Source organism: Tenrec ecaudatus, chromosome 3 (genome assembly GCF_050624435.1).
Source record: "Tenrec ecaudatus isolate mTenEca1 chromosome 3, mTenEca1.hap1, whole genome shotgun sequence".
Classification (NCBI taxonomy): Eukaryota; Metazoa; Chordata; class Mammalia; order Afrosoricida; family Tenrecidae; genus Tenrec; species Tenrec ecaudatus.
In genome coordinates this window covers 78,153,379-78,297,557 of record NC_134532.1, presented here as the reverse complement: position 1 = coordinate 78,297,557, position 144,179 = coordinate 78,153,379, and the positions used below count along the sequence as shown (strand labels likewise).

Here is a 144,179-nt window from a genome sequence, read left to right as displayed (position 1 = left end):
TCCCACACTCTCATGTCCCTCCAGGACTGTTGGTCCTCATTTTCTTCTCACATTGTTTGTCCAGCCTATCTTATCTAGGTGGACCTGCAGAGATATTAATATGTGCATAAAATTGGGGATGGCTTTGACAGCACCAAAGTGGCACATAGGAGCATGGTGATGACGGCAGCAACACCGACAAGCTAACAAACAAAAAAAGCCATGGACATACAAAATTTAAAAGAAGAGGGGAAAAAATAGACAGAAAAAAAAGGCTGTTAATAGTTCAAGGTCTGTTTGTTGATCTTTAGGAATGTTTTCCGGACAAGTCTATTGGCGTGCCATGTCCTGGCCCCAAAGTCCATCCTTTTTACTCCCTTGGGACCTCGTTGCTCTGCTTCCCCTGCCACTCCATTGCACACCTACAGTGTTTTGCCTCAGTGTGGTGGGGTCAGCTCAGTCGCACATCCCACATTGTGTCTCCGGTGCTGTCCCATGTAGGGCCATAGATCAGTGCAGGATGTCGCATCTCGCTGTGGGACCGGCTATGGTTCGCTCTGTGCATTGGTCCCAATGAGCCAGGCTATCATCCTCTGAGCTTGGTGGGCCCAGGTGTGCTCTGCTCCGTTCTTCCTCCTTCCTTAGCTTCAGCTTCCTTCTGGGTGTGGTGTGATAGGTCAGTTCCTTTCCCACAGCAGACAATCTATTTTCATGTTCTGTGCTACTCCCTTCCATGGTGGGGGTTGGGCTAATTCTGGTTAGGGTCAGTGTATGGTCCAGTCTCTTTGTGGATTACTCCACACATTAGGTTGCCGTCCCGGTTTGGCATGTCATGGTGGGGTCCATATGCATGTTCCAGTTCTGTGGGGACGCAACCAATACTCTCCCCCTGGGTGGGTTAGTGCCCTGTACACCCCCATGCCATCAACTCAGTTTCTCCCCACCCCGCTTCTCCCTCCACCTGACTCCCCTTTTCCTTCTTTATGTTGGACTCTCATGTACCTCCCTAGTTGTGGCCTGCCTGCCTTCCAACTATCTATGCTTCTCCTTGTTTATTGTGAGACAAGTATTTATTTTTCTATTCCTGGTGTGCTGATTGTACTTACTTCAGAGGACTCATGTTATACCTCTCCTTTTGATTTTGGCTTACCTCACTTAACATGATTCCTTACAGCTCTTCCCACAAAACGATGTGTTTCATGTGATTGTCCGTGCTTTTCAGTGCTGCATAGTACGCCATTGTGTGTATGTGCCAGAGTTTACTAATACACTCATCTATTGATGGAAACTTCGGCTATTTCCAAGTCTTTGGGATTGTGAATTGTGCCGCAATAAACATTGTAGCGCAGATGACTGGTTGTGTTTTGTTTGTTGCTTCCACCGGGTATATGCCCAGTAGATCAATTTCCACAGTGGCTGTACAAATCTACACGACCACCAGCAGTGGAGGAGGGTTCCTACTTCACCACAGCCCCTCCAACACGTGTTGCTCTCTGATGTGCTGATCTGGGCTAGCATCAGGAGTGTTAGTTAGGTGGTATCTCATGGTTGTTTTGATTTGCATTTCTCTTATGGCTAATGACCTGAAATACTTTCTCATATGCTTATTGGCCATATGAGTCTCCTCCCTAGAGAAAGTTCTTTTCAATTCTTTGCCCACTTCTTTAGTGGGTTAACAGTTTTCCTCTTTTTTGCAGGTCATGATGGTGTTGTAGATTTTAGTAATGAGCCCTATGTCCGATATGTCATTACTAAAAATCCTTTCCCAGTCTGTGGGTTGTCTTGTCACCCTCTTGGTGAAGTCTTTCGAGGTGCACAGGTGCTTTATTCTTATTAAATCCCATTTGTCAATTTCCAGTTCACCTGTGTGTGTACCCTTCCCTATTGCAATGAGCCTATGAGCTCCCTGGGCCAGTGCTCTGAGGTTAGTCCCAATTCCCTCCTTGATGGTCCTGATGGTTTGGGATTTAACCTCTAGGTCTGTGATCCACCTTGGGTTTATTCTTGTACATGGGATGAGGTAAATATCTTGTTTTATCTTTCTTCATGTGGATATCCATTGTTTCCAGCACCACTTGTTAAAAAGGGCATCCGCTTCCCATTTGATGGTTTTGGGATCTTTGTTGAAGATCATTTGTCTATGTGCTGATGGTTTAATTCTTGGGCTTTCTATTCTTTTCCACTGGTCTGAGTGTCTGCTGTTGTGCCAGTACCACGCTGTTTTGACCACTGTAGCTGTGTAATAGGCATTAAAATCAGGTAAGGTGAGTCCTCCAACTGTGTCCTTCTTCTTGAGTTCTCTGCGAATTCTGGGTTTCTTCCCTCTTTATATGAAATTGGTGGTCAGTTTTTCCAATTCTTTTAAGAAGGTTGATGGTATTTGTTTTGGTATAGGATTAAACTTCTAAAGTGCTTTAAGTAGGATTGTAATCTTTACTGTTAAGCCTTCCAATCTACAAGCAGGGAAAGTTCTTCCATATAGGGAGGTTGCTTTTGGTTTCCTGTAGCAGGGGCTTATAGTTTTCCATGTATAGGTCTTTAGAATTTTTTGTTGAATATATTCCCAGGTATTTCATTTTGTTCTTAGCTACTGTGAAGGGTACTTCCTTCTTAATATCCTTTTCCATGGTCCTGTCCAATGTGTATAGAAAACCTACAAACTTCTGTTTATTGGTCTCATATCCTGCCACTCTCCACATGCTTCTGTCGCTGTAAGTACTCCAGCTGCAGAGCTTTTGGGGATTTTCAATGTATAGGATCATGTCGTCTGTAAATAGTGATAGTTTCCCCTCCTCCTCCTCTCCCGTTTGAATCCCTTTGATGACCTTCTGCTGTCTTATGTTGTTAGCCAGAATCTCCAAAACAATATTGAACAGAAGTGGGAACAGGGGACATCCTTGTCGTGTACCTTTTTCAGTGGGATTGTTTTTGTCTTTTCTCCATTGACTATGATGTTGGCCATTGGCCTTTCATAGATAACTTGTATCAACTTGAGGAACTTACCTTCCAATCCTATCTTCATGAGTGTCTTGGTTAGGAATGGGTGTTGGATGTTGTCAAATGCTTTTTTCCGCATCTATGGATATTATCATATGGTTTTTATCCTTTTTCTCCTTGACATGGTGTATAATATTCATGGATTTTCAGATGTTAAAACATCCCTGCATCACTGGGATGAATCCTACCTGGTCATGGTGGATGATATGTTTTATATGCTTTTGTATTCTACTGGCCAATATTTTAAAGATAATTGCATCTACGTTCATTAGAGATATTGGTCTGTAATTCTCTATACTGTGGCGTCTTTGCCCTGTTTGGGAATCAAAGTAATGCTGGCTTCATAAAATAAGTTTGGGAGTTTGCCATCCTTTTCTGGTTATGGAATTCTTTGTGGAAGATCGGTGTCAACTCTTCCCTGAATGTTTGGTAGAATTCTGCTGTGAAGCCATCTGGCCCTGGGACTTTTTTTGTTGGTAGGTTCTTGATGACCCTTTCTATTCTTTCTTTTGTTAAGGGTTTGTTGAGGTTCTTGATCTCTGTCTGAGGTAATCTAGGGAGAGACTGTTTTTCCAGATATTTATCCATGTCTTCCATGTTTCTGAATACATTAGAATACAGACCTTCATAGTACTTTGTGATTATCCTTTTAATCTCATTGGGGTCTGTTGTTATTGCCCCTGATTCATCCCTCATCCTGGCTGTTGATGTTTGCTCCTTTCTATACTTAGTAAGGTTTGCCAGAGGACTGTCAATTTTATTCTTTCGTAGAACCAGCTTTTAGCTGCATTTATCTTTTGCATTGTTTTCTTATCTTCCCACTGGTTTAATCTGCCCTGATTTTTATTATTTCTTTTCTCTTCCTATTGGAGGGGCTGTTCTGCTGACTCTGTTCTAGTTGTTGGAGGTTTTGTGTTAACATATCTGTCATATGCCTCTCTTCTTCTTTCATATATGCATTTAATGATATCAAGCTACCTCTGATAACTGCCTTCTGAGTGTCCCATAAATTTTGATGCATTATGTTCTCGTTCTCACTAGTTTCTAAAAACTTCCCAATATCTTTTCTAATCTGGGCCTGTACCCATTCATGTCACAGGAGATTGTTGTTCATCCTCCAATTGGTCGCCCTTGCTTTTTTGGACATCCTCTTATTAATCTCCAGCTTCATGGCATGGTGGTCTGAGAAAGAAGTCTGGATAATATCTATGTGTTTGAATTTACCCAGGCTGCACTTGTTTCCTAGCATGTGGTTTGTTCTTAAAAAAAGATCCATGTGAACTTGAAAAGAATGTGAAATCATTTGCATTTGGATGGAAAGCTCTATAAATTTCTGTCAGACCCTGTTGCCTAATTACACTGTTTAGCTCTATGGCCTCTTTGCTGAGCTTCTTTCCCAATGATCTGTCTTTCTCTGATAGCAGAGTGTTAAAGTCACCTACTATGATTGTTGAGTCCATGATTTCTTTTTTCACCTTTTTAATAGTTTGTTTGATGAAATTCGCCGCAGCACTATTAGGAGTGTAAATATTCCCTATGCAAAGTGGTTCTTGGTTTGCTGAACCTTTGAGCATGATCTAGTGGCACTCTTTGTCTCTTTTTATGGTTTGGATCTTGAAGTCCATTTTGTCGGAGTTTAAGATAGCCACCCCTGCCTTTTTTGAGTTACAATTTGATTGGTAATCTTTCTGCCAACCCTTTATTCTTAGCATATTCTTGTCTGTGTGCTTAAGCTATGTCTTTTGCAGGCAACAGATTGATGGATTGTTTTTTCTGAGCCAGTCCTCAAGCCTTTTTCTTTTAATGTATGAATCGAGTCCATTGGAGTTTAGAGTTATTATCACTATCTGTGGATTCATAATTGTGATACCCTGTTTTGTGTTTTGGGTCTTTACCTATCTCACTTCATATTAGTGTGCTGTGTTTGAGTGGAGAGTTTCTATCTTGTCCTCTTTTTCATCTGAGTCCCTGCAGTCCTGGTAATTGTTGCTGGCATGTTAGCTGCTAGATGGAGATGGGCTATATGGTGGTCTCCTGTTTGTTCTTGGTGGGGGTTGATTCTCCGTTGGCAGGTATTTCTAATGTCAACCTGGCTATCCTAGAATATGTATTCCTTGAATTGTCTTTCTTTCAAGGTCACAAGTTCAAACTTAGCAAAGGAACACCTTGCATGAGATGTGAGAGAGCAGAAGTAAGTCAAAAGTATTCACTACACTTGGAAGTTTAACATGGTCAGCTAAAGTCAAGAGAGAAATATGAATGTTGGCTAGCCTCTTCTTTGCCTTCTTTCACGGTGGGCTCACAGGAGCAGCCACTGTAAAGAAGCAACAGCCACTCTAAAGGGACAATTTCCACAGACTGTTTCCCAATCCTCCCCTTTCATGGTTTTAGCCTGCCAGGCATTCTTGGTTTTTTCAATCCCCTGCAAAATCTAATATATGTGCCTATTATCAATATTTCAGTGATGTCCTAGGGTCTATTTCTCCAGTCCTCTAAGAATTCCCTGTCTCAGCAAACCTCCAATCCACATATTTCCAATGTCTAAATTCTTTCAAAAATTACAGTCTCATTTATTCCTGTGAAATATATAGTCCTCTTTTTCTGACTTAAACTTGACTAAAATAATGTAGTGCATATATAACTATGATAACTCTACCTGTGTTGAGTGATGCTTAGTCTACACCTGAAAATTGCCTGGATGATCTCATTTTATTTGAACTTCTATGATGCTTTGAGGAAATGTAGGGTCATCATCTAGCTAGATGTCTGACAGAAGACAAGGTCTTCAAGACTGCTTCTTGCTGAAAGGAGTTCCCATGTACTTTACAACTACAAGGGTGAAACAGGAATGTTTCTGGTCAATTCTCTCTTTAGGACCATTTTTAATTGTCCCTGAGGGGAGGAGGCTGAAATATGGTTGTAAAGTGTACCTCTATTTATTGTCCCTGAAATCTCCACCCATTTTTAACTTTATTCTTTGTATACTTTGTAACATTATTTAGGATCATTTTTAATTGTCCCTGAGGAGAAGGAGGCTGAAATATGGTTGTAAAGTGTAACTCTATTTATTGTCCCTGCAATCTCCACCCATTTCTAACTTTATGCTTTGTATACTTAGTAAGAAAGAAAAAAATAGAGAGACACTCATAAAAATAGGAAGTCATATATTAACATAAGAAAAAAATTCTTGAAAGTCAGAATAGTTATAGAAAACATTTTAAAATAAATATAATCATATTTAAGTTGAGAAATAGGTTTCAAACTGAGAAAGACACCCGAAGTATAATCATTAGTAGAGGCAGGTCTGATATACTTGCCAACTGCCTTGAAAGGCACCCTTTGACCCCTTTGTCCTCTTGCTTTACCAGTCCAATTCTAAATGGCAAGGCCTTATCAAATGCTCAGAAGCAAAGTTTGAGTTCAAATAATTGTCAACACTCATCTGGACTATTTTTTATTCCGTCTAACATTTCTAAATCACATTTATTTCATAACGTTAAACTCAAGCCAGATGAAATCCCTTGACAAAAGAATCGAACAAGTCCAAATTGATCTCTTAAGTGGATCAATAGAAACTTAACTGAAATGGATTGGGGATTTTATCAAACTTGATGTAGTAGAACACTAATAAGATCGCTTCCAATTCACACACATAGAACTAAATTTTCAGCACAAATTGATCTGATTACTAAGGATGAATGGTCACCTTTAATAATGGATTAAGGTGGTAAAGAATTCTTTCTTTTTTTCTTACCAGAATACCATTATTTTCTTTCAAACTCAGGGTGATTACCTCTACTTTTCTTCCTTTCTCTTTTTATACTGAAATTTCACTTTGACCTGGTTCAGATTACCTGCAGACTTTAATTTTCATATTTTATCCTGTTTTTTAAAACTCAGAAATATGAAATGTTTTCTAAAAGACAGCTGTAGTAGTCATATCGGCTATGGAAAGTGAATTTATTGCTATGTATATGTGCACCCCCCCCCCCCACACACGCACATGCATACATCTGCCATTGAATGCTGTAGGGAACTGCATGTCCCCCAGCCCTGAATCAAAAGCCATATACAACTTTCATGTATTTACTCTCGGTTTTCTGTCATATAAATTGTGCCTAGTGGTCTTCCTGCCCTTGTTTCCCCTGTGGTCATTAGCTAGTTAACCTTTGCTAGGACTGGTGCTCAATTGCTAGCGGCCGCTACTCTGCTACTCTCATTGGTCAACACACACACCTGGCGGCACTTCCCGCCAGGCGCCCGGTATGCCTCATTAGCATGCGGGCCGGTTTGAACACAATCGCCCATCATCTGGCAGGTGCGTGACTATTGGCTACCTCAGCTACACTTTATTTCCATGTGATGTAATGGTGCCCGCCCCTCAGTGGCTATTTAAGCCTCTGCTCTCAACTCAATAAATGAGACTTGATCAGACTCCTGTCTTGTCTTCATTTTCCGTGTTTCTTGCCCATCTTCATTCCCAGTCCCTCTTTCTGGTATCCACATTGTAGATTACCCGCAGGATGGCTCAGAATGCATTCTGACTCATCGCTACCCTGTAGGACAGAGTAGAACAGACTCAAAGTGGTTTCAAGTTGAATTCTTTACTGAAGGTGGCAGTTACATCATTCTTCCACAAGCAGCTGATGTGTTCAAAGTCAACTGTTTGGTTAGTTGTTGCATGTTTGCACTTGCCCCCCGTGAATTACACAGTCCCTAAAAGGTTACAATTTTGTAAAAACAACGCAAATAATAGTAGAGATGCCGGTATGATAAAGGACTGTGTGTCGTGTGAGCTTTGTGCGGTTTGGTACTTTGAATACTCGGAACCTAGAAGGTCTTGCACAGGTCTTGCACAGACATGCCATGTCTCCTATTTCTCTACAGGAGCAAAGTCCTGAGAGACTCTGCTGCAGCACACACTGACAGGTACGACAATAGAGCACAGAGCCAGTAAGAAGGGGAAGGTCTTAGGATGAGAGAGAAAATGACTTTAGCTATTAATACGTCAATAAGATATAGGCATCATTTATGATGGCTGCATATGATTACCTGTTCTGATGACTAAAGGGGGAAGAGGAAAATATTGCTGTCAAAAGGAAATTTCAAAAGATGAGTTTTTGTTTAAGGATAAACATATTTGTGATTTTTCTGTACATGATAGTAAAAGGTCAATTTGGGGAAGAGATATCAACTAGATTTTTTTCACTTTGTCTATGATTTCAATTCATTCATTATTCATTTATACTCAATATAATGCTTTGGGCATTCTTATGTTTAAACATTTTGGAAAGTATTTTTAATGATTATTGTATATGCCATTTAATGACGCATTATCTCTTTGACATTTAGGTGGTTCCAATTGTTTACCATTGTCAATGATACTGTAAAAGATATCTTAATTGTGATACTCATATTCTGGGTATGTATTTTTCCACCATTATTTTAGTGTGAATTATACTTTTTATTCATCTATTTTGTAAGACACCTTGAATTTGATTAGCTCTCTTATACACATATCATATCTATTATTTTCTCTTAAATGCCATGTTTTCTAGCTATTATGCAGAGCTGATATATAACATAACTAGCCAAATACTAATAAAAAATCCTTGTTTCTAACTCTTTGGAGATAACTTTCAGAATGACAAAATATGTTCCCCAAAGTGGTAGCTAAATAGATTACCTTACTCCATGAAAATATTATATCGTATTTAAAAGCAAGCTCCAGCTTGTAAATTGAGTTTTAATCTTCTTTTCATATAATGGCCAAGATCTCACCAGCATACTATAGCACAAATTTAAGGAAATGGTAAAAATCAATGTTTTAATGTTTGGTTTCTTGTTTTACTTCTTATTTCAGAACTAATGTATATTATAGACATAAGTAACTCTAAGAGTCAGTCTCTTCTAGAAAGTCAAAATCATGATTGGGAAATGGAGGAGTATTGAGAATCAAAGAAAAACTATTATCTGTATAATTGATCACCTAAGGATGTCACCTGATGTAACTCTCCATGGCAGGGCAGCACTGCCCCCGTGGGTGCTGAAACTCTGTGGATGAGCGTCAACCGCCTGGAGGGCAGCGAGTTGGGTTTTGGATGCATGTAGACAATCTTCCATTCTAACGTGAAATAAGGAAAGAAAACTCAAATGATCTTTTATTCTAAATTCACCAAGTAATATGTGGGCACGAGGCAGTGTGGGGCTCAGAGGGGAAAAATAATACCACATTTTTATTTATTTATTATTGATTAAAAACATTTTATTAGGGGCTCATACAACTCTTATCACACTCCATACATATACATACATCAATTGTATAAAGCACATCTGTACATTCTTTGCACTCATCATTTTCAAAGCATTTGCTCTCCACTTAAGCCCTCTGCATCAGGTCCTCTTTTTTCCCCTCCCTCACTCCTCCCCCCTCCCTCATGAGCCCTTGATAATTTATAAATTGTTATTTTGTCATATCTTGCCCTATCCGGTGTCTCCCTTCACCCCCTTTTCTGTTGTCCGTTCCCTAGGGAGGAGGTCACATGTGAATCCCTGCAATCAGTTCCCCTTTCCAACCCACTCACCCTCCACTCTCCCATTATCGCCCCTCACACCCCTGGTCCTGAAGGTATCATCCACCCTGGATTCCCTGTGCCTCCAGCTCCCATATGCACCAGTGTACAACCTCTGCTCTATCCAGACTTGCAAGGTAGAATTCGGATCATAAATACCCAATTTTTTGACTTAAATAATGAAATGAATGCCAATGTCATTCTCTGTGAGGGAGAAAACCCAGTGTAGGACCTAAATTGGAGAAAAGTCTCCTGTAGCTATGGCCATGTGAAAAATGTGAAAGCAGAGTACTTGGTGTCTCTGTGTGTGTCTGTCCATGTGCAAGGCCATGGGAGTTGCAGCTTCGTTTACCCAGTAGCCAATTCTGTTTATTAGCTACTTATGTCCTGTGATTTAAACTTACAGGAAAAGAGAAAAGCAATAAAGAACTAGGAAAAATGTTTTACCAAGGCAGTAAGCACTGAAAATAAATGCTTACATAATACTATGCTTTAACTCATTTGGAGTAAGTGCTGGTCATTAAATATAGTCAACACAGATACCATGCTGTGAATTACAGAGCACTGAACATCCTTTAAACTGATATTTGACTTTTTAGAGTGTATTGGTGGGTGGAGCGAAGACTACCACATAAATAATAGAAGATAAATTCTAGGTCTGTCAGTAATGATTTCTTATGTGTTATTTTCTCTTAAACACTGAAGGAAATAACAAAAGCATAAATAGAATGGCCGTCAAATTAATAAAGTCTTTTTTTTACAGTTCAGCAACATCGAATCTAAACAAGTTTCTAGACAAGACAATTTCAAAACAGAAGACAGACCTCAGACTGGTTGGCTGGGATCAAAACTGAGATGAACGTTTAAATTACTTTATAAGCAAAATTTAGTTTTAACAATGCTGTTATATCATCTACTTTACACATCCACCGCCACCCTACCCCATCCATGCACACACACAAGTTTATAGTGTCTATGTTAAACCTTTGAAGAGTTACAATGTTTACTCTGTGGTGGAAGATATCCTGCAGATTGGTCCTCGGTCATTTCTTTAGAGTTGTGAGTGTAGCAATAAATCAAAAGTAAAGAAGCATTACAGATTTCCAAAGGTTAAGGATCTTTCCTCCAATCCAAGACAGTCTACATTTTAGTTTGTAAGGCTGCTCCCATCTGACCTACTATTGACCCAAATTTATTTCCACATCGCAAAATAAAATCATGTCAAAATCATGCTGTATTTACCTTTAATACACTAATAATTGTTTATAAACAAAAAACGTTTCAACCAGCAAGTAGGTACTGGTATTATGTATTCTTCAGTCATTTTATTGAGGGTTTGTCTTATGTCAAACACTGTCTCTTGTACAAATATAATCCAATTACTGAGTACATTATCCTTATCCACTCTAGTGCAAACTTAAAAAGCTCATGGGTCGCTATGGGTCAGAACAGACTCAATGTCACCTAGTCACCTCCTAGAACTAAAGCGATTCCAGAGCCAAGTTTGTCTGCGTGCCACATCCACTTCCAAACTTACCTAAGTCTGGACATTAATCCCTTTTACAGCACACACACACACAAACTTACCTAGGTCTGGACATTAATTCCTATAGCAGTACACACACACACACACACGCACGCACGCATGCACGCACGCACGCACGCACACACATTCGTGTATATTCTCAAGGTAAGGAATGCTCCTAAAAATTTAGTTCTTTTGCACACAGATCACAGCGCAGTAAGTGTAGGCTGGAGATGGATCTCATGCTTGGTAATGTGGAGGGGCAGCATAAACAGGAAGACCCTCCATGGGATGGATTGACACAGTGGCTGCAATAATGGGTTCAATTATTATTTTTTTAAATGTGATGTTTTGTTTTGTTGGGCATAGGACAGACTCAACTTGACAACACCTAACAACAGAAATCTCTGACAATGTAGATAGCCATGTTGTTCACACTAAATTTTGATTAAGAAATGTCTTCATTTTAGACTTAAATACCTTTCTTGTCATTTTCCCAAAGTCACTCCCACACATCCACAGATTTTATTTATCATTTTATCCACAGATTGTCATAGAAAACCTGTGTTGTCATGATTTTTAATGTTGCTGCCTGAATGCAGAAATGCTCATCAGCATTGGGTCAAATAAGAAATATTAAAATTAATTTTATCTATTTATTTTTATTATTTTTTACTTTATTATCTATTTACTTTTATTATTGCTACCAGAAAAACTCAAACATAAACCTAACATATATTTTGCGGTTGCTGTATCTCCGCTGGGAAAGGCTTGTCTAGAAAATTTTATTTCCGATGCCTTTTTCTACTAAATGTCCCCAGTTTCTTCATGAAATATTTGAGTTTCAGATAATATATTCCTACGTTACTTTCTGAAAATACCCCTAGATGGACATCTCAGTTTCTCTGTTTTCATATTAGCTGTGCCAAAAGTTCATCGCATTTTCCATTTAGTATTTTTAATGATTTATAAGTATAGTACTTTATAATTATGCATGGTTTATGGGTGATCGTTAAGATTGCCTCATTGCCATTCATATCTTCTCTTTTGATACTTTTCTTACTCTATTCTCTATTTATTCCTATTATTTCTTTGTTTATGTGTTTCCTTGCTCCTCAGAAATAAATGTTTTGTTTCTCTTTTTTATAAGGAAAATAATTTATTTCATGTTTCCAACGTAGTACATAAGTATTTTATTTTGTTTGAGAATGCTTTTGAAGTTTTTCTCCCTCAAACTGAGGGGACATAAACATTTCTACTAAAAAATATCGTTTTCTCCTTAAAGTGAGGTCTGGTGAATAAAAATGTCTCTTCTTTTTATACTTGTAATGCAAGAATGACCACCACTGGACAGTTTTATTAGTGTGTTCACAGTCTAGAGGGGAAGACAGGTTGGAACATATATGAAAATAGACTATAAAAAGTCCCATGACAGAGCTATGAGCAGGTGCAGCAGGAACACAGGGAACCAATAACATTTATCATTAATTATATGGATTGATAGCTATAATCTGTAGCAGCATTTTTCCTTCATTCACACTGTGCTGTAGCCAAGCAACTATGGGACACTCATCAATCACTTCACCTCATATTCTCTACTTTAGTGCTTTGCAGTATTTAAAAAAGTTATTGCAAAACTCCTAATTAAGTAGAATTGTATGGAGACTACCAATTGATAGCTCAAATACAGTTATTCTGTTTTGGGGGAATGAGGTTACTTTGATAATCCCAAATGTAGTTACCCTGAATATTGCTCAGAACAATGCTCAGTTCCCTTGGTTTCCCTGATTCTCTTCCACCAATTCCCCTCTTCCAGAAAGTTCTTCTTAGTCAACTTGAGGGCTATTTATCTTCCAAACACCCCCTGATATTAGTTTCCTCCTGAGTTTTTAACTTAACAATCTCTTATGACTTCATGCATATGATGTGAGGTGACAAAGAAAAATAAACAAAATATGACTTTCTAACTTGGTGAGTTATGAATAGAGTGCCAACAGCTGATATATAGTATCAAGTGGAAGAAGCACTTTTGTGTGAGGATTGTCCATTGGGTTAGTGTGTAATCATTAGTTATGGTTTCAACTCTGCTCCCTATAAGCTAAGAACATACAAAAGCTTAGTCACTGCTGTAAGCCTAGATTTACAATGTCTGTAGTTAGCCTAATGCACGCAAGCTGTACTTTGTTCATCGTTCCAGCCTCTGTAGACTCTTCATTCCTTCCTTTGTTTCTCAAAGATGCATATGTGGCGTGTGATCAGCTGGATGGTTTGCTCTGGAGAACTGCTTGGACAACTCTACTTGGAGGGCCATTAAGATAGCATAGGAAATTGCTTGTGTATCAGAAATGTAAGTCTTATTTTTTTATCTGATTGTTATAAAGGGAGTTTACGTCTTGTGATGCCGGGAATGAAAAAGTACGTAACACTTGCAAAATGTGCATTCGGGTGTAAACGCATATACTCTCGATATATGCTGAGCGCAAGCAGGTTACCATCAAGATAGACTGCATTTCTGTCTTTCTCCCCACTAGCAACACTGTGGTAGTTAGATTTTGGGGCCAACATGTCTCCTGTAGAAACATATGGGCTGGGTTTAGCCTGTCAATCAAGTCACAGCTTGATTGGAGGGCGAACAAGATTAATGACTCTTCCAGGCCTGCCTCTTCTTCTTTAACCCTTCAGATGGGCCACACTTCTCTCTCTCTGCTTAACCTTCCTGTTGAGGAGCCATGTGGTTGAGACCTGTCGGAACCTGGTAATGCTTCCATCTCCATTGGATCAATAAAACTATACACCCATGGACCTGTGACCTTCCTGAATCTTTCATCATTGCTAGTGGCTTCACAAGTCTCAAGAGGGATTCATGGACTAGTATTGGACTTATGGACTTGATCTGGAATGAGCAGGGGTGATTTTTTGATATATAACTTATATAAAGCTCTCATACACATATGAGTGTCTCTGAATTTGTTTCTCTAGTCAACCTGGCCTAACACAATCACTTTTTTTTAACAATTTATTGGGGCTCATACAATTCTTATCACAGTTCATACATATACATACATCAATTGTATAAAGCACATCTGTACAGTCTTTGCCCTAATCATTTTTTCTCTTTTCCTTTTTTACATTTTATTAGGGACTCATACTACTCTTACCACAATCCATACATATACATACATCAATTGTATAAAGCACATCCATACATTCCCTGCCCCAATCATTCTCAAGGCATTTGCTCTCCACTTAAGCCCCTTGCATCAGGTCCTCTTTTTTTTTTTCCCCTCCCTCCCCATTCCCCCTCCCTCATGTGCCCTTGGTAATTTATACATCGTTATTTTGTCATATCTTGCCCTATCCAGAGTCTCCCTTCCCCCTTCTCTGCTGTCACTTTCTAATAAATTTCCCTTTTTAAAACTGTGTGTTAGTAAACTGACTTTGCTGCTCCAGGCATGCACCCTTATTGAAGGTGTTAAAATTGTGCCCAACATTAGGCTCCATCTCCCTGTATGACGGGCACAGAGTAAGAGAAGATAAACCTTTCCCTGTTTTATGCATGCCCCTCTCTACCTGTGGTGTTCAAGAAATCTGCAGGTAGGAGAGGACTTCCTGGTGGTGTCTTAGAAGGAAAAAGAATGAAAGCGGAAACCCAGAAGATACCCCAAGGACCTGTAGCTCCTGAGAAGAACTAAAGCAATGTTGGATCCTGTGGATTCCTGACTCGGAGAGAGGTCGGTTACATGGAGATGCAGAAACAATGGCTAGCCTACGCCAAAAAAGAAAATAGGAAACTGGAAAGGTTTGCTGAAAGATGTTCCATAGGATCATGGAAAACTGGGTCTCTTTTGGTGAGGACCCTTTGTGTAGTCTCAGGCAACACTATCTATGTTCACATTTAGGTTCTAATATGTGTTGCCATAGAGATACCGAACTCAGACACAATATTCATGATTAAACCATTTATTAAGGAAATTGACAGGTAGTAATGCAAGAGAGAAAAACTCAGGCTACAATTGTTTTTCAGAATGTGTTACAAAGTAGTTTTCTCAGACCTGGTAATAAATAACCAAAGGAAATGTGAGGTAGTTAGTTTATTGAGCCAACCTGGCTGAGAAACACATGTGGGGTTAATTGAAGGGCAAAGGTATAAATGACTTGGTGGGTGAGCCTCACTTTTCTAGTTCTCGGGTATCTTGCTTTGTGATGGTCAGACCAGGATGCAGCTGGCTTAGCCAGTTCCCTGCCTCAGCTGGAAAGTCTCACTTCCTGCAAGACATCCCAGAGGAGAAGCCTCATGGACCTGTCTCTATGCAGCCCTGGGTGCTGGAGTAGCCGTGTGGAGACCCCTGCCAGTGCTGAGATGCTTACACATTCACTGATTCGGTTTTCCTCCTGTAGTTAGCATCATTGCGTCTGTTTTGTGAGATAGAGGACTTTGTGGATTGGTGTCACACATTTGGGTTAATGTTGGACTTGTGGCTTGGAGAGCACTGGGTTGGGATGTTTTCTTGATGTGCACTTACCCTTTATATAAAACTCTCTCTTATCCATGAGTTTCTGTGGATTTGTTTCTCTAAAGGACCCAGACTAACACAGCATGCCATTTTAATGTAACCCTCAAGTTGAAGGCATTCTGCTGAAGCTCCTTTGGTCAGCTCCCTGAATGAAGGACCCAGGCTACCACATCCCACAAGCCAGGCTCCTGCCTGAAAGCACTCACCTTTACTTTTGCTGTGGGCTGGGAAGTCCACCACTCTGTTTCATGCTCTGGCGGCTGGTTTCTAGTCCTAGGAAGTTCACTGTGCAGAGATCTTGGGGCTCAGGGGATTATGGTTCCTTCCTGGGTCTTACGGGTAGGGACATTTCCCCTCCCTACTTCTCAGAAGGCTCGTTTTATACTCAGCATGATAATATTCACAGTAAATCCAGTTAGCAATTACTTCACAGTTGAATCCTATCCGTGTCGTCTGCCACCTTATTCTGCATGATGCGATTTTGCTGGAAGAACCACATTAAATAAGTCACTGTCCTTGAACCCTCTGATTAAGAATGTATCAAAAGTTCTTCGTAATAAAGTGTGAGTACACTATTCTTTACTAGATAGTGTATACTAGCTGGAAAATAAGTCTTGTAATTTTAATATTATTTTTCAACTAGATTTGATTTATAAAACTAAAAATGGGAAGGAAAATTTTATGCGCAATGTTTCACGACTCTATGGTAAGATAGTCAAAAATGGCAGAGATTTTGCTTCCCTTGTTAGTTTGAAATCCCCTTCAGGTGCTATGAATTCTTCCTGAGTTTCTCACCAAAGGTTTCCAATGATGAATGAGATAGAATAGCCCCGGGGCTCGGGGATGGGGGTGGAAGTCTGATCTTGCTCTGGTATCCCTTCTCAGAGAAGTCTTGATGCCATGGGTCTAAGGGGTTCCCATGCTGCACCCACCAGCCCAAGAATTCACCTAGTGAAATCCTGACCCACCTAATGTGAACCCAAAAAACTCTTCATCCCTTTGACTTACACCACTAAAATCAGAAACTGTCCGTCTCCAGACCTGACCATTTTGCTGTGATTGAATAGTTTTCTCATGTATTTGCTACCCATCACCCCACCTAGGATGATTGTCATATCTTATTAAATACTCTTTTTGTGAGTGATCTAGTCAAAAAAGCTAAAGAAAAAATGAATGAGGATGAAGTCGTTAATGGAACCTTCACAACCAAAGTCATACCAGCTGCAAAGACTAGTCAGGACCCCAATATCAAGGTTGAAGGGCAGCAACTAATTGTTTACTACGAATTTATTCTTTATAAACTTAAACACACAGAACTTCAAAAGGTGAAGCTTACCAAAGTAAATCTTGCAAGAGCCCAAAGAAAACCCATCCAAGTTTTGTAACCAATCGATTTCATGGTCTTGAAGATTTCTCAGTATTGATCTGGAAACATAATAGACTGCTCCCTTGTTAGTATGGTTGGCTCGATTGCTCCAACTATTCAAGAAAAGTTATGGAATGCGGAAGGAGAGCTAGAGGTACCGGCAGTCCCACAATTGTGTGAGAGCTCTTTAAAGGTTTACATTAATAAAGATCCTGTTAGAGACCTAGCCAGAAAAAAAAGGAGACAGTTCAAAATATGAAGCAAGTTGCCCTCTTGGTCATCACTTTCAGTGGCCCAGCAAGACAAACGAGAGACAGAGAAGGAAGGAAGAGGGGAAACTTTTATAAAAAGGAAGGACAGTGAAGGAATGAGAAGAAAAGAAGAACATGAAGAGGCCACTGAAGACACAATTACCATGGCAGATTGTGGAGAAGAAACCAGATGGTGCCCAGCTATCAGAAAGAATAGTGTCTGGGTTCTTCAAACAAGCAGCCATCTAGCTAAGTCATCAAGTAAGTCCACATGGAAGAAGCACACCACCTGTAGGATCCAAGGATTGTAAATAATGAAATACAGCTCCAAAGGAGGGAACAGGATCAGAGTTTAAATTCTGAACACCCAGTTTTCAGAATGCTATGGAGGACAGTAGAAGCCCAAAATTCATTCCCAGGATCTGCACAGGGCTTAAGTCTCCAGCAAATCCCTCTGACCATAGTCAAGAGCTGTGGGTAGCTTTGCTTTGCACAGAGAGCACTGTAAAGCTGATTATGGCAGATGCAATTAGATTAAGATGTAATACCTTATTATTTGATCTCCCTTTAATTTTTAATTTAGTTTTTAATGATTTCTGCTTTCCAGTAGTCATCATTATTGTTGCTTTTGGTTTGCTTCCTGTTTGTGTTTTGTGTGATTTTCTGTGTAAGAAATCCAGGTTAGGCAAATGTATAGTGACAGCAATTGATTTCATAGTTACGTAGGGCCATGGAATGGGAAATAGGGGCTAATGGCAAATGAACATGAGAAGAAAATGTTCTCAAATTGATACTGGGGATGATTGCACAACTCTTTTTAATAAAATTGAATGATTAAATCGTATGGCTTTTGAGGGCAGGGGGGCGTAGAAGAAATGGTGAGAGCACGAAGTTGGATAGTTTAAACCAGAGAAAATGAGTTTGAAGCAAAAGAAATTGGTGTGTGTGGAGGGTGGAGGTTGAGGGGGACAATGAAACAATAGTTCCCGCGTTCTAACCCATGGGTAAAGTAGTTGCAGGAGGAAAAATTGATGACTGTCTTATAGACACTGAAACCGCGTAAGCAGTTTTAACTCATGGTCTACTCACGTTAGTACAGATGCACAACCAGACGCAGAAGATCGATCAAGATCGCCAGAGCAGACGTGTCTGCTCACTTCTGCAGTCCTCGAATTGTGACTTAGTGGAACCAACATTCCCACGTCGTTTCTGTTACTGCCCGATTATCCAGTGTGTCTTTTGGGGAAAGAGTTTTTTTAGCAAGATACATACAGAAAATATAGTTTCATAACAAAATACCTTCCATAGTGCCAGGGAAAGACACTTTGAAATCATGAGTTCCCCTTCTAGTCTCACTCATTCCAGCCCAGATGAAACATCTTCTGTGAAAAGCAGCCCAAAGCATAAGCAACACAGCACATCCCTGGAGATTGGCTGGTGGCTTGAGAGTCAGCTCAGTCACTCCCATCATCCAAGAATTATTGTCCCAGGCCATCTCTCCTGGAGTAAAGCAGGATCCAAGATGACCCCCAAATCTCAGAGGATTACAAGGACTACGCAACAAAGATCAAGAGGGTGACACAGGACTAGAGTGTGAGTCTCCTTTCACCTCCTCTGATCTGACCCTGTAGCAGGTGACCACTGGCAAGTACCAATTCATTCAGGACCTGAAGACAGTGAAGGGAATCAGGAATACTACATATCCTGAGATCTGGCTGAAGTCAAATCTGGAGTGTCACCCAGGAAGTCAATCAGACCCAAGTTCACCATCTAAGCTGATTGATCACTCAGGGAAGACACAGACTTCTGCCCCTCAACAGCTTGCTCCCACTGAGAAATTGAAAACAGCCTTGGGATCGTGGGGTTTTGTCAAATATGAATCCTTCATTTGAGGTATTGACTTAGTCCTTCCACTTCGGTGCCCCCGAAGAAGACGGAGGCTCATTGGAATGGACTCCTCAGTGTCAGCAAGTGCATTCAGCCAAAACAAAAGCTGCTGGAGGCCCCTGTCCTGGCGCTTTTCAGATTACAGAAAGCTCTTTGATCTTGACACTGAGGAAATTTCAGGAATCCTCTCTCAGAAACCTGGAGACACCACATCACCTAATTTTCTAACGGTTTTGATTCTCTTTCCAAACTGCCCAGGTGTCACTGTGAGCACAGTTTCAAGAAAGCAGGTAGATTTACTCTGGGGCATAAAGCCATTCAGTGAGCTCCACACGCGGAGGCGCTCCCATGCTTTGATGCTGGAACAGAAGGGTATTGCTGGTTTGCCTTTGGCTGACTAGCCTTACACTGAATCCAACTCCTAGGGAGCGTACACAGAACACTGCGGAGCCTAGCCCGCGTATCCTGCACTGATGCAGAACCTAGCCTGAGCATCCTGCACACAGCCTCAGAGCAGGACAGGTGTGCGAGCGCTGGTCCTTGACTGCAGCAGCAGCAGCATCCATTCACAGCCGCCCAGGGCAAGGTAGCAGAAGGGCTTGTTCTCTTCACAGATGGAGATCTTAGAGCTGGGTGGTTCTTCTAGCAGAAGTCCCTGCCAGCACATGAGATTGAACCTCTGGCCAGTTCGGCAGTTCCCATCCACCTAGATCAAGATGGCTTTCCAGAACCAGTGCCACCAGTGTGGGAAGTAGTTGCAGAAGTGCCTGAAGCTGGCAGTACACCGCCTCATGAGAGGTTTCATATTAGCAGTCACAAAATTATAACGTACTGTGTCCCTAGTGCCCATCAACACACTTGATGAAGAAGTCATGTTTCATTAGGCACATGAAATATTTACACGTGTTGATTGACTCTTTTTCAGAATGGACTAAGACCTTTCTTTGCATAACTGAAAGAGCCTAAGAAGTTACCCAGGGGCTCTTGAAAAAAAAAATCTTTTCCAAGATTGTGGTTGCTAGGAGCTGCTGAGTGCTTACCTGTATACAACAGAATGAAACATTCCCCAGGCCTTAGGTTTGAGCCCACGATTTCAATTCATCTTGTTGACATTTTCCTCTTTTTTGCTGTCCCTTTACTTGACCAAGAATGCCATCCTTCTCCAGGACTGGTCTCTCCTGACATGTCCAAGGAGTGTGAGACAAAGCTTCACCATCTTTGCTTCTAAGGAGCAATCTGGCTGTACTTCTTCCAAGACAGATTATTTTGGCATCTTTTAGCGTTCAATATCCTTCAGCAGCACTGTAATTCCAATGCACTGATTCTTCTTCAGTTTTCCTTATTCAATGTCCAACTTCCACATGCACATGAAATTATAAAATTATTTTTGCCTGTTTATTTGCTTTCTTTTTGTGTTCTGTATGATGTTCTGTATGCAAAATATAAGGTAGAGAAATCTATAATGACAGTAAGTAAACTAGTAATTACCTAGGGACAAGCCAGACCGGGAGGCAGGGGGAATGAGGAGTAAATAGGGAGTATAAGAAAATAATCTTCTGAAATTGGTTACATATTTCTTCTTAATTGAATAATTAAATTGGATGATATATGCAATATATGTCAATAAAATATTTTTTCAAGTAGAAAGCAAATATTTTAATTAATAATTTTTTATTGGGGCTCATACAACTCTTATCACAATCTGTACATACATCAATTGAGCAAAGCACCCTTATACATTTGTTGCACTCGTCATTCTCATAATTCACCTTCCACTTGGGTTCCTGGAATCAGCTCGGTTTCCCTTTTTTAATAAAATAATTTTTAAAATAAAAAACACAATGCATTAGGTTAGGTGCTCCTAAATCCTCTATTTCCAAGTTTAGACTTTGTCAAATTCTGATTAATAATAATGATTTCCTCCCCGCTCTCAACAGTGGTTCAAGATGTGTCTTCCATCATAGGAATAAAAGACACATTGTTCTTGGAGACTGCAATTAAATGGAAAGTTAGAGACCAAACCAAACTTTGAAGAAAGTAGTCAGCATCAAGCAGGTTACCATGCATTGACATTTTTACCAATTGTTTTATTGAGGGTTTGTACAGCCCCCAGGGACAATATGTTAAGCCCTTTTTTTGCTGATAAACAGATGACCGTGCCTACTCAATTTCCTAACCGTGTGCCCTCTATCCAAATTAGAAATGAACTAGTAACTGTTTCCTCTTTACCTCAGTTCTATGCAAACATCACAAGGCAGTGAGAAGGAGACAGACATTTCTGTGACAACTCATAGCATGCTGGCAAAGGGAGTGAAGGACTGGACTCATCACATCAAAATCAAGCCATGCCAGGTTGCTGCTGAAATTCCTTCCAAGAGCAAAGGGGAACTTCGAACAAGCGACTCTCCTCTTCAACACTCTCAAGACCTAAGTATCTGTGAATACCAGACTGATTCTTTCCATACTGTTTGTTGGTCTCCTGCCAACAACCACTAAGCAAGACAATGTTTTCCCTTTCTCTCAAATGCCATGGCATTGATTAAATTTGGGTGTTGATAATCAAATGATAATTTGATGATAGTGCAGCTTGTACTATATTGATATTAATTTTCCCATAGGTTCGCTTTTACTTTGTGACACTATGGCATTTCATTTATTTGTTTGCTGGTTTAGCAGCTAATTATAAAGTTTCCTCAGAAGCCCTTAATTTTGTCTACAATTGTCAGAGAACTAGGTTAAACTGCTGATCGCAACGATGGTCTGTATCTCTGTAGCAAAACTGAATATGTGCCCCTTGTTTTCTTTCTAGTCCATGTCCCAGGACTGGGTGTGCGCACCCCCCCCCCCTTACACACACACACAAAGTTTGTCAGCCTACCTCACAGATAAGACTATGAACACCACTTTAAAGGCTTTAGATCTTCATACATAACTAAGACATAGCCAAGCCCAGAAGGTAGTTGTTGTTTTTTTAATCAGTTACCCTAGATTACTTATTGCTAAGACTAGAAACATGAGGGTCATACATTTAAGAAATTCCATTACTTTAACTTCTCAGCTAATTCCCAATGTATAGAACAGAAGGTTCAGCACATCCATGCAAAAGACAAGTAGAGCCCAATAGGTAAGTGGTTCTTTTTCATGGCTTTCCTGGTGGATCCCTGATTCCTAGAGTTGCAGTCTTTCTTGTCGAAATAATCATTTTGTTATACTTAACTGATTTGTCTGCTGTCATAGCCCATGTGCCCGACCCTGATTTCAGCTTCAGACCCTGTTATTGAATATAGCCAAAGCTCAATGATGAAAGAATGCTGCCATTTTTTATATGAGGTATCAATTCCCATCCGAAGTTTGAAGTTTGTGAAAAATTCATTAATTAGGACTCAAGCTTAGCACGGGGGTGGTGGAGGGAGGTTCTGTGTAGGCTGGATTTACCCCTGTTTCTAGTTGTGTAGTTAGCCTAACTCACTCTGTTTGCCTTTGTTTCCCACCCCTGCCTCTGTAGACTCTTTATAATCATCTATATTGTGCAAACTCACATATGTGGTTGGTGTGCTGTTTTCTGAGCAAGTCTATGAGAAAGGTCATGAAGACATTGTAGGAATTGCTCCTGCGTTATAAATGCTGCTTTTATTATTATACTGTATCTGATGTTTCCAATGGGCATTGGCATCTTGTGAGTAACTTGGGACTTGAGTAATGGACAAGTATATGACTCCTCCAAAAGTGCATTCAGTGTAAAAGTATATAATGTCTATGCATTCTTAGCCCAAGCAGGACACCATCAAGACAGCCTACACTGGAGCCAGCTTCTCCATGGATCTCACCTTCTAATGAATTTCGCTTTTTCTATCTAACTTAGAGCTAACGGATTTATCCAGCTGCTCCAGGCCAGGGACTCTTATTAGAAGTCACACTCTTCTCACCAAGGATTCAGGTGCAAATAGCTCCGTACCTGTTAGATATCTTCAGTGGGTCAAAATGTGCCTATTAGGTGGACAGTCCCTATGATTTTAGGTTTCATGTGTATATAAAACTCAAAATCATAATCTTTAAACCCAAATAATTCTTCCAGGGATAGAATATTTCAACTTTTGATACCGTATTTTAAACACACCCAAGATAGAAACTCATGTTTTAGTTCCTTTTCTTCTCCCTCACCTTACATCATATGTATATATTGTTGTTGTTGTTGTTGTTGTTGGGTGCCATTGAGTTGGCTGTGACCCACAGTGACTCTATACCCAACAGAATGAAACACTGTTCAGTCCTGTGCCATCAGCACCGTGGTTTCTATTCCTGATCCCACTGATGCAACCACCGTGCCCGTACAGTCTGTCGACAGCCTTCCTCTTTTTCGCTCCCCTCCGCTTTACCAAACACAATGTCCTTCTCCAAGGACTTATCTCTCTGGACAAGATGGCCAAAGGATTGAAGTTGATGTATGCCTATTCTTGGCTCTACTAAGCATCCTGGCCTGACTGCTTCAAATAGAGGTCCATTTGTCATTTTAACAGTCCATGGTACTTTCAACAGTCTTCTCCAGGACCGCAATGTAAAGACATCGGCTCTTCTGCTGTATTCCTTACTCATTGTCTAGTTTTTCCAGGTACATGATGCAGTGGAGAATGCCATGACTTGGGTCAGGCCCACCTCAGTCCTCAAAGTACCACCCTTGAATGTCATGAGTACTCTAAAGAGGTCTTGTGCAGCAGGTTACCTAATATTTTACATCTTTCCATCTCTTGATGGCTAAGTAGCATTGAGTGCAGAACCAAGTGAAACAAAATTTTTGACAACTTCTACCTTTTGGAGGAGTTGTGAGCATTTGGGTATTCCTTACAATGAGTTGTATTCCATATAGTATGGCTGTGAAACCTACTGAGACAGATCTACCCCATCCTACAATATCTCTTTAAGTCAGAAGGAACTGGTGAGTTTTTTTTTCCCCAAGGGAGTCTTATTTTTTATCACAGTTAAATACTTGAGCAAAACAATGCTCTACGTGTAGAACACTTAAATGAAAAAGACAACCTGACATGTACCTTATCTTGCTTATTGCTTCCCTAGCAGTTCCAATTCCTAACAACCCTGTGAGACCTGGAAAATAGCAGTAAGTTAATATTTGATGGCTGCCTTAACTTATTGAATCAAAGTACATCATGCAGTAAGATTGTATGTCTATAAAAATATCTATTTCTAGCAAATGGAATGAACTTATTTAACAGCAAATGAAATAATATTGAGGAATTGTGAAAGAAACATATGCCACCAGTGAATGAATAATAATTTTATAAAACTTCACAGTTTTTTATAACTTAGAAAATCCATCTAAGATGGGAAATGTATAAATAAATGAGAGAGATGCAATGCAATGGTAAATTTTAGTTTGAGATGAAAATTATCAGTGCATGTAAATGATGTAGGGAAGGCTCATTTTGGTAAAGGAACACAAATGAGTTTTTTGGATAAATTAGTTATTTAAAATCTAAACTTATCCTCTCAGAACCAATAATGAGAATGAGATCCCAAGAGGGTAAGGGGAAGGTGGGGGAAGAGAGGGGGAACTGATCACAATGATCTACATATAACCCCTTCCTAGGGAGATGGACAAGAGAAAAGCAGGTGAAGGGAGACAGATCAGTGTAAAACATGGGGAAAATTTGACAAATTTTCAAGGGTTCATGAGGGCGAGAGTGGGGAGAGGGGAAATGAGGGGCTGATATCAAGGGCTCAAGTAGAAAGGAAATATTTTGAAAATGATCATGGCAATGAATGTACACATATGCTTGACACAATGGGTGGGTGTATGGATTATGATAAGAGTTGTAAGAGCCCTCAGTAAAATGATTTTTTAAATCTAAATGTATATTGGAACCCCAAATGAAAACTTCCAGAATGACCTGCCACTGCCACATTTTTCTTATTACATGGCTAACAGTTACTCTAATCTCAAAGTTTTTTTTTGTTGTTGCATCATTTACTCCTAGGTAAATTGGAGAGACTATTTTAGGACTCATGTGCCTTTGGTATTTGAAAATGGTATCACTAGGACACTGAAGAGTATTCGGCCATATGTTTGGCCAGGACCCTGAGAAGGGAGAACTCCTCCTTCACTCTGCTTGTTCTCCAGTCTAGAAAACAGTGGGGAATCCCTTGAGTAGTGAAACAGATGATTGCAGGAATCTGTGCTGGAGACGGATTTTTTCTACTAACATGACAAACTAAGCACCCTAACTATTCTTTCTTCCATATTTCCCCCTAATTCTTCTATTTACTTTAATTGCATAAAAATATAAAAAGCAGATATTTATAGCACAGATTTTAAAGTATTTTATTGAATACAAGCATTAATACCATATTTAAATATCATCCTGATTATCACATAATACTCTTCCCTTTGTGAAAAACTGATTTTAATAAAATTCAGTCATTTTGCATTATTACTGCCTAATTAGTTCAAAATTATTTATCATTCCCTCTAAATAACTGAGCAATCCCTTGGATGATGTTCCTTTTCCCTCCCGGTTGTGTAACTACTATTGTAATATATAAAAACAATTGTAATAGCTTACTATTGCTGTTATTAGTATTTTCCCTTTGCATCTGTATTTTCATTCATCTTTCCCCTTATTAATATTTCTCATTTATTTCTCTGAGGCTACTCTGTGACCTAAAAAATGGCATCTTGCAGATTATTTCAATGTCATTTAATCCTAAGTATTTTGTAAGTTTGCTCATGGTTTCCTCTTTTACCCAATAGTTTCTTAGCACTCTCTTTGAATTTTCACATATGTAAAACATTATCTGTTGGAACAAATGCTGTGTCATTAAAAGATTGATTTCTAATTTTAGTGAATACTTGTCATAGTTTTCATAACATCCATTCATAGGAAAATATTTTGTATTGGGCAACTGTAATAGAAAGTCATTTTTAATGACCCATATATGCTAAAAATATTATGTTTTTATTTAAATGTATTAAAAACAGCTAGAAAGTTGTGCTCCTAGATCATCCAATGACAAAACATTTGATTATTCACCACAAGTTTGAAGGCTTGAACCCACCCAGAGGCACCTTGGAAGTCCACTTCCAAAGGTCACATCCCAGTCCCTCACAGAAGGGCGACAGAAATTTAGGGAATGGTGTAGCACTGATGAAACACATACCTATCCTACAGTTCTTTAATATTCCCTCTCCTTACTATTACAGTCTTTGTTTCACCTCATTAACCTTGTTAGACCTGCATATGTTCATTTGTATAATCAGGAGTACTCACTCGATGCATGAAAGCCAAAATAGATAACCCTTCAGAAACAGTAACAGGAGTAATGATTCCCTGAGCGTACAGGAAGGGGGAGCATGCTGATAGCACTGACAACTGGATAACCCCACTTGAGGGTAACGAATAACAGAATTGCTGGTGAACAGACATATTGGATGGTGTTAGCTACAGCAAATAATAATAAAAATATAATAATAAGGACTCCTGGGGGGTAGGATGGGGGAGGGAAGGGATAAAGGGGAGCTTATATAAAAGAAAAGAAAATGTATTGAAACTGATTGTGTTAATCCGGGTTGACTAGAGAAACAAATTCATAGGCACTCATATATGTAAGAAAGAGCTTTATATAAAAGAGTCACATCCATTGAAAGTTCTAGAAAGAAGTTCTACTTTGCATGGATGGGGCTCCATGACTTATAATCAACTGGAGGTCAGCCAACAATGAATATGTGTGTTTGTGGGTATATTTATATGTACAAATATATTCATACATGAATATTAATATATGCATTTACATGCATGTAAATATATGTATATACATGCAGTGTGTATATGTATGTATTTTATATATGTTTATATAATATCTATAAGGTTACTTTTATTTGTTTACACATACAATCAAGCTTTTAATTATAATTTACAAGCATTCATTATTTTATCTTTTGTGTGTTTTTATTTTAGTAATAAACAATTTCTAAGGAAATTTTAAAATTTCAAACTCAAAAGGTAAACCATTCTTACCTCTAGTCTGTCCACTGCCTGCCTCCACTAAACCCTAACAAAAACAATAAAGTTCTGAAAGTAAGTGGAATATAAAATGGTTAATGAGGAGTAAGTCATTTTTACTGGACATGGCTCCTGGCAGGATTGTAGACACGAGGCCTGTAGTTTGGCTGAATTGTCTCTCTTTCTGTACAATTTTCCATGGGTGAGAAATAGTTCCAGGTCACCCTTCTTCTCACACACCCCACAGCTACGGGAGGACTTGAAGTGAATATCAGCACAGCCTGTGAGACACAAGACCTTAAAGAGTCAGGTAATAATTCTCACAAACCCGCTTATTGGTGGAGATGCCTTCTACTTTTGCCTCGTGGGAAGGAAATGTCAATATTTATGGACAGACTGAAAATAAAGCATTTGGGTTAGGAAAATAAAGGTAATAAAAATCATTCATTTAAGCACAGCCCAAATGTGCAAGGCCCTTATTTGTGCCTTTGAAAGAGCTACTTGAGTACACTGCTCAATTTCGTGGTAATAGTGTAGACCTCATGAAGCTGTCATGAGAATGAAATGACTTCATATATATCTAGTGCATGGAACTGTCCTAATGGAATATGCACTTGATAAACATTAGCTATTATCCTTGATCGCAGTTCCTCTTTCCTCTTATTGTTCCCTTTTGATTTATTCACACTTTATGTGCACATACATGTGTGTGCATGTCTTTAGAAGACATCTTTTGTAATTACCTTCCCTTGAAATCCAACCTCCTCAAACACCACAAGCCTTTGCATAGTGTAGGACCTAGACTGTATTACTGGGTTTTGCTTAAATTAAATGTATTGCTTATTATTTTGGCCAAAAGATTTGGATCACTCTCCAATAAAATTATTGATAGGGGGAGATATGTATCATCTCAGGCTATATCGAGAAAGAACACAAGTGTACTGGAATCACACAGGGATACAAAGATAAGAACCGGGTAAAGAATATTGCCTGGGTCTTTCCTGGCATTGGCCACAATGCATCTCTGGTAAGAGGTTCCTTGAAACATAACCAGATCCTTCTGATAACTCCCCAGTTTGCTTTAATAACTTAATTTTTGTGCCAGTCATTCAAAAGAGTCCTAAATAAGTCAATATAATATATTGAAGCATTTTATTAAGGAGATTATATAATAAGCGTTGGCTGGCATCTATTCAATTATCATGGAATCAGTTTACCTCTAAGGATGAGTGCCATCCATCCAAAATGTAATATAACATGGAAAACAAAGGAAGGCATTAAAGGAAGTATTATGAAATGATAATAAAAAGTAAACCACAATCCTCATCTACAACAGACATCTCTCTTAGACACAAATATGGTTCATTGACACCCACCCAGTGTTATATTAATTTTTTTCTGTTCCTGTGGCTACTGTGCAACATACCACGCAGTGGGTGGCTTGTGAAAGCTGAAATCTAATTTGCTATGATTTTGGAAACTCAGAGTCTGAGATCAGAGTAGTGGGTGAATTGATTCCTTATGATATTTTGGGGGAAGAATTGTTCTGTAGCTCTTTCTTAGCTTCTGGTATCTGTAGGCAGTCCTTAGTTTGCTGCTGAGGTGTCTCATGATTTCCTCCTTCTGGATGTTTCTTTGTTTGTTTTTTTCAGTGTTTTAAGGGTATCACTCATATTGCATTAGGACCCATCCTATTCCAGCATGACCCAACACTAACCGATAATTCTATTTCTAAACAAGCTTAAATTCACAGGTGTCTAAAAATCACACTTCAACATACATATTTTGGAGGATTGGAGGTGGAACCATTCATTACACTCCCCTTCTCCTTTCATTTCCTTCCCAGGTGACGCAAACTTACTCCACAGGGCTATATGTGCTTCTATGAGAACTCATCAGTTAACATGTCACCTGCTAATATGTGTCTACGCAATTAATCGTAGTGTATGATATATATTAAATGATATTTTTCAAGTCCTGGTAGTGTAGTGATTATACATTGGGCCGCTAATTGCAAGCTTAGCAGTTCCAAACCAGCAGTCATTCTGAGGGAGGTCAGATGAGGCTTTGTACTTTCAAGAGTTAAAATCCCAGAAACCCACAGAGGCAGGCCTACCCTGTCACCAGGAGTCAGAGTCAACTCAGCAGCCATGAGTGAGTGAATATTTTTCTGCCACCTTGCATGAGATGCTATCTATGGGTTAAACGTGGGCTACTGAGCTAAAGGTCAGCAGTTCACATTGTCCAGGCAGTCTGTGGGGTAACACTGAGACTGTCAACTTCCATAAAGATTTATAGTCTCAGAAACCATACGTGAGTGTGTGATGAGTGCACATTACTTGTGTACACATGAGTTAGATTGTGGATACAAAATTCAGAGGCACGGTTTCTGATTCCAAAGCATCATCTTTATGGACTGCATGTCTAAATGTGATGGAACAGGGGAAAAAGAACTGCTTCTCTCCCACACGTTACAAGGATCAACTTTAGGAACACCGGTCTTAACCTTTTGTTGGAAGAATGGTGGTGTCAACCTTCCTGATGAGTTCAGAAAGGGAAGTGTTTTATATATATTTTCTCTTGAAACCAGGCTCGGGACAGAAGGCATGGATAATTGAGTTTCCTGGGTACGGAATCCATGGGAAATGGCCTGAAATGATATAAACTTGCTAGTAATTAAGTGGCAGCTTTTTCTAACAGTAGAGCTGAGCACTAGAAAGCCTTCTTGCCCACAACCATGAGTGATTTTCTCCCACATTATCTGTATCTACAATGGAAGTTATATTCTCCTCTTCCTTACAATTATAATTTGTTTCAATTGGTTGATAAATTAAATATGGAAGAGAGATGCTATGTGTAAGTAATCCAGTAGCACTAACATTGTGCACTTCGAATCCCGCCTCTCTCCTGAGCCCTTGTTTCCCATAACCTGATCCTCAGGGACTATACCCGGATGCAGTTTTCACTACTCCTCCATCCCAAGCACAAACTCTCAGGATTCCAAATCAGTGAAGTCCAATCACTTAGAAAAAGGGAAATAATTGAACTATTGAATTTTGTGATGTGTAAATTATATGCCAATAGAGCTGTTTAAAAAAATAAATCAAATGTTCACCAGCAGACGTGCCTGTTGTGATGGCGTCCACCCTTATTCATTCACTCCTCCAGTATTGAGGTGTCGCATAGATTCCCAAACATATTTGGCTTACCACCACCCTTTTCAGAAAAAGGAAGACTCAGTACCCTCTAGGTAATTAAAACATTTCCCCTACAGGGTAAGATGTAGGCACCTGCTCTTGCAGGTACCCCTTAGATCACGCCAGCACCCCACCAGTGGATGATATTGCCTGCCCACTTGGGGAACCTGTGACGTCTCCTGTGAGCCATTCTCCTTTTAACCCATCATAGTATTTTGGCACAAAATCCATTGATTCCGTTTTCTTCAGCTTTTCTCACACCGTTTATCTCCAGTCCCACTGTAGACTTCTTCAGACCTTTTTATAGCAAAAGCCCACTACCTAGGTTGTCTCATCCCTAGTTGCCTCTTGGAGCCAATGGGTGGTGCAAGCAACTAGTTACCATGTTTCACTGGTACCCGCAACACTGGATGTTTCAGGTCACACAGAGATGTCGCAAAAGAAAAGCCCGGCAATCTACTTCCAACACAAAAGCAATCCCTGAAAACTATATGGAGCGCCATTGTATTCTGATACAGATGGAACTGACATATGTCCAGATCAACGCAATAGCACTCCTTTGTGTTTGTTTGCTGTTTCCAATAAACCTTTCGACAAAGCTGATCATACAACCTTGCTTCCTTGTCACATTCTCTTCAGAAATGCCACCAGGGAGTTCCGGCTTCAAACTGAACGCCTCTTGATCTTCTTAGTGCTGCTCTAACAGGGCATGAAGCAATGGGTTTACCTGCATTTCTGAACTGATGTCTATTCAAACGTAACTTCTTAAAAGTGTGGTAATTTATAGAATAAACACATCGATTCCATTTATAGAGTATACACATCTAGAATTAACTTCTACTCACCTGACTACCTCCTGCAAGTATTGAAAGACTGATACAAAGCCAGACACCTATGATCCTTCTAATATATTAATAGTGTGTCAAACAGTTTTACAGTTAGTCCCAAAGTGTATTAAACCGTGTATTCATTGTGGTGTATTAGAGATTCACACTTACCCAAGCTAAATCATTGTGAGTTCCTAGACCTGAGGAATCATGGCATATTTCCCTTATCAGAAAATTCTTTGTTAAAGATAGAGTAGATACAAGTAAATATTTAATGATGGACTAACTTATAAATAAAACAAAGCCATTGTCTTAGCGTAAGTGATTTGATCATCAGAATCCAGAATTCATGCCTTCACCCCGTTGACTTTCCCTGTTGCTCTAGGTAAGCCAATTTAGTTATTTTGGATTCATATTCTTATTCCAAAAATGGAAGGAAGGCTTGTCATCTGTCTTATTCATGGAGAGTGGTAAAGAGTATTCTAGTCAATGCAAAGCACATGGTTAATACAAAGTTTAATAAAAATGATAAATAACATCTATTACAAAATTGAGCCATTGTTCAATTCCTTCTGCCCTTTCAGTCCTTTGATTCAATATTCTCTCACTGAAATCTGATAACTTTAATTTGAGAAAGTGTTTTCCTAATAATCATAGACTTTCTACATTAACCTTTTCTTATCATTAGGCACACCTGGATGATACCAAATTATTCTTTTAAAGAAATCAATATATCACTATAAGTGCATGGAGAAACACTAGTAATAGAACTTCAGGTAAGGGAAGTCTCAGCATGAAAAAAATTACATCAGAGGATTCAATTTTCCTTAGAAATATTTTTAAATAATCTGAAATAACATTTTCTTCCTTTTTTTTCTTAAATCCTATTTACTTAAATCATGTTAGAAGAGCTACTTTACTTCTATTTTTTGTTGAATTAAAAAAACCTAAAACTTTATTTTAGGAATTCCAATAGGTTCAGGAAACCTCCTGGTTATTATTGTCACTTAGAAGCTAGACTTCTACTGCAACCTCTTTATTGATAACCCTTCTTTCACGCTGAGCCTTTAAAATCCATTTTTAACTAAATATGCAAGGTTTTCTGAAAGCTTCAGTTAGCTTCCCACCCAGAGGAATCATATACAGATAACTTCAAGGCCTATAGTATTATTATTGTATTTCAACTTTTCATAGTAAACCACTAGAGTCAGGTAAATAATGAATGGTTTTGCTGTGGGAGCACAATTCTGTGAATAGTATGCCACACGAGGCAGTTTTTGTTTCGTGTTTGTATGAAGAGTAATGAAAAATTTCAGAACTGAAATTGAATGAACATCATGAACATATTTAATGCCACAGAGTTAAACATATATATACACAAAGGTTATTGGAAGGACAAATACTTTATCAATGTCACAATTTAAAAGTATATTTCAAAAATTTAAGTATACGATTTTAAAAGTCAAAAGAGCAGGATAAGTTTTCTAAAGCACAAACCATCCCTGTTATGATCACTGATTCAGTAATCTGACAGAAGTACTAAGAGAAAAATCATCTAAGGAGAGACAATAGCAAACCATCTAGAAATATAATTTCCCACTAGTGTTGGTGTCATAATTTCTTCAGTTATTTTCCATTACAACCTATATGATTTAAACCTTCTTCACAGTTTCCAAACATACTTGCCCATGTGAACCACGTAGCTAAAATATAAGCATGAGAAAAGACACCAACACTTGGTACACTGTTCTTTGTAATGGGCATAATCCTATTTAAAGGTGTTAGCAGAGGGAAATATTTGAAATGCTGATCATGTTTAATATTTATGTTACGTGTCAAGTCCATTTGCCTGTGCATCTTCTTCATGGTGATGTAAGCCCATGGTCCTGAGCATGGCCTAATAAAGCCTTCACAACCACACCTCTCTAAAGATGAATTACATACTTCGCCCCAGTTTTCCAATTGTGCTGGTTACATTTCATTTGTTTGAGCTCTACTGGGGGGCTCATTCTCCTTTATTTTATAAAATAGCATTTTATTGAATTTTTGGTTAAAGTTTACACAGAAACGTGTTTCCCTTTCCCAGTGTCTATACAAATTGTTTAGTAATATTAGTTATGTTTTCCAAAGTTTACCAATATGCTCTTAAATTATAGTTTCATTTCTACTATTCTAGTCTCCTTACTCCCTTATGTTCTCATCTTTGCTTGTAAGTAATTATTCACCTTTGTTTTTATACAAAGGATTTTTTGTAGACCACTGATCTTATAAGAAATAGTGTTTATTTTGTGTACATTGTTGTTTGGCTAATCTCAGGGCATAGCTTCTGTTGTAGGTCAAAGAACATCCCATGGGTAATGGTCTCAAGGACTCCTCTATGTTCTATTGCTCTAAGTTATTCATTTACTTATTTTAAGAATTGATATTTTGATTAACGTTTTTATGTCATTTTATTTAGAAACATCAATTATGATTTTTAGTCAGAAAATTCAGTGAGAGTAGCTGGAACTCTCTCGTTCTTCTGGTTTTGTGTCATGGCTTGTGTGGACTTGTTTTTTCAAGTCTGAGCTTTTGATAATTGTCTTACTGTTTTTTGCATCATGAGTAAAGACTGAAGGTTGTATCATAGATAGCCATTCACAATTTTGAGATGCCAGCCATTACTCACTGTACGAGAATGCAGAGCATGACTTTGATCAACTTCACTTTGACAATTGACTTATTTCTTCCAAGAGACTGTGATCCTAAATTTCTGATAAAACAAAATAAGTCTTGGACAGTGTTTAGTAGGTCGGAAGAGTATTCATATTTGTGCACACATCAAAAATATGTATCTGTGCCCCTACATTTGTGTTTACACATACCTAAAAACACTCTATCTTTTCTAAATACTCTCTTTTCTCTACACTTTGGCCTCATCATAGACCCATATGGATATGTACATATAAAATTTGCTGAGACACTCATTTTTACTTAGCTTGTACTATGCTCAATGTATCCAAAATCAATGTCATGTTTCTCATAGCCCCAATTCTGCACCATCTAAAGCAGCAGTTTTCAACCTGTGGGTTGCAACACCTTTGGGGGTCAACAACCATTTCACAGGGATCACCTGATTCAAAATTACAGTTATGAAGTAGTAATGAAAATAATTTTATGGGGAGAGGTGGAGAAAAATGGCAACTAGTTAAGACTCACCTGCCTGGAGCTCCTGCTGCAGACCAACAAATTGGGAGGTAGGTGAAGGAAACTGGGAGATGGAGCCCTGAAATTAGAATTAGGGTACTAGGGTCTCTCCTGAACCTCTTTTTCTGGTGTGATTTCCTCTCACAAGGTGAACCAAGAGCACTCCACATCGCTCTAGGTTCAGCCAGCTGGGCTCACGGGCTCCAGCTGAAAAGCTACTCCTGCCCTTTCACTGCTATTGGGGATTTCTCCAGGCTGACGCCCTAGAGGGGTCATAATCCTAGGCAGTAGTGGAACCCCATGCCAGAGCTCTCCATGCAGTTAGCTCCCTTAAGCTCATACCTGGGGAGTGGGGTGTGGGTACCCATAATTTGGAGTAGAAGAAAAAGCAGAATTTTACCTGAGGCAGATTGTGGTGTGAGAGAAAATAGGTAGATAGTCAGAGTCCAGGGGGCAAATTTAGTTCCAATTGGCCTAGAAAGAAACAATCCCCTTGACAAGCTGTATCTCCCCCTCTGGGGGTCAGTGTGACAGCCTCCAAATCAGAGTACCTCACAAGCATAAGAATAAAAAGAGTGCAATCTATATTTTTGGTAAAACCTGAAACCCTAGTCTTGTTGCTTAGCTCCAAGGAGCACATAGACAGGGCCCGTAACATAAATCAGCTTAAGAAGATTCCCAAGGCTAAGGAATGCCAGAAGCTAGCCATAGGGTCTCGGGCCTTTTTGCTTAACAAAGACCCACTGAAGTCTAAGCTTCTAACAGTAGTGAGCGAGAGCTTAGTGTCAGGGAGAAAATTTAATTTGATTCTCTTCTAGCTGACCAGAGGGAGCGGAGGGGAATAAAACAGTTTGATCTCGTAAGGAACCAGCAGTCTAGATAGGCCAATAAGCCCAGCACCACTAGGTCCCTGCATTAAAAGGGCACACCAACTGGCCATCGTGGGGTGGGTCTAAACCCCTCTGAACTCACAGTCAGACAATCAGGGAGCAGCTAACTCTTTATTCTTTGTTTCCTCCTCCTCTCTCTCTTCCCTCTGTATCATCAAAGCCAATCTCAGCGAGCATGGTTGATTTCTTTCCCATTCTTTTTCTATCTTCTTTTTCGTTCTTCTCTTTCTTTGTTCTCTTATCTTCTCTCTCTGCTTTTATGATTTTCTCCTCTCCTTCTCTTTCCTTCCACATGCCACCACTGGTTTCCAGACCCCTACCCTCTGACTAGGACAAATCTGCCCACCCAGTGGGAAGAACTACAGCCTGCCCACTAAGACAGTGCTGCACACAGCATAAGACAGTGCTACACACAGCACAGCACAGGTTTCAGCTATCTCTTTATCTGTTTAAAAATTTGTTTCTCCTTCACTTTCATTTTGTCTTATTTTTCTTTCTTTCTTTCTTTTTGTTCTTCTTTACTTTGTCTTCTTGCTCTCTTTCCATCGATTGTCTCTTTCCTGCCACAGTCTCATCAGACTCAGTTCTCCTTTAGTGTTGTTCTCTCTCTCTCTCTCTCTCTCTCTCTCTCTCTCTCTCTCTCTATATATATATATATATATATATATATATATATATATATATATATATATATATATATATATATTTACTGTTAACATTTTTTGTTTAGCCTGTGCATTTTATTTCTGTGTGTGAGTGGGTGTTAGTTTGCTTGGCATTGTTGCTCGAGTTTTTTTGTTTTCTTCTTTCTCTTTTTCTTCTCTTTTCACTCTTTTTCCTTTCACAAGCCACTAGTGGCTTTCAGGCCACTCCCCTCTGCCTACGGCAACTCTGAAGGCATAATTTGGGGAACTACCCCCCAAATTTGTTGGATTTACACGCAGCTGGGGAAATCAGGCTGGTCCTCTTCCATAAACCAAGCAACAGGTTGTTCTCCCCTTCAAACAGTGGGGAGAAAACTAGCCTAAACCCTGAGTTCCTACAAGTGCCTGCAGGAAACTCCTGCCCATCAATGGTGGGGATCCACGCTACTGTGGGAACATCCACTCAACCTCCACGGTGATCTCTCTGACAACGGTAATTCCCCCTGCCAACTACAGAGTTCTACACCAAGGAGGGTACACCCACACACCCTCCTTGGCAGTCCAGTTGCTGAGGAAACAATCACAGGCCAGCCTAGGTACTCAAAGCACCATAAGGCTTATGCACAGATCAGCTAGTGAAGCGGTGCCCTCGTAGGCCCAAAATAACCTGACCAGCATCACATGAGAGGACTATCCAATGCACATTCCAAATAGAATACTGGATGGCTAGGGTAGGAGTGAAACCACAGGAAGATATAGTGATAGCCTGACCCCTCCGTATAGCTACCGGCAGGTAGTTCTTAGAAGTACTCATACAAGTTCCACAAGAAAGAGCCCAGTGCTCTTCCATTTTGGAAGATGGCCCCAGGATCCTCTAAAACAACACGTAAACAGCAACCAATCCGAATAGCCTCCATGAAAAAAAGCAGAAAAAACAGAACAATGTCAGAAGTCATGAACCTAATGATGGGCAGAGAACAAGCAGACATTGAACTGCCACAGAAAGACATTTTCAGAATGCTTCTTGGAGTCATAAAGGATATGAGGGACGCAATACAGAAAAAAGACAGAATGACAGAGGAGATAAAGGCAATGCAACAAAGGAAAATTCAAAACCTAGGGGATGAAATAACAAACTCCAGTGGAAAATTGACAGACTTTGCCACAGACTTGAGGAGGGAGATAATAGCACCAGTGACCTAGAGGACAACCAAGCAGACCTCAACAAACAGGAGAAGCAGTTAAATTAGACAATCAGAGAAGCTGAAGAAAACTTGAGAGCCATGTCTAATGCTATGACTAGGAACAATATTAGAATAATTGGACTACTGGAACAAGACACATTAATGCAATCAATGGCAAAAATAGTGAGGAAATTCCTAGAGGAAAACTTCCCCTGCTTAATAAATGAAGACCAGGCAACCATTCAGGCAGCTGAAAAAACACCAACTAGACCGAATGCCAAGAAGAAGTCACAAAGACACATAATTGTCAAATTATCCTACTATGAGGAAAAGGAGATCATAAAAGCAGCTAAGATAAAGCAACCAGTCACATATAAAGTTACCCTATTAAGAGTATGCTTAGACCTATCAGTGCAAACGATGAAGAAACAGGGAATGAAGTAATATATTCCAAAAAATTAAGGAAAACAATGCAAACCCAAGAATACTTTACCTGGCCACATTATCTATTAAGATAGATGGAGAATTAAGAATCTTCCCAGACAAGGGCAGCCTCAAAGAATACATAAAAAGAAACCCAGTCTTACAAAATATCCTTGCTGATCCAGTATGGGCAGAAGATCAACACTCACCAAAAGCAAATAAGAGACCATCACCTAGAACAACTCTACCCATAGGGTGACAAAGAGAAAACATATGTCTCAATAGTGGAAAGAAGACCAACACAAATCACACATACAACACTAGAGAATAAAATAGGTAGGTAGGAAAACACCCAACACAAAAGGTACAAGATGGCTTCACAGAGCCCACAGATGGATGTAAGAACACTAAATATCAATGGCTTCAACATAGGCATTAAAAGACAAAGGCTAACAGACTGGCTCAGAAAACCTAACTCAATGATCTGCTGCCTACAGGAGACATATTTCAAGCTTGCAGACAAAAACAGGTTGATAATTAAAGGCTATAGAAAAGTATACCAAGCAAATGGCAATGCAAAATAAGCAGGGGTAGCAATCTTAATCTCTGACAAAATTCACCTCAAGATACAGGCATAACAAGAGAAAAGGAGGGGCATTATATAATGCTCAAGGGAACAATAGACCGAGAACCAGTGAGCATAATAAACATGTATGCTAAAAGTTTTTTGAAAGAATTAACAGAATTGATAGACTGCTGGCAAACCTAACCAAAGAAAGGAAGGAACAAACAACAACTGCAAGGATGAGGAATGAGACAGAACATCACAATGGACCCTAATTAAATCAAAAGGATAATTACACAGTACTATGAAGGCCTATACGCTAACAAATTCAACAATTTGGAAGACATGGACAGATATTTGAAACACAATCCCTCCCTAGACTTTCCCAGGTGGATATCAAGAACCTCAACAGACCCATAGCAATGGAAGAAATAGACAAGATTATCTTTGATTACCAATAACAACAAAAAAAATACCCTGGGCCAGATGGCTTCACAGGAGAATTCTACCAAGCATTCAGGGAAGAACTTACACCAATCCTACACAAACTCTTCCAGAACATAGAAAAAGATGGAAAACTCTCTCTATGAAACTATATATAACTCTGATAGCTAAAGCGGCATAGAACTCACAAGAATTGAGAACTATAGACCAATATGCCTAATGAACATTGATACAAAAATCCTTAACAAAATACTAACCAATAGAATACAAAAGCATATGAAAAAAAGAATTCACCGGGACCAAATGTGATTCATACCTGGGATGCAGGGATGGTTCAACATAGTAAGACCATCAGTATTATTCACCACATTGGCAGAAAAAAAAGTATAAGAACCACATGGTAATATCGATAGATGCAGAAAAAGCAATCAACAACATTCAACATGCATCCCTGTTGCTTGTTGCAAGATACTCAAGAAGATAGGAATAGAAGGAAAATTCCTCAATATTATACAAGCCACATATGAAAAACCAAAAACCTACGTGGTAGTTAATGAAGAAAAGATGAAAACAATTTCACTGAAAAAGGGGACCAGACAAGGATGCCCCTTATCCCCACTCCTATTTACCATCATACTGGAGGTCCTAGCTAACAACATAAAACAAAGAAAAGACATCAAAGTATTCATCTGGGGAAAGAAGAGGTGAAATTATCATTATGCACAGACAACATGATTCTATATATCGAAGATCCCCACAAGCGGAGTGTTGGAAGCAATCGAGGAATATGGCAGAGTGGCAAGATACAAGAGTGGCAAGATACAAGATGAAGATCAACAAACAGAAATCTATCGGACTGCTCTACACATCAGACAAGACCACAGAAGAGGCGATTAAAAGATAGTACCCTCTACAATAGCCAAGCACAAGCTGAAATATCTAGGCATATAACTGACTAAAAAATGAAAGATTTGTAGGAGGAAAATTATAAAAGAGTACTACAAGAAACCAAGAGTGACCTCAACAAATGCAAGAAAATCCCATGCTCAGGGATTGCCAGACTCAATATAGTAAAGATGTCAGTTCTTCCCAAAGCACTATATAAGTTCAATGCTATTCTTATCTGAATACCATCATCCTTCTTCAAAGAATTGGAAAAACTGATTACTAACTTTATATGGGGGAGAAGAAGCCAAGAATTAGGAGAGAACTCCTCAAGAAGAAGGACAAAGTGGAAGGGCTTGCTCTACCTGACTTTAGCACATACTATATGGCCACAGTAGTCAAAAGAGTGTGGTACTGGTATCATGGCAGACACTCAGATCTGGAAAGAGCTGAAGACCCAGAAATAAAAACATCAGCACATAGGCAACTGATCTTTGATAAGGCCCCAAAAAATATCAAATGTGAAGCAGATGCCCTCTTCAATAAATGGTGATGGAAAAAAAAAAGGATAAAACTTTCCTCTATTAGTTCTTAAATGCTTCCTCCCACCCACTATCATGATTCCAATTGTACTTTTCAAATCTAGCTAGACCTGAGGATGTACATTGGTACTGATAGGAACTGGAAACACAAGGAATCCAGGACAGATGACCCCTTCTGGACCAGTGGTGAGAGTGGCGACACCGGGAGGGTAGAGGGATGGTGGGTCATAAAGGGATGAACAACAGAAAATTGGGTGAAGGGAGACATTGGACAGTGTAAGATATGAAAAATAATAATAATTTATAAATTATAAATATAATTTATAAATTATCAAAGGTTCATGAGGAAAGGGGGAGCTGGGAGGGAAGGAAAAAATTAGGAGCTGATATTAAGGGCTCAAGTAGAAAGCAAATGTTTTGAGAATGATGATGGCAACAAATGTACAAATATGCCTAACACAATGGATGTCTGTATGGATTGTGATGAGAATTGTATGAGCCCCAAATAAAATGATTAAACATTTTAAAAAATTTTAAGCTAGAAATAAAATAATGTTATGGTTGGGGTCACCACAACATGAAGGTTGTAGCATTAGGAAGGTTGAGAAGCACCGATCTAAAGGATTCTTTCTCCTCCCTGCTACCATCTGCTCTCTGTCTACCAGTGAGCCTTGGTCTCTCCCTAGGCCAGTCCTTCAGTCTGTGGGCCTAGCGAAGTCAGTACCAGGATGTTTTGATAATAGTACCTGTATAATGATGAAAAGACCAGTAACGATTAGACTAGAACAAGGAAGAAGAGGAACTCTCATGAACAAATGAAAAAGAGTAAAATGGCTTTACTTACTTGAAAAAGAAATGGGCAATACCTAATTTTTGGTTCTATTTTATTTTATTTTAAAGTATACCTTTGTAAATACTACATAAATTGACTCCTCTGAAACTAATATTTCATGCATAAAATACTTCAATTCATATAAATATCCATAAACAACTGTTTCACACGATCTACCACACACACACACACACACACACACGCACACATACAAAAGCAGGTTGTCCTTTGCTTATCAGTAACTGGGATTCCATTTATCTAGCTGCTCCCCACCACCCTATCAAGGAAAACCCTGTTAGGATAGTAAAATCTTCTATGAAATCCCCCCAAACAGAGGTCACTTGGACCAATGTTCCTTTACAAAACTACACAAGTCCCCCTTACCTCACTACCATCCATTGTGTCGATGATACTTTTAGAGATCATTTAGGATGGAGCAGAACTGCTCCCGGGGGTTTCGGAACACAGGTAATGTTGGGTTTCTATTTTGCCCCAGATTTCAAAATTAATAGAGATATACACTGTAGAAAGACTACTTCTTGTAAGGTAAGGCTGGCAAGCCCATAATATTTGTAAACACCATGTGCCCTTTTATCTTAGTTTAACACAGTGACTCAAAGGAACAGATAGATATTTAATGCTACTGTCTTTTATCATGACACCTCTATCAGTTTGGTTTCCTGGGGTGATTTTCATGTTGTTGCGATTATGGAAGCTATGCCAACAGGTGTGCCCATGGTGAAGTTACCAGAGGAGTGTCCTGTCTCAGACAGACCTGGGAGAAAAACACGGTGATCCACTCTGGAAAAAAAATGAAAATACAAAATAGTGTAGATGGCAGCAGTGTCCTGTCTGACAAGGTGGCGAGGATGAGCCCATCGTGCTAAAAGGGACTCAACGCCTGATTAGAAATGGATGCCTACCCAAAGAAGAGTCAACTTCAGTGACATGGGTAGAGTAAACTGTGCGGGACCTTTCTCGACTCATGTGGCATGACTCAAATAAAAGAAACAGCTGTAAGCACCCACTAATAATTGGAATGTGGATGTAGGAAGCATAAATCCAGTAAGCTTGGAAGTTTTCAAAATGAAATGAAACGAAAGGCTTAAAAATCAATAGGCTAGGTATTTGTAAGCTAATTTGGAACTTCACATCATTGTCAAAAAAAAAAACCTTTTTAAAGATCTATCCCTAAGTACAATGTTATTAGTAAGAGTATCCACAAACCTACAAGAACCAGTTAATATGACTATTATTGAAATTTATAGCAACAATCCTACTGCCAGAAAGGAAGAAATTTAAGATTTCCATGGAATGGAAACATTTGGGAGTCATGAAGAAAGGTTGGTAATTGGAAAAATAAAACCTTCATGAAAGAAATGACAGCAGAGGGGCCCTGATAGAATTTTGGAAGACAAACAACATAGACCTTTTGCAGCAATAGAGGATGTAACAAAACACCTGAACTTTGCTGCACGGGGTACAAGGAAGCAAGTGGACTACATCTGTGGGCTCATATGAAAGAGTGCTGCTTCCTTCATGCAGTTTTGAACCAATGACTTTGTGGATTGCAGGCCAACACCAACCCTCTATGCTACCAAAACACCTTTATCCTTTACAGTGGTATAACTGCCCTTTGGGGTGTGCATTGCTCCAGTTTGTTTATCCATGCATTGTTTATTGCACTGATGTTGTTTGCATCTTTTTACTACTGTGAATATACCTAGTAGTGGGATTGTTGGATCATATGGTATTTGTTTTCGTTGTTTTGGATTTTGCGGGAGCAAAATTTTGAAGCTATATTTAAACTCTGCTTTTGTTTTGTTGTTGCTCTTTGTTTTATTAAAAGATCACTTTGTTAGGGGCTCTTATAACTCTTAATACAATCCAAACATCAATTGTATCAGGCATATTTGTACATGTGTTGTCATAGTTCTTTTCTAGACATGTACTTTAAAAATATTTTTATCATTTTATTAGGGCCTCATACAACTCTTATCACAATCCATACATACATCAATTGTGTAAAGCACATCTGTGCATTCATTGCCCTCATCATTCTCAAACATTTGCTCTCCACTTAAGCCCCTGGCATCAGCTCATTTTTCCCCTCCCTCCTTGCTATCCCCTCCCTCATGAGCCTTTGATAATTTATAAATTATTATTTTATCATATATTACCATGTCTGACATCTCCCTTCACCCACTTTTTCTGTTGTCCATCCTCCAGGGAGGAGGTCACATGTAGATCCTTGTAATCGATTCCCTCTTTCCAACCCACTCTCCCTCTACCCTCCTGGTATTGCCACTCTCATCACTGGTCCTGAATCCGCCCTGGACTCCCTGTGTTTCCAGTTCCTATCTGTACCAGTGTACACCCTCTGGTCTAGCCAGACTTGCAAGGTAGAATTCGGTATTTTCTAGTGAGCCCTTGGTGTCAGCTGCTCCCCAACCCCACCCTCGAAGCTCCTTGATAGATTATAAATTATTATTGTTTTCATCTCTCACACCAACCGCTGTTCTCTCTTCCCCCATGCTTTCTGTTGTTCTTCCCCCTGGAGGGATGCGTGTGATTATGTGCCGTTCATGGAGATAGGCTCCTCTTTCCTCCCCTCTGCTCCCTCTCTCCCCCCTACCCTTTTAGTATCACTATTCCCATTCCTGTGCCTGAATTCCGTGTGTCGTGAACTTTATCAATACCTGTGTATGTGCTCCAGTCCAGTCCAGTAAACCGCTTTTGTGCTAGATGTATTAAATTTTCCTCTTTAATTCCTTTCATCTATGGTAGGTAGCGTGTTTCTATGCATTTTTCTATTTCATCAAGGTTTTCAAGTTTGTCAAAGTGCAATTTTTCACAGTAGCCTGCTAAGACCTTCTTGATCACTTTTGAATCTGTTAAAATGTCATTGATTTCATTTCTTAATTTGGTTATTTGCATCATGTGTGCGTGTGTGCGTGCCTCTGTGTGTGTGTGTGTGTGTGTGTGTGTGTTTGCGTCCTTTTTTGTACATTTCACCCAGTGGTTTGTTTACTTTCCTGAACCTTTCAATGTATCAACTTCTGACTTTGTTCCTTCTAAGACCCTTGTGGCACAGTGGACTACTCACTACAAAGTTCAAAGCTCAAACCCACTCTAAGGGGGAATGAGGAGGTTTGTTGCTGTCCTGAAGATTTATGGCCTCAGAAACAGAGAGGCACTGGCTTTCTGTCTATGGGGTTATGCTGAGTCAGACTGGTCTGGAAGGCTGTGAGTTTGTTTTGGGATTATGTGTTTCTTTTTTCTATTTATTTCTGTTTTGGTGAGGGTGGTGTTGATGATTTTTCTTACACCTTTTGGTTTCTTTTGCTCTCCCTTGGCACTTTTTTCTGAGCCATCAGTTTAATTTAAGGATTTTGGACGTCTCTCTGCTTACTGTAAGCCCTTACTGTGACACACTTCTCTAAGCATTCCTTTTTTGGACCCCAAGGGCTTGAGTGTTGCATTTTTATTTGTATTTGCATCTATAATAGTTTTATTCAACTTTTAATCAATTATATGGTCTAATAGTTTCTAATAGTATCATATTTAGTTTCCTACTATTTATTTATTATTCCACATATTTTCTGCTATTGATTCCTAGGTTCCCATCATTGTCGTGGAAGATGCTGTGTACGATATAAATTTTTTAAATGGTCACTGTGTCCTAAGATATGGTTGCTTCTGAAAAATAATTCATATGTTCTTCACAAGAACTTGTATTATCCCAAAGCTAGGTGGAGTGTTCCATATTCATTAAATCCAGTCAGCTTATGTTCTTATTTAAATTTTCAATGTCCTTGGAGATCTCTTTAGATACTTTATCTTTAATTGAAGGTACCTTGGTGATGGTACCAAGCAAGCATTGGAATTCTCCCTACAAGATCAATGGTTCAAACTCACCAACAGTACTGTGGGATAAAGATTTGGATGTCTGCTTCTGTGAATATGTATATCCTCAGAGGACCGATATAAGGTCAGAAGCAGACATAATTGACTCAGTGGTAACGGGAATGTTTGAGTTCTTTAACTGAAAGTTGTATATTGAGTCTTCCTATGAGATTTTGAGAACTTAGTCTGTTTACTTTTATTCTTTTTTCAATGGGTTAGTTGATAAGGGAGTAATTGAGAGTTTTCACTCATGTTGCGGTCTTGCTCCACATTCCTGACATTGGTCTTTAGTTATTTTAACAGTGTTGTTTTTGCTGGCCCATGACTGTTGTATGCTAGTCATTTTGCCTGTAAACACCACTTTCCCTCCCTTCTATGTATCTAGTCAGGGTGCACACATCCTTCAATATCAGTTCTGATTACTTCCTCGGGAAGGGTCTACCTTCTTCCCAAACCAGATCATGTCTCCTTAATTATACTGTCTCATAGTACTGGAGTCAGATCCTAATTTGTAACTATGCATTTAAGTGATTGAAAAGAAACTCTATCTCACTGACTTATGAAGCAGAGACAATGCCTGAACTCTTTAGCTCTAGCGCCCATCTTATTACCTGGCACCAGAAGGCATGTCAAGAATTATTTTCTAATCAATAAATGCATAATTCTGAGTTTTGGTTACTGGGTAGCAATGTATGAAAGGAATAGGACAATTTGGAGTGAAAATGAAAATTCAAGTCAATTTAAGAATCCAGAACATGATAAAATATTGAGAAAATATATATATATATATAAGCATAACAAAGAGTTATACAATTGTGCTAATTTCCATGCCAAAGGTTAGGTTCATTGATCTTGATTTATATAAAAATATAACACAAGGACAAAATATGTGTGCATACATATGTTAGGGTTATATTCATTTATACTTACTAATTGTATTATTGCTACAAGAAAAACAAATTTAAACCTATTGCTATACTAAAAAGCCTCCCCCACCAAAAAAAATTATTGCTGTTGAATGGATTCTGATTGGTAGTGACCCTATAAGGCAGAATAGAAGTGCCCCATAAAGTTGCCAAGGCTCTCAATCTTTCTGGATGCAAACTTAATACTTCACTATTAGGAATTCTTTTTGCATTGACAAACATCACCAAACAGCTCTTTCATGCCTTTCAGAGACTGATAAATCTTTGGAAGGAAAATTTCAAAGGATATGAAATTCTGATTTCAGTGACAGAGCTACTTTATCTAGATAAATAGGTCACAAAGACAAGAGCATTACGTGAAAACTGACATATTCTAAAGTGGAGGATGACCACATCAAATCACAAAATATCCTTACATAGTTACCACATTATATCATGGTTGCATTCTATAACCACTGTCACCTAGTCACTTTTACAGAGAGCTTTCATCATCACAGCTGTACGCTCACCTTGAACCACAGTATTCCTGACTGTCACATGTAGATTGTCAATGTGCAACAAAATTGCACAGTATAGACTTTACCATTGTCATATTGTGAAATGGCTGATCAGAGGATCGATAAATCGGAAGAGGCATATGTTTTTAGTTTTGAATTCTTTAGAGTGCCAAATAATTATAAATCACAATTTTAGCCAATATCCTTTTTTAATCAAAATGTTGACGCTAAAAACAAAACAAAAAAACCCCATCAATAAAATGTTTATGAAAACGAACCTTCAAAGTCTGCTCTCTGCAGAGTGTGCAACTATAAATTTTAGGGTTTGTCGCCACAAAGTAGCCCTGTCTGTGCACTCCAGGTCTGATCTCAATATAGACAGACATCACAAATTTTCGTAATCAGACATAGATTAATATATTCAAGTTTAAAATTACTAAATGAATTCCAGGTGCAAATAACTTTATGAACCCAAACCAGCATGTTTAAAAATCTAATGGTAATTTCAAAACCAGTTAGTAGACATTATGTTTCATCGAATATTTTCTACATATTATCATTAAGAACATGTTCAACCATATTCATTAACCTTAAAATTATATCATATATCTCAGAGTTTGGATTACTTTAGAAAATTCTGTAAACTTAACCTGTACTAAGTTACTAATTCCTTTTTTTCATTCTTCTCCTAACACGTACTTGGAAACATGTTATTCCATCGTGTGTATAATTTAAATAAAGCTTGGCCATCACAAATGTACATCTCCTACTTAAATTTTACATTAAATTTTACATCATCTTCATTAGGACTCACTTACTGACTTGTAGTTGAAATTGAACTGACTTGTAGTTGAAGGACGAGATATAGGGAAAGAGATAAAGACTGACTACTTACTTTCTACTCTGTAAGGTTTTCATAGAAATTCAATGTCCATGAAATCTGATAGGTTGATTACAGTAAACTGGCAAATCAGTTGCCACCCAATCTCTCCCAGGCTCTGGTTCCCCTTATGCCTGTCAGAATCCATCTACGCTCTGTGGAGTTCTCAATGGATGCTGTTCAGGAAATAGATCACCAGGCCTTTCTTTCCAGGATGTTTTGTATGAACTCCAGCCTGCAACCTTTTGGTGAGCTGCTGTGTGCTTTTGGATGAGGCTGTCTTCTCTAATAAAGTTTGTTGGCCCACAATATAAACATTGTACAAATCAGTAGTTCAATCATAGATAGATTCTATCCCTGTCAATGAATATTACTGAAAGTTTTGTTTTATCACCGGAACCCACTGTTTGTACAAATATTGTCTGATCACATAAGAGTTTAATCTGTACAAGAATGTATGTATTGCTGTTCATACCCAGGCTATACTTATATACCTTTATTTTCTCAGCTATGTTTTAAATGCTTTTTTACCACTGGATAAATTAATGACAGTATCAACAGAATTACCTTAAGCCCCGTGGAAATGATTGATTCTGGTCTCTAATATAAAATAATAATGATATTTGTAAGTGAGTCAGACACATATGAGGGGGTACCCAAAAGAAAACCTGGAATTGTGCTGGGCAGAGCGGAGCTTTCATAGGATTTATTTTTTCCCACTAGGCAAGCATTGAACAACTCACTCTGAGTTAGTGCACCCAGTGGCGTTGCCTGAGAAGGCTCTCTCTGGTCACGATGAATGTTTTTGTACAAGCATTTTCACTCTAACCTTGGGTTTTGTGATGGGCGATTTAAGAGAACAATGAGCAGCTGTGACATTTTCTATCTTGCTCAGAAAAAAAAGGTGCAGAGCCCGCTGTGATGTTGAACACAGTTTACAAGGACAGCACTATGGGAAAATCTCAAGGATCCGAGAGGTTTTCTCATTTTCAAAAAGGGGAAATGTTGATTGAACCTTGTTCTGAACATCCCTCAACTTCCTGAGTGGATGAAAATGTCTACTCGTAGTACATTTGGAGTTTGTTCCACCAAGTCAGATTCGTAAGCAAGCTTTCTATTCAGAGGTGTAAGAGTGTGCAACAAACAAGGCCTGATTTGTGGCAGATGGGGGACTGGTTGTGCCGCCACGACAATGCACCTGTTCACACAGCATCTCAGTGTGCTAGTTTTTGACCCAAAACAATGTGCCTCCCTTGTCCTACACACCTCACTCACCTGACCTCACTCCGGGGGACTTCTTTTTCTTCCCACGAATTAAGAACATGAAAGGACAGCAATTTGATGCTGTAGAAGAGGTAAAGAAAAAAATGAGGGAGGTGCTGTCAGTCATCCAAACAGATGAGTTCAAAAAATGTTTCCAAGAATGGAATTGCAGATTTGACAAATGGAGTAAGTGTAATGTAGAGTACTTGGAAGGTGATAATGCTTCTTGTAAAAAAATGTAAATATATAACTTTAAAAAATTCTGGTTTTTGGGGGGTACTGCCTTATATATAAACCATAGCTATATGAATGGATTTGCGGCTCACACTTAATTCTAACCCTAATCTAAGAACAATGAGTTCTTATGACAGGGCCCTGCTAGACATTTGCCTCATTAGGACACCCTGAAGATGCCAGTGTTATATCAAAGTGTGACGAAGAGCTAGATGGTGCCCAATTATCAGAACAAATAAGATCTGGTGCTTTAAAGGCTTGTCTTCACAAAAGCAGCTTTCTAAGTGAGGTGTCAACCATGTCCTTAAGGAAGAAGAACACCAGCCTGTGTTATCCAAAGATTGTAAATAATAAAATCTAATATAATTTGAAAGAGGGAATTGTACAAGAGCCTAAATTGTAAACTCCTGGTTTGCAGGAGGCTATGGACATCAGAGGAAGCCCATACAGCCTTATCATTTGTCAAACCCTGTAGAACTCAACTCTGTCCTCTAGATAGGGCTACTATGTGAGGTAGTTAATTTATTGTGCCAACTTGGCTGATAAACACATGTGGGGTTAATTGAAGGGCAGAAGGACAAATGGCTCCATGAGCCTCACCTTTCTAGTTCTCGGGTCTCTTGCTTTGTGATGGCCAGACCAGGGTGAAGCTGCCTAAGTCAGTTCCCTGCTTCAGCTGGCAAGACTCACTTCCTGTATGAAATCCCTGAGGAGAAGCCACATGGACCTACCCCGATGCAGCCCTGGGTGCTGGAGCAGCCATGTGGAGACCCCTACCAGTGCTGAGATGCTTACATATTCACTGATTCATCTTTCCTCCTGCAGTCGGCATCATTGTGTGTGTTTTGTGAGATGGAGGAGGACTTTGTTGATTGCTGTCGGACATAAGGATTAATGTTGGACTTGTGGGCTTGGGAAGCACTGGGTTGGGATGTTTTCTTGATGTATGCTTACCCTTTATATAAAACTCTCTCTTACCCATGAGTTTCTGTGGATTTGTTTCTCTAAAGTACCCAGACTAACACACTATGGGTCAGAATTGACTGGATGTCAATAAGTAATATGTTCCAGTAAGTGAAAAAAATTCTCAAAATTCAGTGGACTTGGAATGAAAGTAGATCAACTATACTGGTGTATGTTAGGTGGTTAACTGCAGAGTCAGTGATTCAAACGCACCAATTGCTCCAGGGCAGAAAAGGTGGAGTTGTCTGTTTTTGAGACTTACAGACTCAGAAACCCGACGAGGGTCACAAAGAGAGGGGACCAACTCCATGGCAGTGGTTGGGTTCGAGAGCTGTCCATTTGTGCAACCAAAGAGGGGGCTCTGCCTGAGGAAGACTGTTAGCTGCACATCCTCCACATCAAGCTGAACTGGAAACAACTGCAGGCTGAATTTCTAGAGGAGGCAAATTATGGAACTCAATCGAGGTTGAACAGAAATTTTCTACATGGGAGATAAAGGATGGGCATATTGAACTAAGACAACTGTTCTCTAAGAGGCTGCCATGGGTACAAAGTAGCAATAGCATAGGAGGGCTTTGAATTACTGAAATAAAGTTTAATATGACTGGAGAGAGGTGGAAGTGATAACTTTCTCATTATAGAAAGAGGGAGACAACCTTGCATGTTTTTTAGATTTTATCCTGTGGGAAGTGTGAAACCACTGATAATCTAACTCTATTTGTGTTTCCGAACGGACCTCCCTGGGAAGCCTGTGGCGGCTGAGTGAGGGAAACGAAGGATGAGACCCTTGCTTCCAAAGGCATGAGATGCGAAGACTGTGCTCTGACACAGGGAAAAAGAGAAAAAGAAGGAGCAAGATATTTTGGACAAAAGGACAAATGGATGCAGAGGAAGAAAACAATGTACAGAAGACTGAGTCTGCAACGACTTTCTCTTTTTTTGAATATACAGAATTGATTTTAAATAGGACTATTCCAACAAATTTGGAATCAAAGATAGATCTAATCATTAGAACCAAAGTCTTAATTTCACGAAACCCATACTACTAAAAGATACAAGATACCATGGCTTTTATTATGTAAGCTAACAAAATTTATTATGTGAAATATTAAATTCGCATTTAAAATACTTCCAAGTAAAAGTATATGCAAAAACAGATAGATCCGGTTGACGCAACTAGAAGCATGACAAGTACACATATATATAAATTCAGTGAACATTAAATTCAGTCCAAAAGTTGAGTGGCATCATATTGCACCATAATGTTATTCTATAAAAAAAACCACATGCATAGAGTTTTCATCAGATGAAGGCACACTTATTTCATAGTATCTTACCATTTACACAAATAGCCCATAAACACCATCTGGCTGTGTGATTACTGCACCAGAACTCTCCCCAGGGGGAAATCATTTAACTACAGAAGAATCCGTTTTATTCCACATATTCCATGCTGGTACAAGTATCAGTACCAGAGAACCTTAAAACACACACAACGCTGTCCATAAATGAAAATCCCTTTGCACTGTTTATATTTTCATAGTTGAATAGCTCAGTACTCTGGTGAAAATGTGGTGCAAAGAAGCAATTTTGTTCTTTATGCTTAAATCAATCGATCAAAGACATCTTACAAAATATGGGTAAAAATATGCTCAATTGTCTTCACGAAGTTTCATTATCCAATACCAGCATGCAGTAATCCCTGGGGAGACGGGAACCATTGATTCGCATCACTGTTTTTCTCACTGGCCCGCTCAGTGCTCAGTTCCTTTTCAGAGCACCAGGCTACAGCCAACATACCCTTCAACTGTGGAAATGGGACAAAGGCAAAGTCATGACAAATGCCTTCCAGTTCTCAGTTAAAGGAGATGCCTGGTCTCTAAATTATAATTTAAGCACAGATCCAGGAGAGGGCTGCCGGCATGAACCTAACAGTAAACGTACTACCATTGTATCACAGGGTAGAAGGTTCTTAACACTTGCCATACAATATGGAAACTATTTAAATAATTTATACATAATATGTTAATATGAATATGCCACAGTTTCTAGCCCTTTTGAAATACAAAAAATGTTATAGTGATGAGGTCACATTTTAATACAAAGATTTCTAGAGCCATTTTTACAAAGTAAAATACAGATTTACACATAATAAAGACATGAAAGATTTACTGTGAGATGAGATCTGTTAATAACTAAAAACCATCTCTACCAGTGCAGCACTACCATCTAATTCAGGTTATGTTAACGAAGAACCAAGCCCTCTGAGATTTAGGATAAAAATCCTTGTCAGAAAAAAAATAAGTTAAATTAAGTTTACCAAGCATTCAGTCGAAGAGGCAATATGTCTTGCCTTTTTCTGACTGATGCTTACAATGAAACCACAGGGAGTCTACCGTGAACATGAGAAAAACACAAGTGCATGTTTGTTCACCTCTGTGGCACAGGGGGGCGACAATGTGTTTTGTGTTACTAATCAATGTGTACTTAACACATCGTATGCTTACATTTGCTAAATTAGCGAAATATTGAGAGGTTCCAGTGAAACATGTTCATGATTAAGGTGCGACAATCAATCAGGTAGAAAGACATAAGATGTTTGAGCCAGTCCCCGTGGGAACAATTGTTTTAAAGGCAAAGTGTATCCTCAAAATACTAAGGATTCTGGGAAACATCTTAAGAAATATAAGTGGGTTTACCACTCTCTGAACACGGATACAGGTTTGTCTCAAGTTACAAACATCGACTTAGGCACATGGAACCAACTCTCAGAAAGCTCATTATGAAAAAAAAAAGTTGAAATACACACAAAGGTTTATAAGAACAAAAAGCACTACTTTGCAACATAAATCACAAATTATGCTTATCACTGTAGTACTTTGTTGAAATCATTTCTTGCTTCTTTAATTTTATTGTGTGTGTGTGTGTGTGTGTGTGCGCGCGCGCGTGCGTGAGACACTAGGGTCCTTTAAAAAGTTCACGGAAAATTTCCATTATCATTTCATTCTATTTTGCCAGGAACTTTTTGAAGCAGCCCTGTATACTATGACAACAATATTATTAACATTAGATACAACGTACCTAACAATCCTGATTTATGTATTAATTCGCCTTACAGACAGAACAAAAACTCATTTGAAATCCAAGTGCTGGACATCAGGTCAAAATCTCTCTTTTTAGATAGACATATCACAAGTTTAGGTCCATGTTTATAACAGCAGTTATAACACACACACACATGAACTCTATTATGTAACATATTTTCCCAAGTAAATGAAATGGATAATCTGAGAGTAATTAAAATATACTTGTGATTTGGTCAATTATATATTGAAGAAATAAAAGGTGCTATGTGGTAGTGTTTGAAATAATATGTACAGTATTTCACTACAGATCATGATTTCTGTTACAGGCATATTTTCATTTGTATTTTTCTCATTCCTCCAAGGTATTTTTCTATCTCAATATGACATTACTTATATTGTCTTCATCTGTAGATTGAAATTTAGAATAAAGAAGGAAACTAGGGTAAATTCATTTAGAAATCCCTTGAAAACTGTGCAGGCCCAAGAAGACCAGAGCCTCACACTTCATTGCCTCTGAGTGCTATATGACGATGTTCCTAACAATGCTAATTCATAGGAATATGTATGATCTAATCTACACTTATGTCAGAACCTTTCATAACCTAACCAGTTATAGAGTCGTGATATGACTATGTTCCAGTCTATCTCTCCACAAGAGGCCGAACAAAATAAACCATTGCCCAGGGGTGCTCAAACTACAATCAGTACTGCAAGAAATAACTGCGCATTACCCTTTTTAATTTATTTTTCTAGACTTCAACATAGACTCTAACAGCTTCAACAAGAGGTAATAGGGCTGTGCAATACAACAATTCACTTGAAAGTCACCCTTTCTGTTCTCCTTAATCAGTAGTGTATATATTGGGAGGGGCAGAACCTCCCCCCAAAAAACAAAAAGCATGTGCACTTTCAAGCCAATGCGCCATTAATGTGCCAAGTGTCCCACAGTCTCTAGGAAGAAGTGCTGTCTACCACACTGTTGAGGCAGTCATCGATGCCATCCATGTGCACACTCGTGTAACAGAGGGCTACTGGAAAACTCTACGTCAGCTCCAACCTTTTTCAGCCCAAGGGTAACCAAGAGCAGGAGTTTTGGTAGAGACCCCAACACAATAAACCTAAGTGATAAATTCACACCAAGGGAATCTGCACAATTATATAAGCTGCATGGACCCAAATTTCAAGTTCAAAGGCTCAATTCCTATCTCAGGGACATCCTGTCAAAAACCAAAAACCAAAACAAAGGAAGTCAAGGACACATTCAAAGAAATCATCACAACGCATCAAAAGGTAAAATTAACACCATTATTGGAGTATATGAAGTACAGTGTCCCACAAATATAAAAAATGGAGGACATTTCATGTTACCATAGGAAACAGTCGATCCATACAACATCTAAAATTTGACCAAGCATGGACTTTTAGATATCAACTAAGTTGACAATGTAACAATTTTAAGGGAACATTACTTCCAAAATCAAACCTTTAGAAATATCTTATGTGTACACTACTAATAAACTCTAGTCTCCTTAGAAGACACCCTTTTACGTATTCTACATGTGACGGTAAACCAGTTGCATGCTAGTTGTTACCGCCTTATGCTCATCCCATGTGCGTAGTGGAATTGACAGAATGGGTTTGCAGGGCTGTGAACTTTAGGAAGCATATGACCAGGTCTTTCTTCCAAAGCATTTCTGGGTGGATTCAAAGTGCCAATCTTTGGGTTAGCAGCCAGGCACTTAACCATGTGTGCCACTTATGGACTACATTGGTATAATGATCGTATTTATGGAAAAATGACATTCAAGTACATGCATATGTAATCATGATTATACAGACATAGGGGTACAGAAAGTTTGTGGAAAATGAATGAAAAGATCATGGAATTTTTCAACACATTGTGAGGCATATGCATATACATGAAACAGAAGCCGTCACGCTCTCCTTTTTAAATTGATCTATATCCGCCATGAGTTTCCTGTCAGTTACACAATACCATACTTGAATTTCAGACTTTTACCACAAGTTCAAATGAAGCGAGACTATATTTAAGAAAAGTTCAAGTTTTCAAGACTCATATGCATTTAGATCCCCAACTTCTTAATGTTTCTTCCCACACTAAGTAAAAGAGCTATGTCGTTCATTGTTTTTCTGTGATAAAGAAAAGTGTGTGCATGTGTACGGAGATATATTCCTGCTAACATGCATTTTGAGAAGTGCATTTTTAGATATTTTAATTAACTTCCAATTTTGTTATTTGAAACGTGTTTTCCATACACCAGCTCTATTTCTAAATAGAACAAGTATCGATGTGTATATTTTTGCCACAATTGAAAAAGAAAATTGCACGAACAGCAAGGTCCACAAGGAAGAAGAAAATGTGCTACACTGGGCTGTGGTGGTGATTGTACAACTCTACTTGATGGGACAGAACTATTGCACTCTATGAGGAGTGATGAAGTGTCAATAAAACTGTTTTAGAAACAGACAAAGCTTTTAGAATGATTTTATCTTACAGATTTTTAAGGCCAAATTATGCTGGTCTTTCATAAAAATAATACCAAACACCTAGTGTAAAATCTGGTGCAGGGCCCTGAAAGAGACATACCTAAGTCAGGGTCATCAATGTACAACATAAAATTAATTTTTAATATTTAATATGCCCCTATATTGCATAATAAAGGGCTACAAATCACATAGGAGTTTTTATTTCCTGCTACTCTAACCTTTAGTTTTCTAACTTTTGATAACCTACATCTCCATTATAAAATGCATCAACTTTAACAGAGGTCAAATATGCACCCTTTCTTAGCATTACATTTGTCTGCAAAGACAAACAAAATAATGAGTTTCCTGATAACTGATTACAGTTCATGAAAAAGTCGGCTGAGTTATTTAATTATACAGTGGTAACCATCTGTTGATGCATTAAATAGCAATTGGGGAAACAATTTTACTGTACACATAATCAAATTTGAAATTTTGCCCCAATGTGCAGATTTTAATGTTAGATAAACTGCTCTACCTTGCTGATATAATTAAACCGAAAGAAAACGTATGGCTATTGAATTAATGCTGATTCACAGCTACCCTACAGGGCAGGCAGAACTGCCTGGAGAGATGGAGACTGGAACTCACTGTCCTCTGTCAGAGCTACTGTGGTTTCAAACTGCTGACCATGTGGCCAACTCCAAACCACGATACCAGCAGAGCTTCCAATATACGGTAGCCCAAGAAGCTGTCTTCACCTTGGCTTACCAGAAGTGGGGAATTACAGTCCAGGCGCATATACATATGTGCGCTTACACACACCTGCCAACGAGGGGTGTAAATAGAGGGAGCCATCTTTTTCTGGGAAATATCTTTAATTACTGAAGGAAGATAGGATCCACTTCCAGCTAACCAAACTACCATTGGTAATAACCCAGTTTTCTTCCTTTGACTAAAATACTTTAATACCTAAAATGAAAAAAAATAAGGAAGGCAGATGGACTCATCATTCTCCATGGAGCAGCTAGTGAGTTCGACTTGCCCACCTTTCAGTTAGCAACGGAATATTTAACTGATTCTGCCCCTGGGCCCCTTGTAAAGGTTGAAAGCCCTCTAGGAAGAGAAAGGCATCTTTCTGAATTCACTTAGAGATCTAAATGCTAGGTTTCTCTGAAAATAATTTTAAAATTAATTCTGAGTATATTTAGTAAATTCCCTAAGTAGTAAAAAATGAAATTAGTGAATTGAGTAGTCACATGTAAAAATTATTTGTAATCATTGTTTCTACATTGTCTATGCATTTGTGTATAGATTATCTCAGCTCACTACTATCAAGTCAATGCTGACTTATAGTAGCCATATAGGACAGGGTAGAATTGCTCCTGTGAGTTTCTGAGCCTGTAACTCTTTATGGGAGTAGAAAGCCCAGTTTTGTCTCCTTTGGAAGGGCTGGTGGCTTCAAACTGCAAATCGTGTGGAATGCAGCCCAGTGCATAACCACTAGGCCCCCAGGACTCCTTATGAACTCTTTAATCATTTTAGTCTGTGAGATTCTTTCAAAGATTCTCATTTTCAAATGAACCCACATTTAAGGATTGTGGCCATAAGTAAACACTACATCTTGTGTGCATATTAAATAAGAGTCAATGCATAGCATGTTATTACTTTGATTTAAAAATCCAACAACATGTCTAATCCTCATATAAAAGCTCTGTCTAAAGACACATTCTAAAACTACTTCTCCTTCTACTAAGTTATTAGTAGATATTGTTTTGGCAAGTTGAAGATCATTAAGGTGTGGAAATTATGGACAAGGCTAGATATCGAAGTGAAAAATTTTAGAAATCTCAGTTACAAATCTTATTTAACTCTGACATTTCTTTCTCAATTTCTATGTAAATATATGCCTTTTCCTAATTGATCTGGACAATTTTATCTGAAGAGATATTTTAACAGAATATAAAATGCATGAAGGAACTATACAAACTATCAAGATTCATCTCCAGGTAAAAATAGTTGCAAAATTTTTTGAAATGTGTCAGAATGATGAATATTGAGTATAGATGATTATAGTGATGGGCATAATATCTTAGAAATGTGAGGAATTTTTCTTGTACAAATAATGAAATTTGATGACTAAAAAGATTACATATGAAGATCTATATATCAAGCACGAAATCATTTGTGAAGCAAGTAGTTTTTCTATAGAGGATTTAATGCCAGGCTACTGCCATTGTAAAAGACATAATGTTATATCCCTTCCTAATCAAATTTACCAACATGAAAAAAAGGCACATAACCATAGAATTCCCGATAATTAAAACATATAACATTAGATTATATCAAAATGTATGTTTAATATATACTAATTAGATAATATTAAATTTAAAGGATTTTATGTAAGCATATTTCCTGAATTTCCCTCAAAAACAATAGTCCCTGGAGCTCCTTTGTAATGTGCTCAAGAGCAGTAGGCATCCCCCCTTCCTTTGTTCAAGATGCTCTGAGTGTAATCCATAAATTATCAAGGGTTCATGAGGAAGGGGGGAGGGGGCAGGGAAGGGGGGAAATGAGGAGCTGATATCAAGGGCTCAAGTAGAAAGCAAATGTTTTAAGAATGATGATGGCAACAAATGTACAAGTGTGCTTCACACAATGGATGGATGTATAGTTTGTGTTAAGAGGTGTACGAAAGGTGAGAGATAAGGAATTTGGTATGTCTGTATGGCAGAAATCCTGCAATGTCAGGGGAAAGTAAATGTCTTCCTTTCCTACCTAATAATGACCTAATGCTCCTCCTTCCCCAAAGAACAAAAAACACTTTTCACAGTATAGTAATCGAGAGTGTAAAGCCGTTTTTCCAAACCTATATATACAAAATACAATTCGGTCTTCAATTTGATGTTTCTTATCCATGATGAGATGAACTTTAAAGAAATGATCTTCCCTCGCTCACGAAGTAGGCAGAGACTCTGAAGAATGACATGAGCATTTGATGCAAGGTTGTGTCAGCTCCCACAGGTACACTTGGTTATATCTAATTTTCTTTAAAACTAGCTTGACTATAGTATAAGATTCATGTAAGAAAAACTGACTTGTTTACTCCATCCATTACCAAAACATGAACGTTTCTGGATTTCCAGACTATGTAGTATAAGTCCATTTTGTGCTTCAGCCCTTTTGTAGAATCAAGGTCAGGTGGTCGAGATGTGGGATGCTTAAGTTCACAGTTTATGGCAATCTTCTTCTGGTACAACTTTCAGTATTATTTGTAATGCTCTGGTTATTCTAGCTACAAATAAAGAAAAACATCACAAATTAGAAAGGCATAGAAATGAGCAATGCAGCAAAATGACAGCACAATAAGAATCATCTGGGGTTGAATACTAAAAATATGCAGCTACCTATGTCACAGTGCTTCCAACAATTATTTACTTTGTTAGAATCCTTTCACGCTCAATTAATTTATCACTTCTGTAACTCCCCATTATGTCTTTATTCATGACCCTGGAGACTGCAAATATTTTGAGACAATAGAGCCACGATATAAATTTTCAAAAGTACACTTCATCTTCCCCGTAATGTTGCTTCATTGTTTTTGCACCTGTGATGACACAGCCTCCTCAATAGAATCCGCAGCAGCTCCGCCGACCATTTCCAACCTCTACTGGGTAGCATGTGATGGAGCAAATCCTTTCATCTCCCAGAGCCTCCTTTGCCTCCCCCATCAAGTGGAGGGCTGGAAGGGGATCCATCCTACTTCCAGTGGGCCTCCACGTTTCTCTCCAGAAGCACAACATTGGCACTATCTGACATGTTAGCAAGGAAACTTTCCAGACCTCATCTGAGATATGCTGATAAGTAGACAGGGCCAACAAGAGTGCTTCTGATACACACCCGAGCCTAGGAGCCACTGGACTGCTCTACTCTCTGTGTGCCTTTACAGCGGTCATTGGTCCTCGGAGTCTGGGAACCTGTGCTGGCAGGGAGGTTCTAGTTTACCTCTGACTGCTGTAGTCTGTAGTCAATCTGCACAGAACTTTGCAGATGTCCACTGGCTGGGGAACATCCCAGAGTTTACCCTCAGCTTATCCCAGACAGAAAGCCTTGCTCCTCACTCACCAATTTCACCTATCACGACCCCTTCTAGGCACTAAAAAATGACCTGTAAACATGTATTTTTAATTCTTTACAACAGTATTTTCCAAGGCAACTTTTCTGGAAATACTATTTTTTTATCGTGGACATGAATTATTACAGAGGGCTCAAAACAGTGCTGGCCAATGGTAGACTGTGTGGAAATGTTCCCTGAAAGAATCGCATGTGTGTCACAGCCCGCTCTTCACATGGAAAGGTAGGTGGCGCACAAGGGAGCACTCAAGAACAATTAAAGTCCATGTTCCCAGGAAAGGGAATTGTGAAAAGCAGCCCATATGAATAGACTTTGGAGGGATAAGTAAATATCAATTGCTAGAAAGGGACATGTGGCCTTTGTACGCAAAGGCGCTAGAGCTACCTACAGTGATTGCAAAAACAAGTGGTGTTAAGCATCTTTTATGGTTGAATGCAATGTCTTGGGGCTAAAGCAACCTTCCCAGTACTTCCTCCCTGGACAGGGAAAGCCTCCTAAACAAATTTCCCCAATAATGCCTTCTTTCTGCTCCTTCAAGCCCAACGCTGAAGCCATTTCCAAAAGGGGCTTTCCCTTTGCTTTCTTAGCCATCTTGCTTCTCCATGGCACAATGCTGCACCAATGCAGAGCAACTTGGATCTCATGCAATTCCTAGTCATTTTTGGCCCCACACGCTCCCGCTGGCCCCTCCCTTTAGCTGCTTACAGGCCAGCGACTCTCTCCTCACATCGCCCTCCGCCCCCCGCACCTCGCCTTTCTCTATCTCCAGGTTTCATCCCGTCAACAGTCTCTCCAGTGACTTTCTTAAGCTCTCTCTTCAGAGATCTCAAGAGGTGAAAAAACACCTCATCACCATCGAGGCTGAGTGATTAGGACAGCGAGGAATTACTGGAACCACATCAACGTTTTATGCTAGGAGAGGCACAAGAGAGGAGTCAGGCCCGCAGAACCAACGAAGGCTCTCGGGCAACTTGCTACCTGCCTGCCTGCAACAAACAAACAAACAAACTGCAGCAGATATATGTCCATGTTCATTTCACAGTTCACAATGTAGGGATCATCAGCCTCAGGTGGATAAATTTGAGCTGATGACTATGCATTTGTTTTGAATTAGAAGACTGAATAGCAAGGTTGATTTTTTTTCAGCTTGGCTTTTCCTGTTCAGTAGTTGTTCTTGAAATAAGTTCAAACAACAACTGACCTTGAAAAATCAGGCTTACACAACCACACCGGATAAAAGGGTAGGAACTGAAGCTGAAACTTGGTGATGTTTGAGAAAGGTTAGGCTACTGAGAAAGACGGACTCAGAATAGTACTTTCATTGCTAGTTTGCTCCCCAAACCATTGTATTGGGAGCTCGTACAGATAGCATACCATTCCGCAGTTCAATCACGTCAAGCAGTACTGTACAATCAGTTTCAAAACACTTTCTTCCTTCCGGAATTCCTTGATATCAGCCCCCTTTCCCCTTGAGCTCCCCCACTGGACACTCCCCCCAGCTCCCCCACCCAGGAACCTTTATTCTATTTGTTGCCTCTATCGATCCTGGGTTTCATTTCCCGAACAACAGAAACACCTACAACAATTACAAATGATACATACACAATGACAAAATACATCTGAGGTAAACACCATTATGAAGAGATATCTTTTTTTTTTAATTTAAGCATTCAAAACCTTTTTTCCCATGCATGATCGTGTGCTATCCTTTAATGAGGCAGTTTGGATCTCTAAAAAAAAACTGTAGGTACACTCACTTAATTAACAATATAATCTTCAGAAATGCCTATTGTGCTTATTAGCAGGTTTTCAGTGACCTATCACAAAGCAAGGCTGAAAATTACTATCCCCCTGCCCCCAAATTGATGAGTCATTTTGCTGTTATCCAGTATTCATTTTTTTAATCTACAAATACTTCACTTAAATAAAGCCCTCCTTCCTATCAATCCCTGATCAAGACGGACCGGCTCCCAACCATCCCTTTTGCTCTCTGGCTTGGTAGTGTTTGGCTAGGAAGCAGAGGCAGCCACGTAGAGCATGGGTGGGGGGGGGGGTGCGCTAGAGTTCTTGGCTTTTCTACCTCCTGGTATTTGAATCTGCCACTGGGACATTCTCCCCTGTCTCCGTGCCTGAGAAGCTTGTGTTGCTAAAAATAAATAAATAAATACACAACCAGAAGAATTAACCACTTTGTCACAGATGGCAAAGAGAAGAGAGAGAGAAAGAAATTCCGTGCATCTAAGTATTCCCTTAAGAGCATATTTTCTTTTCAGCCTAGGAACGCTATCAAACCAAATGCAGTTCAATACTGGCATCGTGTGGCCACAGAAATTCATCAAAGCTCTGAAGCATCTCAGAGCCTTGGTTCAAAGCATTCCCTGGCTCTCAGGACTAAGCACCGATTCTGCCTCCTGCCTGGCAACCCTCCTTCTTTCTCCCTGGAAGCAGGGAAGGTGAGATGCGGTTTGGAAGATTATCACTTTCAAAGGGCAAATCGACTCATCTATCTCAGAGTAAAAATAAATGACAAAATCAAGGCTAAGGAATTTCACCAAGGAGAACCATATGCTGTGGAATGATGAGCAAACTCCCCAAGCAAAGGCTCTCTCGGTCTCCAAATTCCCACGGAGTTTCTAACAACAGCGGTTGTTGCGGGCACGGTCAGGGTTTCCTTCCGAACTCTATGGGGACGAGCACTTTCTGGGCTTATGTGTGTTTTCTTTTGGTCAAAGGCTAGGAAAATGCTTCTATTGCAGCAATAAATATTACGAATTTTCTTTATTTTACTCCAAGAATGCTGCCTAAGAGAAAAATCAAACAAAATTATGGAGGATTGTAGCTTTTTGCTGTTCACTTGCAAGGCAGCTATAAAGATAAAGAGTTACAATGATTGCACTTTACAGGCACAATTGCCGTGCTCCCTGGTAAGACTTAATGGAGGTTCTGAGAACCAAATAACCATTATGGGACTACTACATCGCTGCTTGTTTCACAAACGGCTACCACTAAATTTGGAAGCCTTGTGTATGCTCAGAACATCATTAAGAGACAGGGAAATAGAAAGAAAGAAAAAAATAAACCAACTTTAAAATGAATGAGCCTGAAAAGACATCGAATGAGGAGGAGCATGAGACACCCTGGAAAGTACACGGTGCCAAGTGCTCATGCGAGCACGAAGGAGGAGGACATTTCTCCCTGGCTGACCGCCAGCAGGACGAACACCATGCCTCCAGACAGTGATTGAACAGTGAGCGTGCCCTTCATTCTGCTTCTCCTAGTGGCAGTTCAACGCCAAGGCTAACCAGTTGCACTTCTTAACGCATCTTGGTTTTCCGTGGCACTCAAGGCCTCTCACTAGGATCAGAGATAGACAAAGGTCTCTAAATAGTAAGGACTAACGTCATCTGATGGTGGATGTTGCATATAAAGCCCTTTTTCGCACCTCTGGCAAAGGTTCTATTTTTAGTGCCTGCAACAGAAAAAAAAGGGGGGGCAACTAAAAATATTCTACAGAAAACCAGTTTAGAAAAAGAGATTAAATAATCTCTTCGGCAATCAGTATATCCACATTAGCCTCAAATAAGCCAGCTTGTAAACGAACTCTTCTTTGGGGAAAAGCATTCCAGCTACAAAGTGAACTCCAGGTATAAATAGCAGTAGAAGGTCTAAAGATACCAAATACCAATTACAAGCTAATAAAGAGCGGTAGCAAAACTCCACTTTAAGTGACTGCCTTCTAATCGAGCTTTTGCAACATATTTCAGATTCAATATGTAAAACAAGCACTTCCTCTCCATTGTTTACTAAAATTAAGTTATGTATTTAAAAGTTTACCGGAAACCTTCTTGATGAGAGTGGCCTATGTGTTGTGTGGCAAACCCAAGGGCACCAGATGATCCGGGGGAGGATGGGGAGACTTTCCACTCACGGAAAGAGCTACCAACTCTGAGACCCACTGGGGCATTTCTACCTTGTCCCAAGGTCTCTACGAGTCCAGATTGGCTTCATAGTGAGTTTCAGTTTGGGTTTTGTTTGTTTGCAGTTGGGTGTGGGTGGGGAGAGGCTATTTAAGATTAATTATGGTAAAATAAGTAAACTGAAACAGGAGGAAAGTAAACATCATAGTCTACACCAATAGGAAGACAAAGTCTGGTCCTGTAGCTTCACTTTGAGGGATCTTTGGTGGCATAGTGGTTATGAATTAGGCTGTGATCCACAAGGTCAGCAGTTGGAAACTGCCAGATCCTTGGTGGGGAAAGATAGGACTTTCTTCTCCCATCAAGAATCACAGCCTCAGAAACTCACAGGGGGCAATTCTCCCCTGTCTTATACGGTTGCTATGAGTCAGCATGGATTAGGTAGCAGTGAGTGAGCTTCACTTTTTAGATCTCTTATATGCCAGGTACCCACTCTAAAACAATCAGGATGTTGATGTCTAACAGACATGGGTTCAAATTATAGCTCTCCGGCTTAAAACTTTCTATATATATATTAGTCTTCATGAGTCCTACTTTCATAAGTTACATGTAGGAATCCCATAGTTCACACACACACACACATCTTAATGAGGATTGAATGCATAGGGAAAGGACTCAGCACAATTCCTGAGAGGGGGCTGGACGTTTGAGAGGTTATTCATAAACACACCGCCCTACTCCTGGGCTACTATCAGTTGTGCTTTTCCCGTTTAATGGGTCATAGAGTCCTGTTCGTTTTTCCTCTTCATTACCTTTGTTTTCTCTGGAAACCCACTGCCATCAAGACCATTCTGACTCCCAGTGACTCTCTGTCATCTTTCGAAGACTGAAAAACTCAATAAGAACCAACCTTTTCCCTGCCAAGCAGCTGGTGGGTTTGAATCACTGTGATATTTAGGTTTGCATTAATTTGTATGGGCCAGAATTCTCACTATTTTGACAGCTTAGGCTTCCCCCATGAGGGGATAAAATATAACGAATTCCATGACACAACCTCCTATTTGCTAACAATCATGGGAAGATAAGGGTCAAGTTCACCTCCTCACTGTGGGCACCTTCATGATGTTTCCTGGAGCATATAGCCTACTTCGTCTATAAGTAGATGGTGTGGAATGCTTCTTTGCGTCTCGCTGGTCAGGATCCTGCATCTGACTTGTCTACCTCCATTTCACTGGACTTGAGTAAAAGGCCAGCCACATTGTTGGCCATTCCTGAGATCCATCTGACCTGCCAACCTTGGATTCATCTGTCTTCGCACCTCCCTCCCTCCTGGTGATATAGCCCCCATCGCAACATGAGCCAGGAGAAGCTTCCAATTCACCATCTGACCCAGACTTGAGCTGGACTGGACTCAACAGCTTCTACAACTTTGTGAGCTATTTCCTTGATGTGAAATTCTTAATGTGTATGTATTTAAGTGTGTGCGTATCACTAGTTTGCGGTAATTATCTAGAGAACCCAGGCTAACCAAATCACTGGCCCTGTGGTTCGCACTCAAGCACTTATTGAACAGTGCTACCAGGCTTCCACTGTCTCTTGAACCCTGCAACTACTGTTTGTATTCAAATGTGCCTCAGTCCACCTCAGGATTACTGTGGGAACCACCAAACTGATGTGTCATCTTTTGCCTCCCCCTTCTTAATAACCCATTATCACTGGCACCAAGGTGGTAGTTCTAGAACACATAACTGCCTGTCTTTGAAGTATAGCTCGTTTGCTTATTATCTATATGACTTGCTATAAGATAAGCAAATTCTCCCATACTGAAATGCAAAATTTATGAAAGAGGGATGTTTGAGATTATAGATTGTTTTACTTTCTCTACCCTAGAAATATTAAATAAGAGCATACATTTGCCAACACATAGAAATCTCACATTAGGTTTGAGTCATTTTTCTTTTCTTCATTGCTCTTGCTATCATGACCCTCGTGTGTCTCATCCTCCCTACTAGGGCAGTGCTGTGACCATGGCACTTCCACCTGTACAGGTATGTGCATCTTCACGTCTCATGCCACTTTCAAGTTATATCCTATGACACAGAATCATCTAAAGGCATTGAGCCCCAAATAAAATATCATTCAAAAGTACAAAATTAGGTCATTTACATAATGACTGATAAAATTTAAAAAGTTGTTTTCCTACTAAATTATTTCTGAAGCGCAAACTAAAGATTCTGAAAGGGATTCCGTGGCTACACCCGAAATACCCTTGCTTTCATTCCTTCTCAAAGATCCCATGGAAATGCAGTGACTGCCCCAACAGGGTCTCTCAAACAGTCATGAAACCACCAAGACTCTCACCTGATAGTCTTCGAAACCACTTTGGTTTCTTATCCCAGATAATAAAGAGATAATATGCAGGGATCCCCGTCAGTGTGATGACAAAGCCAACCCCTGTGCTAAACGGGTCCGAGTACAGGGACAGGGCCACCATGGAGAAGCATGCGAAGGAAAAGAGGGCTGGGATGAACAGGGGCACCTGGAAGACAGCAAAGGAAGACTCATGTCAGACACACAGACACAGGAGATGGGCTCAGAGTGCTTCAATCATGTGAGCGAGTTACACGTTAGTCACACGGCAAGCTGCCGCCGCCCTGCAATGTCACCGCAGTAGCACATCCTCTTTACTGGGGCACAGAGGATGCCTTAGACATGCTCATGCAGACCGTTCTTAAACCTTTGAATGCTTCAAAATCGAAGGACAGGAAAGGGTGTTCATCAGAAGTTGTGTTTGAATTCACTTACTCGTAGAGTACCATTATGATTTATGCTTCTGATTTTAAGAGACTGCCTCCTTAATAGTTATGATTAAAACCCACTTTAAGGTAGAGTCAAGAGCACAGGGGGCATGTTATGTGTTAAAATTTTTCAGCCCGCATTGATTTTCTGCAGGAGGCTTACAATAAGACCTGACAGAAGAGAAGAGGCCAATTCCTATTCAACCACTAATAAAGATGTTGCCAGCATCGGACAATAAATATAATTAGAAACAAATTCTGACAACATCATTGGTGTTATTCTTTTTAAGTGAATAAATGGAGAGACCAAATCGCCCCCACAAACACTCAAGGGTGAAGGAGCTGAGAAGTGTGTTTGTCGCCAGCCTTCCCAGAAGGAAATGCCTAGATATGGGAGATGGACATCCTTGAAGGTAATAAACCTATCTGTCTTCCCGTCCTCTCTCTGTTTTTATTCCTTTTATAAAGTCTAATGCAGAACACAGGACCTTGTGCAATTTAATAAGCCTTAAGATTTAAGAAGACATAAGTGTAGTATCCTTTGTAGAATTTTAATTAGTGACAGTGTCATATCGGTCTTATACTATTCAGTATAATGATAGAGAAAGGTGTCTAATTCATCCAACATTTCCAGGCCCTGAACACCTTCATGGAAAATCAGGATAACAAATACCACTTGTTTTCAAAATGGTCACATACCAAGTTCAGGACATCACATAGAACACAAGATGGATTATGTTTTTGCAAGCTAAATAAATCCAATAGAAAGGTACCACCTGCAAGAGTTAAATGTTTTATCCCTGAGGATGCTACCCCCCGTCCCTCCTTCCCATCATCAAGTTATGACAAAGGCAGGCATAGGAACGAGGGGGAAGATTTATGTAGACCCATCAATACTGCTGAGGTTACCTTGAAAGGACGGTGCATATCTGGGCGTTTGTATCGGAGATAAATCAGTCCGGCAACTGCCAGCCCGATAAAAAGCCACCTGGCAAAACTGAGGAAATTCAGAAGACTGTAGAGATCTCCAGAGAAGAGCATTATCATCGTCAAAGGGTGCTGCAGGAAGGGGAAAAATTCAACCTCAGTGATATAAGAGAACAGCAAAATACAGGTGGTTCACAAACACTAATGGTGTAGATTATTATCTGTTTTCAAAGGCTCTTTTACCAAAGAACTAAAAACCTAGATTCCACTAACTTCTCGTCTATGCTTGCTCTCAAAATCCCTCAGAGCACTGACTGTATGTGAATTATCATCACGAAGCACCTGCAATTCATGTTCTATCCCTTTATGCTGGAGAGAAGATAATGTGGACCCCAAACGGAAAGGACGAAGGACTGAATGGCTGCAAGATTTAAAGACCCAGAAACTGAAGTAATTAGTAAATAGCAAATAATAAAGCCGTGATTGTGAGGATGGTGTAGAGCCAGGTGGGATTTTATTCAGCCGTCACTATGAATTGGAGCTGACTTGATAACACCTAACAAAAACAAGAAGGACTAGAGGTACATCCCACTGGGACATCTTAGAGAGCACCACAAATTATCTAGGTTACCTGTACCCATACAACACGGGCATGTCTAGGTGACTCTGTTTGCTCCCAAATGCTAACGGTTGACCTCTTCTGCCTGCACACTGACTTTGCTGTGAGTCACTTTCAAACCCACAGAAAGGACGAAGTAACGAGATCCGCAGACTCTGCAGCTGAACACGCCAATGACGGCAAGACTGAGAGCAGAGGCTTACAGTGAAAGCCCTCTTCACCAAAAAAACACACACATCTATTCTTACACGTGACATTACTGTCTAGATTCCACATGGAGAGTGCACGTCCCTTGAAAAGAAGAAGAAAATCAAGTAGCAGCAGCAGCTTAAAAGCATGTGGATTGTGTGGGTGGGGCTGGTCAATGCATTCTAGGGTGCTGCTCAGAGCAGATTCCAGTCGAAAGAAAAAGAACATTATAAAATTGTACCTAGAACTGAATACCATTGCCACTGGGTACTTGGGGAGTTTTACACTTGGACACTGTCTTTTGAGTGCGCTAGTTCATGACTCTGTTTCCCAGCCCACAGAGCTCTACAGCTCACATTTCAGTTTTGTGCTTTCATTGCTTCCCTTTAGGACTGTCCTCAAATGTCTCTCTTTTAATCATGGAGTCACCCCCATCCCCACCCCCTGTCTAGGATTTCAGAAATTCTCTGGCTAATTTTTCCCCCATGCATTTCATCATAAGGAACCTATGAGGAGATGTTTGGGTGTTTGGGGAACAGAAACTTTGAGTTTACGCTCCTAAAGTAAAACTGGAACAAATGATTATTCTACATCTTTTCCTCTAAGGCTTTAGGTTAATGCCAAGTTAATGGTTTTCCTCAGACCACACAAATCTTTACCAGAGTATGATGGAGAGAATGTAGTTATGGCCCTAAACATCAACTAGGAGTCACAAGCACTGAGTCAAGGTGAAAGGAGAGAGGCATTATCTTGTCTCCACCATCCTCTGCACAGAAACACCATCGAACCATAAATGAGAACGTAAAGGACAATCTGAAGCCTGGCTTGATTTCCTCATTGCTGCCCTGTTGTTTGAGCGTCTATCTAGATGCACTTGTTAACGAGCATTTACCAAAACGATGACAGCTGGCAGCGGGGTGTGCTTGCTGACGTGGATCATGGAGAGAATCTCGGGAAGGTGACCCTCTCGAGACGCCACATAGAATAACCTGATGGGAGAGAAATGGGGGTGCAGTTGACTGGACAACCAACCATTTCAGAGAAAATCAGAGAACTCCAAGAGAACACTCATATTCTAGTCAAACCCAATAGGCTGGTATTTCTTAGGTGAGTGTGTGCGGTGAACTCTTTTGAGAAAGTAGAGAACATCTTGGGAAGTCTGACTTTGAGGTTTACAAAATCTGCCACACAGTCTGAAATCCCTTGAACAAAAAAATAGCAATGTCTCCCTCAGCACAGCGAGCCCTCCCTACAAAGACTTGCTCGTGACTTAGTGCTAGGTCCCAGTATGATATCTATGTGTGCATGAATCAACTATATACGTATATGTACACACACATATGTACCTATCCGTATACATGCACATACACAAGGATATATAACATTCACATGAAATGTGACAAGATTCTAATCATTTCACAATAAGACAAACAGGGCTCCTGCATCGATCAAGACAGAGAGGATGCAGATGATGTAGTGTGATTTCTGGTGTAGCTTCCTTTATATTTTTCTTGTCACCTTTAGCGAAACCAAAGATTTTATCACCAGAAATAACATGCTGTTGTTGTTAGATACTATAGACAAACTAAAAAATGCCTCATTCCCAGCTTCAGAAAGTCCTGTGAGTAGATGAACACTGCCCTCTACTGGGCAGAATAAAACATGTTCCTGATACTCGGAGCAAGATTTCCATCTTGCAAGCCCCTTTGAAAGAGCAGCTTTGGAATCACGATTGCTTTTCTTTTCGAAGTTATCCTGATCATATCCAATCTCATAGACAGATTTTTTTTCCCTGAAAAGACTTGAACTCACTCACCTGGAGACAGCAAATACACCTCCATTCATGGAACCGAAGCAGGAGAGGGCAACAAAGATCGGAACTGCTAATGAGAAATTCCCCAGTAGTCGCTCAGAAAAGGTCTAGTGAAAGACAGAATGGGAGAAATGAATGCTTTACCAGAAAGTGAAATAAAATGAAACAATTTAGGCCAAACTCCCTCTATGGTTTTCTATTAGCCTGGTGACACGTGCGTGTTCCATAATCCCTCTCTTTGGTTAGGCTCTGACCAACACTGCTGACAATAATCAAAAGCCAGGAGCACGCATGGCTGGCTGCAAAATGTTGGGCAAAGGTCTAACCAAGCACCCCTCTCTCTTTCCAAAAAGCAACGGTCCAGTTATTGAATCTATTTTCAATTTTTACAAGTATCTTCTCTGGTGGGTAAAAATAACTCTATTCAGAAGTTTTTCTTTGGGAAGTAGGAATCCGTTTGTGCAACCCTTCTCTTTGTCTTAGAAGGCCACCTTTTAAAGTGAAGTGCATGTACACACCGAGAAGGATTACATGTATTTGGATTAAACACCAAGCCTGATATACATCCTGATCTGGGGCGGGTGGTGGGGGGTGGGAGGGAAGTAATTGCTGACTTCATCACACACACACACACACACATATTGCTGGATATCTTTTCCCCACAAAAGTCATACTAGCTGAATCTTTTTCTTTATTGAGACCCTCCTTCCCTGCTCCCTGTCAGCTGGTTGCCTATCCATTCAGTGGTTTCCTTTGGAAAGTCACCGACACTGGTCTGAGATCATTAACCCTCAGAAAACCTAAGAGAGAGGTAAAATTTCTGAGAGTTCGCATGAGGTCATAGTGTGGGCACCATTGCCCAGGTCCATGAAATATGTTAATTTTCCAAGATGTATGTAAGATTCCTTAACTGTCTTTGACATGGCTGTTGCTACTCAATTAATGGACAGCAGTGTGCCCAAAGGAAATGCTGCCCTTTCTTTGTCTAGCCGATGAGATGACTGGCCTAACTGACCTGCCATCAGAGAGGTTTGGGCATTTGTCTGGTAAGACTCATGGCAGTGCGCACAGTCCCTTCTAAGACTGTGAACTTGTACACAGGTTCACATGAAATGAGATAATGCATTTCCTGCGGCTGTAGCTGAAATGAGGTAATATTGACTATTTTTAAAGGAACTGACATTCAACATTGGGAAGTTTTTCTTTTTACCCTTCATTGTGATGAGGTCATAAATGAATGTTCTTTTAGTAGCTAATCTTCAAGCAAAATTAAAGCATCTTTTACAGAAAAATATGCTCATAATATCCCCTTTGGTAAAAGAAACATTTCTCCCTCTTTGGAAGGAAAAGCTTTTGGAGTCAAATAAAAAGTTTTTTTTGATGCTATAAAGTTCTATGTATCCATCTCTAAGGGAGTTAAATGTGCATCAGCATCTTTAGGATTCTAAGAAGTGCTATAACTCTGGTATCTTTTTAACTTGGAACCACCCAGTCTTTGCCAAGTCTACGAATATCCCCGGAGTGGTATTCCAGAGGATATACAAACAACAACAACAACAAAAACACACAACTATTTGTGGTCAGCCTGGAAGAAAAGTTTGCTAAAAGAAAGAGTACAGAGTAAATTGAAATTTCCACCCAAAACCACAGAAGCCAACAACAACGACAACATAACAGTATTCATTTAACTCTCGTCTAAGCCCACCTGCCCTTAAAGACATGTTGGAAATTGGATGCCTCCTATTCAACAGACCTTGGCAGATTTCCAAGCCTGTTTGAGGTGGCTTCAAGGAGTTTGTAGAAAAAAAAAATGGAATTGAAACAAAAATAGGAATAGTGTAAATAGAATTCACATACAGGAAAATCATACAGGATTTTAGTTGAGCTATCTAATGGTGAGATCTAAGTTTTAAATTATTCATTATCACTCAGGTTAAGAAAAAGAAAAGACATTTAAAAATGCTTTCTGCTAGAGGGACTGCTACCAAATTACATCAACTCATTAACCTGAATTCAAATTTTTATTTACTCATCTTGGACTTACCACTGCTACTGCTTTGGAAAGCAGCAGCTCTTCCGCACTAATGGTGGTGAAGTAGGCCACATTGGTCAGCACATAGCCAATGGTGACAATGGCCATGGATATGCAGATGGCCAGGGGGATGGTCCTGGAATGCACAAACGAATCACTCATTAGTCATCTCCAGGGACTCCTTCTCAAAAGCCAAGGAACCTCGCAGGTGTCTTTGCATGAAGATTACAATGTGGTCTATGACAGGTTCTTTGTGATATGATAGGCTCTATGTCATTTATGACAGGTTCTACATGTGTATGAACATTTCATCAGGCGAAGTGTCACATATTCCTTCGTAATTTAAAAAGTTCATGGGGGTGGATATTTATTCCACCATATCCCCCAAACAGACTTTTGTGCTTAAAAAATGCTCTAAATGTTATAGCAGTGTTTCTCAAATTTTACTTTGCATCTTGATTTTGTATATCTTTTTCCAAGTGAAGTCCAGATGAGTTAGCCCTATAGAGACAGCAACTGGATTAATAGACTCAAAGGAACATGACCAGGGAGCCCAGCAAGAAAGGAGGAGACAACAAGGGTACAAGGAAAATGACATGTCCTGGCATTGATGGTGGGCGGAGTGGCACACTTCTTGGGAATGTGGTTGAACTATTGACATATATGATATATCAATTGTACATCAGTGAAAGTGATAAAAATAAACTAATTAAAACACACACACACAGGACTGCTAAACCCCACCTCAGAGATTATGATTGGGCAGGATTTACATTTCTAATCATTTCCAGGAGGTTCAAACTTCCAGCTAGGGAACCAGTATCCTCTGAAATCCTTCCACGCCTTGAATACTTGCCAGGAAGTGCCCACGACTTCACTTTCACTTCCACGGTTTCCCCTTCAGTGGCTCTTCTTACCGGTAAATAAGTGCACATCTTTGGATGCATGAGAGCAGAGCAGGTCTACCTTCCTAAATGGTGGCAATAATAATCTGTATATAATACAAAAAGCACAGAAGTGCTCACAATAATGACTTTGCGCTTCCCTGCTGTGAGTTCAAAGGAGGCTCAAGATCCTGAGTCCCTAATAAAGTAGCAGCGAAGATAATCCTGTGAAATTGGAGGTGGCATGCTGTGGAGCACACACGAGTGGACAGCGCTGGCACTGTGTGGTGTCAAGAAGTGCCGTGCACAAATGCAAGGTTACGTCCTCATCTGATGCAGTGGCAATGCCAGAGAGTTACTGACCCTGATCATTCGATTCCATGTTACTGATACACATTATTTGCTTAACATAATCACCTCTTCATACTCTTTCCAGTTCAGGCAACGGAAACCTTCAGCTCTCTGCACAAAGGCTGCAGGATGGCTTGGGGGTGGGATGGGGTGGTCACAGTGCTTATCAGCCCTCACAGAGCCTTCACTCTGCTGGGTGCTACTAATGAAGACCTCAATATAATTTCTTCCCAGACAGAAGTGCAGTTCAGGTCCAGGGGGGTAAAAAGGGCACTGTCTGCCTTACTCCCCAAGCCGAGTGTGGTTAGCACACTAAGTCCCTGCTCACGATGCTGAACAGCAATATCTCCTGTTGAGAACAAGCAAACCGAGCCAGTCAGCAACTGCCACTCTATGCTGCTTGGAGTCTGACGCTCTCTTGATCCCCCAAGCCTTAAGCCTTGATGGGGAAACACACTAACCTCTAAATCCTGGCATCCTAATGTGAAAGTAGCGATGTTTCCCTTCCCCTGTGTGAAGAGTGTCTGATGGCATTTTGTTAACCCCATAACACACATTTATTTTTTTCCTCTTTTTTTGTATTTTATTTTTTTAATCATTTTATTGGGGCTCATGCAACTCTTATCACAATCCATACATACATCAATTGTGTAAAGCACCCTTATACATTCATCGCCTTCCCGCTTGGGTTCCTGGAATCAACTCATTTTCCTTTTTTCCATCCATCTACCTCTACATTTCCCCCTCCTTCGTGAACCCTTAATAATTTTTAAATTATTATTTTATCTTATCTTACACTGCCCGGCGTCTCCCTTCACCCACTTTCCTGTTGCCCATCCCCCAGAGAGGAGGTTATATGTAGATCCCTGAGATGGGTTCCCCCTTTCTCCTGCTCCTTCCCTCCTGGTATCACCATTCTCTTAGTTGGTTCTGAGGGGTTCATCTGTCCTAGATTCCCTGTGTTTTCAGATCCCATCTGTACCGCTGTGCATCCTTTAGTCTAACCAGGTTTGCAAGGTAGAACTGGGATCATGATAGTTGGGAAGGAGGAAGCGTTTAAGAACTAGAGGAAGGTTGTGAGTGTCATTATTGCTACACTGAACCCTGAGTGACTCACCTCCTCTCCACTACCCCTCTGCAAGGGATACCCAGTTGTCTACAGATGGGTATTGGGTCTCCATCATGCACTCCCCTCATTCATGATGATATTATTTTTTCCCCGCCTTTGTTGCTTGAAACCTGGTCCCCTTGGCCCTTCATGATTGCACATGTTGGTGTGCTGCTTCCATGTGGGCTTTGTTGATTCTGGGCTAGATGGCCACTTGTGTACTTTCAAGCCTTTAAGTCCCCAGACATGATATCTCTCAATAGATGGGTACCACTAGCCTTCTTCACCACACTTACTTATTCACACATTCGTCTTCAGCGTTTTTATGTGGGGAAGGTGATCACACAATGATGGTTTTTGTTCTTTGGTGTCTGCTACCTGATCCTTCAACACCTCGTGTTCACTTAAGCTTGTGTGCTTCTTCTCTGTGGGCTTTGTTGCTTCTGAACTAGATGGCCACTTGTTTGCCTTCAAGCCTTAAAGACCCCAGATGCTCTATCTTTTTGATAGCCAGGCATCCCAAACCAGGAAGGCAACATAAAGCATGGAGGAATACACAAAGAGACTCGACCATACGCTGGCCCCAACCAGAATTAGCCCAGCCCCCACCATCAAAGGGAGTATGACAGAAAATGAAAATAGATCGTGTAGTGTGGGAAAGGAACTGACCTACCACACCACTCCCAGAAGGAAGCTGAAGCAAAGGAAGGAGGAAGAATGGAATGGAGCACACCTGGGTCCACCAAGCTCAGAGAATGATAGCCCGGCTCAAAGGGCCCATTGTACAGAGAGGACCATACAGCTGGCCCCACAGCGAGCTGCAACCTCCTGCACCAACCCATGGCCCTACACGGGACAGCACCTCAGACACAGTGTGGGATGTGCGACTGAGTTGACCCCACCACACTGAGGCAAAACACTGGGGGTGTGCAATGGAGCCACGGGGAAGCAGAGAAAGAAGAACCTGAGGGTGTATAAAGGATGGACTTTGGGGCCAGGGTGTGGCACCCCATCAGACTCATCTGGATAACACACATTTCTAATTGCAAAATTGATAAATGCTAAATTTAACTGAAGAACACCATTGGATCAATGCATTTTTTAAAAAGTTAAAAGGAGGGACTGGTATTAAGTGAATTAGGGAAATTATTTTTCTTTGAAAGAAAGATTGTATGAAAATCCAATGGGACATGAAAGAGGACGCATTGAAGTGTATGTATTTCATTTTTATAGAAACAATGTCCTCCTCACACAGTTTTTTCAAGCCTTGCAACTTGTGTGCATGCACTATTGGCAAATGCACCTTACACCAATATTTGGTAAATGTTACTGATTTCATTTCAATTTATTTTTTGGACATTGGTTTAATGTTAGCAGTACCAAAGCTTAATTGATGGTTGGTATTTTCCTAACCTAAAACAGTCAAGGGTGATGGGACATCGTGCTGAAACAGAAGAGTAAGAATATACCAGGTTCTAAATATGAGTAAGTAAGAAAGTATGCTAAGCTTAATACTATAAGAATGTGATACTCTTGTGTATTGTTTTGCTTTTATGAATCTTAAATGAGATGCGAGTTTTGATCATCAATATCTTTGACATTGACAAGTCATCAGAAGAAAGTCTGTTCTCTTCTTAAAATAGGACATTGAGGTACATTCATCATCATCATCATCATCATCATCATCATCATCAAATATCTGGCATCCTCAAAGCATCCCCCACCCCACCCCCATCATTATCCCCACTGAAATAAATCCCCGCAGACTCTCTCCTGTGACGATGGAACTGAATGTACTCATTATCTTCACCCCCTTAATTATCTTTATCTTCTTTCATAGGGGTGTCTGCCTGTCTGCTGGCCTACAACCCCAGCCTTTTGAAGCTAGTATGGATTATTTCCAGGACTACCTCACCCTAATGCCACCCCCACCCCAAACAGATGCCTGTAAATATGCCAGATGCCTGACTTCATTAAAGCCATGCTAGAAACCCTCCATCCCTCTCTCTCGGCACCCCTGCTCTGAGGGAGTGCTGACTGCTATGTTTACTGGCTTTAGCTTACAGGCAAAACCGCCAAGGAATCGGTTGTGTTATTTTCATTTTTTTAAACCATCATGGCATCAAAAATCAGTAAAGACTTCTTTCAACATGAATCCCCTGGCCTGGCCCTATAAAATGTATATATCCATATTTTCATAATCTCACTGCCCCTCCCTCTAGTTTTACCTCCATGAAGTCATACTGCTACATAGTCTTTCAGCAGGCTTGCTAAATATCTTGAAAATCATCATCCACTTTAATTTTACCAAACATTCAAAACAACCAGGAATTACTTATGAGCAAGCCTCAGTGAATTCAGAGTTACCGTTGATAACGCAAAAGCAATTGAGATATAATTATCAACTTAATAGAAGCAAATGCACAATTAAAATCGTTTGTTTTCTGGAGTACTATCAATCTTGATCCATGATTTCTTTCATATATTAAAACTTTATGTTTCAAATATGATCCAAAGAAACATTTCCTGACTATTCCATGGGGGTGGATATGGCTGAAATCAACTGCACAAAGTATCATGAGACAAGCATGGTATATGCACCAAGTGTTCTATGTCAGAACTTGTCCACAAAGTTTGATCATCTCATCATACTATATGTATGATCACATTATTTATGTGTGTGTACTATTTATGTAAAATAGGGAACATGTAGCTTGTCAAATTATAATCTTCTTACAAGAGAATATCATAAATTTGTGTTTTGTTGACTACATAATGTGGACCACAACAAACTAGAGACGACATTGCAAAGAATGGAAATCCCAGAATGCTTCATTGTATTCATACAGAGCCAGCACAGAAAACATGAATGACTGCTTGAACAGAACAGAGGACAGTGTAAAATTAGGGAAGGTGTGCACCTGGGTTATATCATTTGACCATTCATATTTAACCTACATGTTAAGGGAATAATCTGAAAACCTGGACTTTTAAAAAAATAAGGTGGCAAAAGACTGGATGAAGCCTGGTCACCATCTGTGATATGTAAGCAGCACCACGTTGTTTGCCAGAGTAAAGCACATTAGAAACTTATGGGTGCAGATCAAGGACCACTGCCTTCAGTACAGTCTACTCCTCAACACAAAGAAACGGAATGTCCTCACAAGGGTCTTAGGTGCAACATCGTGATAAATGGACAAATGATTGGAGTTGTCAAATATTTCATTTGGCTTAGAACTATAATTCATATCCATAGAAGCAGCAGTCAAGAAATCAGCCCACTGGGTTCAATATTGTGGTGATCTCTTTGAAGTGCTGAAAAGGAGAGACTTACTTTGAGGACTACGGTATGACTAACTCAAACCACGGGATCTTTGATTGCCTTATAGTTGCTCAATCGCTGGATAAAGATTAAAGTCGAATAGAGAATGGGTGCATTTGATTTAAAGTATCAGCAAGGAACATTAAATATATCACAAACTGCCAGCAGAACAAACCAATCTGTCTTGGAAGAAATAAGAGTAGGAATGTTCCTTTGAAGTGGGCATGAGACTTGACCCCGTGCAATAGAGACTTGTTATCAGGAGAGACCAGTCCCTGCAGAGGAACATCATGCTTGGTAAAGCAGACGATTGGCAAGACAGGGGGACACAGTGGCTGAAACAATGGGTTCCAACATAGCGTGTGTTCGTGTCTGCATATAGACACTAAAGACCAGAGTTGATGCACCTAACTACAGTTCTTTCGGCTATTATGATCCCCCAAACTGAGTATTACGATCTTTCTGTGGAGGAGAGACAAAAAGAAAGCAGGCTGAGCCCAGAATTAGGATAGGTAAAGGTTCCAAAGTCCCATCAGTGAAAAGTGAGGCATTTGTTGTTAAATCCAACCAAATAGCCTGTCTAGGACAGGTAGTCCTGACGCCCACTATGGCATGGCCAAACAACCAGGGTAATTACATTCTCTTGGCTCAGCTCTTTTAAATCAGTCCTCCCTGCCTGTGATGAGTCAATTCTGACTCCTGACCTCCATGGGGTTTGAGAGACTGCAAATCTATAAGGGATAGTTTGGTCTTTCGGAGGGGTAGTTTTCTCTCCATTGATTTTTATCAGAAGGTATCCTGGAAAATCCAGGTTAGTTTTTCCTCTTTGTCAATTTGGCAATAGCACAAAGAGCAGCGGCGGCTGCTCCCATTGATGTGGTGACTATAGTGTGGCCCACATTTTATCACACACTTCACGTGGGTGCCTCCTTTCATCATGTACAATCCCTAACCTTGTAAACCAGGCATCATCATGAGTTTATATACTAGGAAATGGAGTCTTGGACAGTTTACATTACCATTTGAGGTAAATGGAAATCCTAGAGTTCAACTCTATATATGGTCTATCTTGAAGTCATGGCATTTAGCCATGAAATGCTAGTGTCCCACTGGTGTAGTTTTCTAAGCCCCAACTAGAAATGTCACCTTCTCCTACGGAGTCATGTCTGACTTAGCCTCTGTAGAGTTTCTGAGGCTGTAAATCTTTACAGGTATAGTCTCACCTTTCTCCCACAGAGTAGCTGATGAGTTTGAACCATTGACCTTGTGGTCAGCAGACCAACATTTAACCCCTTATGCTACTATATTTTAATTATTAAATGAGTCCTTATTTGATGTGGCTAGAACTCCATTGCCAGTGAATATATGAAATATTTAGTCTTGATAACAACTTTGAAAATGTATTATTCTCAACAATATTATTTCTCTGATGTAAATAATTATATTAGTGCTATTAATTATTAAGAGTTAATTAGTACCATTAATTATAATAATTAAGGGAACCATATTATTGAAAATAATACTTTTGGAAAGCTCTTAACAGGACTGTATTTTGTTCATGTACTCACTGACGGTGTAGTTCCATCATCTGTACAGGAGGGACTCTCTTTTCTTTGCAGCATGAACTCCAATGCAACTGAAAGTTTTGAAATAGTGCCATTAATTAGAATATAATTTTTTAATTTAAAAGAAAATGAAGGTTTACCTAATAAATTTCTTCAGATAATTTATTTTAGATATGAGGGGGAAATCAGCATGCTTTTCAAAAAAGCAGAAATCGATTGTTCTAGGCTGACTATCCAAGACCATGACCACTGAGTTGATTCTTACCTGTAGTGACCTTATAGGATAGAGCAGAATTGTTTCCAAGGTTGAACTCTTGAAGGAAAGGGGCTGAAACATCGTTCTTCAGTGGAACGGCTCCCAGGTTCAAACCACTGACCTTTTGGTTAGTAACTAAGTGCTTAAACACTGTGCCACAACAAGCCCCTTCATATGACATGGATTTTACGGAAGAAACACACATAAAAAGAAGCTTAAATAGGACAAGGAGAGCGGGTCTAACTTTGCTGCCATCCACAACACATCAGTAATCGCTCCACAATGAGGGCAAATTGGGCCTTGGGAACTTGGGAACTGGAGGGGGCAGAGCAAAATAGCTTTTAGCTTCTGCCATAGGGTCCATTTCTCTTGGCAAAGGGACGGTCAGTGTCTTGTGGCTGCCTTGGCATAAATAGCCATCGTTTACAGAGAGCAGCTGACCCGTTCAGAAGGGCTTGGCACCACATGGTTAAGTCCTGAGTTTCAAGCATCAAAGCGCTAAGAGCCACTGGGGTGAGCTGATAAATGCTGTTAGGCCATGCCAGAGAGATTGTTCTGGAGGCTTTAGATGCAGAGGGTAGATAAACATGCTTAGTAACTCAAGAGCCAGGCACATGATAATAAAAGGAATTTTAGGAAGGAGCTGGTGGGGCCTGGTGTTTCAAGGTCTCTGTGTTATTATGAGGTAGTCACACATCCTAAGAGCAGTAAGCAATGTCTTCAAGCCAAATAAAAATTGCTCTTAAATATTAGTTCAATTTTTTCCCAAAAATGTGTACATGTGTGATAATATTGACAAACCACACATTTATCGAAATGATTTACTTCATCCTTAAGAGTTTTCATCATTACGTGTACTTTCTTTTCAATTAATGTGGAAGCACTTCAATCTGAAAGGTCTTGGATAATCTTACTTTCTTTATTTTAAATTGGCCCATATAAGTATTCTCTATATCACAGTTAGGCACCCAGGTGGCAGAGTGGGTTATTCATCGGGCTGTGAGCCAGCAAGGTCAGCAGTTTGAAACCACCGGCTGCTCTGCAGGAGAAAAAGGAAGCTTCTTCCTCCTATAAAGAGTTATAGGCTCAGAAACCCACAGGGACATCTCTATCCTATAGGGTCACCATGAATGGGCATCGATTCAATGGTAGCGAGTTTGACTTTTGGTTGTGTCACACTTGCATAAACATTTGTATGATTTGAGATTATTAAATGTAAGTCTCTAGAACATCTATTTGTAATCTTTCACAATCAAATGGATATCCTTCCCTAGGAATCCAAACAAATCCTAAGCTAATGAATAGTGGTACATAGTTGTACAATATACAAATCACTGGAAAGCATGTTTAGTTTTGTCCTTAACAAATAAGCATGCCATTTCAATCCTTTGTCAAATGAGGTAGGGAATGAATAAACAAAATTCACAACAACCCATTGAAGCAACAAATGTCTCCATTTCATAAGCAAAGGAACTAAGACTCAAGGAGGTACATTGCATGCCCAAGGTCACAAAAGTAATCTGTGGAGGCTAAAACAAGGGCGTCAATCTTCCATCTCTGGTCGCCATGAGTCTTATCAGAATATGGTAGCTGCTTTGTGCCTATTTCTTAACTCTAACCCTAAGTACATGGCCCCTGGGCCCCATACACGGTTACAAGCATGTAACATATTTTCCAAAAATGATATGAATATCAGAAGGTTGATTGCTACAATGTGACACATTGCACGTGAAGGATATTTGCCTACACTCTAACAGTCATGGAAAATAATGCACCATGAGATGCATTTTCTGAATAGGTTTTCTAACTCTATTATAGAGGTCAGAAATGGTCATTGTTTCTAATGCTTTGTTCGGGCAAATGACTCTTGCTATAAGAACAAAATGATAAAACCTAGCTTGAATGTCTAGAGAGCCAAGGAAACCTGAAGGTTAGAGATATTTCTGACATTCAAACCACATGAATATTTCTGTAATCCACTTTAATTTGGGGTTTTCCAACATCATTTTGCAACTTGAAAATATCTTCTGGGAATTATGCAAGCCAATGCTGAGTTGGGTGTACACACTGCAGCCAAAGAACTCATGGATCCTACACTTAAAATTGGCTTTGCACTGTAGAACTAGGCATGCTGTCCATTTTATTGAATGGTAGTTTGGTGTCAAACCTTCTAACTACGGCCTTTGAAACTTTTTTCCTATTTTTTTTAAAAAGTATTGTTTTAATAAACATATTCTTCTAAAAATTAAATATATCCCTTTGAAGACTAATGTGTGTCTGGCTCAAATTATGACATTTTGAATGCCCCACCGGAAGGCTAAAGCTGGACAGTGAATAAGGAATCCCTGAGAATTTATACAAGTAAATGATGGTTTTGGAGAGAATATTGAATTTACTACAGACTTCCAATAGTAAAAACAAATCTGTGTTGGGATAAATAGTCAGGATGCTCCTCCCATGTGAGAATGGGAAGACTTTGCCTCGGGTACTTGCCCCAGAGTAGGATATCATGCTTGAGAGTAGAGGGTTGGCCACAGAGAGGAAGACCCTTAATGACATGGATTGACAGTGACTACAAGTATGAGTCAAAGATAGCAAGATTTTGTTGATGGATAAGGTCTGGGTCAGTCCTTTGTTCAACTGTCTATGAGTCTGAACTAAATCATTGTCAACATTGTCAACAACATTTGGCATCCAGAGGGGTAAAAGAGGTAAAATGAAAGTATTTAAAAAGCAACAAAATGGTAAAATCAAGATACATAAAATGTAAACAGGAGGACAACCAGGTGTATCCCAAAGGACTTGTTGTTATTGTTCTGTTGGTTAGCTGTTGGCTATCTGTTCCTATATCGCTGAAACACTATAAAGAATCGCCTCAACAGAGAGCACTTAACAATTCTATGAAGTATCTTTTGATGCCAAGTAGGTATTTAATTTGGATTAATGTGGTTTCACTTTTCTTTACAATGATCTTGTGGAAAACCTTCCAGCGCTTTTTGTAGATAATCAGCAATGACTTTAGTTTCTCTCTTTTAGACTTTTTTATTTACTCTACACCTCAAAAGTCAATGATATATCACAGATATACTTACATATAGGCATAAATAACATATCACAAAAATCTATGTATTTTTATTCAAATGATTATTCTTCCACATATTTTTATATGTATTCACTGACATGTGGTCATATCAAACCTAGCTTGCTGTGTGACTTCTCCAAGGTTTAGTGAGGATTGATTTACAAGTAAACAAGTTAGTATTCTAGATAGTTTTCCATAACAATTAGCATGCAGAAAAACTAAAAAACAACAAATTTCTTTGTGTGCTTACAATGACTTTACCTCTTTTTCATCCAGGGGTATTATTCAATATATCTCTAGTTTGCCATACTAAGTAACAAGGTTATAAAAGAAATCTACTTGAGGCGGCACAGTGAGTAGTTGGATTGTCACTGAGAAAAGTAAGAATGCAGCTAGAAGTGTAAATTCAATGAAAGTATTCAGGAAAATTCTTAAAGGGCAATGGCTGATATTCTAACAAGGACATTTTTTTTCTCTAGGTCAAGGCTGAACACAGTAGCATGACAAGCAGATTGAAGTAAATGTACACAATGGTCCTGCTGAATTCAACCATTAAACACCGGCCCTCTGATTCTTGGTTTGCTATGGCAAGACTAGGGGTGTTCTCACTAAGACATATAAAATGTCTATTCCCCTGACTTCTCACGTACATCTCACCGTTCTCCATTGTCCACAGGTGAAAAAATCTATAAACAAAAATAGACGGCAGAGAGACCTGTAGGATGATGTAAGAAATAAAGAGACAATGATTGAAGGACTGCAGGACTGAAGGAGTTTCTTGTAAAAAAATGTACATGGATGCATAATAGAAGGAGGAGATTGAAGCAAAACTGCCCAGGGAAAAAAGAGCTAAAATGAAAATTTTCCAGCAGAGAAACAGAGTAATAAGCAATCAGAAGCATAAGTATAGACATTTTTACCTTTAAAAGTTAGAATAAATTCATGACTAAATAAAATTATTCAGACCAATATAACTTGGGAGTAAATTTTCATTTGTTTGCATTTCACATAAACTCAAAAATTTGCATTGTCTGCATATCATTTTTTCTCATTTTCTAAAGGCTTAGAGTGTGTCTCACAGATATATTACAGTTATCCATATTTATCACGAGACAACACAAATACATTAGTAGGCATGTTCTAGTACACAAAACAAAACATTGGTTTAAAAACGCTGCCAATGAAATAATTAAGATGACAAAATGTTTTTAATAGCAGTTAATTAAATTCGACACTAAAGCTCAATTCTTTTACTTTCTTTTTTATCCAATATGCCTTCTATATTTTTTTTACTTTCCTCTAGGATCCATTCTAAAAGACCCTAAGATGAAGCAACATCTCTGGGAATCGTTTTTGTAACAGTGTTCCTGAGATTCAGAACTATGGCTAAGACAATTCAGCAGCAAATTGTACTCCTCTTTGGAAACATAATCTATTTTTCCAAAGCAGCCACAGAGAGGCCACATTTCTAAGAATCGTGTGGTTTACTGTCTACACGTCGATGCCAACTCCCAGGTCAATGCAACTCCTTGCCAACATGTGAGCACATGCGTCATTTGGGAGTCAAGGTAGGTAAGAAGTAGGTTGTCTCCTCAACATTCTGTGATGGAAAGTTGGTTGCACAAGAATAATACAGTAGAAAAGCCATACTACGGAATGAATCTTAGTCACCAAATATTGTTGTTTGTTTCTGATAGCATTTGACTTTTCCCTGAGAATATGTGAAGCATTCCACTATGCTTAGACTATTTTGTGTGTCTGGATTTCAGTTAGTTTATCTTTGATATAAATGAGTCCTCATAAAATTTTATCCATGAATTGAAAGGTTTATAAAATTCAGTAAATCATATTCATTTTTAAAATAAATTTCAAAGGGTCAAATAAAATTCCATTTATAATTGAAAAGGCTAGAGTAGAGAAAAATTAATTTTCAAGTTTTCAGAAATAGCAAAAATAGACCTAGTTGGTTGTTGCTACTCTTGAAAAATAACATGTCTTACACAACTGACTATTGCCACTAATCCAATAAAAATCAAAGCAGAATATTTCCCAAGGACATGTAATAAGGCGATGTAATGCAAACTAAATATACACTTATGCTAAGAAAAAAACGCTATAAACTAAAGATATCCAAGGTGAATCCTGGGACGAGAGCAGCATGAGAGGACCTACATCTCCAAGTATAAACCAAGAAAGGTCATACACATTTGTGCTCAGCCCTTTAGGAATCTTGAAAAGATGGGCAAAGGGCAAGGGCAATGTGGCTCCAACTATAATTGAGAGTTGTCTTCATTAGACTGCTTTCCATAATCGACACACATCTAGGAAGATGATCAGTCAGGAAACTGAGAAATTGAACTATGCTATAAACCCATGATTGTGATACCAAACAGCTGGAGCTGCTCTGTAAGCTTGTAACAACATACACCAATTCCACTTGGCAAGCTTATCTCAAACGCTGCACACCAATAGCACATACTATATTCATGACAACATATATCCTCCTCCAGGGCACATGGCACGTTCTCCAGCATAGTAGCTCACCAAGCACCTCTCAAGAAAAACGTAAAGCCTACAATCAGTAGTTGAAAATCGAACTATTAGCAATCATATTACTTTCTGTTGTGGTCCAGTAGATAACAGACAATTCAATTTGAGTGCACAGTGAACAGAAAAAATACATAGAATTTTGGTTTACCCGGTTTCCAACCACTTCAACAAAAATCAGTCTTTTATTTGTTTGATATATTGATAATCTTCCAAACCATTGAAGTATTCCATTGCTTAAAGAGAGTCAATGATCAAGATGTCATAAATCATATTATACTTTTGGATTCTTTCTTTGGGTACAATTCTGTCTTTTAAAAATGGTAGTCTAAAAATATATCCTCAGCTCTCTTTATAAAACTCAAAACCAAATGCACTGCCATTGCCATTGAGTCAATTCTGACTCATAGGGTCCCCATCAGACAGGGGAAAGAAGTCACTGTGAGTTCACAAGACTGTAATTCTTTATGAGAGTGGTAAGCCTCATCTTTCTCCGTTGGACCAGCTGATGATTTCAAACTGCTGACCTTGCTGTGAGCAGTCCAATGCGTAATCACTAAGCCACCAAGGCTCCTCTTGATTTCATAAAATACCTCCATAGTGTGTGCATGTATGTGTCACCAGAGAAAAATGTAAATCATGAACATTGTCACGCATCTTTATTTGTATTATAGTAAACTTTTAAGGTAAACAGAGAAAACAATCCTGGGAGGTAAAGCAGAAGAGGATCTAATCGTGACGACCGGCCTTTAGTCAAAGTGGGAAATCAACATGGCAGGGCCTCAGAAGCTATGACATGGCTTATTAATGGGGCAGAGGAAAAGGTGGGGCTGGGAAGACAGAACGTTGATGCTCAAAACACCCTGCATATACAGAGGTGTGCGATGTCATTGTTACAAAACTGATCATGAAGACCCATGATTACAAGAGTTGACAGTTCCCTGAAAAGGTCACGGAAACTGCAGATTGGAAGTACCTTCTGCAGGCGCCACCTCTCCTGTCCTCAGGCTCTCTCTCTGCAAAGACGCACATTCCCACATTCCCAGTAGAAACAAAAATTCTGTGATCTTTTATATTTTCCCTCAAAGTTAAAGATTTTGAAAAACAAACTTTGTCATGCATTCATTTTTAACTTGTGAATGTTATTTCTTTGATCCCAAAGACTCATAGGCAAAAGTTGCCCTAGAGAATACTGTCTCCAGCCAAGCATACTATTCAATGTCTCAGAGACTATCTGTCCAGAAAGAACAGAAGACTGGGACACATATGCACTCATCCTTTTTAAAAAAACATTTTATTAGGGACTCATACAACTCTTATCACAATCCATACATATACATACATCAATTGTATAAAGCACATCCATACATCATTGTCCTCATCATTTTCAAAGCATTTGCTCTCCACTTAAGCCCTTTGCATCAGGTTCTCTTTTTTTCCCCTCCCTCCCCACTCCCCCCTCCCTCATGAGCCCTTGATAATTTATAGATTATTATTTTGTCATATCTTGCCCTATCCGGCGTCTCCCTTCACCCCCTTCTCTGTTGTCCGTCCCCCAGGAAGGAGGTCACATATAGATCTTTGTAATCATTCCCCCTTTCCAACCCACTCACCCTCTACTCTCCCAGTATTGCCCCTCACACCCCTGGTCCTGAAGGGATCATCCACCCTGGATTCCCTGTGCCAGAGGTTGTACACTGGTGCATATAGGAGCTGGAGGCACTCATCCTTTTAAAAATTATTTCCAGCAGTCCTATTCACCTAATTCTTATAACCGAAACCAAATCTGTGTCATTCTAAATTTGAATTTCCTTTTACTTATTTATTTTTCAAAAATCAGTAAAACTTTATTTGCTTCCATTCTTCCACCATTAACAGTAAATTAGAGAAAGCAAAATGTTTTGTGTTTACACAGATAAATGGCCTCTTTACCCAGAGGAAATAAAAACCTCAAAGGCCAATGAGGAAGATAAAGTGCCCCGCCCCCATGCTCCCAGAGCAGACCCTTGTCACTTTGGACAAAGTTAAGTTTCCTTTTAATGAGACCTTATCTTGGGGGTTGTACCTTCAAATTGCTTTCCTGGTTGCATAGAATCCTTCTAAAAATCTCTAGATCCCAGTAGACAGGCTTGTTCACGTCATGGTTCCACCATGCAATACAGAGGACAAAGGGGACCACTGGATCATTAAGACCTTAACCTGCCTCAGTAGTTGAAGAAGGTATTAAATTAATAAAGCATCAAGCCCACTCTCCTTGAAAAAGTCTTTATTCAGCAATCCTAGTAAAGAAAGCTAACTGATAGCTCACAGAGTCCTTTCAAGACTCAGTTGAGCCCTTGTTCAAGCAACACAGCATCTAAGAAAGTTCTATCTTTTCCTTGGCCTTACAGAGGAGCAAAATTATGGCAATTTTCCAATGTCCTTCCCTCTGTTTTATAGACTATGATTATTTCCTCAACCAGGAACACATACTAAAGAAGGGTCCAACATTGCAAATTTAGAGTTTTAGCCCGACTGAAAGAAAATCCTGCAATAGATAAGTAATCAGTTCATCCTTATAGATTTAAAAAGACTATTTACAAATCATTTTATTTACTGGGGGGAAAAAAGCATTATAGGGACCCGAATTTCAAGAAGGCATTGTGGTAAAAATTATTGCTAAAACTATTATCACTCATATGTATCTGAATCATTTATACAGAATTCACTTAACCAAGGTTCACCAAATCATCTCTATGCATGAGAATACATGGGAGGATGATGTCATTGCACGGGGAAAACAAATCCTTACCCTCATCGTGGTCATGGGATCAAAAACCCTATCCTTCTTGCTGGGCGCGGGGCTGTCCTGACAAATCTCCCTTCACCTGGGCTACCTTCACATGGCGAACCTTCGCCCTGATGACAAAATCTTCCCTTTAGGGAAGCCTTGCCCTGTGTCCTAAGCACGTTCCCCAACACTAGCAGTCTCCAGCCTATCGCGATTTTTGATATGAAGAGAAACAACATTTTCTAACTTCTAATTGCACTTCAAATATCTTTATGTGTTCGTTCATACCATCTCTACAAACAAAAAAAGTATTCAAGTATTCCTCTAAATCTCTATTGTAAATATTTTGAGAAGAAACATTTGAACTATTTTTTACCCTCAAGGGTAACTTTGCGTTTTATGTATTTTGTAAACATATATGAAAATACTTGTACTCTTTAATCTCTATTGTTGGCTCTTTTTTGTTTTGTTTCTTAATAATTTGTGCTTTTGACTTTTTTATTTCCAAAGACATCTCCTAGAAGAAATGATTAATTAAAACAGGGTAAGGTGATAGCCACTTTGTAAGATATGATTTAGGATTCAAACAAAACAAAACAAACATAAAAAAATAAGTGTTTTTTTTTCTTCAAGAATGATTGGAACAATTAGGAAACTCAGCAAACATATCTAAATCCATCCAGGCTAAGTTATCACTGATTCATGCTACAGTACTTTCAGAACCATGATATACAGCGGTAGCAACCTACCTAGAGAAGATTTCAGAAAATACTTACATGGAGACAGTGAAGAGGAAGAAAAGCTAGTTAAGAAGCGGGCTTAACAGAGAAAAGAAATGCTTATTCCACCCAATCCTCCTGTGAATTCTAAATTATTAAATCTCGGAGAGCACCTGATTTATGAACAGAATAACACTGCCCCTAGCCAAAATCATTTTTAATAAAAAGCAGGAAGCCTCCTGAAGTTCATCTCAGATTTAATATCAAACACAGCAGCCACACATGAACATTTCCCCATAAAACACAAAAGCAGCATGGCACAACAGACAAGTAGCCCTCAGTGGGAAACTCTGAGGTACATAACAAACAGACTATTAGAGGTGTGGAAGAGGTTGGGACTTACAATTCTAGAGGAATCAGTCAATAGAGATGGACCACAGATTAAAATTGTGGATTTTTATGGAAAGCGACGGTTTGCAAAAGGACTTTCTATAAATATGCAGACAGTTCCTAGGCAAAGTAAACACAGAGCTTCCTGAGTATTGGATTTGAAAAAAGCAACAAAATCCTGATGTGTATTTAACTTTTGTATATAAGTGGGAGATGTATAGAGTGCTACATAACTTTCCTGGATAAAAAGGTAAATCATAAAATAAGCCAGCATTATCATGTTCAAGAAAATTAGCAATGTCTAACAAAATTAATCAAAATATGGATAATTTTTCCACACATATTTCGGTTCAAATAAAAGATAGATATCCAGGAAAAACAAATATTGTTTATTTTCTTTGCATGTCATTTAGATATTCTGTTTAGTATTATACTTTTAACCTGTAAGGATTATTTGTCAAGATTATAAATCCAACCAGTTAGATATTTATCTATCCACAGGTACAGATGTTGTTGTTGTTAGGTGCTTCGGAATCAATTTCAACTCAGAAGTCTTATGTACAACAGAATGAAGAACTTCCCAGTCCCAAACCATCCTAGTAATTATTGTGATGTACAAGTCCAAGAAGCCCTGACGCCACAGCGGTTACATGGTTACATGTTGGGCTGCTTACTGCAAGTTCAGCAGTTCAAAGACAGGGCGTTCTTCTCCCATCAAGTAGTACAGTCTTGGGAACTCACAGGGGCAGTCCTACTCCATCCAAAACCTAGACTAGGAATCAGAATTGACTAAATGGCAGTAAATCCATATTTGCAGCTACTATGCTTCATTGAGGATCTTGTTTCCCTGGCCCTTTACTTTAATATGTGGACCCTCTGCTTTACCATAATCTCCTTCGCCAGCAATTGGTCCCCCTTGGCACATGTGACAATGTCTAGCTATAGTCACTCAGTCTCAGGAGTATTCACTTTGCACTTCGTCCAAGGAAGGCTTATTTATTCTTCTGGAAACCCGTGCCACTTTAATAACATGTTTTGTCAGCATCATAAATTAAAGGCCATTTATCTTTGGTCTTCCTTATTCATTTTCCATTTTTCACAGATACTGGAGGTGACTGATGCACTAAAGCTTGTGTCAGGTGTACTTTAGTCCTCAACGAGGCATCTCTGGTGACATAAAAGTTATGCATTGGGCTACAAGCCACAAGGTCAGCAGCTCAAAAGCACCATCATCTCTGCTGGACAAAGATGAGTCTTTCTCCTCCCATTCTCAGAAGCCCACCGAGGCAGATTTACCTTGTCCTGTACGGTCACTATGAGTCAGAATTGACCCAAGGGCATTGAGTGGCTTTAGGAGTCCTGGTGGCCTCGCTAACAGTGAATTTTGTAGGTTTCGTTTGGGGTACTGGTTGAGAGGTCCATGGGTGGTGCATGGTTTGTGCCAGACTCACTATCAAATGGTGGTGGCCCGAAGTCACCCCATAGCATCACAGAAGAAAGATCTAGAGAAGTGGTTCTCACCCTTCCTCATGCTGCGACCCTTTCATACAGTTGCTCAAGTTTGATGACCCCCAATCATAACATTATTTTTGGTGCTACTTCACCACTGCAATTTTGGTATGGTTATGAATCCGCGACCCCTGTGAAAGGGTCGTTCGACTCCCAAAGGGGTCAGGGCCCACAGGTTGAGAAACACTGGTCTAGAGAGTTCATTCTGGAAAGTTATAGCCATTGGAAATCCAGAGTAAAGTTTTATTCTAAAAACTATGGGAGTTGCCACAAATTTAAATTGACCCTAAAACAAAAATACTTTGACTTTTTAAAAATTGTTTTTTCGTCGTGCATGGAATTGAATTCGACAGAGAGGTTCAAATCCTTATTCCTATTACCTGTGAGTGTGACCTTATTGAAATCAGGGTTGAACAAATGTAATCAATTTAAAATTAGGGCAAGTCCTAGAGCCAGCTGTAACAGGAGAGCGAGGAGGATGTAGATAGAAAGTTCCAAAGGGCAGGTATAAGGAAGAAGGCCACAGAAGGCTGGAGGCAGAGATCACGAGACCAGGGCTGTCTGAAAACCACCAGAAGTTACAGGACAGGCATGGAAAAGAGTCTCGCAGAGCCTTAGAAGGAACCACCTCTTGCCTTTGGATTTCTGGCATCCATAATTGTGGCTGAATCAATTTCTGTTGTTTTCTGTTTGTTTGTTTGTTTGTTTGTTTTTAGGTACCCAGATTGCCTAAAGAAGGCATCAAGCTTGGTAAAGTGGAGGGACAGCCACAAAGAGAAGACTTTCATCTAGATGAATAGACACCGTGGCTACAACAATGGGCTCAGACATAGGAACAGGTATGAGCTGGCAGAGGACCGGGGTAGTGTTTAGGGATGTTGTGCCTAGGCCAGGACTCTATGGGTCAGAACCAACTCAATGGCACCTATCAACTGAAGTTTTTGACATTTTATTATGGCTTTCAAAAAAAAAAAAACTTCACTGTTGAGGAGTTGGTTGGTTCTGTCTTAAAATCCTTATAATACTATCTGTGTTTGGAATTTATCTACCCGCCTTCAAGGAAATCCAATCAATGCAACTATTATTAATCTTCACACACCAACCACAAAAGCTAGTGATGAACAAGTCGAAGAATGTTATCAATGACTTCAGTGGGAAATTGATCAAATATGCAACCGAATGTGTTCACAGTTATGGATGACTGGAATGCAGAACCAGCAAACAAAGAGGAAGGAAGAGTAGTTGGAAAACATGGAGCTTGTGATAGGAATGAAGCTGGAGATAGCATGACAGATTTTTGTAAACCCAACAACTGGTTCATAGCAAATACATTTTCTCCACAACACTTCCCCAGATCAGCACCCAAAATTATCCCAGGGGTCAGTTGTGGAACAGACAATTGCTCTTATGTAAATTCAGAAGAAAGCTGAAGAAAATGAAACCAAATTCACAAGAATCAAAATATGACCTTGAGTCTATCCACCCGAATTCTGAGGACACCTCAAGGAGAGATCTGATGCATTAAACGCTAATGACAGAAAGCCTGATGAACTGTGGGAGGATGTCAAGATGGTCATTTAAAAGAAGGTAAAAGGTCATTAAAAAGACAAACAAAGAAAGAGAAGATCAACATGGATCCCAGAAGAGACCTTATGCATTGGGCTGCTAACCACAAGGTCAGCTATTCGAAACCACTATTCCTATAAAGCTAAAAACCAAACTCACTGCCATGAGTTGATGCCAACTTATGGTGACCCTGTAGGAGAGGGTGGAACTGCCCTGAGGGTTTTGGAGACTGTGACTCTTTACAGGGTGGAAGCCGGTTAGTCATCTCACTGCCATGGAGTTGATGCTGACTTATAGAACTCCACAGGGCAGAGACAACTGTCCCTGTGAATTTCTGAGACTGTAACTGTTTAGAGGAGTTGAAAGCCTTATCTTTCTCCCAAAGAACAGCTGGTGGTCCCAAACGGCTGACGTGCCGATCACAGCCTCGGGAGTAACCACTAAGCCATCAGAGCGCCTTTCCTGCAAAGTTACAGCTTGGACAAAGCCACAGGGCAATACTACCAGGCTGATAGGCTCACTCAGAGTCAAAATCAACTCAATGACAGGGTGTTCGGTTTTTTTTTTTTTTTTTACTCTTTTCTAAGTAGGATGCAGTGGTGCACACATTGAATATTTCCTTCCTGTTGTTTGGGTAAGTAGTTCTTTTGAGGACAACCACTACGTAGAAATCTCTGTTATAGATACATTAGCAAAATTTATATGCAGAGAGAAATCCTAGAACAAGATAATCAGGATACCTTGCACAACTATCTGGATAGTCCACGTGGGGTGTGAATTGCTAGAGGCAAGTAGAGAGGTGACGGACTCCCAACCAGGTGTTGCTAAGGAAATGGCAATGACAGGAACAATTAACACCATCTACTGGAGAACAGGCTAGTCCTGCTCCGCTGAATCAGAGACTTATCTCAGAAACTCAGCGCAAAGCACCTAGCTATAGAGACAAGCGTACAATATCCCTTAGTAACAACTACAAAATAAAACACAGACACTTCAACAGAAAGCAGAACATAATAAAAATGAGGACAAATTTAAGATGGACCAAAAGGGAGAACAAATGATAAGTTGCTAAACTTTAACCTAACCCCACCCGTATTAATTCACTTTCTGATGAACTGTGTCTGATAGCAAGGCTAAGTCTAACTCTATTCAAAGACCAGAGGAGACTCACTGGAGGGTTAATTGGATGGGGAACCCACAAATGGATTTGGGGCTTGCATTGTCATTGAGAGCCTTCTGCTAATCAGGTGCTCAGAATTATCTGGGAGAGGTAAATCTACAGAGACAATAACTGGATGGATCTAATCATTAGTCATTTCTTGGGGTTGCGGTGAGGAGGTTGGTGGAGGTGGGGAATTAATACTAAGGAGGACCAGAACGCAGAAAATGTCCTAACATTGATTGTGGTGATGAATGCACAATTTCAACCTTTAAAGTGTGTGGTATGCGAATTATATTTCCATGAAAGAAAAAGAAAGCACCTAGCTAGTAAAGGGGAAACTTGCTTTCCATGCTGTGGAGTTCAGAGCTGAGGTGCATTGACAAAGACAAACGGGGTTCCATGGCCCATAGCTATCACTCAGCTCACTTTGAAGCTGCTTTCTCCTCGCTTGCACGACTTGATGACCTTCTCTTGGCCAGACCACACTACATCATGAAGATCAAATAGCTAAACACCGACGTGCATTTAAAACACATTTAATCTCTCCTCCCCAAGACCCTGTGCAGCTACAAAACAGTATTTTAGAATCCTGGCCTATACATGCTATCTATCTCATTCCTTTCTCTGGTCATTTTCAGGCTCAAAACAAAGTTGATCATGTCTTCTATATCAATTTCTGCTTTGCTTGCCTCAGGTTAGATTACAGGAAGTGAGGTTTTTGATGGTTTGACAATATCAAGAACAGAACAGCTAAATATTGCCCCCCAGGGAGATACGAAACCTATTTTAAGAGCCAGAGTATCTGTAAAATGTGTGAGAAAGTGGCTATTTCCTCAGAATATCCTCACATTTCAGCATTTTCTAATCATAAAGTTTCTGTTTTAATCTTATATCCAAATGACCTTCAGCAAACGACCTGGAATAGATTACTTTTTTCCGCTAGCCTAGGACCCTCTTTCATTATCTGTTTGAACAACAGCGCTAGAAAGTTGAACGCAGGCAAATGTTAATGCTCTTAAACATTTTCAAAAGCAGTTTGTTCTATTCTCAAATGACATGCAGGTCACTCCTAATGATTACATTCTCTTCCTCCAGCTAATTTCAAGGCTAAACTCTTGGCATAGTCATCCCTCTTAGATGTGTATTCAACAACACTAAGTGTTTGGCAAGAGCAAGAGAAAGGGATCAGGATTTTGACTTATAAATAGACAAATTAATCCATCTCTGAGGCTTCGATTTCTTTATCTTTACAAGGAAAGTGTGAGAAAATGTGAGGCCACTTCCCATCTAACTGACACTCCAGGCCTTTGTGAATTTTTTTCTGTCAAGGTCAAGTTCATTGGGCTTTCAATTGTGACACCGAGTTAGTCTAATAAACTAAGCCATACCAGAGTATGAATGGAAAGAGGTAGATGCATGGAAAATAAAGGAGAGTTGTTTCTATGGAAATGTAAATAATTATCAGATGCCAAACAGCGCCACATACTTTGCTGCATATTATTAGCAAGAGGAGGACCCACCCAATGGATGTGTCTGAAAGGAAGAAGCAGTGGCATCGTGAAAGACTGAAGAGCGATGCTCTGAAGGAATTGGAATGGATAGCATGCCTAGCTTATTCACTTGTACCTAGAGAAAGTGCTTCTCACAAAACCTGCTTTCTAACCTCAAGCCTCTTTCCCATTCGAGTGACACAGCTGTATCTCATGCATTTTCATTCTCACCTACAGTGACATAGTCTAGTGTGATGCCCTCGACTTAATCTCATAAATTATCTTCTCTATAGCATTAGACATCTTATTACATAAACGATGGGCTTTGTCCTTGATCAATGCATTCTTGGCTGATATGCATCTGTATTGATTAGTGCTAAGCATCTGTCACAGATAACTCTCTTTGTCAGTTTCAGGATTCTCACAAGAAAGACAATGTGAGAGGAAGAAAGAGTGAGACTATGATATACTAGTAAATGGTTGGCCGGGAAAAAAACGTGATTTGTCTCCATCAAAGACCAATCACAGAAATCTGTTATGATTTGGAAAACAACTAAAGAACTTCCATTATCAAAGATTAGTAAGGTCAAAAACCTAGACTGGGATCATTTCCGTTTCCAATGTAAATTTTTCAAACAAAGGTGTCTCATACATTATAACAGATTTCAAATGTAACACAGAAGTAGGGCAGAAGAAAAGACCTAACCATCTTGTTCACAAGCCCTATGATGATTTCCTCTATTGGATCACAAGGGATCTACTGGCACGAAGTTCAATAAAAATGATAAAAAGAAATGTGATTGACATGAAACATTAACATGAGTAAGGTTTCAGGTCTGATACATCAGTATATTATTTTTAGTAATCACAAAAATGCTGCAAAATAAGCATTAGTTTCCTTAACTATGTCTTAAATTCTGTAGCATAGGTTCAAAGAATGACACTATCAATAATGGCTTAATTAATGGCACTATCCCTATGTCCCATGGGATGATTGGCAATGTTCTCTAACTAAATGACAATTTTAACTTTAAGGTGAATCAGAGACATATATAAACAATAGATCTATGAATGAATTTTGGTATTCCACTTAATTCTAGCCCCAGTCTAAGAACAATTAGTTCTTGTGATATGGCTCTGCTTGATACTAGCCATGATGAAAAGATCACTAATGATATACGGAGTACAGTGAATAAATGAGATGGTGCCTGGCTTATCTTCATACAATCAACTACTGAAGCATAAACTAAGTCCACATGACATAATAACACCAGCTTACATGATCCAAAGGAGTCCTGGCAATGTAGCGGTTACAAGTGGCACTGCCCTCTGCTTGGACAGCAGTTTGAAACCACCAGCAGCTGCTCAGGAGAAAGCCTGGGCTTTCGTGTAAACAGCTACAATCTCAGTAACCCACAGGGGGTCTCTAGGAGGCAGCATTGACTCAATGGCAGCAAGTTCGCTTTGATTTTGGTGAGAGCCAAGGATTGTAGATCATTTCATTCAAATACAAAGGAGGGGGTGCCATCAGAAGTTAAATTGTGAACACCCAATTTGCAGAAGGATGTGGATGACAGTAGAAGTCCAAAACCCCTTTGCAGGGTCTACACATGGATTAAACTCCTGGTGAATCCCTTTAACCATAGTCCATGATGTGATAGAGTGATAACTGTAGTCTTGTTATCAGACAGTATCGTAAGGACAATTATGGTAGATATAATTAGGTTAAAATTCAATCTCTTATTTGATATCCCTACTGACCCATAATAAAAGTTGTTTCAGTTGGAGAAAAAATGAAGAGGAAAACCCAGTGGAGTAAGCCTCCAGAGAATCTCCTCCAACCAGAGACCAGGAAAGTGAGGAGCTTGGCTACCATTCAGATTGCCTTGGGAAGTGGGTGATGGCAGATGTAGTTAGGTGAAAAATGTACAATTTATTTAACCTCCCTTTTGATCCACATTAAAGTAGTTCTAGTTTTTAATATTTTTTACTTTGTTTTCAACTAAAGTTTTTCTGTATTTTAATATGTGGTTAGTTTTTGTTAGTTTTAGGGTGGGTTGTGTTTTGTATGTTCTTCTGCATGGAATCCAAGTATATAGAGACAGTAACCAAATTAATCATTTCTTAGGGCTATGGCAGGTATAGTGGTGAAATGGAGCGCTAATAACAATGAGTACAAGAAAGCACAAAATTGATTGTGGCAATGATTATATAACTTCTTTGTATGACTGAACTACTGAATTGTATGACTTGTGGATTCTATGCTAATAAAACAGTTTATAAATAAATAAATAAGCAAACATTTAGAATACTTATTTAAGCATACTTAAGTGAAAATATCCATTGTTTAAAGCTTAGCACAAAGCTCTCTCTTTCTTTAGGTAGGAATCATAAATTTAAAGTAAATAAGTGAAATTCACTTGTGAATAAAATGAATAAATAGAGAATGAGAGGTCCATATCAACATTATCGATCACAGAGGTTTCCAGATCATTGTACATCTCTTGAAAAGATATATGATAAAAATACTAAGACAAATTGGGAATTCATCACACAATATTACTGACCTTTTAAATGAGCACATTAATATCCATCCACATTTCTGCTGTTGTACATTCCATATATAAGGGCTTCCTGTACTTAAGATAACCCCATTGTTGTATATTCCATAGCCTGGAGCTAAGTCTGGATCTTCAGTCCTAATGACTATTGTCTCATCATTGCTGCTGTTAGGGACACCCAGTTGTTCGGACTCATAGTGACCTTATGTACAACAGAACAAACTAATGCCCAGTCCTGCGCCATCCTCACAATTTCCCCTATGCTTGAGCCCATTATTTTAGCCATGATGTTAATCCATCGCCTTGGGGGCTTTCATTTCCTACACAGCCCCTCTACTACACCACATATGATGCCCTTCTCCAAGGACTGGTCTCTCCTGACATGTCCAAGGTCTGTGAGACACAATCTCACCACCCTTGCCTCTAAGGGGCACTCTGGCCACATTTCTTCCCAACAATTACAGAGTGCCATCCTACGGCATGCCTAACTAGACTCATCCTCCCCATCCATCCACTCAAATGCCTGACCATCTTCTGAAATAACTAAAAATAACTTGATGTTGAGTGACGTTCTTATTGGCATGGGATGATCTGAAATCTGTCCACAAGATCAGCTTCCATTAGTATGTGTTCTTGACACTTTCTTAGACATCCCTGAGGCAGACTCTTCCCATAAACTTGCACTCCGCCTACTGGGCTGCCCAAGGGATAGATTGTTAGGTGCCATTGAGACCATTTCAATTCCCAACTAATATCCTACTTGTCAGCTAGATTTTTGTGTGTCATTCCCAATAATCATAGAAAAGATCAGAATTGAAAGGAACCAGAATTTGTTAGTATTCTACCAGTCCTTTTCGACACTGGAGAAATCAGTGCCTCATGAGAATAAACCCAGTTAAATGCTGGGGTAAAAAAAAAAAAAAATAATCCTGCCTAAATTCAAACTGGAAACTTCACATTCAGAACAATGTCCACAAAGCTAGTGTGCATCCCACTGTCCCTAGGATCATCCGTTGTCTCTCATTGTCCTTATTATATGACCCTCCTGATAACCACACTTCTAGAACCCCTCTAATCTGAAATATTTTCAAACTCAGGTTCAACATTCATGTTTAACCTTAAAATGCAACTAAGGTTCCCATTATTCTTATTATCCAAACGTTTCATAACCAAGGCATGTGGTATATTGTATATGTTCACACATTAGGGGGGAAAAAAACCCCAAGAACCCAGCAGTGGCTGTCAAGTTGCCATCAACTCATGGCAACTCACAATGCGTTAAACCAGAACTGAGCACCGTGGGGCTTCCAAGGACCAATCCTTCAAAAGTAGACCACTAGGCTTTGCTTCCCAGGTGTCAGCAAGCTTCACTGGTTACACCTACTGGCAACTTCTTTCCTGCATTGTTATTGTTGTTCCTGGGTGCCATCCAGCCCGTTCCAACTCCCAGCAACCCTATGTACCAGAAAGCACCATCGCCCAGTCCTGCGCTCCCCTCACCAGTGTTCTGATGGCTGAGCCCACGGTTGCACCCACTGCGTCTGTGTCATGAAGGGCCTCTCTCTTTTTCTATGTCCCTCCTCTTTACCCAGCATGATCCCCTCTTCGAAGCACGTTTCTCCTGCTAGCATGTCGAAATTCGTGATATGAAATCATTCCATTTTTACCTCTAAGGAGCATTCTGCCAGACTTCTGCAAACATATTTGTTGGATATGTTGACAGTCTGTGGTACTTTAAACATCTTAATCTTCAAAGCAACATCCTTGCTTTTCAATCGTGTAAAGAGGTCACTTCTGCAGCATATTTCCCCCAATGCTATACGCTGTTTTATCTCTACTGCTGCCTTCACGAGCATTGATTTTGGATCTAGGCAAAACAAACCCTTGGCAACCTCAATCCTTTTCATCGTGATGTTACCTACTGGTCCGGTTCTGAAGATTTGGGCCTTCTGCACATGAAAGTTCTAATCCATACTGAAAGCGCCCACCCTGTTCTTCATCGGCAAGTGCTTCAAATCCTCCTCACTTCCAGCAAGCAAGTTTGCATCATCTGCACAGCCAAGGTTTTTAATAAGCCTTGCCCCAATTAGGATTCCACCTTCTTCTTTATATAATCCAACATCGCTGATGGTTTGTTCAGCACACAGATTGAATAAGAGGATACAACCCAGGCACACACCTCTCCTGATTTAAAACCATGGAGGATTCCCTTGTTTGGTTTGCACAGTTACTTTGGGCCATCTACAGGTTCTACATGAGCAGAATGTGGGGTTGTAGAATTCCAGTTCTTCTCAAGCCTATCTATAGTCTGTTATGGTCCACACAGTCGAATGGCATAGCAAAGTCAATAAAACTCAAGACCTTTCTGGTGCTCTCTGCTTTCAGCCAAGATCCATCCAGTAACAGCAATGAGATCCCTTGATTCACATCATCTTCAGAATAGAACCTACACCTCTGGCTGCTCCCTTTGATCTTTTCTTTCTTTCTTTCTTTCTTTCTTTCTTTCTTTCTTTCTTTCTTTCTTTCTTCCTTTCTTTCTTTCTTTGTCTTTTTAATGACTCTTCTGCCTTCTTCATGTTGATATTCTTGCTGTTTTCCCTCAGCTCATCAGGTCTTCTTACATCAATGTTTAATGCAACTAATATGTTCTTGAGATGCTTTTGAAATTCAGGTGGGATAAACTCAAGGTCATAGTCTGGCTCTTGTGGACTTATTTTCATTTTCTTCAACTGAAACCTGAACTTACATATGACCAATTGACTGTTTCACAATCCTCTCCTCACCTGGTTTCAGCTACTGATGTTGAGCTTCTCCAACATCTCTTCCCGCAGATGTCTTCAATTTGGTTTTGGTGCATTCCATTGGGAAAAATGCTTATGTTTTGAAAAGCAATGTATCAACAATAAAGTGGTTATTCTTAAAAATTATGTTATGCAGTCTCCAGCTTTGTTTCCACAACCAAGACCCTATTTTAACTGCCATTCCTTCCTCTTAGTTCCCACCCTTGTATTCGCATTGCCAATAACGATGAATGCATTTTGATTTAATGTTATATCAATTTCCAATGAAAGCCTTTGGTAGAATTTTTCAGCTTCTGCATCACTAGCTTTAGTGGGTGGTGCATACATTTGCATAATCGTTCATTGATTGGATTTCCCTGTATGTGGGTAGACATTACCCTATCACAGACAGAAACATTCCCCGAGCTAGACTTTGAAATGTTCTTTTTGAAGATGAGTGCCATGCTAGTCCTCCTGATCTAACCACTCCCCACATGGTAAACCATACATTTTTTTCTGATTTAAAATGGCCAACACCAGTCTATTTCAGCCCACTAACACCTATGTATTGATCTTTATGTGTTCCAATTCATTTTTGACTACTTCCAATTTTCATAGATTCATACTTTGTACATTCCAAGTCCTAATTTTGGCAGCTTTCTCTCTCTCTCTCTCTCTCTCTCTCTCTCTCTTTCTCTCTCTTGCTCGCTCACACACACACACACACACACACACACATTTTGAGTTCCATCCCATCGGTAAATAAAGGTTCTGACAGCTTTACTCCCACATTCTTTACTCCATTCAAGGCATTACGGTCAATTCTATTCTGAGAAGGCAGCTCTCCCTCCATCATAATTTCAGTGACTTCTGACATGAGGGGGCTCATCTCTGGCACTATCTCTAACCATATTCTGCTTCTCTTCATAAGGTTGTCAGTAACTGACAATGTGTTGATGCTATCCATATGGTTTACAGTTACAAATTCTTCAGAAATGAACACCCTACTTTTCCTTCATAGTCCGTTCTCCATCTGGAAGCTCTTCTGAAACCTGTTCCCTTTGGGAGACTCTGCTGGCATTTGAAATACTATTGATGTAGTTTTCAGCATCACAGCAACACACAAGCCAACGGAGTACAATAAACTGACAGACAACAAGACTTATTAATAACCTGTGATATGTATATGATACAACCTTGTTTGCTGAAAGGTTTTAGAACACTTGCTGACAAAGATCAAACACTAGAGTTTCAGTGTGAATTACATTTCAATGCAAAAATAAAACTAAAACATATCGACCCGGATATAACATCATAATAAACTGAAAAACAGAAACTGAAGTTGTCAAGGATTTCATTTTCCTTGGATCCAGAAACAATGGTCCCTGCTGTGGAAAGGAAAGGACCGTTCCACTGGGAGAATCTGCTAGAAACAACCTCCTTGAAGTGTTCAGAGCAACAGGTCACTTTGAGGACAAAGGTACGTGACCCACACTGTGGTGCTATCAGTCACTCATACTTTGGACATATTATTAGAAGGGGCGTCTCCCTAAGGAAGGACACCCTGGTTGGTAATGTAGGGGTTCAGTTAAAAGGAAGAAAATACTCAAAAAGAGGGAATGACGCAGTAACTGCACTTTGGGTTCATAGTCCTGATGGTGAAGACGGGCCGGACAAGCCAGTGCAAGGATCGCTAAGTCAGAACTCACGTGCTGGTAGCTGACAACAAAAACAACATCCTTTCTTCTTGGTTCTCAGAGACACAAAGGTTAAGCACTTGACGAGCTGCTCTCATAACAGTTCAAACCAGCTACTGGAAAGCCACAGCCTAGGAAACCGGATGGAGTCCATCTCTTTCACACAGAGTTACTGTGTGTCAGAATTGACTCAATGACACATGACAGACAGCATTAGCCTTTCTCCGGAAGTGCCTGGCTATTATGAATGGCCATCATGCTTGGCTGTTAACTAAGATGTTAGAAGTTCAAGTTCACCCAGCAGTGCCTCAGAGACTAACCTGGTACTCTACTCCAAAATCTCAGTCCTTGAATCCCCTGGTGGGGAGTCTTGAATGAAGCACAGCCAGAATCCTCCTCAGAAGCAGTAGAAGAGGAGGGTCTTCATGATGGAGTGACCTGGCGGCTGCCACAATGAGCTCAAACATAAGGACAATTGTGAGGACAGCACAGAGCTGAGCAGCTCTTCGTTCTGTTGTATGTGGGTCACTGGGCTGGAATGGACTCAATGGCTCCTAACAATAAGCAGCGGGAGGCCACTGAGCAATGATGCCATTCAACTAGCTTAACAGCCTTTCTGAGGCCCTAATGACTGCTTCAAGCCAAAAAAAAAAAGGATAAGCCAAAAGGTTGATTATTTCATACAGTTAATATTTTTAAAAGAACAATTAAAGAGGCAGACAGAACTAGATTGTTATTATACAGTTTTAAAATATTAGTGGTAATATTAAATAATACCTAAATGAAAGTGTTATTTAAGATATTTCCATATTGGTGGCCTCGCTTGCCAATATTCTTCACTTTTATCCAAGCATCATTGGCTGTGTGATTCATCCTTAATCATCATTTCACTCTAGTAGAAGGATCCCATTCCTGTAGAGTTAGGCCAATTAGACACATGGTCATTGCACTTGACACCTTAGTCAGAGATGCCTTCTCTTCTCTGAGCATACTATGATTATCTTTGCAAGAAACCTCTCCTTTCAGCTGAGCTTACAGCATTTGTTTTGACAATATTTTTAGCTCTTTGAACACTTTCAGGAATTCCATCACCCACTCAGAATATTTTTTTTTGGAATTTGGGACATGACACAAAGCTGCAATGAGTGGCAGCATGTCACCATTTGGTCATTTGGCACTTTTCCTCATTGTATGTCTTTTACTGAAGTTACAAGTGCAGGGGGCTGAAAATGTAACACTTCGTCTAATGCAAAACGTTTTATGGACTGAATAAGTAAATGGTACAAGCATGGTTCCAGCCACAGTTTTTATACCCATGAATGTTTAATAAGGTTGCTCAGAATACACTGGTGTGTAGATGACCGTTAAAAAAATAAAGAATGTAGAATTGTGAGTTCCACATTGGGAGGCTGCCCAGCTGTTCATCTTAGAGAGAGCGATGATTCCATGTGCCCGTGTTAACAACCTGCTCGCCCAACTTGACAGAAATTCGGTAGCAGCTGAATCGCACCACTGTCCCTGAGTCAGACTGGACACCAAGGCAATTCTTACTGATATCCGTTCTCCCACTTCCTCTTCCACAGCAAAACGACCTCCCGACCAGCACTGCTACCCCCTTTATGCCTCTAGATCAATTCTACTTGTCCCTCAGCCCTACCCTAGAGGCCCACTGATTTATAAGAGTATAAATTCTACAGGAAACATGAATCAGAATCCCTACATTCTTATTTACTGTGTGGCCACGAGCAAGTTACGTTACTCTCTCAGCTCTCTTTTTTCAACAATGGAGTGGAGAAGTGGAGATAACATATTAAAAATTAACCATACTAAAAATACTAAGAAGAATCATGTTATAAAATAGTCTGAAGGATTGACCTTACCCTATAACTCACCTCTTAGGTAAATATATGTATACATGTTCTTTATATTTTTAATCAAAGTTTTTAATTTTAAAATTAGGCAAAATGAATAGACTAACACTAATATTTGCACGTTCCTACCTTTCACCTCTTCTACAGCTTCTCTTCTGACAGAAAACAAATCTAAAATGACCAAGCCCTAGCTACACAAGTGAAGACCTTGTTCCTCATATTTCATAAAGGAGTTTCTTGGAAAAATGATAAAGCTCAACGAGACAATTGTGGTGAAAGAACCGCCAGGTTGTATTATCAGCGGTTAGCCAACAAGGTGACACTGACAGCATGGGTGTGGACATACAAATATTTGCTTCGGAAGGGGAAACATGTATCTGGCAAGAAACCCATTCTTATTATGATGCGTGAGCAACTGCCACCTGAGGGAGGTTAGAGACTGCTAAACAGGAAGCCGCGCTCATCATCTGCTGAACCTTTAACTACTAATAATTGGACACTTTGCTGATGGTGCAGAGCAACTTTCCAGCTGATTAATAGGTCATGTGCGTAGAAAAGGCACTCCCGTTTATAAAACAATTATGCTAATCCTCTAATTTTTTCAAAGATTATGAAATATTCTAATCTTTGAAGGATATAGGTTTGGTTGCAGATGGTGTTTGCATATTACTTGTTGAGCTCATTAACATTTTTGAATTTCCTATATTTTATCATCACAACCCCATGAGAACTATAATATAGGGATTATTACCCTCCATTTAAAATTGGTAAACAAAGATTCAGAAGCAATTTAGAGGTCTGTCCAAGGTCAAACAGCTAGTTATGAGAAAACAGGAATAGAATTTTGATTTCCTGACGCAGTGCTCTATTTAAAGGCTCAGCACATGAATACTTGAAAGTTTCAGCTCCATTTGGTTCAGTTTAGATGTTTGTATTGTTAACATAGCTTTACTTTGTACATCTACAAATTCAAACATTGCTCATTTTACAAGAAGATCAACAAAGCGAGTTCATGTTTGAATGTTGTAAGAAGAAAATTATTAAAATTACTTCAGCGCATGGCATTCATAAAGTATTGTGGCCTGAATCTATTTCGTCGGTCAACCACTAACTATAAGGTCAGTAGTTCGAAACAACTAGCTGCTCTGTCGGCGAAGGATGAGACTTCCTACTCTTGAAAAGAATTCAAGTCTCTACCCTGCCCCATAAGGTTGCAATGAGTCAGAATTGACTCGAGGGGAGTGTGTGTGGGTGTGTAAACATAATGGAAACAGGGCATTGTTACACCTTATTGAGAATCTTAAAGTCTATTGAACCATGCAATAGGCCACCCAAAGAAACGCCTATTGCCATGGAGTGGATTCCAATGGCAAGCTACCCTGTCGAGCAGAGTAGGAACACCACATCGGGTCCCCAAGGTGGCTATCTTTATGGACGCAGATGGACACCTCTCCTTTTGTGGAATACTGGGTGGGTAAGAATCGGACCCGAGAGCTTTAACCATGCTTCCACAAGGGCCTTTTAACAGTGGGCCACAATCTATGTTTTAATTAATTAAGAAGTTTTTCCACAAAATATACTCCAAAGAGTAAAATGATTTAGGGGACTTTCTCTCTCTCTCTCTCTCTCTCTCTCTCTCTCTCTCTCTCTCTCTCTCTCTCTCTTTCTGTCTCTCTGTCTCTCTCTGTCTCCACAATCAACTAATTTGAGAATTCCAGATCTGGTCTGGAGAAAGGTACAATGATGATTGGTTTCCAGATGTGAGAATAGAGATGGATAGGACCCATAGAGACACGAGGACAAAAGGATAAGGCAATCTAATGGTTGACATTGCTTTGGATAATGGGGATGTTTTCTTTCAGATTAGAGGAGTCTAAGTAGAGATGCGCAGGTTATACCTTTTAACTTCTCATCTGGATTGTAACTATTGTAGTCAAGACATTGGACCGACCCTATGCTACCAACAAATCCAACAATTTATCAAAACTTGAAATGACTATAAGAATTAACAGGTTTCTAATGAGCATGAAAATGTGACAAATAGTGACAGACCCCTTAAATCTTCTCGTTAATTTTTTTATGAATCATTTCTGTTTAAAATCTTAGGGAGGAGATTCACATTCTGTGTGGAATACTGGATTCAGTGATCCCCAAGGTCTCTCTAATTTTAAAACTCTGCTATCCCTTTCCTTATCTAGGTCCCTGAGCGGTACAAACGGTTGGTGTTCCACTACTAACCTAAAGGCTGACAGTTCCAGTGTATCCCATGGTGCCAGGGATGAAAGGCCTGGCAATATGCTTCTGTAATGCTACAACCAGAGCAGCAACAGGAAGCTGTTGGGCCCTGTAACATATGAGTTATCACATGTAAGAACCAACTCAGCAGCAATGGGGAAAAACATCATTGTTCTACTTTACCTCTGTTTAAACAGAACAGAAACAAGGGATAAAATTAAATCAGTCACTAAAGTCTTCCCTACTTTTACGTTTCTAGAATCAAAACTAGACACCATTGATATTAAAAATAAACTTAGAAGCTACTAATGGGAAGGACATGACACATTCAAAAATATTGTCCTGCAAATTATCTTTTCTTATACTGGGGTTGGAATCCTCAAAATTAAAACTGAAAAGAGAAGTTAAATGGTCTCCTCAATACACTTGAAGGATTCATATCTGTCTTTGTTGATTACTCTGTGATAAAATATGAAAATATCATCCCATAATTTCTACACTACTTATTTCACATCTCAGCCTTACATGAACAAACTGACTTTGAGCTAAATGCATTTTTTATGCCCATGTGAAGCTGAAATGCAGGAATTTTGATCCCAAGGTACATCAACCATATGCTCCATTAGTGAGAAATTTGTAGACGGATCCAAAGTTAGGATGAGTAACTTAGTGACCTTGCTCTTTGAACACAGACGTATTTCTCTGACAGCTGGTCACATACTAGCCTTCAGTCTGCCTCAGGGACTTACCTACATGTGAATATATTTCAAATACACATCAGACTTAACACATATTTCCAAAAAAAAAAACACATATAATAGAACGATCTACTCAATATACCAATTATTTTAAGAATTGAAGTTAATCAAGATCAGAATTTAAGATAAATCTATCAGTGCTTTATTGTCATTAATCAAGAGATTCTCACTTTTCCAGAGTGATTCATAAACTTCAGTGGAAGTTCAATTTCACAATTTAACATCATTAAGAGACCTCACTTTTTAAGAAAGTCATTTGGCGATTATTATTATATTTTAGATCTGTTTAAGTATGCCCAACTTATCGATGGTCATAGACTTATGCTGATGTAATTGTCAATGAAAGTTAGTCCATAAACCTTATGGACATGTCGCTGAAGAGTTACAAAAGAAACTTTGGACACATTCTAATATAGATAGGATGCCTCTGTAGTATAATTTTGATATATTTTTGTTGCCATCTTTGCACATATATCCAGATAAATGAATTTTATTTTCTAACCATCATTAAGTTAGAAACCTGGAAATGTGTATAGCACAAGATTTTCCTCTCCTAGAAAACTGATATCGTGTAAAAGCCAAACACAAGATGAAAGAATTCAAATCTAACTTTTATGTCTTGTCCCATGCTCTGTAAGATTTCCTATTTTGCTTTGCTTTCAATCTGGTTAACAGCTGTGCAAGTCCTATAAGAAATAAGGGAGTCTGTGGTGGCATTGTCAGGGAAGCCATGGAGGATTAGCAGCAACGGTGATGGTTCAAAACTGTCTGTTGCTCCTCATGAGAAAGGGGAGGCTCGATGCCTCTGGAAAGGTGTGGATGCTCAGAAACCCCATGAAGTTTCACTCTGAGTCAAAACCAATGTGATGGCAGTGAGTCTGCTGAGAGGCAATAGAACCCTGGTGGCACTGTGGGTTAAGCATTTGGCTGCTAATTCAAGGTAGGCAATTCAAACACATCAGCTACTCTCAATGAAAAGTATGGGATCATTTGCAAAGATTTATAGACACCCCCCAAAGCCAATATAAGGTTACTAAGAGTTGCTTTGTTTTTAATAGACATTTGACCTTATGAAATTGTATAATGTCATTGGTAAGTCCCTTCACTGTGGTTTAATTTGAGTCAATAAGGAATTAAAACCAGGGCTTCCAGCTACTTCAACCTCCTTCTGGGAATTTCCATTGCTGCCCCAAATGCACAGAATCAGAGTATACATTCTAACAATCTACCCCAGGTGATTCATATAGAATCCATCACAACTCCTAAGGAAAATACATATCTTGAACATTTAAGAAGGCAACATCTGAACTGGATGCAAAGGGGAAAAAATGTGGTTGATTGTAGACCAGGTGTCAACCAGTCTGATTAACCACACAGCATTCAGAGCCTCTGGGCATTTTTCCTGAATTAAGTTTCTCTTCTTCTAAGTTCTCATTCGTACAAGATGTGGTGACTTTCAGGCATCAAGTAATATAAATTTGAGTCAGGCCAAGTATTAATTAAACATGGCACTCTGATTATTTAAACCTTCAATTAAACGTGATTATTCTGAGCATGTGGATAGCCTGCTCTTCAACAATGACTGATGGTATCAAGCTTTACTGACTTCCTCTAAGTCTACGATTCCCAAGCTCTCCAGAACAGAAGGAAAAAATGAAGTGAGAAGAACACTGGAAAAAGTCTAATAGACAAACTGACTTCGTTCAGACCCCCAAGGTTAACGCAAAGCAACTCATTCCTTGGCTTTCATTAACACAAGACATGATTTATCAATTTAAGAGCAGAATTATAAACATTATACATCTCAATGATATGTTCTTCTCACTGTGTAACTTTTTGAACAATGATAAATTGCATAGTCCCCATGAAAGTAATGTCATAAGGGAAAGCTCATTCTATTTGCAAATATGAACACTTTCATTTAAAAAAGCAAATGTATACAGTGACAACCATTATTACTATATCTTCCATTTTGGGTGGAAAAATAACATTTTAAAACCCATACAATTCTTAGGGGTCTGTCATCTTCATCATACAAACTTTCATACTTCAAGATGAGGAGCTGATACCAAGGCCTCAAAGTAGAACGCAAATGTGTTGAGAATGATGATGGCAACAAATGTAGAGATGTGCTTGACGCAATGGATGGGTGTATGGATTGTGATAAGAGTTGTAAGAGGCCCCAATAAATGATCTAAAAAAATACTATCTTTACCCTGTTATATCTATTTGTCAAGCCAGCTACCATGCTATAGGCTATTTTAAAATGCAAATCTGCTGTTCCAGTGAAAGTTCAAAGATAATTATTGTATTTGCATATGGAAATATCAAATGTCTCCTGGATAATTCCTTTTCTCACAAACACAGAGCTATACTTGCAAGAAAACACATGATGAGAAGCGCCATGAGAAAGTGTCGTCGTGCCAGTGCTGTCTTGCTGTTGTGGCTGCAGTGTGCCACAGCAAGCCCGTGTGCCGCAGAACCTAACGCTGCCCAGCCCCAAGCCAGCCTCGCACAATGTAGCCTTAAGATGGCATCTTACCCATGTGCGACAACGGTTGATTTACAAGCTTTGAAGAGCTAGTGACATTTGATCAAAGAAAAAAAATCATAAGCTGGTCATTTTATTTCCATCCATCTCCCAATTTCTCTCTTACATGCTCTCACACTTAAGAAACTGTTCTCTAAATCATGCTGTATACCAGCGGTACAGAACTGACCCCATAGAGTAAAAGTAGATCATCTGAAATTTTTCCACGCAAGAGAAATTACACAGAGAGGGTAGTCAATTGTGGTCAAGAAGCTTTGCTCTGCATTCTACATAGTTTAGATCATGTGTCTATTTTCACCCATCTAAATGAATTATCACCTCCTCCATTAGGTAACAATTTTAGAAAACTTTATTGCCTAGGTGGAGGAGAGTAAAGGCGTGGACCTTTGGCTGCTGATTCATCTCTGCAGCTGCCAGCAGTTACATGTTGCAGCACACCTGGAAACACGCAGCCGGGACTGATTGGGAAACACATTTATCTTGGCAGATCACGGAGGAGGTGGAATCATAATGATTCTCCCTTGTACCCGGGGATCTTTAGGAGCACTATCTACCTACAAAATAATACAAATGACACATCTGGACTAGAGCCACATAGTTTCCCTACACATTCTAGATGTTTAATCATAAATATTTCCAAAAGCATTTTCCTCATTTAAAAAATAAGATGGAGTTTTAAAATATCTGAATTTATTGCCAATATCATAGGTATTTTATCTTAATTGACATCAGGTCTAAAGTCCTTAAAACCCTGAATTTCTTTCACTAGCCAATTCCTAATACTTATCTTTACTATTTATAGGTTTTGTTTATGTTTGAATTTCTCTTATTACAATTTTGAGAAAATGAATGAATGTGTTATACATTCCACCTTAGTGGAACATCAGACATTCAGGTTGGGGTGATAGAAAACAAAATGTCACATTTATATTACTAAACAGCATTAAAATAGATACATATGTGTATTTAAGATATATATGTATATACATATATATTCCTATATATAGCCATATATGTGTGTGTATATATACACAATGTATGTCTTTGTAACTGGGGTATGATATTTTAAAATTTTAAGAAGTTATATAGGAAGTCATATTCACAAACCTAGAATTTTCTCTTTTCATAAAATATCCATGATGTCCATTTCCATTTTCCATAAGAGTCTCTGTTCATTTTAGAATATTTAAAGACTTAAAAGAGACCATTGAAAAAAAACAGAGTACCGTGTTCTACACAAAGGAAATTCAATAAGGATTTCATAAAATCTAGGAATCTGTCTTTTCTCTGTGTAGGTACGTACGCAGTAACTGTTTTCAAAAACAAAAAGACAAGGCACACTATCTCTGTATGTGTAAGCGTTGGGTTTGAGTGATAAGCTAGGTGATCATTTCCAAAAACTACTAGGCAGAACTAGTTCCTTAGAATATATGTTCTCTACCACAAGGAAGTTATAAATATGATGGCACTGTCACCAAGGTGCCATTTTCCTCCATAAAATAAGTTTTAAAATATTTAACATACATGTTTATTTCCGTAAATTGAATCAGACACTGTTAACCATCCCTTTCATCTCAATTGTAGTTTCATGGGCTCTAAAACTCAGATAGCCCGGTACCTGACCAAATCTAATCAGCCTGTCTCCCCCCAATATATGTGGTGCCAAAATTTCTTAATATACCTTAATATAAATCATGAACACTTAAGCATGTTTTATGATGTCCAGACTAATGCTGGCTCACCTTTATAATTGTTCCCTTTTCTGGAAATGTCTCTCTCTCTCACGATCGCTCTTGAGTTCTTTGTCTCGCTCTTGCACCCAGAGAACACCTTCTCATCATTTAAGATTCCCTGCAAACAATGTCTCCCTTGATAGAATTAACTATTTTCTTATTTCTTCTATGCCTAGCTGGTAAATAATCTTCTAAGTATAAATCAGGCTGTGCTACCTATATTTGTTTATTCGTGTGACTCATTAATTAGACTGTAAAATGTTTGAAGGCAAATCACTCTGTAAGATGTTCTTGGTGCAGTAGTTGGCCCAGAGTCTATGTTCAGAAAAAAAAGTCAGATGAATTACAGAACTTCAGAGTTCGGTTAGGAGTCTTGGTGGTGCTCATTTGGACTCATGAGTAAGTGCCAAATGGCTAACCGGAAAGTCAGAGGATGGAAGCCACTAGCTGCTCCGTGGAAGAAAAAATCTGGTGCTCAACTCTCTAACTGACTAGGTCCCTTTGCCTCGACCACACAGCACGGCCATCTATGAGTTGGAATCAAATTAGTGTCATAGAACAGGATAGTATGCATTTGACACAATAATTCTTAATTTTTCTGTGGTCTACTCAGTTGTTTTTTAAACAAAATTAGGTGAAGGCTTACAGAGCAGATCATCCAGTTTCTATTCTGTGATTTTTATACATTCTGTTTTATTTTCATGATTTCTTCTACAACTACAAACGCTTATAAACATATCAGAAAGATAACTCATTTTTTAAAAAAATTATAACATTTTAGAAGTAATTTTTTAACCAACAAATAAGACAAAGAAGTCATCCAGCTCCTAGAATGTACAAGACCCTAAATCCAGGAAACATAGGACAGGGCAAGATCTGACAAAATAATAATGTATAAATTATCAAGGGTTCATGAGGGAGGGGGGAGCAGAGAGGGAGGGGAAAATGAGCAGCTGATGCCAGGGGTTTAGGTGGAGAGCAAAGGTTTTGAGAATGATAAGGGCAATGAAAGTACAAATGTGTTTTATACATTGGATGGATGGATGGATTGTGATAAGAGTTGTATGAGCCCCTAATAAAATGATTAAATAAAATAAAAGGGAAAAATGCCCCCCCAAAAGACCCTAAATCCTTCTAGGTGTACATTAACTACATTGCTCCTTTCAGTTGGATCTAGTATTTAAAACAAAGAACTATTGGAGATAGTGTTTTATGGTTCTTCTGTAGGTAGCCAAGGGTCCATGTTAAATAGCAAGAGTATGTTTATATAAGATTGATGTTTTGTTGTTTGTTATTGTATTGTATTGTTTTATCTCTGTTCCAATTAACAGAGACCTATTTGACAGAATAGAACTGTCTTTGCTTGTAACTTGATGTTATTCACATATTGTTTATAGCAAATTGAAGTGAACTTCAACTTCCTAAGAGCCTGAAAAATGACAATGATGATGACAAAAGTAAGATAGCATAACAACAATTATAAAGCTAATGTCCATATATTAAATGTTTTTGGTCTATTTTTCAACTATATAGCATTCAATTTTGTCCTTCACAAATATGTGAGAATTAACATGATTACTTACTTTTCAGGATTATCCACTTCCTCAGTAACAAAATTGAGGTAGAACCTAAAGCATATATATAAAACAAAGTATTAATATATTTTCAATTATAGTACAAAGTATCTAAAGGTTAAATATTTAAAAAGTGAGACCAAAATTTTCAACAGAATATTGTAAATAAATACTTGTGGTAGGATGGAAAACGCCAACTACCTAAACTCTCACAAACCATTTTTCAAATGAAACATATTTACAGAGTGCCGATCACAACCAAACAGGAAGGCAATAATGGTGGAAGAGCCTTAGTCCCTCTTTTGGATGAACTCTTCATAGTTTGCAGAAGGTCACCTAAGCTAGAGTAATATAGTTCTGTAGGCAGTGCTAAAGGAAGACACAGAGGGTCGGTTGTCTATCATTCTTGAAGACCTTGGGGAAATCTGAGCATTTTAGGCTTCTAGGGGATGAGCATAGAAGTGTGACCGGGCAGTTATGCGCAGGGGTTTTGAGGAGCTTTAAGCATTCTACACATTAGAGATTAGGCACAGTCGGAAGAGAATTTAAATACAAGGTAGATTTTACTTCAAGAAGTTCAAATTTTAGTCATGGAAACACATCAACCAAGATTTGCAGTACAGCATAAGTATGACATAGCAGCCCTTCTAAGTTTAGGGAACCATGATCAACTTCCTAAACATAAATGCAGCAGGCGAGAAGGAAGTGAAAATAAGATTTTAAAAATTATAATTCTCAATTCATATTTCTTCCTTTCACTTCATGTTTTCCAACATGCATCCAAACTAGCTTGTCAAGTCATATGACTTCTAGTGGCTATTTCTGGGTTTTTTTGGACATATTTTCCATTAATTTTACACACAGCTAAAATGCCATGCATGACTTGTTGAAAACTTTCCAAGTTCTGAACACTTTCTGGTCTATAGTATTCTATAGTATTGTAAATATGACCTTACAGTCATGGACCTAGCGAAATCTAGTTGCTTTCCCTGCACCCTGTGACTCTGTCCCTTGCTTCCTTGGGCCTTTGTCTAACCATGTGGGTGGGATTGCTGGGGAAACTTTAGAGCCGGTTGACGTCAAGGCTCCAAGATATAAGGTTAAGAAAGAATCCTTCCCCTCAAATAAACTTATATAAACTGGATCATGAATAGAGGTGGAAAGCTAATGGGCCATAATAGGCAGAGCTAAAGATCCAAAGACAAAAGCCTTTCTAACCTTTTCTTTTCTTGGGACATTGTTACGAAACCAGAGGTCCCATTCTCAATGATAGACTGATTTGTTTCCGGAGTTTTCTTTGAAAAGTAATATAACTTCCCACAAACGTACACAGGAATCCAGGTGTACAGGTCTAAATTATCTGTAATCTAAATCCAAATGCCTGGAATACTAACCCAGTGGGTCATAAGATGGTTTAGGCATTTTATAATCTAAAACAAAGATAAAGAGATTAGTTTTACGCTGTCATTATAAAAATTCCATTTAAATGTGGCGGTGGCTCCAGATCAAAGTGTCTAATATTGTAAGGATTGCGCTTTCAGTAGAAACATTTGAAAAGCTGCGAGAATAGCAGCAGCGAAGGTGATGTTAAAAGTTAGCAACTAAGAAAAAAATCGAATGACTAGAAAGAACAGTGCTGAAAATAGAGGTTATAGTTATACCAGGAAAGCCAGAAATGATCACAAATGCTATGTGGAATACACACTCCAAGGGACTTGATATATTTGTTAGACACCCAGCGCATTGGGAAGTAGGGTGGAGGGGAGCAAACACAGCCAGTCCCTTCTTCAAGGTTGTTTTTGTTTTTTATTAATAAATCATTTTATTGGGGCTCATGCAACTCTTAATCACAACCCATACATACATCAATTGAGTAAAGCACCCTTATACATTCGTTACCCTCATCATTCTCAAAAGTCGCCTTCCACTTGGGTTCCTGGAATCAGCTCAGTTTCCTTCTTTCAGGGTTGTTTTAAAAACTGGTCATTTCCAGCAATGTTAAAACAAGAAAATAAATATTTATTCGCAGGCAGGTGAGGAGGGCGGGGTAGGAGAGCACAATATCAAACATTCGCATGCTCTGGAGAATGGGTAGGAAGGAAAAGACAGGGCTGGGCAGAGGAATGGGGATTGAGAAGCTTCTTACTGCAATCCAAAGCCCACAGGTGGTGGGAAATACACCTGTATGCCCTGCCAGTCTCCAGCAAGGAGTGCGCAGACTCCTCCTTGGTTTACATCTCCTCGTGGCCTCCGGAGAACGGTCCCAAGACCCATTGTTCTAGCTTCTCTGAAAGGCTCAGAAAAGCTGGCAGTGCCTCCCAATACCCAACTCTGGGAATTGTTCTTAAAGGAAGCATATTCTTTAGATTATATTTGACACAAAGGTATAAAATAATCTCAGCAGGTGCTTTAGAAAGCTAAATCCATGGAGGATAAAATTTTAAATGTGGAAGAAAAGGGCACAGAAAAACTCTTTTCTATCACAGAGTTTTTTTAAAAAAGGCCCACCAAGCAATCTTTAGCTTTGGATGAGGATAAGGGACTGAAATTGGATGCATTCCCCAGGGCTACCCGGGGTAATGGCCGAAGTATTTCTCTGACTGCAGACCTGGGCAGTAATATGAAAGCTGTTCTGACCCAGTTCGGTGACCTAGCTGGGTTAATGATTTCTTCTACCCCCATCATGTTTCTAGGAAGGAGTTTCCTTTCTTTTGGAATGGGTCTGTGCGTCTCAGAGACAAAAGCCTACCCTATTCAGAGTTCTCCAGCGTCCCTAGCGGAGTCTTTTTCCTATTCAAAACGGAGGAGGCAGAATTGCTAACAGTGAGAGCAGGCTTCCAGGACAACAAGTCTTCAGGCTTTTACTTAATCCCTAGGTGGTAAATTCTGATGACAATAAGTTTTTTTCTGTTATTTTCAATAACCCCCTTCCCTCGCCTTTTTTCCATCAAACATTGTGACAGTGCCTACCCCGGGAGGGGAAGTTTCTTTGGTTGCTACATCTGCTGCACAGTCCCTTCATGATGCCATAGAAAACAGAGGCCAGAGAGGCAGGGGTCCCGTTTGAAAAGTCAGTCAGTGTCCTGCTCTCTGGGCTTCTGTTAGCCCTCCATCTTGTTTTGTTCACACTCAGATATTAACGTTACCTCTGAACCTCACAACTGAAAGAAGGGTTTCCAAAACACCACTTCTCTCTAAAAAAAAAACAGATAGCCATAGATCAACAACCAGACTATTTCTAACTGTTCACAAAGCAGCATGCAGGTAGCACTGCATTCAAGTAACTGCCCTAGAAATACAGTTACTGTCTCTGTCCCTTACATAAGGCACTGCTCTCAGATAACACTTCATCTAAAACATGGGCCTTCTTGTCCAATACTGTGATTGAGCATTCAAGAACATAAGGAGTTCGACAGTGTGCTGGGCTTTCAGATAAGGAGGGGACATGAGGCTTAAATGAGTAGAAGCATAACCAAAATGCACATAAACCTCACTCTTACCCTGTAAGACTGACATTGGGATTTGGCCGGTGCCCATCAATTAAATACTGAGATAGGAGAGTGAGTCAAAATGCAAAGGGTCTTTATGCATGGGAGAAATTGATCAAGCTTCAAAAGCCTGGAGAAGTGGAGAAAATTTGCTTAAAAAGAAAAAGCTGCATATTCAGTGCTTGGTGTGAGGAGCTTAGGAGGACAAGGAAACACTTTAAGACACCGTGGGAACAGAGGCATTGTACTTGCAGGCAAAAGAAGCTTCATTCAGCAGAATGAATCAAATCTCCTTTGTGACTATCTCCACAGTCCACATTCTGGATGGACTATTGCTGGCCTCCCCACACTTGGCTCTTGCTGAAAGCTTTTACCACCTCCTTGCTCTGCTCTGGCTTCTCCCCTTGACCCTCCCTAGCAGCTTGGCTGGTGCCCCAGGCCCCTAAGCTCTGATCTCAGGCTGAATAGCGGAGGGATAGTTCCTTCTGCCACTAACCCTGTGATCCCAATGCACTCAGTTTTTTCCCCTGGCCAGCACCACAATGTTACTTTGAACAAAACTAAAAAGATTTCAAAAACACTCCGAGACAGAATGCTTATACACAATGACTTAAAAAACAGCACTCTGGGAATATACAAATATTTTTACCCTGGTCTCCTCAGAGTTTTAATCTCCTAACAACCTTCAAACATACCATGTTTCAAATGCCATTTTTAAAAATGTGAAGTTCCTATATACCCGTTATCTTCTTCTAATTCTAGCTTTTCCTAATTCAGTTAGATTAATACAGTAACATAGCCATGTATTTTCAAGTTCATCTCAATTCCATGCATTAGCTGGAAGGTAAGATCCTAACAAGAAGAAATGAAAGGAAATGACATGTGTGTTTGAAATGTGTTTGTGTATGTGTTGAGTTTGTCTTCTAGTATTAGTTTTAACCTGTTCGCTTAGCCTTAAGGACCCCTCGTGGGGGTAGTGGTTATGCATTTGGCTGCTAACCGTAAATAAGGACCAGGAGCTCCTTGGGAAAAAGGCAGGGCTTTCTAGTCTCATAAAGAGTTACAATCTCGAAAACCCACAGGGGCCATTCTACTGTCCGTACAGGTTTGCAGCTATGAGTTGGAATCAACTCAATATCAGTAAGTGAGGAGTGTTATTTTAGCCTTACATAATATGCTTACAGATAAAGTTCTACAACTATAGATCTCTACCTAGTGAAAAAATTGCCACTGATTACTCCACAATAATGTAGTTTAATCTGACTATCATAATTATGAGGTTTAAAGAATATGTTTGAACCTAGTAAGCTTTCTTGTCAGAGTCACTGCAACTAAATCTAAGAGGTCAAGAAAATTTCATTAGCAAAATGGCTCACTGGGATCCCAGGTCATTGTTATTCAAGTGCCTAAACCAGGCAAGGGCTGCATACAAAGTGCTGGCGACTTAACCAGATATAATCACAGCTGGATATGCATCCGAGAACACGCATCTGTAATGTGAGGATTTTAAAAATCTTTGCCACGTATGTTTTGTTTGTTTTCAGACGCGGGAGTGTAAGGAACTTGTAACGTCCTTTAAAATGCGGTGGTTTGTCCAGGGAAGCTGATCGCGGTATCTAGGGTTGCCTTTTCACTGCTGTGAGTGCACTACTTTACCCTTAGAAACATCTTACTTAATGTCATATCTGATGAAGAAGAGGAAGAAAAAATGGTCATTATTTGTAAAAAAAATTGATGCTTCAAATGAAAGACAAGCAAAGTACTATTTACTAAGACCTACGTCCATTCATTATTTCATACTGAGTACTCCCATAAGCAGTTACAGTCTCAAAAACTCATGGACAGTTCTGCTTTCTCCTAAAGGGTCACTCTTAGCCAATAATGATACAATGCCGTAGGTTGTAAGTGAATACATCATATTAAGTAATTTCAATTGGTTCATAAAACTCAGCACTTGATTGCTGTAAAAGCAGGCTGTATTTACTAGCCACCCTAACTTCTTTTATTTTTTACAGTTTTATTGTTGTTAGTTAGTTGAAGTGCACAGTTCTTCATAAGGGAACCATGTCATATATTTTATTTCCAGGAGAGCATACCACACTGAATTGTGGCTACTCACATCTATCTAAGACCTTGGTTAGCCCTTAGAGCAGGTGAAGGGCTGACTGAGCCACATAGACTACCTGATCTCTCGACATCAACTTACCAACCAGCATAGGCATACATTCCATAATAGAAGGCCAGTGGCAATCTCAAAATACTTGCGTCTCTTCCTGAAAAGGCATCTTTAAAGTTATGTGTTTGTCCTGCAATAAAAATAGAAAAATTGTAGGAATTTTAAATGAATTTGTTGTAACATATTCTTGAACCATAAATATCTCACTCTTTAAATATATAAGAAATAGCTATGAAACAACAGTATCCATATGGTTTCATGTAAGTAGAGTTCTTAGTATTTCCAGTTTGATCTGTTTCCACTCTTCCCCTTTCAAAGAATCCCTAAAAGTAAACTAGCCATTAAAAACAATACTCTATATTTCTTTTGTAATGCCATCATAGGAAAGAAAAAATGGCATTAGCACACACACACACACACACACACACACACACACACAGGCACTTCTTCATTGGAGCATGCTAAACACTTGATGGAAATTAGCCATCAAGAGAAAAGGCTAATTCATTTAAAGAATAGCATACTTAAAAATGAAAAGTAAGAAAAATGTTGCCATTGCATTTATTTCGACTCAGAGCAAGCCTGTTGAACTATGTAGACCCTCCCCATGGGTTTCCAAGGGTTCCAAAGCCAAGTATAGCATCTTCCTCCCACTGGGTCAAACCACCACTCTTCTGGTCAGCCGTCAACTGCTTAAAGAAGCCCTTATGGAATCGTTCCACTGTATCCTGTGGAAATCCTTCTTTACATGTGCATCCTTCTTTAAAAGCCCTTTAAAATCAGGGCTTCTTTAAAAGTGCGATAGAATTCTTAAAAATATCTGATGGTCTACCCTTCATGTTGAGGTAACAAGACACCCAAGGAGTATCTGCCCATATTATTAAATATATTTCCTATTTTCTGTTTATCCCCTGTAATTCATTATACACTTACCTAGAACAGGGGTTAACAAAATACCATCTGTGGACCAAATCTGTCATGCCCCTTTTATTGGTGCAGGTTCATGCTCATGTGTTTAGGTGTCTGTAACAGACTCACCCTGCAGTAGTCAGGTTGAGTAGTTGTGGGATAGAACATGTGGCCAATAAGGTTGAAATTATTACTATCTGACCTATTTCTGGGAAAACAAATGTGCTGACCCTTCACTAAAGACTAGAAGTAATTTATTCTGAGTGCATTGAAAAAAGTTATATTGAACTGTAAAATAGATTTTAAAAAATATTTCAGTAAAATATGGATTCAACACTTGAGGATCACATCTCTCCATCTTGTTAGAGTTACAATTGGTCCCTTTCTTAGCTATCTTTGGAATAATTAAAAAATAAATATTCAGATTTATTTCATTGAGCCAATAAATGTCACAGCAAATTAAATCACTGAAATGAGATCTCTGTCTTGGTTTCAAAAGCCGTCTTCCTGTAAGTAAGCTGAAGCTGGATGGGATATATGAGAGGCTCTCTCTTCAAAGTCAAAAGGCAGGTGTTACCTACATTTCCCAGATACATTATGATGCTATAAAATGTAGTGAGGCAAAAAAGGGAAAAAATGAAATAAAACACTAAATTATTTTTTCTAAAAGGAGGTAATTTTCAAATAAAGCTCATTTTAAATTATATAGTCAATGCAGAAATACTTATGTCTTACTGAAAGCATCTCCTTGATTTTATAAAAAAAAAACAAGACAAATTAAAAAAAACTCACTACCATTGGGTCTATTCCAACTCAACTTGGCCCTATAGAACTGGTTAGAACTTTCCTTGTATGTTTGAGATGGTAACTCTTTGTGGGAGTAGAAAGCCTTGTTTTTCTCTTATGGAGTAGTTGGTGGTTTAAAACAGCTCTTTATAACCTTATTTTTAAAATCTAAGCCAAATTGTTTATAACCAGGACTCTTTATAACCTTGATAAAAAATCTAATCCCAACTCACTGCCACTGAGTTGATGCCAATAGCGACCCCATAGGGCAGGGTAGAACTGTCCCTGTGGGTTTCTGAAACTGTAACTCTCTATGGGAGTAAAAACCTCATCTTTCTCCCATGACCTAATTAAAATCTAGTTCAAATATTGGAATTAAGCAAAAAATCTATTGATTATTCTTTTATTGTGATTTACAGTATCCTTGGTATAAAATTATACCAAATCAAAAGTGTCAGAAATCCACAGGGGGCAGGTGTACCCTGCCCTATGGGGTGGCTGTGCATCGGAATTGACTGGATAGGAAAGAGAATCTCTACAGGAGACCGTGGAACCACTCTGTAAACTTCTGAGGCTGTAAGTAATTAGAGAAACTGACTGGTCTATCTTTCTCCTTTGAACAACTGGTGGATTTGAACTTCCAACCTTTTGGTGAGCAAGCAAGTGATCTCACCACCGTATCCTCAGGTTTCTTTCTGCTTGACCTAAATCCTTTAAATGGCAGCATGGAACCATAAGAAACCAGAATTATACAGAAGCTGGTTCTCAATGCAGAACCTAACACATCTTATTTTGATAATATTACAAAAGATAAACATTTTTAAACTTATGGATTTTTTGACTAAGTAATAGAGGAATCAAAATGATGAAAGTCATGGTATTCACTGGGAAGCTTAACAAATCCTCCTGAGTAAATGCAGAGCACATAGACATGTGTAGAATCTGGTTAAAGTCTAAAGAAATGCACAATTTATATGTGTAAAATCTTTCTCTTTCTGGGATTTGAGATTAATGTGAGAAATGTGTGATGCAGTTAGAGATAAAACAAATCACATTTTTTATTAATAGAGAAAATATACCAGCTATGAATATTATCCAAATTGCTAAAATTCACTTTACATTTGGTGTGCTGTGTGAAGAGACCTGATCCCATCCAGTGCGTCCATCATAAATATTAAAAGGAATCATTACTCTGTACCTGGAGCCCTGGTGGCGTAGTGATTAGGGGTGGGTTACTGATGTAAGGTACGCAGTTCAAAGTCACCAGCTCGTCCTCAAGAGAAAAACCAGGGCTTCCCTAATCCCATAAAGAGTTATAATCTTGGAAACTCACAGAGACAATTCTACCCTAATCTATAGGGTTATCATGAGTTAGCATCGACTCAATGGCATTAAGTTTGGATTAAAGGTGCTAAAAACAGTTCAAGAAATAAATTATGACCACTGCTCTCATGAACTCTCAATACAATAACATTTGGATAAATATTCTCCATATATGTATGTATGTGTACATCTATATCTATCTACACACACACACACACACATATATTTGAATGGGAGAAATGGGAAGTAGTCTGTAGCACTACCCATTGCCTTACACTACATACAGCAAAAAAAGAAAAATAAAGAAGAAATTTTTATTGTAGATTTAGAAAAAATATATGATTCTTTAGGGCCTACTAAATCAGGACTAAAGTAGTGTTGATAAAACAGGGTTTCTGTATTTTTTAAAAAAAGAAGACATTCCGAACCGAAGACTAAAGGGTTAGCCAAGACACAGAAAACTCTAACTGAATGGATGGTTTTCCTGCATTCCCAATGGGGCAGATATATTCTAAGTAGACCAGCTCAGTGGGTGCAAGACAAGGTGAGTAAGAAGAGCAAGCTTATGGCTTCTCCTGGGCATAAACGCGGCATTAAGCCCTTGTCTGGGTTTACTCTGAGGTGGCTGAGGTGGCTGAATTTAATGCAAACACTCCGTCAGCAGGGCTCTGAGATTCCCGCCAGGCTTATTAACTGGACCACAGCCTCTCCCGTTCCCCGCTGCAGAGGAACTGATCGTTCCATGTTTTCTTATTGTTTAATGCCTCCACCAACAGTGATGACTTTGCTGAACTTTGGCATTTCCTTTTGCCTCGAGTAATTCTCCTGCAACTTCATTAATGTTCTCTATAAATTCCCCTTCTTGGATCAGACAATATCAGTGTAAACATTAAATACTGAACATGCCGAAGTTGTAATGTCACACCTTTCCAATTTCATCTCACAGTCGTATTTATCTCCTGCTACAGTGCCTGTTGTTCATTAAATAGCTCACCTGACCTTTTCCTCGTCCAACAATTTCCACTGGCCTGCCTGGGCTTTGTGCTCTGAAACAGCTAAGATGCAGCATGTCATCATGACATCACATGGCCTCACCCAGCTCACCTTCTCCTATTAAATACTAAATAAGGCACCTCATTACAGGAGAAGTATTTTGTTAAAAATGAAACTTTTACATGGGAAAATAATAATTAAAAATGTTAGGTTTTAAAAACTCTTTTTGGTGCCAAATAACATGTCTTTTAGGAAACCCTAAAAATGTTTAGGCCACTTGTCTTATCAGAAAACTTATCTCAAAGCAAAAGGACTAATAAGCATAAAGTAAGGATTGTTGATCCCTTCTTATTTTTCCCCCAGCTATTTTTGTTCCTAGCAGCAGTGAGTTATTTTAAAGTAAACCCAAGAACACATATTGGTCCATCATTAAAACTAATTGGCAATTTTTTTTCCAGTTCAAGTCTTCACTCCAGTTGATACCAAGAAATTTCACTGATACCTTATTCTGTTGCTCAGCCTAATCTTAATCCTTTAGTTGCCGTTCAACTGTAAATACCAGCTCACCTCCTCCCCAATGTAGTAGGCTTTCAAATCAATTAGATGACAGTAGAGCGTTGACGTTTCACAAGCAGAGACTAATTAAGTGATTCTGCTAGTACAAGCAAAAGTTAGTGTTAGAGAGACCAAGAGCAGATAACGTATTTTTAAAAGCATTTACTTTCCAATCCATACCTTTAATTAGCTGCATAACTCCAGGGACTATAATTATCAGAATTGCTGTGAGCTTGCAAAAGGTTAGGAAAATCTGGATCCGGGCGCTCCAGCTGACACTCATGCTATTGAGAACCATCACGACAGCTGCAAACAAAGAGATGGTGTTACAAACTATGAACCCCCATTGGAACACAAACACCTTACCTCTCTGCTGCTCAATGTGTGGTCCCCGAACCAGCAGAGCTGTTGTTGGTGCCTAGAAGCAGACAGGCCGAAGCGCAGGCTCTACCTTGGACCTACTAAAATCGAATTCACATTTTTATAAGATTTGCAAGTGATTTTTATGCACATTAATGTTTAAGGAGCAGTGGCCTTGTACTAAACTTCTCAAAAACATGAAAAGAAAAACAAAACTGGCATGGAGTGGACTCTGACTCGTTCTGGGCCTCTAGCTATAGGGCAGGGGAGAACTGCCCCCGTGGGTTTCCAAGACTAACTCTCTACGGAGTACAAAACCTCATCTTTCACCATGGAGCAAACCGGTGGTTTCAACCTGCTGACCTGGAGGTTAGCAGTCCTGTGAGTAACCACTCTGCCACTAGGCCCCTGAGGCAGTAATAACTTCTCTGTCCTATGGGATCACTATGGGTTGGAAATCCACTCAATGGCAATGAGTTGAGGTTTTTTGTTTGTTTGTTTGTTTTGTTCTTTGTGTAAGCCAATAAGAGGAGTATTCTAGTGCTCAAACCATCATGTGAAATTCTCTTCCAATCAAATCCTGAAGTCATGCAATGAGATTCTTTAGTGCAATGCAGTAGCTCTTTCTTCCTCTGATTGTGGCATACATATCTACCTACCAATGTGAACTATACTCAATGTAGAAGAGCCAGTTGGCATCTTATTCTTAACCGTTAGAACTCATTTTGTGTTCGTTGCATGCCATCGAGCTGATTCTAACTCAGTGTGACCTTATATAACAGAGTAGTTGTATGTTATATAAACTTATATAATAAAGGTATATTAGACTCACTGACAGTGAGTCTACAAAAGAGAGTAGAACTCTATGGGAGCAGGTCACCAGGGCTTTTCTTCCGTGGAATTCCTGAGTTCAAACTTAACCAGCATACCAGCGTGGCTCTTTGAAACTAACTAACTTTACTGGAACTTTTCAGTGGGTGCCTCTCTGCTTACCAATTAGCACACCAAGAAGCCTTGAACCCACCATAAAAGAATGGATTTTCAAGATATGTTTTGCAATTTAAGCAAAATATTGTAAGACCCGCCCCAAAGGGTTACCAAATAGGCTGCATAATTGGTCAAGTCAACAACATTTATATTTTTTAATGATACATTTCCCCAGGACTTCACTTATCTACCTTCCTCTCTTGGGTGGATCATAAGCATTTTCAGAAGAGAACAAGCATTTTTCACCTCTGTGCAGCCACTCTCCAGTTCAAAACCAGCAGGCACACCAAGGGAGGGAGATGAGCCTTTTAATTTCACTAAGAATTACCGTCTCAGGAACCCACAGAGACAGTTCTGCCCAGTCTAACAGGGTCTCTATGAGTCAGAATCCATTATATGGCAAGGAGTTTGGTCATTTGGTTTGGTTTTGTATCTAGCTACATGTCCATCCCATATAAATAATGGATCCCCAGTTAGAAAAACTATTTTCAGTCAAAGAGACAAGGTAATGCTCTATGATACTGGCTCTTATAACCTGCTGGAAATACCAAAATAATTCCAGAAAGTAGATTTTTATTTTTTTCTGCCCGTGCCACAACTTCATAGTAACAACACCAAAAGTCACTATTATTTGGAAGTTAGCATGTAGTGTCTATATGCTTTATTTTTATGCAGTATTCCTACTGTTTTCACAATTACAAAATTGTTTTTTTTGAAACCAAAAGAATGGTTCTAAGGGGATAAAGCAAATACTTACAGGCTTCTTATTATTCATGTTTCAAATGGGAATAGATTCTGTACAGTATCTACAGTAACAGTTATCTTCATAGTTTCCATCCCCTGATATATACACTCGCTGATTCCAAAATTAAAGAATTTAACTGAAAACATTATCAATGCCAATAGATAGAAGCAACAGTTTTGAATGAATTCTTAAAAGATGATTCTCACTGCCATCAAGTCAATGTTGACTCATAGTGAACTCATGTGGATTCCCACGACTGAAACTCTTTATGGGAGTAGAAAGCCCAGTCTTTCTCCCATGGAGCTGCTGGTGATTTTCAACTGCCGGCCACACAGATTGCAGTCCAATACTTAACCACTACACTGGTGTAATCTTCTAATGGGTTATTATGCAATCATTTAAAATTGCAAAAACTACAATGCAGCCAACAATATAATAGGTGAAAGAATGTTTATGATGTATAACTACATAATCCATAACCGTTAGCAGAGATATAGGTGAAGGGCTGGATAGATGGATTTATTGATATACTAGTAAAAGTCAGAGACAAAAGAGAGAGAGGGGTGGGGGAAATCTAGCAGAATACTTATCAAGATGTTAATGTAATCCAAAAAGGATCAAATCCCAAATCCTTTTAAACTGTTTTTCTTTTTTTGCATTGTTTTAATAATTTTTATGAAAAATTTTCACTTTTAAGAACCCTGGCGCCTAAGTGCAAAGTTCAGGTTTCAAATCCACCAATTGCTCCACCAGAGAAAGATGAAGTTGTCTGCTACTGTACTTGCTTAAAGTCTCTGAAATCCAAAGGGCAATTCTAATCTGTCTTATAGATTCACTGGCAGTGAGTATAGGCTGTCTTTGGTGGCACTACCAGATGAGCATTGGACGTTTAACCTCAAGTTCAAATGCACCAGCTACTCAACAGGAAAAAGATGAGGATGTGCATTCACATAAATATCTACAGTCTCAGAAACCATATGTAGAGTCACTATGAGTTGAAATAGACTCAGCGAGAGTAGATTTGAATTTTGGGGTTGGTAGCATTGTTAATCAACAGCTTGTTTTCATTTTTGAAAGAAAAAAAAAGAGCTCCACAAACCTCACTCCCACAACAACCACAGAGGACAGATGAAACATCCCCATTTGGTGTTCAATGTTGTCATCTCTATAAAAGCATATTGCCACAACCTTTTCACCAGAAGTGGCTACTGGGTTTGAACCACCTACCTTTAGGTTAGTAGCCAAAAGCTTTACACCCTGTTTTGATCCAATCTGACAGAGTAGCAGTACACCACAGGGTTTTCTTAATAGGAGTAGACTGTCATATTTCTTCCTGTGGGCAGGTGAGTGGGTTTGAACTGCCAACCCTATGATCAGCAGCTGAGTACTTAACCAGTGTGCCACCAATGCTCTTTTCTGAACCCTTACCACTTCACAGGCCAGACATCTCCACTTTGAACATTCCTGTCTCTTTTTTTTTCAGAGACCACTTAGAATCACCATTATGTGTACATGATTGGTCCACAAATGAAGAAAACTAGAATGGACCTATTATTATACGTCTCAAATAGCGGTACTGAAAGATGAAGCTTTAGACTCTTGCCCAAAGTTACAGTCTTGGAAACTCATGGGGCAATTATACCCTGTCCCAAGGCTTGCTATGGGTCAGAATCATCTCCGTGGCAGGGAGTTTGTTGAGTTTTGAGGGATATTTTTCGTACAATTCTTAATTCTTTACTGAAAATTAACCACTCACCGCTCTCCTATCAAATGGGCATTGATCTTACAGAGACATTGTTCTTCTGAAATCGGTGGTGTTTTGTACCATCAAGTTATTTTGACCTTAGGACTCAGAAAAGAGCTACCCTGTTGGGTTAGGGATTCCAAGATGCTATTATTTAGAACTGGAGCTCTCCGTTTATCTTCTCCCATGGAGTCACTGGTAGTTCTGAACAGCAGACATTTTAGTTAACAGATAAGCACTTAAATCATTGAAGCACCAACACCCCAATTCACTGCTATTGTGTAGATGCTGACCCATGCAACCCTCTGTAGGAGAGGGTAGAGCAGTCCTGTGAGTTTCTGAGACCGTCTGTCTTTCCAGGAATCAAAAGCTCTGTCTTCCTTCCATGGAGTGACTGGTGACTTTGAACTGCTGACTTTTCAGTTTGGCAGCCCAATATGTAAGCATTATGCCACCAGAGCTCCTTATTGAAGCACTAGGACTAGTTAACACATGGTCATTAAATGATTTTTAATTATATGACCTAAGTGCTGTTTTTGTTGTGCTGAAACACTTTAGCTATACACAACTAAAAATGCTACCATGAGTATAAATTTCAATTATTCCTGTGCTTCTTATTGAGTAGCCAATACCTAATCAAGTACTTAAACTTAATAAAAAAGGTCATCTTTAACCTTACAGCAGCAATTGGATTAATAACAGCTCTCCTCTATCATATCCCTGGGAGCACTTGAATCATTGGATTGATAATGACAAGGTTGGTGGCTCAAAGCCTCAGGAAAAGTTGAGGCTGTCTACTCCAAAACCCTCAGGAACAAGTTGAGACTGTTTGCTCCAGTAAAGATTTACTTGTCAGAAAGCCTACACAAGGTAGCTATGAGTTTGAATCAACCCCATGGTAATGCATTTTACTTTTGGTTTCCCATAATATTCAAGGACATTGGATTTCTATTTTTATAGGATATAGTTATATTTGACTTCACATTGTTCATATAATTTGGAATATGATATTTTATATTTCCTTTTTAAAGTTGTCTAATGCTTGCTCCCATTGATGAAAATGAATCATTTCCTAGTTTAGAAAATATGAAGAAAACATCTACTTTAGAAATACAATTGGTAATGACATCTTCAAAGATTTCTAATCCCAAGCATTAATAGGCAGTTAAAAGAATGACATTGAAAGTGACAGCTACCAACACCATAAAATATATGGACACAACTATATACCCAACATATAAATGTTACTCCACAGAAATAAGTGAGTTATAATTCAACTCATTATTGCTGTGTTGGATTTTTTAATTTTAAAAATTCATTAAATAATTTAGCTTTTCATCTTTGTCTTGTGTTGAATAATCCCATTAGTATTTTGTTAACGATGTGTTTTCTGCTTCCTGATTTTAAAAGATAAGCTACTATATCTCTTGATTCAATATAAACACTGTATGTAATATAATATCAAAGACCATTCCAAAGCCTTCTTATTTACTTTACTCTCAAAATTAAATTTGGCAAAAATTATAAGCACAAAGAACACAAAGTGGACAATAGTCACACAATGCAAAAAAATTGTACAAACAGACCCCAACTGGTTTATTGTAATGATTGATAACGTTCAAAACTATAGTACTCACTTATGCCAACAGCTGTAATGAGTTTGATGGCAAGTTCAGGAATTTCACAATTAATGAAAAATGGTTCCAGGATATAGCGTCCAAATGCCAATGAGATCACAGCAGTGGCTGCAGGGCTAGAAAAAAAATAAATTGAGGTTAACTGCAAGACAACTTCTTTCTTCATTGAAGTAGCATTATTCAATATATGAAGCTTGTTTAATATGAAGCAGGTTTAATATGATATTCCATAATCAATTTGGTTTCTGTGGACATTACAAATGAAGCACTTGCCGTTATACTCATGGCTATGTTTAAAGTCCAAATAGCTTTCAGAACAAGGCTGGGTTTTCTCTACTTTTCAATGATCTCCCGGATTTGACTCTTTTCCTTCCTTAAGATCTAGCTGCTTACTCAAGATCCTAACAAAATTGGGCTGACAAAGAACCCATCTTCTTAAGCCAATAACTAAACTCCAGCCATAAGTTTGTTAGGTGGAACATATGTAATAAGGCAAGTGACAGTCAGGAAAATAAATATAAAACTCAGCTTTTTTTTTTGTTTGTACAGCTGACCCTTGAGAAACATGAACTTAAACTGTGTAGGACCATGTCCACCTGGGTATGATGTGTCTTTGGCTATGGCATTGCACTTAAGAGCTTCGAGTACCCACCACAGGGGTGGACCACCTTTGTTCTGCCGAGGGCCATTTGGATATTTATCCCATTATTCACCAGCCGTTCTGGTCACACAGTTCATGAACTCACTCCTAATGTGATAGCTGCAATGGCTTCTCTTTGGTGAAATACGTAGTTGGTATTGATGAATTAACAGGCCTTAGATGGCCCACAGGCCACATGTTTCCCACCCCCAGAAAGCCATGTGATGCCAATCAGTTCCATCACAGCAGTTTGTGTCTTCAGCAATTGCTAGCCCCTCCCTCCCCAGCCTCCCTCAATCCCACACAGGGGATGTAGGCACGCCAACCACTGCATTGTTACTGTACTCATGATTCTTCTTTGCAAATATACCCTTACATGCGTGACATTGTTACTCATACGTTTCCTCTATTGGCAAAATTTAGAGAACTAAGTCGTAATATCTAGCTGTTTAGAAATACTTAAACGTAAGTTGAAAGGAAAATTCCTCTTGTGACATTATATGATGGAAAAAATAGCCGCAAGATGAGAGAATGAAATAAGTTCATGCATACACAATGATATACCCAACATAAAAATTTTACTCCTCAAGAATAAGTGAGTTGTAATTCAACTCATTATAATTAATATATGTATACAGTAAATAATAATATCACTCTGCTTTAACTTTTTCAAATATTTTTGTGAGAAAAATGTGCACGTCTTTTTTTAATGAAGATGAGTCCAAAATTTTACTACAAAATCATAGGAAGCTTTAATAAACAGAAATATCAAAATGTGAAACTATGCTCTCTTGACATATAGTCTATCCAGGTGTATAGGTTCTAGAGGTATTATTTATCCCTTTCCCAAGGCATTCGGAATTTCCCCACTCACCACCTCAAAGTAATAGTTTGTCCCTTGTAAATGTTCTCTGAGCTTAGGGATCAGAAACAAGTCTGAAGGGACAATGTAAGAGATGTCAAGTGAATGAAGTAAGAGTTCTCAGCAAAATTCTTATAGCACAACCAAGGCTACTCTATAAAAATGAGCAAGTATGTTGTCATGAAGGGAAACATATTCTTCAGCCCCACATTCCTGACCTTTTCTCCCCATGAGGACAGTTTGTTATAGTTGTCTCACAACTTGTTCCTAATAAGTCTCTGTGACAATAAAGGGTTTTGGAAAAAAACAAAAACACTTCTGAAATCTCAAAAAAATTGCCAAAAGTTTTTTTTTTTAATTACCACACTCTTCTGAGATAAGTTATCTGTCTTGAATTTAACTGATCCAATAGAGCATCTCTGAAGACGCTGCTTTGATTGGACTTTTTTACGTCACCGTAGAGAGACTAAGGTAAGTGTATCGTTGAGTGAACTCATCTTCAATCACCCACTGATTGCAGAGACGTCTTTAAACTAGCCTGGAAGAGACCTGGACTAGTTTAAGCTGGGACCCTCATCCTGTTTGAAGAGAGAAAAGAGACCCAAATCCCAAGTAGAAATTACGGAGGCACCATAAATAGTAAACAGCACAATGATGGCATAAAGGCAAAGACCCATCATCCAGATGATAGAGATGATCAGCATGGGGTCACCATAATGGTGTCCAAATATCTACAAGAATTTAAGAAACTTAAATGGGATATGGAACACCAAGGGAAACTGTCTCACAAGCATGGCTGGTGGCAGAGTGATACATTACAGTTGCAGGTTGAATTACAGAACTGGCAAAGGGGCCTTAAAGGTTGCAAGTTGGTTCAGGGCCTTCTGACCAAGGCAGTTAGGACCAATTGGACACTAGCACCCCAAATTCCTGCAAAGCCACACCTAGGCAAATCCCTTAGCGGTAGGCTACTCCTCCCTGTAATGTCTAGTTAGCAACCTATTTTCAAACACACTCTGGCTAAGGGCAAACCTGTTCAAATAACTAGTTAATGCGTCAGAGGGAACACAAGGGAGACCGAACCTATATACAGATGCAGACATGAATTTAGAGACTTTACTGTAAACTGTAGACTTCTGCAAACCTAGTGCTAAGAATTTACAGCATCAGTGCTTGGAAACCTACTGTAATACATCTACTCCTCACTCATCACTGATGTCATGATCTGACCCTTCATATTTACAATAGTAGAGAAATCTACCATCTGACTATTCTGTGCATTAACTACATCCATCTGGAAGTAACAAATGCCAAGGTGCACTACCATAGTGACCACGGCCATGATGGGCAAGGTCATGTATTCCCTCTACTCTCCAGTGGTTTGGCAGTTATGTAAAGCTACAGTCACCTTCCAGCGTATGATTCAATGTGGTCAACTTTTATTCTCGCATAATCATCTAGTTGGACATTGAATAAAGAAAATCGAAGAAGAATTGATGCCTTTGGAGGAGAAGATTGAAAGTTCCGTCCACTGCTGAGAGGCTAAACCAATCTGTCTCGGAAGCAGTACGGCCAGAGTGCTCGGTGCCAAGACTTCATATGACATATTTTGGACATGTTGTCGGAGATACCTGTCCCTGAAGAAGGACACGATGTTTGTTAAAGTAGAGGGACAGTGAGGGTGGGGAAGGCCCTCAAAGAGGTTGATTGACATCGTGGTGCAGCAGTGACCTGAAGAACAGGACCAGGCAGCGTTTCACTCTGTTGTTCAAAGAACTGCTATGGGTTGCAACCTACTCACTAGCACCTAACAACAACGACAACTGGTCATTGGAACATAATCATGGCACGCATATCAGAATACACAGTCTTTATTTACATATGCAAGTCTGTTGAATTATCTCCCTTCCTGTGCATACCTTCCCTTTCAGCTTCTGCTTCTCCTGGATGTGAGGACCGCAGGAGGACCATCTTTGTCACCATCTCATCCCCAGAGTTTAGTATAGGATCTATCATATAATAGGAACTAAAAGCTGAATATGCATCCATTGAATGAGTGAGTGAAATCTAATTAGCCCAGCTATGTACTGGTGGGCAATATTTCTTTTTTCAAAATCTATGTTGTACAGCTTATTTACAGCATGAGTTATTTAATTTGAAGATTCAGTGTTAAAAGGACCTATTTAGGTGCTGAAATAAAAATGTTAAAAAAAATTACCTAGGTTTCCTGTATACTAATTTATTATGTTGTCCTTCGAAAGACCAAAGCGCCATTACAAATCAATTATTACAAAGGTACCCATAAAAAAACCCTGAGAGTACACTTAATTAATTTTCCCTGTCAAGACACATACACATCATGAGGCCATTCTTTTGCATTAAAATATTAAATTCAATCATTTTTTAAAGTAACATTTGATTGTGAAGGCTTGGGAGCAGCTACTATGGCTTATTTCACTTTGGATATTTTAATTTGCCGATCACCATTCAGAGGTTGTTTGTGTAATGAATACATTAATGAATGAGCACGGTATCTGCCTGTGCAGATTGATCATGCTCATTGTACAGAAGAGGCTTGGAGAGGCCAAGCAATTAGCCCAAAGTCATACAAATAAAGCATGGCAGAAGGGGGACTCAAATACAACTACATCAGACTCCGAAGTCCACCATGCTGACAGGCCATTCCTCTAAGACAAAAGTGTGCTCATTTGAAGGCTGAGTATGCTGTGTTATCCATTCCATTTTCAGCCACTTATTCACACCGAACGTAATGTCTATAATATGCACTGCACCTATATCATTAGTACAGGGTTATTGGAATCTTTATTTACAAAAGTGTAAATAGAAAGACCTGTATGCTTAAGACCCTTGCTGATTTGATGGAAAGCAGAACATTGGCACCTAGAAAATTAAATATAAATATAAAGTACCATCCTAAATGGCAAATGAGAAGCTAATATTTCATTTATTTTATTATAAAGTAATCCACTACTATTGAATTGGAAGAATTACAGCCTGAGTTCTCCTTAGACGCAAGGATGATCAGCTGTTGTCTCATGTAGTTTGGAAATTTCCAGGAGGTCCTGGTCCCTGAGAAAGATAGTCTGTTTGGTAAAGTAAAGGGTCAGTGCGGAGGAAGAAGCCTCGACATGAGATGGATCGATACAGTCACTTCAGCAGCGGTTCACACCTAGGAAGGATGGTGAAGACAGACCAGAACCGGATAGCGTCTCCTCCTGTGGAGTTTCATCCTGAGTCCCCTGACTCCATCACATCTAACAACAACAGCGTGGACACAGAAATCATATATGGAAAAGGAGACTTTGACCACTGCAGAGTGTATTAGGGTCAGTCACATATTGCACCGAGGGTTCCGGGACACACACAGACATGATTTGTCCAGACACCAGTGTTCACTTATGTTCCCACAATCGGCGCATGTCTGTAGACAAGTTCTGGGGTCCCTCCAAAAAAAATTCCCAATGAGAACAGTGACCTCCAAGAATATCTTCTGGGTCAATTAAGTTAAATTCAAGGTAGAAATCTGAGCTAAGAAGCTTTGGGGAACTATTCTTTTGAGATCCTAGAGTTTCTTTCGGGACATGAGATGGTCATCGGGAATCTATGATAATGGAAGCTTCAGACAATTGAAAGGTGGAGTGGTGAGGAAAATGTCAGGGAAGTTGCATTCAGGAAGGTGTTGATTCTTCTTTTCTCCCTCTTTACAATATACCTGCTCATTCTTCAAGAGTAGCAAAGGTTGTCCTATGAGAATTTTGTTGGGAAACCTTACCACATCTATCCTGCAACCCTGAGATTGCCCTTTCAGAATTAGTGTTGTCCCCCAAACTCAAAAAGGAAAAAGATATGAGTCTCCAAAGGACGCCAACACTGCCCTTTTGGTGTGGTATAGATTGAAGGGTGCAGAATTATTTGGGGGAGGGTAAGAGAGGTAGAAATATTGCCTTCAGGAGTGTATAGAGCCAGGTGGAGGATATATGGTGAAGCAATAGACTTACATCTTTATAGTTTTGATTTATAAAGGGTTCTTTGATTTTGTGATAATACTTTTTGACTTAGATTCATTTAATACTCAGCTAATCAGAAGGGACTGAAGGAACAGTCCTAGTAAATGGACAGTATAAAAGGAACAAATATGTCTTTATCTTTATTAAAATGAGTTTCAAATAATTCAAATAAAATGAAGATTGAACAACAATGAAATACAACTTTGAAACTCTGGCATTAAAAAAGAAATTCCTAGAACCATAAAAAGTATGCTTAGTATTGAGTTAATGGTAATTTGCTCTGTATTTGCCACTTAGCTGCAAAAGACAGAATGAAAGTCCATATAAGGTCTCACTTTAGATCTGATTCATTTACAGTAAGATCAAGTTTCACGAGTTATTTCAAGTGATTTTTGTAAGCATAGTACACAAGCCACATACTATTGAAACAGTTAAGCTCATGGAACCTTTAATACTGTAAATTGTTTATATGACATCATGAACTTCCCATAAAGTTTAAGGAAAATTGTAATTCAGAGTGACTTAGCACTATTTGGTTTGATTTCAAACCAAGAGAATCAGGAAACACATTCTTGCAACAACAGAATAATAAAAAAAAAAAAGTTTGCACAACTATAGTGTGCTGATTAGTTTAATGTGAGGAAGTGAGTCATTTATGTAAACTTTTTGTTTTTGTGTAAAGACTCAGTGACACATTAAGCTCTTAGGCCCAGAAGTTTCTTAGTCACACACACACACACACACACACACACACACACACACACAAAACTATGTAAGGTCAAAGAACTTAAAGGGTGTGATCTACACTTAAGAGAAAAAAGAGAGAGAGAAAAGTTGAATTACTAGTATATAACATTTAATTTATCTTTTTTAGAGGTGGATTTTGATGCTTCATATCCTTACACACCAAAATTTTCCCTAGAAATGTGGAAGACAATAAATGAAGTTTAAAAAAGAAGTTTCTTTAAAAATTTGTCATGGGTCTCCACTCTGCACTTCCCCCTTCATTTAATATGGTATATATATATATATACACACACATACACACACATATATACATATATATACATATACACACATATACACATACATACACAAACATATACATATATCTCTTTTTTTTTTGCATGATGCCTTATACCTGGTCCCTTGGCACCTCGTGATCGCACTGGCCGGTGTGCTTCTTCCATGTGGGCTTTATTGCTTCTGAGCTAGATGGCTGCTTGTTCACCTTCGAGCCTTTAAGACCCCAGACACTATCTCTTTTGATAGCCGGGCACCAAGGCCCAAGTGTCGGCCAATGGAGATCCCCTCATAGAGGGGTTTAGGAGAGGAGATGGGTTAATTAGGGTGAGAGGTAGTACCGATGAAGAACACAGCTTTCCCCCAGATCCTGGATGCTTCCTCCCCCCAACTACCATGATCCGAATTCTACCTTGCAGGGCTGGATAGGGCAGAGGTTGTACACTGGTACATATGAGGGCTGGAGGTACAGGGAATCCAGGGTGGATGATACCTTCAGGACCAAGGGTTTGAGGGGCGATGCTGGGAGAGTGGAGGGTGAGTGGGTTGGATAGGGGGAACTGATTACAAGGATCCACATGTGACATCTTCCCTGGGAGAGGGACAGCAGAGAAGTGGGGGAAGGGAGACTCCGGATAGGGCAAGATATGACAAAATAACGATGTATAAATTACCAAGGGCACATGAGGGAGGGGGGGAAGGGGAGGGAGGGTAAAAAAAACAAGAAGACCTGATGCAAAGGGCTTAAGTGGAGAGCAAATGCTTGGAGAATGATTGGGGCAGGGAATGTATGGATGTGCTTTATACAATTGATGTATGTATATGTATGAACTGTGATAAGAGTTGTATGAGCCCCTAATAAATTGTTTAAATAAATAAATAAATAAAATTTGTCATGGTTGGTACATCATTTCAATTGGCAAAACTGAATTAAAATGTTAATTCAAAAGAACATTTTATTATAGGTATAAAGTCCTAGACATGTTTACAACAGAGTCACATGAAGTATGTACACCTAATTTATAAAAAAATGAGGTGATTCAGAAAAAAAGCTGCCATCAATATATTGATTTGTTCCTTAAAGTTTCACTATCTCTGTTCTTACCGTATTATGAGCAGTTCTACCCAGACTCGTACAAAAGCTGGTAATGGGCCGAAGACTTCCAGAATATATGTGTAATGACCACCAGATTTCTTTATGCTCGTTCCCAGCTCAGCGTAGGACAAAGCTCCTGTGAAAGAGTTTTAACAAAAGTACAAATTTAATATAGTATCAAGCAGCAAAGCAGTAGCAATAACTCAGCTGTTTATGTTGTATGAGATTAACTTCTACCTCTGAATGGCATCAAGACAAATAACAGTTTTCTAATTCCTATAAGCCACCATGTTCCTCTTAGAATTTTCTGACATTTGAAATCTGTTGGAAAAAAATTTAATGTTCCTTATGGTGATAGGAAACTTTCTAAAGCACTATCACATGCTTCCGAATGCAGAATCTGAACCCTTGGGACAAAGAAAAGAAAACACAGATACCAATAATACATGTATTCCCTTTTCTATGAATATACAATGACAAGAATTATATATCCAAACAGATCTCTTCATAAAGTGAACCTTTTTAATAAATGGTATTTCTGCAGTATAGCAAAAAATGACATGTGGTATCTGTTCACCAGAAAAATATAGACCCTAGGCCTTCTAAGGCCATTTATTTTGGGGGGCTATATTTGGTTGGCAAATAAAGTTCATTCGAAGTTCGCTCAAAGGCGTTTCAAGTATAGACTCCTGTGTAGTTGAGATAGCATGCTTTTTAAAATGGAGGTGTTTTAGTTCATATTTATAAGGGGTCTTCACGAAGTCCCTGGAAATTTTGGATGAGAGGCGGAAAGAACGCTCCCATAAGCTTTTTTGATGCTCCTTGAAATGCATGTAGCCTTCTAGGCTTCCATTCCATGATTGGTCCAATTGATCACAGACCAAAATGTTAACAATATTTATTAAAACACTCCATTGGGACCTTGAGCAAATTAGATATGCTCCTGAAAGCACAGCTTCCCCCTAGAAGAGGGAGGTCCCAATCGTCACGTCCTGGGCGGTGGTGTGTATAAATGTTATGCATGTGCCAAGGTGGTACCAAACTAGTACATCACGAGCCTTCAGACAATGGCGTCATATACAATACTTTGATCAAGTAATTATCAAGACAATAAAAAATACATGTCAAGGTGATGGGAAAGTTCTCTATTTAGAGCTGGGTACTCAAATGTAACTGTATTTTGGCTGAACTACTTCGGAGACTAAGAGCGTGGGCGATTCCTAAGAAACAGTGGACTTCAGATGAGCACGGAGGGGCTTCAGTGACAGAAAGATCTCACCCCAGGCAGAAGCCCTGCGCTCAAATCCCAGCCCACTCACCATTCGTCTGGCAGTGAAGGCTTGTGTGTCGCTCTGGTGCTGAGCAGGTTTTAACTGCACACATCCAGACTAAGAAAGACTAGGAAGAAATGCTGAGGACTTCACTTCCGGCAATGAGCTAATGAGAACCCCATGAGACGTATGGGCTGATCTCACCATACATCGAGTCCCCAGGAACTAGTGGCCCATTTGGATGGCAGCTAAAAACATCAACAACCTTTCACATAAGACTATCCAACATAAATATGCTTGGAATCCAGTGAAATGTTAAAATCACTCCACTGACTCCTCAGCATGTATAATATCAGAATCTCCAGGGAAGAGTTTTTCATTTAAATAAGCAAACAAACAAAAATAGACTTTAGGATCATATCCCAGACTCACTAAATCAGGCTAACCAATGGAGGGATTTACGAATCTCTCTTTGTTTAAAATACACGTGGATAATTTAGAACTACCTAGTCTGTAGATTGATATTTGAGAACTGGTGATATTTTTCAACTATTATAACCAACTGTAATTGGTTGCATTCTTTTTTTAGAACCGCTTGCCACCATGGTGAAAAGTATCTGACATAAAATGTTATTGGGCAGAGTCTTAAGTACCTTCAGGATTTATTGCCAGAAAATCAATATTTAGACCTCGATGTGTTTTGTTGGAACCCTAGGATGTTGGCCCAGGTTTAAATTAAGTTCTGAGGCAATGAGTTTCTCATTTAAAGGTCTCAAGTTCCATAACCACTTTGCCCAAATGAAAAAAGTTCAAAACAGGATGTAAAAAATCCATTCATTGACCTTGTCTTTAAAAAAAAAAAAAAAGTAAATCCAACATACAAATTCCTTACTTAGTTCCATAATTCTAAAGACTCTCAAGAGGAAGAAACTTTCTTTTTCCTTGGATTTTGTTTTGTTTCATGTTAGGGCGGCAACTCCTATCAAAAAGTTCCTAGTAATTAAAGTGATGAATGCAATGCAAATATAGATAAGTAGATCCATAAAAGAACACATTCACTACAGTTTGTAGTTAGTAATCAAAGAATAGCAATTCAAGTGCAATCTGAATTAGTCACCTTACTTGAGGGTTAATGAACTTTGGCTGCAGATGAGATACTTACAAATAAGCTTATTTTCACAGTACAATCCATCATCTCCTTACCTTTTGTAATGGTCAGAGCAGACCAGGTCATCACATCTGAATCGTGTACGTGTGTTTGCACACATGCAAAAATCGAATCATCCAGTGGGAATTGCATGCGCAGAAGCAGGCAACATTTAGGAAACTGATTGTGGTTTTCATATTAGACTTTGATTTATTCTGAATATATGAAACACTTGGCGAAGATTAAAGGCTGATTGTGCACAGTGTTATTTAAGATGATCAAGAATTAGTACAATTTTAATATTAAGAGTGGGTACTGGTTCTAGTTTATCTTTCAGAAATCTCATCTAAGGATGAAAGTTTGTATACTAGAAACATAGTGAAAATGTTTATGAAACATTTTAGAAAATACATACTATGGACATAATTGGTATCACAGGCCTTTTAAAGGGGGACAGGAGACATTGTGCCTCTAGTTTTTTCTAATGTAATCAGATTTTTATTTAACAAGTTTTCCTTTAAGTACCTCTTTCCTAACAATGGACATTAAACTCATCTAGATCATAGGTTCCCAGGCTTATTCAGCCAATTGCCCCTTGTCAGTACTACATCATCTAATCTAGGATAAAGCATAGGTATCTGCTTTTGCAGCCCAATGGGATCAACCCAGCAGCCTCCAGGGGGCGATATCACCCACCTTGAGAAACACTGGTGGAGATGAATACCAACTTCAGTGGTTTAAAACAATGTAAGATCTTAGAATGAATAACTGGGTATTTGCAGAAGGAAGCGTTAGTACTAAGTCCGAGGGTTAGGATGTACAATTAGTTTCATTAAAGAGGAATGCTTTAGGAATCCCAGCACACTCTTACCCAGAGAAAAGAAAAGCAATCTGGTCTTTTAGCCTATGGCAGAAATCAAATTCAGTTTGTTTGTTTAGTTGGTTGGTTATTACTATTCTTCAGTTCTTGTCCCTTTTAAAATGAACTCAAGTAGCTTTCCAAGCCTTTGCCCATCTCATGAGAGATCATTTGTTATCTTTCAGCACTAGTTCTCGACTCAATGAAGAGGTGCAAAGAGGGAAGAAGGGGAACAACATGCCTCGACCCCCTCTGCCCAGATTAACTCAGTGAACAGGTCGGCAAATTATCTGCGCCCCGCGAAACACAGTAAGCTCACAAGCAGAAAACAGATCGGGGCAAGCAAAACACACTAACGTCCTAATGAATTTTTGCATTTTCTATTACAAAGGTTTAAAGGTATAGGGAAGTGATAAAAGGTTGAAAATATTTTAAATATGTTCAGGTCAGAGCAATATTCCCCACTTCTCCTAGAGGAGGATTTTTCTGTCATCACATATTTCGAGGGCCAAGGACTCCCCCCCCCCCTTTTCTGACAGAACATCGTGAACTAGCAAGCAATATAGTTCAAAAACGAAAAGGGAAAATACTGCCACCCACCCTGTATTTTGCCAGAAAGTCCATAAAACTGCTGAACGCACAGTTCGGTGTCTAAGTAGGCCACTCTGGGCTTCACTTCCCAGGTGTTTCATTCAGTGAGCCAGCTGTCAAGACACCCCAAACATGCAGAACTAAGCACAACTGCCCCGTGCAGAAAGCTCCCATACATGGTACCGGGTCATCAGTTAGCCTTTGCTCCCTTTGCCACAGGGAAAACCAGAAACATACTCTATTAGTAAGGAAAGAGCGGACAGAAGGCAATTCAGAATCACGCTAACAGTAGACGCTATGTTTGGATAGTTCACATAAAAAAATAAACAACAACCAGGAAACTTGGTGCAACCTTTACCATTCCCTCTAAACACGGCACTTTGCTCTCCCAGAGAGCCAGCTGCTCAGTCCCACTGGCCCAGCCCCGCGCAGAAGTCGCACTCACCAAACAGCGAAAGGACCCCGCAGGCTGTCCAGATCACCAGAGACATGCCCACGCTGCCGGTGTTCTGGAGGACGCCCTTAGGAGAGATGAAGATTCCTGCGCCGATGATGGTCCCAATGATGATGGAGATGCCCCTGAGCAAAGTGATTTTCTTCTTCAGCACCACTTTCCCCTGCTCGGCCGGGTCTTTGCTGCCCGGGGCAGGCAGCCTGCCATTCGCAGTCCCGTGCAGGTAACCTCCGTGGGAGATGGTGGACACCACTGGCTTTCTGACCATGACCGTGGCACTCGGGGGGAAAACAAAACCGGAAGAAAAATACTTCCAACTTTGGTGGTTCTCAGGGTGACTGATCAATCTCTTCCTCTGTGCCTTCAGGATGCCTGTGTCAGAGATAGTATATTCACAGGTGAAAGCCCAAAGGTGTATTTTACCCGTCTCAGCTAGCTAAGTACTACTCCGAAACACCTGTGTGTTCATACTGCTCCCGGTTCCTGCACCTCCTCCGGCACCACTGCGGTGGGAGCTGCCGCCGCCCTGTCATCAGAAACCAGCTCAGCTTCCTCATGGGCTTGTATTTAAGCTCCTGCCTGTCACACCAATTTACTCCCGCTAAATGATGATGCAAATTCTCCAGGTTTGCATCAGCCACATGAGCACCCTCCAGCATTACTCAGCTTTTTTTTTTTTTTTTAACAGTAGCAGCATGTTGCTCAACTGACCTGAGCTTCTCTGAGAACAAAGCTCACACTTAAAAGGGATCTTAACCAACCCAGAAGTTGTAAATACAGAGCAGACTTTCCCGGATTTGAAAGCAACTCCTAGGGAGGAACAAAAGCTCTTTAAGTCAAAGGAAATTGGAAAGTGAAACAGGAAATAGACTAATTAATTTAAGGAGTTTTCTTTTCTTCCTTGAGCACATGTTTTGTAAAAAATACACTGTTTTGATAACAGAATGTGATAAAAGAGCGCAACCCGGAGCTGCACTGTTTATAACAACAAAATTTAGTTTAATAACGTGTCTCCCAGGTTTCCTTTCCTCCCTTCTTACTTTGGGTTTCTTAGCAACAGAGTCAAATCTCATACTTACAAGGATAAGAATGATTCTGTGCTTTTCAGCTGCTGTCTCACCCATGACAGACATAAAAACTGCATTGCTTCTCACGAAAAGATAAAAACTTTTTCTTCCCATCCATAATAGACTAAGATTTAAAATCATTTGTGCTTGACATATTTCAAAATTACAGCGACACAGGAAAATAGTTTTTAGGGTTTTTTTTTTCTGGGTTTTAAAAAGTACTCTATTAGTTCCTAAACTATTAGGTAGATCTGCATTACTCAATTGCATTTGGTTCTCTTGAGCTACCAAAAAAGAAAATATTTTTAAACTCTAATAACTTTCTCCGCAAAGTGCCTACAAAACAAATTTGAAAGTCAAAGAACTACTATATGACATGTGGATTTCATTATTAAGACCCTCAAACTGCCTTGACATACATATACCATTAATTAGCCTTCAGAAGCTCTGGACCCTGAGGGAGGTTTCATGCAGGAGCGGTAGAAGCTAAAACTGCCAAAGGCTGCCCTGCCAGAGCCTGGGTTTCATCCTAACCCTTTTAATAGTCCTGATGCTATCTTGATTACCACATTCACCCATCCAACTTCCTTGGCAAGGAAACTGGGAGAGGCGGTAACCTTGATCAGCTGGGCAATCTCCGTGCTAATCTGTGAAGGGAGACAGGAGCAGATTGCCTTTGGAAAAGACAGATAGATGGGATGAGGCAGGAATACACTCAAAGAATGGGAAGATAAAGGAGATTTCCTAAAGACTAAGACAAGTAAATAAAAGATAGCTCCTTTATCTTCCTCATATCTGGCCTGATAAACCCACCAAAATTACCATACACACCCCCCCTCCCCCCAAACAAAACAACAACCCTGGACTCTCTATTTAAAAAGCTTTAAACACAGATATTTCCAGAAGTTATTGTTTACTTTAATATATGTAAATTTGAACAAGTAAATAAAAGAGTTAGCTCCTTTGTCCTTTGTGGTTCCTGGGCCTATAATTATTGATGGAACAGCCAGCCTTAAGGAGTGACTGGTGAGTTTGAACCGCAAACCTTGACATTAGCAGGGCAATGCTTAACCTACGCTGCCTTCAGAACCCCTTGTGCATAATAAGGATTAAGTAACTATATTTTAGATACATGACATTAATACATTCTCTTATTTTGACAAGAGTACTTAAAATAATGACTAAACAACAAGAAAGGTCCCTGGGCGGCCTGGTGGTGATGTGTTGGACTTCTAACCACACGTCAGTGGTTCACAACCAGCAGCCACTCCAAGGGAGAAAGACTCAATCCCCGCCACCTCTGAGCATAAACAGCTACTCCTCTGTGGCTGTACAGAGTCCGTGAGGCATAGTTTGGGTGGCGTGTCAGCCTTTCCCCCACCTCTTGACCCTTGACTGCCTATGCTGAATAAAATTTTCTTTTTCCACACTAATTCCACCTGGTAGTGATTTTGCTTTAGGACAAAGGTCAGATCATTTTCTATTGGCCAGCTCCTGAGAAAAATATAAAAAACATCAATGCTCTGTCATCCAATTAACTGAGGTTACATTTTTTTAATTATCTGCCTAAATCTCACATAGTTTGCTTTAAGTAAGCCATGTTAACAGAGTAAAAAATGAGTACTTCTTCTCAACTACTGTAGCTTTCAAAATATGAAAGTGATACTTGCTCTCACTCAATTCATGGAGAGCAACATTGGGAAAGAAACTAAAAAAAAGATGTCCTTTTCCATTGCCATATGTCCTTCTACACACACAATTCCGCTGATTAATAAACACGCTTTGGGGAAGGGGCGTCTGCCCCCAAAAGGGGAACATCTGTGCTCTGAGGCACTTCTTAGTGGGCAGCTGTTTCCCACCTTTAGCTCAAACACAAGCACACTTCAATGTTAAATTTGGTGCCAAAGGACTATGCTGATAAAATGAGACTAAGAAATGCTTTCAGCAAAAAAGTAACATACTTCCTTTTCATAAAACAAAAAAAGTTATTGATCCTCCACTAAGAGCCCATGGACTAAACTAGCATATAAAATAGGAGTAATACACTCAGCAATTCCAGAATATGATGCCGAACTACCGAGGCTGTCATGATGCCTGTTCCCTCCTCCCAGAATTGACATCAAATGCAGGTTATAAATAAAATGTTCACAAACCTGGGTAATTAGTCATTCTGAATGTGTTCACTAAGAATTTGGAGCGTGTTCAAATGCATATGTATCCTAAAACTGATTCAAAGTTGAGTTGTAGTCAACTAATATGGGCCTTCCAGCCATAATTCCATATGTGATGTATTATGATTCTACACTCTATGTTGTGGCTAGAATTCTGTCTTGGAGGTAGTTCACTATACTAATGGACGGGATCATCATTCTGACCTTAGGACAGGGTATGAACCAACTCACAACTTTTGTTTTCTTGGGGATAGGGAATAAACAAAACAAAACACCTCCATTATAGCCATTCATTTGTGCCTAAGAGTCACATTGGACAGAGAGAGAAATCCCAGGAACATTGAAGAAGTGTACTTTCAGGGTCTCTGCCTGGTGGTGGAGGCCAGGGCCAGAGACAGCAGAGACGGTGGCATGCGACCATGAGACTGAGGCAAGGATCCAGGCGGAGTACAGATGCTGAGACAAGCACTCCATGAGACAGGAAAGAGGAGCAGTGGCAAGACTAGGAGACTGGGAGACACAGTAGCCGACAGGCGACTGGTGCATGGAAGCAGAAGCCAAGAACCGTGTGGCTGGGAGCCTGAGGACCAGCCGGACACTTGGCTGCTGGCTGAGAGGTGTTACTGTGAACCAATGACTGTATCTTTTGTGGTAACCTATTCATTTCCCTAATAAACCCCATAATTGGGAGTATTGTCTATGAGTTCTCTATAGCCTCTGTAACGAATTATCCAACCCAGCCTAGCAGCAGAGTGCCATGTGTTGAACGGTTGGGGTCAGGATACGGTACAGAGGATGGAGTGGGAAGCCATGCCAGACTCCTTCCTCGGCACCGTAGGGAAGCTAGAGGAAGTTAGCTATGTCTCCAAGGCCATTCTCTACCGAAGCAAATGGTCTATAGCCTCCTCCTTGTTTTGGAAATCCAAAACTCACTGCTATTGAGTTGATTCCGGCTAATGGTGACCCTACGGGCCAAGGTATAACTGCCCCCTGAGGGTTACCAACGCCGTAGCTCTTGATGTGAGTAGAAATTCTTATCTTCCAACCTCAGAGCCGCTGGTGGTTTCTAACTGCTGACCTTGTGATTAGCAGTCCAGCCCATAACTACTATGCCCTGGGGATCCTTCCTTCTTATTTAGTTATTTTAAGTATTCTTGTCACAATTGGAGGATATACTAGGGTCATTTGTCTTGAAATAATTTACCTAGTGCTTACTCTATACAAGAGTTGCTGTGGATTAAGCATTGCTTTGCTCACATTAAGGTTAGCTCTTCAAACCCACCAGTCACTCCTTGGAAGCTAGGCTGCCTGCTCCCATAAAGACATAGAAACCATAAGAAACAGTTCTGCTCTGTCCCAGGGTTACTGAATGAGCAACCAACTCAATGGGAG

The 144,179-nt window shown here is 39.4% G+C and overlaps 1 protein-coding gene across 1 annotated transcript; it reads right to left on the bottom strand.

Moving 5' to 3' along the window:
* Window positions 1-50,476: 50,476 nt before the first annotated feature.
* On the bottom strand, window positions 50,477-140,157 carry SLC7A11 (solute carrier family 7 member 11). The gene is made up of 12 exons (XM_075543782.1): window positions 139,541-140,157; window positions 135,237-135,363; window positions 127,579-127,694; window positions 122,286-122,411; window positions 117,570-117,669; window positions 111,885-111,929; window positions 71,407-71,530; window positions 69,366-69,469; window positions 68,442-68,538; window positions 66,724-66,873; window positions 65,378-65,555; window positions 50,477-58,259 (listed from the first exon to the last, which is right to left on the bottom strand). The coding sequence occupies exons 1-12, from the start codon at window positions 139,815-139,817 to the stop codon at window positions 58,192-58,194; spliced, it is 1,512 nt and encodes a 503-aa protein (XP_075399897.1). The 5' UTR covers window positions 139,818-140,157; the 3' UTR covers window positions 50,477-58,191.
* Between the last annotated feature and the right edge of the window lie 4,022 nt (window positions 140,158-144,179).

Bases quoted from the DNA above. Each gene is read 5' to 3' on its own strand.
- SLC7A11 (XM_075543782.1), bottom strand. From the start codon at position 139,817: ATGGTCAGAAAGCCAGTGGTGTCCACCATCTCCCACGGAGGTTACCTG. The intron at 122,412-127,578 runs GTGAGTACTATA...CTTTGTTTGCAG, and splicing joins CATTACAGCTGTTGGCATAA to CTGTCGTGATGGTTCTCAAT. The intron at 111,930-117,569 runs GTAAGTTGATGT...TATATGCTTTAG, and splicing joins ATGTATGCCTATGCTGGTTG to GTTCTACCTCAATTTTGTTA.